A 144,179-nucleotide genomic window follows, 5' to 3' on the forward strand; every position below is an offset into this window, starting at 1 on the left:
TTTCTCCTTTATCTTAATTTCTATCTCCTTTCCCATCCAGGATTTGCTAGATTTATTTGCCCTACTCTTTCCTTTCGGGGGAATATATCTTAACCATGCCCAAATCATCTCTTCTTTGAAGGTAGCCCCTTGATCAGCTATCCTTTTTCCTGCCATCCTTTGACTCCAATTTATTTGGCCCAGATCCATTCTTGCCTGATTGAAGTTGGCTTTCCCCCAGTTAATTATCTCACTCTGGATTGTCCTTTGCCCTTTTCCATAGTCAGTCTAAAATATATAATACAATGATCACAGGTCCCTGACTGTTTGCCTACCACCTCTTGATCTACTTGGCTTACCTCATTTTTAAGAACTAGGTCCAGCCGTATCTCCTTCCTCATTGGACTGGAAACATACTGCTGAAGAAAATGTTCCTAAACAAACTCTAGGAAATCTTTCCTACTATCCAGTCTATAATTGGATAATTAAAGTACTCCAGTATAGATACTCTATTAGTTTTTTTAAAAGTATTGTACGGACCTATGGAAGAGAAATACATAGAAGTGTGCAATTCGATAACACATATAAAAGTTGAGACATAGGCAGAGAAGTAGAGCAAGCAAGAGAAGCTGTTCGGGAGCCATACAGAAAGGGTGTGCAGCACTGAGGGCAATGTTTGTAAAGGCATTTGTAAATTCATCTGCTGCCTACACTCCACTAAAAGTGCAAAGTATCAGCATATCTTAAACTGAAGTCAATACAATGAACACTGGGAAACTCAATAATATCTTGATTCTAATCAGACTAGACTGTAGCATCTTTGGCTGTGTTTCCCTCACCAGTCAAATTCTATCTTTACACTTTATTTCAGAGCTTCTCAGAATAATAGAAGATGATGGCTGGAGCATGTGACTGGTTTCTAAGATCAGCAGACAAGCGAGCTGTCACTGAACACAAGACTTTCCATTAGCTGAACAGGATTATATTCTAGGGCAACACTTGTAGTTTGTTACCCTAAGGACACTGCTGCATTAGCTGTTGTCTGAAAACTCAGCAGTTTTTCAATTGTTGCACTATTGTGACATGTGAATAGGTTTGAGCAAGCAGCTGGAACTTATGAAATTGCACCAGTGAATGGCCAGGATTGGAACCTCTTTTCCAAATATGGCAGAAGAGAGAAGTGGGGAGCAAGTATCAACTATGTTCCCGCAGCAAGGCCACGGTCACTTGAAAATCAATCCCTTAATCGGTTCACTGTAAGTCAAAGGACAAGAATGAGTCAGCAACCAAATTCTCTTAAGTAAGACAAATAGAAAGTGCCAGAAATACACAGCAGGATCGGCAACATCTCTGGAGAAACAGAGTTAGTAGTTTCAGGTTGATGACTTCGGTCAACACTGGAAAGAGTGAGAGATGTAATAAATTTTAAGCAAGTTCAGAGACAGGGAAAAGAAGAGATTCTCTGACAAACAAGATGATCTCTTCATCCCTTGTTATCAGGCAAAACAAGAAACTGTGCACTCCACCAATCTATGATGTGGTCTAATTTGTGCTACCTTACACTGTCTTCCCTCAGCACTTCTTGAAGATGAGAAATGTTATTTATATTTGATTCTTGTTCCAATAACATTGAACAGTGGATAAAATATGTGCATGAAATTGAGAGAGAAATTGTAGGAGGTAGTCAAGTTAACATTTTAGGTTAGTTCAGAATAATAAAGATCATCAATTTGAAATATTAACTCTGTTTCTCTCTCCACAGATGCTACCTGACCTGCTGAGTATTCCTCACATTTTCTGCTTTTCTTTCAGACATCTGAGAATTTTGCCTTTGCAGGAGCTAATCTTCCTATATAGAGCATTGTGACTTGCGCATAGGCATGCCAACTCCCATAAATTTATCAATAGAGATATGATTTCTAAGTAAGATGAGAGAGGCAAGGGAGGAAATTGCTGGGGCCTTGAGAGAAATCTTTGTATCCTCACTGGTTACAGGGGAGGTCCCAGAGGATTGGAGAATAGCCAATGTTGTTCCTTTGTTTAAGAAGGGTAGCAAGAATAACCCAGGTAATTACAGGCCGGTGAGCCATACGTCAGTGGTAAGGAAATTATTGGAGAGGATTCTTCGTGACAGGATTTATTCCCACTTGGAATTAATTAGATGTATTAGTGAGAGGCAACATGGTTTTGTGAAGGCGAGGTTGTGTCTCACGAACTTGATCGGGTTTTTCGACGAAGTGACGAAGATGATTGATGAGGACAGGGCAGTGGATGTTGCCTACATGGACTTCAGTAAGGCCTTTGACAAGGTCCCTCATGGCAGGCTGATGCAGAAGGTGAGGTTGCATGGGATCAGAGGTGAGCTGGCAAGGTGGATACAAAACTAGCTCGGTCAAAGAAGACAGAGGGTAGCAGTGGAAGGGTGCATTTCTGAATGGAAGGCTGTGACAAATGGCGTTCCTCAGGGATCAGTGCTGGGACCTTTGTTGTTTGTAATATATATAAATAATTTGGAGGAAAATGTAACTGCTTTGATTAGTAAGTTTGCGGACGACACAAAGATTGGTGGATTTGCGGATAGTGATAAGAGCCGTCAGAGGATACAGCAGGATATAGATCGGTTGGAGACTTGGGCAGAGCGATAGCAGATGGAGTTTAATCCGAACAAATGTGAGGTAATGCATTTTGGAAGGTCTAATACAGATAGGAAATATAGAATAAATGGCAGAGTCCTTAAGAGTATTGATAGGCAAAGAGATCTGGATGTACAGGTACACAGGTCACTGAAAGTGGCAATGCAGGTGGAGAAGGTAGTCAAGAAGGCATATGGCATGCTTGTCTTCATCGGCCAGGGCATTGAGTTTAAAAATTGGCAAGTCCTGTTGCAGCTTTATAGAACCTTAGTTAGGCTGCACTTGGAATATAGTGTTCAATTCTGGTCGCCACACTACCAGAAAGATGTGGAGGCGTTGGAGAGGGTACAGAAAAGATTTACCTGATATGGAGGGCATTAACTATGAAGAGTGGTTGGAGAAATTTGGTTTGTTCTCACTGGAACGATGGGGTTGAGAGGCGACCTGATAGAAGTCTACAGGATTGAGAGGCACAGAATGAATGGATAATCAGAAGCTTTTTCCAAGGGTGGCAGAGTCAATTACTAGGGGGCATAGGTTTAAGGTGCAAGGGGGCAAGGTTTAAAGGAGATGTACGAAGCAGATTTTTTACACAGAGGGTGGTGGGTGCCTGGAACTCGCTGCCAGGGGAGGTAGTGGAAGCGGATACGGTAGGGCTTTTAAGGGGCGTCTTGACAAATACATGACTAGGATGGGAATAGAGGGATATGGTCCCCGGAAGGGTAGGGAGTTTTAGTTAAGTCGGGCAGCATGGTTGGTGCAGGCTTGGAGGGCCTTTGTTCTTTGTAAAATTCAGCTCACTTGGGATTCCATGACCTCCACTTTAAGGTACCATGTCCCATGTCCGCCCAAGTCTCCAACTGATCTATATCCTGCTGTATCCTCTGATGGTCCTCATCGCTATCCGCAAATCCACCAACCTTTGTGTCATCCGCAAACTTACTAATCAAACCAGTTACATTTTCCTCCAAATCATTTATATATATTACAAACAGCAAAGGTCCCAGCACTGATCCCTGAGGAACGCCACTTGTCACAGCCCTTCAGAAATGCACCCTTCCACTGCTACCCTCTGTCTTCTTTGACCAAGCCAGTTTTGTATCCACCTTGCCAGCTCACCTCTGATCCCATGCGACTTCACCTTCTGCACCAGTCTGCCATGAGGGACCTTGTCAAAGGCCTTATGTTAGTCCAATGATTATGCTTGGCAAAGTACTGCAGTGGTTTGCCCTTGACCTTCTGCAGTATGGCTGATCAAGAAACTCTCCTGCTGTTAATGCTGTCATCAGGCATATTGGAAGGATTTACAGGCTGATAACCAACTGGTTTGGCCACATTATGAACCCACCTTCCACGGCCATCAATTCTTGGAGTGGAACTTGAAATTAAAGCTTTTGCCCTAGCGGTAGGGATGTTACCACTGCACCACAAGATCTCTGATGCCAAGACAGAGCTCTGAAATCTAAGACTTTTCCCAGGTATTCTTGCAAATGTGTCTTTCATAGAACATTTTGTTCCTGACCTCGAGTATATGGAACAACGATAAACAAAATCACAGAACTGCTACAACATTTGATCCACTGGGTCTGCACCAAATGAGCAAACTCGCCCAGTGCCATTCCATTGCCTCCTCCCCATAACCTGTGCATTCTTCCTTTTAGTAAGAAACTAGTACTCTTTTGAATAGTTCAGTTGAAACTGTCTCCACCATATACTCAGGCAATGCATTTCAAACCCTAATCACTCGCTGCGTGAAAACTTTTCTCCTCATATCACTTTTGCTTCTCGTACTATTATTTTCATCTCGATCCTTTCACAACTGGGAACAGTTTCTCCCAATCTACTCTGTACAGATCCCTCATGATTTTGAATACCTCCATCAAATCTCCTTTCAATTTTCTTTTTTCCAAGGTAAACTGTCCTAACTTCTCCAATCTATTTTCATCACTGAAGTTCTGGAACCAGTCTCGTGAATCTTTTCTGCACTCTTTTTAATGCCTTCATATCCCCCTAAAGTGTGGCAGTCAGAACTTGGCGCAATACTCTAGTTAAGACCAAATTAGTGACTAACACAAATTCAACATAATGACCTTGCTCTTATACCCTTATTAATAAAGCCCGGGATACTTATGCTTTATTAGCTGCTCTCTTAACCTGTTCTGCCACCTTCAATGATTCTGCTCTTCCACTCCCTTTAAAGTTGTTCCCTTTGTTTTATATTGTCTCTTCATGGTCTTCCTACCAAAATGGTTCACTTCACATTGATATGCATTGAACTTTATCTGTCACCTGCCTGCCCATTTCACCAGCTTGTCTAAGTCCCTTCGAAGCTCAATGCTATCCTCCTCAGTTCACAATATTTCCAATTTTTATATCATCTGCAAAAGGGCAGCACAGTGGCATAGTGGTTAGCACTGCTGCCTCACAACGGCAGGGATCCAGGTTTAATTCCGGTCTTGGGTGACTGTCTATGGAGTTTGCATGTTCCCCCCCTCTCTGCGTGGGTTTCCTTTGGATGCTCCGGTTTCCTCCCCCAGTCCAAAGATGTGCAGGTTAGGTTGATTGGCCATGGTAAATTGCCCCTTAGTGTCCCAAGATATATAGGTTCGATGGATTAGCCAGGGTGGGCAAAAGGCCTGGGTAAGGTATGATGTCAGAGAGAGTTGGTGCAGACTCGATGGGCCAAATGGCCTCCTTCTGCACTGCAGGGATTCTGTTATTCTATGAAGTTGTGGCAGTGGATGGCGTCAATTATTAATAATTGAGTGGTACAAGCTCTGACCAAATGGTCCTCAATGATTTTGAACAGATGTCTGACAGCAGAATTTTGAATCAAAATGTGTTCTACTGACAAAACAGGAGAAATTCTTTTTGAACAAAGAACAAAGAACAGTACAGCACAGGAAACAGGCCCTTCAGCCCTCCAAGCCTGTGCCGCTCATTGGTCCAACTAGACCATTCGTTTGTATCCCTCCATTCCCAGACTGCTCATGTGACTATCCAGCTAAGTCTTAAACGATACCAGCGTGTCTGCCTCCACCACCCTACTTAGCAGCGCATTCCAGGCCCCCACCACTCTCTGTGTAATAAACGTCCCTCTGATCTCTGAGTTATACCTCGCGCCTCTCATCTTGAGCCCGTGACCCCTCGTGATCGTCACCTCCGACCTGGGAAAAAGCTTCCCACTGTTCACCCTATCTATACCCTTCATAATTTTGTACACCTCTTATTAGGTCTCCCCTCATTCTCCGTCTTTCCAGGGAGAACAACCCCAGTTTACCCAATCTCTCCTCATAGCTAAGACCCTCCATACCAGGCAACATCCTGGTAAACCTTCTCTGCACTCTCTCTAAAGCCTCCACGTCCTTCTGGTAGTGCGGCGACCAGAACTGGACGCAGTACTCCAAATGTGGCCTAACCAGCGTTCTATACAGCTGCAACATCAGACTCCAGCTTTTATACTCTATACCCTGTCCTATAAAGGCAAGCATACCATATGCCTTCTTCACCACCTTCTCCACCTGTGCTGCCACCTTCAAGGATTTGTGGACTTGCACACCTAGATCCCTCTGTGTTTCTATACTCTTGATGGCTCTGCCATTTATCGTATAACTCCCCCCTACATTAGTTCTTCCAAAATGCATCACTTCGCATTTATCTGGATTAAATTCCATCTGCCATTTCTCCGCCCAATTTTCCAGCCTATCTATATCCTGCAGTATTGTCCGACAATGTTCATCGCTATCCGCAAGTCCAGCCATCTTCGTGTCATCCGCAAACTTGCTGATAACACCAGTTACACCTTCTTCCAAATCATTTATATATATCGCAAATAGCAGAGGTCCCAGTACAGAGCCCTGCAGAACACCACTGGTCACAGACCTCCAGCTGGAAAAAGATCCTTCGACTGCTACCCTCTGTCTCCTGTGGCCAAGCCAATTTTCTACCCATCTAGCCACCTCTCCTTGTATCCCATGAGCCTTAACCTTCTTAACCAACCTGCCATGAGGGACTTTGTCAAATGCCTCACTGAAATCCATATAGATGACATCCACGGCCCTTCCTTCGTCAACCGTTTTTGTCACTTCCTCAAAAAACTCCACCAAATTTGTAAGGCACGACCTCCCTCTTACAAAACCATGCTGTCTGTCACTAATGAGATTGTTCTGTTCTAAATGCGCATACATCCTGTCTCTAAGAATCCTCTCCAACAACTTCCCTACCACGGACGTCAAGCTCACTGGCCTATAATTACCCGGGTTATCCCTGCTACCCTTCTTAAATAACGGTACCACATTCGCTATCCTCCAATCCTCAGGAACCTCACCTGCGTCCAATGAAGAGACAAAGATTTCCGTCAGAGGCCCAGCAATTACATCTCTTGTCTCCCTGAGCAGTCTAGGATAGATGCCATCAGGCCCTGGGGATTTGCCAGTTTTAATGTTTTGGCCTACCCTTAAAAATTTAATGCATACCATTACCAACTCAAAGTTTAAATTCTTTGTATCCTTTCCATATCCCTTAACAAGCTTCAACTCATTTAAAGTCTGTAACCCACATGCTCATTTGCCCTTCCAGCCCTTCTCCAAACTCCAGTGGTTCCCATGGCCTAGAGAGTTGACTTACAATTTTGGCCAAATTTCAAATGTCTTAATTGCCCCCCCAATTACTGTTTCTCAGTTCTTCACTTCACTCTTCATGGCCCCTCATTCAGCATCGTGCTCCCTATCCAGTTCTCTCCAGCCACTCTCCTTTCAAAGCAACTTCCTAACACAGTTTTCTTGAGCCTTTCATTTTCCATCTGAGTTTATTGATTTATGAGATGGTGGGATTAGCAAATCTATTTTTCATAAAATCCCTAGTTTAGAAGGAGGCCATTCGGCCCATCGAGCCTGCATCGACAACAATCCCACCCTGGACCTATCCCTGCAACCCCACATATTTACCCTGTTAATCCCCCTGACATTAAGGGTCAATTTATCATGGCCAATCAACCTAACCTTCACATCTTTGGGCTATGGGAGGAAACCAGAGCAGCAAGAGGAAACCCACGCAGACACAAGTAGAAAGTGCAAATTCCACACAGTCACCCAAGTTTGGAATTGAACCCAGGTACCTGTTGCTGTTGAAGCAGCAGTGTTAGCCACTGTGCCAGTTATGAGTACAGCAGCATTTGGTGCAAGGACGTGGACCGACCAAATCACAACACTGAATGGGGGCTCAGATATGGCAAAACTCTACACGTGCAAAAAGATACTTCCTGGTTGTACATCCGGGCAAATGAGCTCCCGCGCGCGCAGGGGTCAGCAAGGGGTCAGCCGCGGACCACGTGACACCCTGACCTGTCAATCACCCTCCCGGCGCATGCGCAATACTTCCCGGGCACGCAATGATTGCAGTTCCCGCCGTTGGGAGAGCGGTTAATTGTTGGCATCGTGAGCGGGGAAAGGCCAAACATTGCAGAGCCTGCAGGACCGAGAAATAAAACTCACCACAGGGTACATCAGGGAAGAGTACATCCCCTATTACAGGTAGAAGGTGAACATAATACCTGCGAGTGCGGCTGTTGCTGAGATTACCTCAGAGCTTCCAACCTGCATGAGGCGGCTGTCCAGCCATTAAACATGGTGCATGATGTTCACGCATGCATGGTTTTCATATACACATGGGGCATGGTTTTCACACATGGTGCATGGTTTGAGAAACTGCATGGTTTTCTCACACTGCATGGTTTCAGAAACTGCATGGTTTTCTCACATGGTGCATGGTTTTTCACACGGTGCATGGTTTTAACACACACCATACATGGTTTTAACAAACACCGTGCATGGTTTTCACACACATGGTGCATGGTTTTAACACACACTGTGCATGGTTTTAACACACACCGTGCATGGTTTTAACACACACCGTGCATGGTTTTCACACACACATGGTGCATGGTTTTAACACACACCGTGCATGGTTTTCACACACACGGTGCATGGCTTTAACACATACCGTGCATGGTTTTCTCACACACACGGTGCATGGTTTTTACACAGGTTGCATGGTTTACATCAATGGTGTATGGTTTTAACACGGTGCATGGTTTTTAGACGTGTACAGTTTGTGCATGGTGTATGGTTTTTGCCTGGTGTATGGTTTTTGCATGGCACATGATTTACACACACGATGCATGGTTTTCACACACTGCATGGTTTTAGCACGCATGATGCATGGTTTTTGCAAATGCAGCACATAGTTTTAACACACAGCGCATGGTTTGAACGCAAGCTGCATGGCTTTATCACATGTGCCAAAAGCAGTTGGTTCCTGCTGCAGAACGTGGCACCATGTTATGGTATAGCATAACTGGCACCTAGTAATTTGCAACATGGCAACTTCTAGATCTCTGCTGGATTGTTCTGGGGAAGTGTGGAAGGAGTAGAAGGAACTTCTTTACTACCCCTGACCCCACTGAGGATATGTGGATGACCTGTCACTTTGCCCCATTTGTGTCCACCCCAATAAGGGTTGAATAAAAAATCATATAGGCAGAGGTTTGGGAGAAGGTCATTCTTCATTCTCAATCAGGGAACAGTGAACACCAGGATAAGTGTTGTAAAAAAAATCAGTCTTCTGCGTATTATAAAATATCAATATTATTCTCTATTATTGTTTTAATGAAAACTGGCAAAAATGAAAGAAATGACAAAAATATAAATAATAATTACTATTCTTGAGCTTTTTTAGGTCGGTGGGTAAATTAGGGAATGTTAGACATTGAGGAGTGTTTAAAAACCAGACATCAAAACAAGGGAATGTGGATTTTAAAAATTGCATGTATGTTGCTCTTATAACCCTGAAATCCCTCCAGAAGCTTTGTTATTTACAGTACAGTTTATGTTTAATAAGGATGTTTACTCCATTTTGTCCGGTTTTGTGTACTTGGAGCAGCTGATAGTACAAGCACCATCAGTCAGCATCCTCTGACTTGTCTGTTATGCTTAAACAAGAGATTTAGCAATTATACGGTTTTAATGTGCATTTATTAAGATACTGGCTGCAATGGATTGCATTCCTAATATAGGTTATGTACGAAGATTGTAAGAAATACGAACAGGAGTAGGTCATTCAGCCCATCAAATCAAATCATGGCTGATCTGATTGTAGCCTTAACTCAACTTTAGTGCCTGCTCCCCAGTACACTCCTAACTTGTGACTTATAGCTAGTGGACTGTCTCTGGGGAGTCAGGAAGTTTGTTACTTGCTGCAGGATTCCTAGCCTTTGACCTGCTCTTTGTAGGTCAAAACTCTTAAGTTACCCACCTTTAAGATGAAAATCAGGCCCAATTTCCAGGCTTGGCATGCCGGCCTTGAGAAAAGATGTTCTGAAGGTGCGATTTTCTTTCCGGGAGCTGGGTGCAGGATAGAATCAAGCTACACATTGGTGTAGATCGGAGGCAGGTACAGAGGCTATCAAGTGGTGAGGCAAGCATGTTAAAAAGTTCTGCCTTGGTTTTCTGGGACTTTGTCCCAGATGTTTTGTTAAATATTAGGCTCTCTAGCCCTCTTAAAGTAAAGTAAAAGTTTATTTATTGGTCACAAGTAAAGCTTACATTAACACTGCAATGAAGTTACTGTGAAATTCCCCTAGTTGCCACACTTCGGTGCCTGTTCGGGCCAATGCACCTAACCAGCACGTCTTTCAGACTGTGAGAGGAAACCGTAGCACCCAAAGGAAATCCACGCAGACACGGGGAGAACGTGCAAACTCCACACAGACCCAAGCCAGGAATCGAACCCGGGTCCCTGGCGTGTGAGGAAGCAGTGCTAACCACTCTGCCATTGTGCCGCTTCCCTCACAATCCCTTTCCCTACCCACTATTTATGCCAACACATGCTGGCTGATGCCCCACCCATCCCCACACCCCCTCCATGCCAACTCACAGCACTTCCATGCCCTTTCATCCAATGCCTGTATAGAACGAACAAACTCTGTGGTAACAATGGCATGTGTGGAAGTTTTAAAAAAAATCTTTTCCTGGGTGTGGATGTCACTGGCAAGGCCAGCATTTATTGCCCATCCCTGGTTGCCCTTCAGAAGGTGGTCGTGAGCTGCCTTCTTGAACTGCTGCAGACCCTGAGGTGTCGGTACAACAACAGGGCTGTTCGGGAGTGAATTCCAGGATTTTGAGCCAACAACAATGAAGGTTGATATCTTTCCAAGTCAGGATGGTGAGTGACTTAGTGAGGAATTTCCAGGTGGTGGTGTTCCCAGGTATCTACTGCTCTTGTATTTCTAGATGATAGTGGTTGTGGGTTTGGAAGATGCTGCCTAAGGAATCTTGGTGAGTTCCTGCAGTGCATCTTGTAGATTATATGCACGGCTGCCACTGTTCATCTGTGGTGGAGGGACTGAATGTTTATGGAAACGGTGTCAATCAAGTGGGTTGTTTTGTCCTGGATGGTGTCAAGCTCCTTGAGTGTTTTTGGAGCTGTGCTCATTCAGGCAAGTGGAGAGTATTCCAGTACACCCCTAACTTGTGACTTATAGCTAGTGGACTGTCTCTGGGGAGTCAGGAAGTTTGTTACTTGCTGCAGGATTCCTAGCCTTTGACCTGCTCTGGTAACCACAGTATTTATATGGCTAGTCCAGTTCAGTTTCTGGTCAATGGTAACACACAGGATATTGATAGTGGGGGATTCAGCGATTTGAATGTCATGGGGTGATGAGTAGATCCACTTTTGTTGGTGGTAATCATTGCCTAACACTTGTGTAGCATTTATTGCCCATCCCTAGGCAACTATGCCCATGTCCCACGAATGAATACAAAAAAAGTTACTTGCCACTTGTCAGCCCAAGCCTGGATATTGTACAGGTCTTGCTGCCTTTGGACATGGACTGCTTCAGTTGTGAATGGTGCTGAACATTGTGCAATCATGGGTGACCATCCCCACTTCTGATCTTATGATGGAAGGAAGTTCATTGATGAAGCAACTGAAGATGTTAGGGCCGAGGACACTGCCGTGAAGAACTCCTGCAGTAATGTCTTGGAACTGAGATAATTGACCTCCGACCGCCACAACGATCTTCCTTTGTGCCGGGTATTACTCCAACCACAATGGGTTCCCATCAACTCCAGTTTTGCCAGGGCTTCTTGATGCCATACCCGGTCAAATACTGCCTTGATGTCAAGGGCAATTACTCTTACCTCACCTTGGGCGTTCAACTCTTTTGTCCATATTTGAACCAAGGCTGTAATGAAGTCAGGAACTGAGTGACCCTGGCAGGACCCAGATTGAGCATTAGTGAGCAGGTTATTGCTGAGTAAGTGCCACTTGATAACACTGTTGATGACCCATTCCATCACTTTACTGATGATTGAGTACTTTAAAATACAGCTATCCATAAGATTTGTTATGGAAGCTTGGTTAAAAGTCCAGACCTCCATTAGTTTGTTGAAATAAGTACATAGAAGGGAAAAGATTGCTTGATTGATAGGTTTACAACCATTTTTTTGGGGACCTATTTTGTCACTGGCTCTGTGTTTATTTACAAAAGATAAAAAGGTGTTGTGCTTATAGTTTCTGCTGTTGACACTTTAAAGGCCTGCTTAATTGACATCTTTATAGTGTTATAGTAACAATAGTTCTTTGAAGAAAGTGGGGCAATTGGGTGAGTGGGGGGGCATGGGTTTGTCTTGAGGATATGAATAGCTATTGGAGTAAATATGGGGCATGAGTTGGCATGGGGGGCATTTTAAGGCCATTTGAAGTTATCGTTCAGAAGGTTCCTGAATTCAGACTATGATTCATGACTCATCTGGGGGCCAAGAACCACGAGTACTTGAGAATCTGGATCGATTTAATGAAAATTGTGGGTCAGTAGGAGATAGCTACTGTCACAATGGAAGTTAGCCAAATCAGGAAAAAGTCTGTGCTCTTCTCCCACCCCAGTGAAAATTGGGGGCAGGAATCTGGGAATCAGATCCCGTCTGCCACTTTTAAGGTCCGCAGATGTGTGGGTTAGGTTGATAGGCCATGCTAAAATTGCCCCTTAGTGTCCTGAGATGCGTAGGTTAGAGGGATTAGTGGGTAAATATGTAGGGATAGGGCCTGGGGGGATTGTGGTCGGTGCAGACTCGATGGCCCGAATGGCCTCTTTCTGTACTGTAGGGTTTCTATGATTCTATGATTCACAGCCTCCCCAACTCTGTGATAACCCAGCCCATCCTCTCAACTTCTACCTTTACAAGTCCCTCACAATGTTATATGTTTCAATAAGATCACCTCTCATTCTTCTAAACTCCTAATGAGAATAGGCCCAAACTGCTCATCATTCCTCATTGAACAACACCTTCAGCCAAGGAATCAGCCTAGTGAACTTTCTCTGGACTGCTCTTGATGCAAATATATCCCTCCTTAAGTACAGAGAGCAAAACTGTACTGTTTTGTGTGTCGCACGGTTTTATGAATGCCCGGGACAGTTATAGCAAGACTTTCTTAGTTTTATACTCTATCCCTCATGCAATCGAGGCCAACATTCCTAATTACTTCCTGTACCTACATGTGATTCATACAACGAGGGCACCCAGATCGTCTGGACTGCAGCATTCTGCAGTTTGTCTCAGTTTAATACTCTGCTTTCCAATTCCTCCCACCAAAATGGGCAACCTCACATTTTCCCATGTTATATGCCATCTACCAAATTTTTCCTTTCTCACCGAACTTATCTGTTTCCCTTTGTGTGTTTTTAGTATCCTTCTCCCAACTTGTTTTCCTATTTATCTCTATCATCAGCAAACTTGGCAACAATACAGTTGGTTCCTTCATCCAGTTCATTGATATAGTTTGAAAGTCACTGGTCCTTTTTAAAAATTAATTTGTGGGTCATGGATGTCGCTGGGTGGCCAGCATTTACTGCCCATCCTTAGTTGTCCTTGGAGGGCAGTTGAGAGTCAACCACATTGCTGTGGCTCTGGCGTCACATGTAGACCGGACCAGGTAAGGATGGCAGATTTCCTTCCCTCAAGGACATTAGTGAACCAGATGGGTTTTCCTACAATCGACACGGTCATCAATGGATTCTTAATTCCAGCTATTTTTTGTTGAATTCAAATTCCACCATCTGCCGTGGTGGCATTCGAACCTGGATCCCCAGAACATTAGCTGAGTTTCTGGATTAATAGTCTAACGATAATACCACTAGTCCGTCGCCTCCCCCTTGGCACTCCACTTGTTACAGTTTACCTGAAAATGACCAATTTATCCTCACCCTCTGTTAGTTCGCTCATCCTCTATCCATGTTAATAGATTACCCCCAATACCATGACCTTGTGTGCAGCAACCTTTCATATGGCACCTTATTGAATGTCTTTTGTAAATGCATATACCCTACATTTGACTTGTTCCCCTTTTACATCTTAAAGGAACTGATAAATTTATCAACGACATTTTCACTTTCACAAAACCACACTGACTCTGTCAGATTCTATTATGACTTTTTAAATGAACATCAAGAAAGAAATGGAGGATATATAAATCGCTTTTGCACAGATGTTGTCGCAGAGGAAAAGGGAGGGAAAAAAATGCATAAGACCAAAAAAAATGTATTGGGTATGTTAATCTCCACATAGTCCAATGCACTTTACAGCCAATTAATTACTTTTGACACTTGGTCAATATTTTTGAAGTAAACACAATCAATTTTCACATAGCAAATTCATAAAAACAGCATGAGATAAATGACTTCTCAATCATTGCTGGTGTCATTGATTGACTGGCACACAAAGACACTGCTCTTTGAAAACGTGCTTTGTTGATTTTTCAGATCCAGCTGAGCAGGCAGGCGCGGTCTCAGTCATTATCAAAAGATATTGGTCTGAATTTTGCCAGTAACGGGGAAGTCCCTGTGACCCCGATTAGGGCAGCAGTGCCCCATTAAGAGGCTGCGGCTGAGGCTGCTGTTTAATTAAGGATGACAGCAATTCTGAAGAGCACAATCAGAGGACCAGCAGCTCAGCATGCCACTGCTAACAATGGCCAATGCTTAGGTTGAAGCTCCAGGGAAAGTGCAGCTCAGCAGTGTAGGAGCCCGGTGTAGACAGCTGAGTTGGGTTGGGGGATGCCAGGGCCAAGCGGGCAGCACCTGGCAGTTGCAAGACTCCCTGAGCACCGGCGTCATTGCTTTCAAGGTGGCTATTGCTGACAGGGAGCCCTTCTGTGTGCCATAGAGGATCCATAAAAAAGGCCCCATCCCTTCGGAATCCAGCACAGCACCATCAGGATTTACCCAGGATCTTCCCATTTGGAGCCTTCCGATCAGGGTAAAATGCCCAAAGGTGCAGGAAATGGCCCTTAAATGGCTCAATTAACCTCACAGTGGCTGTCCAAGCCGTTAACCTCCTGCAGCTGGCAACTATAGCATGGTGGCAGGAAGACTTGGCTCCCTTCCCAACACCTTCCCCCACCATTTTGCCAGCCTTCCTTCCTCCCAGCCCATCTCCAAAGGTCCTGGAAAATTCAGCCCAGCATCTCCAACATTGCAGCGATTACCTCAGTATCACTGTTACTTTTAGGCAGGAATCTGACTTAGAGGAGCTCAATCATAACCCCACAGATGGTAGGTCTGCATCATTGTCCCCTCAGCCAAGCACGTACACCAAATGTCTGAACCTGCGGCTCCCCTCGTACTGAGCAGTGCAACTTAGTTTACATGGCCAAATTCTCAAGTGGAACTTAAACCCACAGCCTTGACTTTGAATGGAATGTGCTACCACCATTGAGCCAAACTGACATTTGATATTGGGGTACATCAGTGTAAACAAACATACTAACTATAATGTTTTGTGAAGAATTTACTTTTGAAAGTGAAACAAGACAAATAAATATCAAGAAAATATAAATAAATGATGCTTCAGAGTATCTGCCGCAGGGAAAAGTTAGTGACCTTTTTCTTATTTTATCCTTTTCATGTTCTTGTAGAATCATGGAACCATATAATCCAGGAGTTATGAGTCATGACATTTTACAGACTGTTAATATGCTCACAGCATTTTTTTTATGTCCACTATCTTAGTAGAGGCATTAATGCATTTAAAATTAGCAGATAATTTTAAAATATTGGAGAGAAGAATTTAACACAAGTATGTTGAACCTTCACAGAATAGCATCACAGTAAATTTCCACACAAAGGAACAGATTGTATGTGGTAAAGTATTTAATCTGTGACCCTTGGATGACGTGCAGCCCCTAATCACTGACAATCTGACCCACATACGCTATTCTATTTATAGTTTTCATATTGAGGGCTCAGAGGTTTCAAAATGTCTGTTTTAAAGATCATCTTTCAACCCCTCTACAGCCTCTGTGATGTCAAATTGCTTGCTTCACAGCCAGCCTTGGATGTCATACATTTCTTCCAGTTAAGCATTGGAAGGGTAATGCCATTTTCTTGGGCCTCAGGTTCAAACTTCCACTGATTCCAACTCTCTTCTTAGCTCTTATCTGGCTGAGTCAGATTGTTTGCAAGATCAGCAGTCTATTTGATCCTGAGTTGAGCTTCTGACCCAACTCAAATCCTAACCATGGTAATGGCTGCCTCTTTTCACCTCTGTAATATCGCTTGCCACTGTCCTTGCCTCAGCTTGCCTGCTGCTGAAAACAATATCCATAACTTTGCCCAAACTCAACTATATCATGGTTTCCATGGCTGGCTTCTCATGCTCTACCCTCTATCCATCGACTCATCCAAAACTCTGCTTTTCAAATCTGACTCTACACATGTTTAGATCCATTCATAGCCTTGCCCCTCCACAACTCTTTAAACTTCTTCAGGCCTACATTCTTTGATCTCTCTGTTTTCTGACTCTGGCCTTCCCTTCATGTCACCATTAATGACTGTGCCTTCGGTATCCCTGGTTCAGATGCTCTGGAATTCTTTGTGTGTGTGTTAGTTAGTTCAGTGGGAGGCTTTTGCCACTGGGGTCCACTCCATCTGCCACAATGCCCAGCACTTGATTAGGAGCCCCCTCATGTTGTCAGGGTTCACCAGGTGGTCACCCCATTCAACGGAGCACTGACCCACCAATGGTAAAGTGCAGTCGGAAAACATATTTAATTGGCCACTTAAGCACTTGGGCAGGAGAGCTGCCATCCTCCTTCCCTGCTGGTGGTAAAATGCTGTGATAATAGGAAGGCAATAGGAACTGCACCCCCACCTTTCTTTGCCATTTTACAGTTTCCCTGTTCGCCTCCCAGCCCATCCCTGGAGGGCTGGTAAAATCGAGCCGTGTGGCTCTCATGGGTTTATGGTACATATTAATATAACCCATGAATACAAAACCTTTGATACTTATGTGATATGATCTGTGGAAGGACAAAGAAAATAGGCAAAGGCTATAGAGATGCTGTGCTTTTTTATATATGTAAAGCTATTAACCTGAAAGCAACTCAGACTGTCATGGCTACTATGTGCTGGACAAGGAAGAAAGATTTGTATTTGTTGATATGCTCTTTAAATACCTCAGGATTTCCCAAGGGGCCTCACAGAAAATGGACTACTTTTTTGTCACTTAGACATTGTTGTAATGCAGTGGTTCCCAAAGCGTGCGGCGCGCCACACTGGTGCGGCGAGAGAGGATGGCAAATGTGGCGGGAAGATTAAAAGACAATTAAAGAAACATTTAAACATGGTTTAAACAAGCATTGTTTTATACTTTCTGGATGTCCCATGATCATATTATAAAGTAGTTGTGTTCTATGTTATGAATCAAGCACTGCCAGGAGTCGTTTTTTTTTTGTTTTTGAATGTATTTCTTATCAGTAAAAAATTCAGTGTGGCACGAGCAAATTTTTATTCCAAAAGTGCGGCCCAGTGAAAAAAGTTTGGGAACCACTGTTGTAATGTAAGAAGCATATATACATTCCCAGCTGGAAGCATATTAGGTAAGGTATCCTGAACCCATTTCTGAACCAGGCATTTGGCCTTAGATGTAAGTATAGGACCTAATACCTGCTTGAGGCTCTCTTTAAATTAAGGATTTTTCTAAGAGAACCATCATCAGCTGCACTCAAGGTAACCCAGTTTAGGGATCCCCTGCCAGGACCAACCAAGTACGTAAGTAAATTATAAGTAAAAATGGGGAACTGAGAAGAGCATTCTTGTGTATCGCATCAGAGAATTGTATGTCGTATCAGAGAACTGATCAATGCTACTCACTACCCATCTCCCCACCAAATCAGTGAGTGCAAGGGGTTCCACTCAGATGCCTGAAAGTTGTCCATGACATTTTCAACCCCTCACTTCCACCAGCCCCCAAATGCCACCTCTCCCCCAATTGTCCATGACACTTTCAGGCGTTCCCGTAAAGAGGTGCAACAGTGACCAATTTATACTCCAAAATCTTCATCACAGGAAGATAGAACATATAACAAAATCAGAATGATTACTGCTGGCAGTCGATTTGGAACTTCTCTGAAAACTGAGGGAAGCACAGTGCCAGGTACTCGGGTTCAATTCCGGCCTCGGGTCACTGTGTGCAGTTTGCACATTCTCCCCTTGTCTGCGTGGGTTTCCTCCGGGTGCTCCGGATTCCTCCCAAAGTCCAAAGATGTGCGGATTAGGTTGATTGGCCATGCTAAATTGACCCTAGTGTCAGGGGGTTATCAGGGTAAATGTGTGGAGTTATGGAAATAGAGCCTGGGTGGGTTTGTGGTTGGTGCAGATTCAATGGGCCAAATGGCCTCCTTCTGAACTGTAGGGATTTTATGATTTTATGAAAACAATTTAACTGTAAATATTGAAATACACAAGTACCTGTAGTACAGGAACATTGATTTTCTTCAGTATTATTCTCTTCTCAGCAGATATTACGAAGATGAACTCAAACCTATGGAACATTAGAGAGATGTTAAGCATTCCCACAGGACCTGGGTAAGTAGCAATTAAAGAAAAATTAAATACTGTCACTTTGAGATATTTTAGACCTTGGCTGAAAACTGTTGAAATATATTGTCAAGAAGTGGATGATAATATACAGCCACCAAATTTAAAGGACATGTGAACAGCCATTCACTTAATGTTGGCCAAGAGCTCCTTATTCCTGTTCCAGAGTCCTTGCGGCCACAACTCGTACTCGAGAAACTGGTAGATGTGAGCAATCACAATGCCGGACATACAAGGGCGCCTCCAGCATTGTCTTTCATTGATTTCTAGATAAGACCAGAGCAAGCAATACACCCGTAGTCAGGCCAGTGATCGCCGTGCGGTGGTCCATTTTCACCAGCATTTTGACCTCGCAGTGGCTTCGCTGTCTCTTGTGGATCAGTCCCTTGCTCCTCCTGACCCTATGCCAATATGCGAAGGGCCCACCTTCTAATCTGGATGAGAGCCGTTACCAAGGGGTAATGGTGAGGAGTGTATCTGGGGAAGGTGGTCATTGGAATCACATCTGGAGCAAAATACTTTATGCTCGCACTAATGCCAAAATCAAATAAAGTTGGGGTTTAGGCTAACTTGGAGTTTCTGACCTGGTCCCTAACACATGGTTGTTTGAATAAGCAATTCCATCACTTTTGTCCCAGACAATCAAAAAATGCCGAATAGGATTCAGCATTTGCACAAATTGCAGACTTCTCCCATGTCTAATGTGTTACTGCCTACACCCATATTGCCATATGAACTCCTTCAAATGACTCCCTTCTTTGAATTGAAAGGCCTTTCACTCCATTTATGTGGCGTGATCACCAGGGAACCTCTGTGTTTACTCTCTTAGCAGATACCATGATACATATGTCAGCAGTGTTCCATCCCCTCATTACCGTGCACAGCATGCTGGTTGTTTCAGGATAAGGGCTATCCCTTACTGTTGTTTTATGATGCTTATCAGGAATCTACTCTTGGTATTCGAACTGTAGTATAGGCAGAACCATGTCTCAATTAGAAGCTTCATTGAGCAGATATTTGGATTCTCCAAGCAATGATTCCATTGCCTGATTGGGTCTGGTGGTTTCCTTCAATAAAAGCCAAAACATATGTCCAATATGATAATTTACTGTAAGCCACATAATACCACTTAGCAATGGAAGTGCATGCTTAAGAATTACCCTCATATCTGCAAATTTCTACTCATCTTAGTTGTCTTTGTAATGTTTACTTATCATGAATTCTTTTGATACAGGATGAATAAAGCTTCTACTCGGAATAGTGCTCCCAGTGACTACTCCAGCTTGACCGATTCTCAGTTTCTTTTTGGATCACAATTCTGTCCTGAGAATTCAGAATCACAAGATTTCAACCTGCCTTCGAGAACACTGAAGAGTTCCCAGCAGAACTCACAGCAGATTGAAGTAAGACCACTCTGAACTGCCTGAGCTGGTGTCTGAATCTTGCTGTTCTGATATATGAGGTGTAATTAAAATAAAACATTGGAGTTTACAGACAGTCACTATAGAACAAACATAAATATTTTTCGTTAAGTTTGTGTGACCTAAGCTGAGTTAGGAAAAGTAACAGGAGAGGTAGTGGCTCCCTGACTGCTAAAGCGTTGAATTAAATAACTAAAATGCATGTTTGTGTCTTTCGATCCCGACACAGCTTCATCCATCATTCTTCTAGAACACCCTCTAGCCTTCTGTCTGCCTTCTGTATCCTTGGGTCCTCCAACTCCATTCTTCTATGCTCCTCCTTTCCTTCGCCGCCTGCCCCTTGAACTCCCTCCTTGCAGTCCTTTGCTTCTTCACTTCTCTCTTCATTTATAAAAGTCTTCTCAAGACTCTTCTAATTTTGCTACCAACTCATGGCATTTTTTCTTCATGGTTCCTTTAATCTTCTTGTTTTTTACTTTAAAGTTTACTTTCCACATTAAAATTGTTATGTAAATGTAAGTTTTTAAAACTTTTTTATTATTGTCACAAGTAGGCTTACATTAACACCGCAATGAAGTTACTATGAAAATCCTCTAGTCTCCACACTCCGGCACCTGTTTGGGGACACTGAGGGGGAATTTAGCATTGCCAATGCTCCTAACCAGCATGTCTTTCGGACTGTGGGAGGAAACTGGAGCACCCGGAGGAAACCCCCACAGACACGGGGAGAATGTGCAGACTCCACACAGACAGTGACCCAAGCCGGGAATCGAACCCAGGTCCCTTGCGCTTTGAGGCAGCAGTGCTAACCACTGTGCCACCGTGCCGCCAAATGTGTTGCTTGTTGTCATGATAGCACAAATGTCACTGGAATTTGATAGCATAAACTTCACTGGAATTTGAGGATAACATCATATCAGAAATTTACTAATGAGCAGCAGGATATTTGGGTGAGAATTTGCAGGAAAGTTTCTAATTGTTCTAATTACATTATCAAACTATTCAGATTCTGTCTTGATTCATCTGTTTGATGCAGTACTTAATATATTGGAATTTGATATAATGTGTCGGAGCTCTCTATTTCCTACAGTGATAGAAAGCAAGCTTTGCATCTGATGTTCTGCAAAGTGAGATTTCTGATTACCTGTAATTATGAATAGATACCAAGCAAAAATGGATTATAGCTGGAACTTTCTGGCTGTTCACGCTGGCGGGACCTCCTGGTCGATGGCACATTCCCACTATGGTTTCCCGGCAGCATGGGGCGGAGTCAGTGGGAAATTCCATTGACAATGATAGGACCAAAAGATCCCGCTACCGGCCAGTGGTGCACAGTCTCCCACCGCGAGAAAGACACCTCAGGGAGGCTAGGGAATCCTGTCCTATATCTCTAAAGGGGGAAAATCAGAGAGAGAATCAGCTCCTGTTGCTCTCTCTTAGACCTTCTAGCAATCTGTTTCTGCTGGTATTAAAAGAGATCCAAGTTAAAGTCACGTTTTTGGTCTCTTGACTAGGGATCATTATAACACAAGTAGATCGTATAAAGGCAAGCGGAGGAATTTATTAACAATAATTTTTTCAACAATAAGTGAAATATAGATTGTACTGTTCACTGATGTCCTCTGATACTTAAATGGCAAATAAAAACATTGGTAGCAGCTGTGAAGCAAGGCATTTGCTGTCACAGATACAAGTTTTACACAACAGATTTATGAAATGTATGGGACAGTGTTTGACAGATTGGTGGTAAATAGTTTTTCATGTTAGGAGATAAATAAATATTCCATTGTTAAGTAAAATAAACAGGCTTCAAAGCAAGAATTCAACCCAAAGTATAAGGATATGAACCAGGATTGCTCATGTAATTCACAAGTGCCAACATCCATAATTTGAATGTATGTCAAGTATACTGGAATGTTGCTGAGTGCCAATTTCACAAATTCTAATATGCTTTAGGTATTGAATTGAGATTGTGTGAATTATAAGAGCAAGCTGTATTCAGTTGAGAAGCTGTTCCCTCTGAAGAATACATCAAGAACTAGAGGGCACAGATTCAAAATGATGGGCAGGAGGAATAGAAGTAGAGGAAAAATGTTTTCACTCAGAGTGGTTGGAGTGTGGAACAAACTTCCTGAGAGGGTGGTGGAGGCAAATTTGATTGAAGGGTTCAAAAGGGAGTTGACTTGCTATCTGAAAAGAAATAATGTGCAAGGTTACAGGGAAAAGGCTAGAAAATGGGAGGAGGCAGAACGCTTTTCCAGAGAGCCAGCGCAGACTCAATGGGCTGAATGATCTCCTACACTGCAAATATTCTGTGATTTTGTGATTGTTTTAGATAGGGAGAAAGTTCAAAATCCAAAAGAAATACCAAGCTAAGCTATTTCTGTTATTTTATAGAGTGAATCGAGGTTCTATGAGAAATATCAGGCTAAGCCATACTTATTTGCTGCGGAAAGCAAAGAGACTCGTTCATTGACTCAGTCTTGTGCTGGGAAACCCAAAGGCCTTCTGGAGCAGTTTGAGATTAGGAGGAGAAAAGCGAAAGACAAAGAAGAAAGGTAATTATTGCAGGAATAACAGCTAACATATGCATTTTGATTCTTGCTTCAGTATGTTTGATTATAAAAATGTATTTTATTTATTATTATTTTAGTGAGCTCTTTAATAACTGGATTTCTAAGCTCCAGGACAGCATTGAAGGGGTATGTAAATGTCAAGTCTGAATATTTTCTCAATACTAATTTTACACTTCCGACATTCGCTCCAACATGTGAATACCATGATGTAGTAAGCAATAGGTCTGAACATTATTCTAATTATATTGGAATTGGCTCCATTGGGACGGCACAATGGTTAGCACTGCTGCCTCACAGCTCCAGGGACTTGGGTTTGATTCAGGCCTTGGGTCACTGTGTGGAATTTGCACGCTCTTCCCATGTCTGCATGGGTTTCCTCTGGGTGCTCCGGTTTCCTCCTCTATGCAGGTTAGGTGGATTGGCTATGCTAAATTGCCCCTTAGTGTCCCAAGATGTATAGATTAGTGGGATTAGCAATGGGAAATGTGTGGGGTTACGGGGATTGGGTAGGGGAGAGGGGCTGGGTAAGATACTCTGTCAGAGTTGGTGCAGACTCAGTGGGCCTAATGGCCTCTTTTGCAATGTAGTGATTCAATGGGCCCAATTTTACCATCAAGTTGCGCCCGTTTTCGGGCATGAAAACTTGGTAAAGTGGGGCATGAGGCGAGTAGCACGATCCATGCCCACCTTCGTGCCGGTTCCCCCTTTACCAAGGCCAGAAAATGGCCGCGGTCGGGACTGCGTCTGAAATGGGCACGACGGCCATTTAAATACATTTACATGCATTTAAATTGACTTAATGGGCTGCACGCCCAACCTTACCGGCACTTCCCCCTTTACCACTGCATTCGTCCATCCAGAATTGGTGCGAAACAGACATGCTCCACAAAAGTCCGATTCGGGCGCTCCAGTTAGTGAGGAGGTAAGTGCCGAATGTCCGACGGCTCTCTGCTTGAGATGGGGGGGAGGGGGGGTCCGCTGCCACTCTGCCTGAGATCAGTGAGGAGGAAGGGTGGGTCCGCTGCCACTCTGCCTGAGATCAGTGAGAGGGAAGGGTGGGTCCGCTGCCACTCTGCCTGAGATCAGTGAGAGGGAAGGGTGGGTCCGCTGCCAGTCTGCCTGAGATTAGTGAGGGGGGGGGGGTCCGCTGGCACTCTGCCTGAGATCAATGAGGGGGAAGGAGGGGGGGGGGGCCACGATCAGTCTGGGTGGCAGAGAGGGTGGGGGGGATAAGGGGGTCAGTAATGTTGGGCGGGTGGGGCAATGTCTGTGGGGGCCAGGGGGAAGCATTATCCGGCCCGGGAGCGATGTGGCAGGGAAGCTGCATTCTGTCTTTTTTACGCATGTGCAGTTGGAGACGCCGATTGGAGCTGCAGGATTTCGGGTGGGTTAAGCCCCGCCCACAGGCTTGTGCAGTGCGATTCGCAATCACTGATATTTTTGCAGGCAGAGTGTGTATGGGGGCACCTGAGAATGGGTCTAAAAGTCGGATCTGAAACACTCCCAGTTTCAAGTCCGCCCAGCCCTTAGAATCAAAATGGTAAAATAGGGCCTTATGATTCTATAAGGATATATTTTACACCTTCAGAGGAAAAACGAAGGTTGATTTTCCTCTGTGGGTACCTGATGGTTGCCTGACCAATGTGACATAGCTCAGGTTGGCTACATTTACCAAAACAGCACGTAACTTGTTTCAGGTCATAGCACTTCCTGACTGGGCCCCATGCCAGTAAACTAGACAGAAAACAGGAGTGAAACTACATGACGAGAGAGGTCTATAATTGTGCTTCCAGTTGCACCACTGGGGAGCAGCAGCTAGAAGACTTAAAGATTATTTTGATATAGGGTGAGGGGAACTAAGGCTTATGTGGATCATAAACACCAGTCACGATCTGTTGGGTGGAATGGTTTGTTGCTGAGTTGTATTTAATTCTAGGGAGTGAGGGAAGGTCCCCTGTTGATATTCCTCCAATGTTTGGTAGCTCTAGGAATCCTCTGAAACCCTTGCTCTGTAGAAGCCTCGACACAGACCTTTTTGGCAGCTATCCTGCTGCACTTACAATGAGGTGGGAGGCCATGAATGCTTCCTCTCATTTTACTAACGGCATAATACTGAGTCAATCCCTCTGATAAATGTTAGCCAGTTGGCATACCATGACATACCAGTGTAGCACCTAGAGGCAGAGACACGATGGTTTGGTTTCTGGCCTGTTTTTCTCTTCTATATGGCTTTGGAACATCAATTCTTAGAGCACAACAAAGAGGAAAATCTACCCTTTAATATCAAGTGACTTTTCAGGTAATTGAAGATTTTTAAAACTCATGAGGCTGATTCTTTTGACCTGGACCCCTCCTAGATGCTGAGCAAACATGATGGAGACCAATTAGGCTGTGTCTCTGACCCCATTGTTTTGATTCCAAAGCTTTTGTCAAAGGGCAGATCAAAGCCTGCACTTGCATTTGGAACAGACCAAGTGTTGTCATGGCAATGTGATGGAAGGGCATTCTTCAGACTCAATTCCCTCTGATTACATACAACATGCACTAATTTCCAGCAGAACCCCAAGCTTCTGGTGCCTGTGTCTGGACCCTGTCACCTTGCAGAGCTGAGTGGATGAAGCAGTAAAGCAAACAGCACTGACAGGGGCCCAACAGCTTTTTGACCCCAAGTGGGCAGCACGGTGACACAGTGGTTAGCACCAGGGACCTGGGTTCAGTTCTCACCTTGGATGGTGACTATGCGTGGAGTTTGCACATTCTCCCCATGACTGCATGGGTTTCCCCCGGGTGCTCTGGTTTCTTTCCACACTCCAAAGATGTGCAGGTTAGGTTGATTGGCCATGCTAAATTGCCCCTTAGTGTCAGGAGGGCTAGCAGGGTAAAAACATGGGGTTACGGGGATAGGGCCTGGATAGGATTGTGGTCGGTGCAGACTCTATGGGCCAAATAGCCTCCTTCTGCGCTGTAGAAATTCTTGTTGGAGAACAGCAATCGGAAAATCCTGTGGCTGGTAGCCAAGCCCACACTCACTTTGAACATAAATTGGTTAATTTACAGTAAGGTAACTTAAAATCTTTTTCTTAAATTCATGTCTTCAAGATAGACAGGAGTAATAAAGTGCCCTTTTTCCACAAAACAGAATTTACAATTAAACATAATAGCAGGTCCAAGAAGAGAAGTCCTTAAAAAAATCCTGATGAATTACTTCATGTAGTGCTCTGCTTCTGTTACATCCTCATTATCCTTCTATGTTGCAGATTGCTTGTTGATTCTCTTTGACTACAAATGAGCACATACCTCTCAGTCGATGTATAGTGAAGAATGAAGCATACCACTTCACCTTGTGCTACCTTTATCAGCATTTCCCCCTTTACCACCGCATTTGCCAATCCGGAACTGTGCCGTAATGGACCTGCTAAATAAAAGTCTGAAACGGACGCTCCAGCTTCTGAAGGGCACGTTCAGTGTTTCCAACGGCTCTCTGACTCAGATCAGTGGTTGGGGGGGGTGGGGGAGGAGGGAGACACATATAGGGCCTGATTTTACCATTTTCATTCTAATTGCCGAATCTGGGCGTAATGCAGATCTGACTTAGAAATCTGCTTGCAGGCGCCCCCATACGCTGTCAGCCATCTCCAGTCCCATTCGCGCTGTGGGCGGGGCTTAGCGTGGCCGAAACGATTGGAGCTCTGAACTGCGCATGCGCAGTTTGAAAAAAATTTGAAAAAGCGCGCCCGTGTCAGATCGCTCCCAGACCGCAGAAAGCGGAGAAAGCGGCCCGGGAGCGAAAATCAGGAGCGAGGGTGCACACACACATCACTGTTGCCCTTATCCACCCCCCCCCTCCTCACTACCCACACATGTCACTGTCCCCCTTATCCACCCCCCCCACGACCCACACACATCACTGTCCCCCTTATCCACCCCCCCCCTCCTCACTACCCACACATGTCACTGTCCCCCTTATCCACCCCCCCCACGACCCACACACATCACTGTCCCCCTTATCCACCCCCCCACTACCCACACACATCACTGTCCCCCTTATCCACCCCTCCCACTACCCAGAACGATCGCCACCCCTGCCCCCCTCCCCACTGGTCGCCCGCAGAGTGGCAGCGGACCCCCACCAGAGATACATCTGCCCCCCCACCCACCTACCAGTGAGTGATGCCCCCCCCCCCCCCCGGACAACGATCTGGCCTCACTCACTCCCCCCCCCCCCCTGCAGAATGGTCTGGCCTCACTCCCCCTCCCCTCCAGAGGAACATCTGACCCGCCTCCTCCTCCTTCCCCACCAGACAACGATCAGCCCTCCCCATCACCACCAGACAACAATCAGCCCTGCCCCCCCATAACCAGACAACGATCTGGCCTCACTCCCTTCCTCCCCCCCTCAACCAGAGAATGATCTGACCTGCCTCCCTCCTCCCCCACCCCCCCAACCACTGATCTGAGTCAGAGAGCCGTTGGAAACACTGAACGTGCCCTTCAGAAGCTGGAGCGTCCGTTTCAGACTTTTATTTAGCAGGTCCATTACGGCGCGGTTCCGGATTGGCAAATGCGGTGGTAAAGGGGGAAATGCTGATAAAGTTGGGCGGACAGTTCATGAATTCAATTTAAATGCATGCAAATGCATTTAAATCGTCATTGCGCCCGTTTTGGGCGCAAATCGAATCGCTGCCATTCCCGGGTTTCGGTAAAGTGGCAATCTGTGCGGGTGCGGATCGCGATAATGGCCTTTCACCTGACTTTACCACGTTTTCACGCCAAATGGTAAAATAGGGCCCATAGAAAATGTGTCCAGCTAGTGTGAAAATGGGAGAGTTGTAGGTCTATCTTTTGGGCGGGTATTTGCACCCAATCTTGTGCACATAGTACATGAAAAAAAATGGGCTAGGCCATTACTAGCTACTACAGGCAGTGGGCAGGACCTAATTTGCCAGCCAGCAGCAGAGGGGGCTATTACGCATGTGCAGACCTGTCTGTATAGTGCGCAAGAAACAATACTTTTCACTGTATGCTTATACCTGTGACAATAATAAATCAAATCAAATCAAAGCGATCGTTGGGGTGAGGGAGCGTTCGCAATAGCAATAGCAGAGCTGTGAAGCCCCTGCTGTTGGAGCCAGCCTCAACTAACCATGCCTAAACCCCGCCGATCGCAAGCCCCACACTGCCTGGAAATGTAGCCCCTGCCCCCCATGTCACCCAGACCAATTGTGCTCCCTCCTTCCCTTACATCGATCTGATGCAGAGCTGCAGCGGGCTTCCCCTTCCACTGATTGCAGGCAGAGTGGCAGCGGGCCTCACTCCCTCACCCCAATGATCGCTTTGATTTGATTTATTATTGTCACATGTATTAGCATAGAGGGAAAAGTATTGTTTCTGGCACGCTATACAGACAGAGCATACCGTTCATAGAGAAGGAAACATAGCTAGAATGTAGAGAAAGATCAACTTAATGCAAGGTAAGTCCATTCAAAAGTCTGACGGCGGCAGGGAAGAAGCTGTTCTTGAGTCGGTTGGTATGTGACCTCAGACTTTTGTATCTTTTTCCTGACGGAAGAAGGTGGAAGAGAGGATGTCCGGGGTGCGTGGGGTCCTTAATTATGCTGGCTGCTTTGCCGAGGCAGCGTGAAGTGAAGACAGAGTCAATAGATGGGAGGCTGGTTTGCGTGATGGATTGGGCTACATTCACGACCTTCGTAGTTTCTTGCAGTCTTGGGCAGAGCAGGAGCCATACCAAGCTGTGATATAACCAGAAAGAATGCTTTCTATGGTGCATCTGTAAAAGTTGGTGAGAGTCGTAGCTGACATGCCAAATTTCCTTCGTCTTTTGAGAAAATAGAGGCATAGGTGGGCTTTCTTAACTATAGTGTCGGCATGGGGGATCAGGACAGGTTGTTGGTGATCTAGACACCTAAAAACTTGAAGCTCTCGATCCTTTCCACTTTGTCCCTGTTCGCAGCTGCAGTGGCGGTGGAACTCCCCTCCCTCCCCAATCGGGCTGTTGCGGTCTGGCCCCGCCCCATCCAGGCTCTGTGCACCCCCCCCATAGGTCCCCCGATCTGCAGTGCAATGTGCCTGGTGGGTATTGCCAAGGTGCCAGGCTGGCACTGCCTAAGGGGCACCCCCCTTGCCCTCGGCCTCTCCGGGGGCCCTCAATGTTGTCTGGTTTTACCGGTGAGTGCAACAGAACTGTTCCCCGTTCATGGGGAGCAGGTGTTTTCCTCGCTGGAGAGAACGTCTCCCGGTGAGGCCATAAAGGCGGGTGAGCCCGGACGATTAAGCGCCAGGCTCGCTAATCACATGGAAATCAACATTTTAATAAATTTAAATAATTTGTTCAGCCTCTCGCCGGAAAGGGCGGGAGATTGACCTCGCTGAAAATTTGGCTCCAGTAAGATCGCGAAAGCTGAGCAATTGGGTGCGATCCAGATTTCTCGGCTCTCGAGCGATTATACTGGCTCGCTCCGCCCATCGGTGGGAGGGGTGAACCGGTAAAGTTACGCCCATATTTGTAAACTCTTTCCTCCTATTGTCTCAACAGCAGAATTATCATTTTAGCAGAAAAATAGCCTGTCTGATTAGGGATGAGGTCCTTACCTCTCACATGTAACTAGTTTAGGCTATTTGCTAAGCGACACGGGTGTTGCGTGTTGGTATTAAGGGCAATGTTTCAAGTTGGTAAAATGTTTGGAAAACCAACTATGCCCACTCTCCTGGACCTATGCGTTGATATGTAGAAACCATTGCTTGTGATTTTAGACCATTTGGGGCCTTCATAAACCACAATTATTTACTGTTGTGGAGAAAGATACTCTGGGTTAAACAGATCCTCACTGGACCACAGCCCTCAGGTGATGGTGTCTTATGAATGCCATGTATTTTGGAAGAATCTGACATTTTTCCTGTTACACACTTGTTCTGAACTTAATGTTATCACACATTGTCAAAACGGCATTTGTGCATTGGGTATCATATATCAGTGCCACTCATTTGAAGAATGACTGCTCTTATTACTGTAGTTAAGGAATACACAAAACATAGAATTTACTCTATTAATATTGATTATGGAATTTACTCAGTATTAATATTGATTATGATAACCTGTGAGTGTCTTGATAATTTGTTTGTGACCTGATTGTTGCAATTTTAAATGCCACTCTTTGTATGTAACATTTAGAAAGTGATAGAGGTCACAATTCTGGAATTTAATATCGTTGGTGTTAAAATACAATGTTCAATGCAATCATGATGCATTTCTTTATGCATTTTTAAACAAGGAAGTTAATCCACTGCAGTTAACAGGATAATAATGCACACAGTGCAAAACTGGGCAGATTAAATCAATTGCTTGCTAATATATTCAAAAATTACCCTGTGCCTGTGACTAATTGCTTTTTTATTTTAAAGATTATAACGTGCTTTAATAATCTTGAAAAGAAGGCTGAACTACACAACAAATTGGTTCTTGAGGGATTGGAAAGTATGTCGAAAACAAGTAAGTTCACTGTGCTAAAAGGATTTTCAAATAATGTTTTGTAGAAAGAATGAACACTATTAAGGCAAATCACAGGTCCCACCCACAATGGCCTGCCCCCATACTCTTAATTTCATAATCTGATGAAATGGATCACCTGCTCATTGTTAGACACATGTATGATTTTCATTCCATTGAAATTCAAAACAAATGGAAAATGTCAATGAAACTGAGAACATTCCAATTTAATAATAGCTACAATAAGCGCAGTATGCATGTTTTTAAAGTCCAGAATTTGATGAACCATACATCAGATGCAGTCTCCAAATCGAGTACAACCATAGCAACAGAGTATGGAAGATATGCAGATTGGATTGTAATCTCTGTAGTAACAAACAAACTACCTTTGCAAAAGCAAGCATAACAAGGTTTTTATTTCATGCTAAGTGGCATGTAATATGTTCTAAATGTGCAACACTTTTCTAATCAGCCATTGAAATGAACACCTCTCATTATAGCATGGATTTTTATGTGTCACGTTATATTGAAAGAAAATCATCGGGGTGTATAATGGATGGTTGATCTGCTACAGTCCACTTTTCTGTTGGAATTGAAAATTTGTGATCTATTTAGAGTTAAAATATGCAAACAGACTATGCAATAATCAACAAATGAATTCTATCTCTATAATACAGCAAGTAATCTCACAACACCAGGTTAAAGTCCTACAGGTTTATTTGGTAGCACCGAGCTTTCGGAGCACTGCCCCTTCATCAGGTGATTCATCACATCATCTCTATAATAGGAATAGAGAGGGTTGTAACTCATTGGTCCAACTAGTATTGAACTTTATATTATATTCCAGTTTGTTGTATGATTATCTATACGCATTATTGACATCCAAATGTTAATTTCAAAAATACCCAATGCAATCATTATTTTATGAAATCTAAATTTGGACTTTATTTAAAAAGTCACCACTAATTCAGGCATTTTCCAAATGGGGTATTTTGATAAATTGTGGGTGAGTTTTACATATGATTACATAGCCACTAGGTGGAGCACTGCACAGTAGTCAAAGTTCTAATTATTTCCTGTACAGGTTAAACAAGACAAGTTAGTTCATGAACTAAATATAATTTTTAATGTTTAAAAGACAGACATTTCCTAAAAGCATGAAAGTAATGTTCAAACAAAATGGAAACCATGAAGGTCAAGCGAGAGTGGCAATGTATAAATATTCAGAATATTTCTTGTTAAGGACTTGTAAGAATACGTAATTCTAAGCCAGAATTTCCTGTAAGATTTTTATGTTGCTTCCAATATACTGATACATGGAAAATATTATTCAGGCAAATATTTCCTTGGCAACATTTGAGATTACTTAAGTTGCATTAACTCAGCAGTGTTGCCCACCCTTAGTAACCCAGAATTAATATTAATTTCCAATATCCACCCTCACTAACCCAGCTTGAATTTCCAAGTTACTTCACCCTCCTGCAAAGAATTATGACTGTTCCACAATTTTGTGCATTGTTATACACTTCTCATCTTGTTTCACCTCCCTCCACCCCCCTTTCAGTGCAGGAGAACATAAACTCACACTATGAATCAATAATGAGTGCCTTGGAGACCAAAAGCAGTACCGAGCAAATTCTGGAAATGGACAAGAGGCTTGTAGCTGTAAGTTATGTTTTTTTCATAATGTGAATAAATAAATTGTGGATTGAAACAAATTAAGTTTTTTAAAATCTCTTTTACATCATTTTATAGTTGTTTTGTAGTATAGAACTTAACCATTGCTGAAAGAAGACATCTTGTCAAAGTTTTTTGTCTGGCACTGATCAGGACAATCACAAGAATACCAATGTCAGGGAAAACAATAAGTTTATACTGTATGAGAAGAAGGTATTGATTGGTTGTCAAGTGGATTCTAATTGGTAGAGGCGTTGCCTTGGAGAATGCATACGTTAATGAGGACTGATAGCTAATTGCCAAGCATTGTGTGAAAGTGTAAATTAGGCAGCTTGTCTCTGGTCAAGCTATTTTCCTGAGGAATGAAACAGCAACTGGCTATCATTTATTTTGCAGATGAAATAGGCACACTACAAGCCTGACTGACAGTTGTACAATCTGACAATCAAAGTGCTACTATTGCATATACTAGAAGCTACATATATTAATACATGGGGCTGTAATGACTTCAGTCGGGCCATTGAGGTTGGCTATTTGGAATATGAACTCCGGTCCGATGGTAGTGGGTTATCGTTGATATTTGCTTACAAAGTCAGTTACAGATTTCCCTGATTAAGGATCCAATTGATGGGCCAATCAGGGAGTCTTTGCCGTGCACTTAACTGGGAGTGTCAGTTCCTCTGATACCCCCAGAGGTAGACTGCTAACTGCTAGCTCTCCGTATATGTTAGAGTTTGTAAATAAAGGGATTTTGGTGAAGGGACTTCTGCCTCTGAAGACTTAATGTAGGGGCCCTGTTCTTTGCAGACAGAAGAGCAGGTACACAAATTGTGCCTGTTTCAGCGCAACAAACTAAATGATACCATTCACTGGTTCATTCCTCAGGGCAATGCCTTGACCAATCAGAATCAAACTATGCTCAGCAGTTAACTGTCAGTATCATTAACAGGCACATTCTCCATGGCAACGCCTCCATCAATCAGAGTCTACTTACCAGCCAATCAGCACTCAGCCGTCATATAGTATAAAGTTGTTGTTTCCTCAACATTGTATTCTTGTGACTGTCCTAATGAGTACAAGACAAAAAGCTTTGACAGAGTTTTTTCAGTAATACATAATTTTATGTACAGCAATTGTTGTTAGAACTAACTCCTAAATTGAATTAATGACTTTTCACTATTCTTTAAAATCCAATTAGTTTGTTTTTGAAATTTGTCTTCCATATTGTCTTTTGAGAATTGGAGAACAGCAAGGTTTATTTTTCCTGCCAGCAGAAGAATCCAACCATACTTATTGTGACAAACATGCAATTATCAAAAATTAAAAAGACAGAAGGAACTAATTTATCTGTCATTATTTTTATGATCATTTTGGTCATGTAAAATATGCATAATTATATGAATCTTTTGGCAATGTTTATACTTACACTGCTTAAATTGTATATCAGGTTGGGTTTGCCTATTGTTCCAATTATGTGAAATGCATTTTTTACTATTTAAGTCCATAAATTTCAGCAATTGCTTGATGTAAATGAGGGAACCTGTGACAATGTGCATTAAACATTTTATTTCTATTACATTTCAACAAAGGCAATCCTCAGAATTGCTAATTAGAATTAAAACGATTTGTGAATGCATTTTTCACTTGGGATACTACATACTTTTATAGATTTTTAATTTACCAGCTTTGTGTTTTGTTAATAAAAACTTGCATTCTCATTTTATTGTTGGCACACTATTACCAGCTAAGGACAGACAATACATTTATCTGCAAACTCTCTCTGATAGTCAGTAATTAACAGGTGCTGTACAATCTCCCAGATTGACTTATCCCTCATTATTCCATCCTTTTTGGGATCAAGTTTTTTGATTTGTCACTTTGAGCCTGATTTTACCATCAAGTTGCGCCCGTTTTTGGGTGTGAAAATTTGGTAAAGTCGGGCGTGAAGCGAGTAGCACGATCCACGCCCGCCTCCACGCCGGTTCCCCCTTTACCAAGGCCGAAAATGGCCGTGATCGGGACCGCGCCCAAAACGGGCACGACGGCCATTTAAATGCATTCACCCATCCAGAATCGGCGGGAAACAGACATGCTCCACAAAAGTCCGATTCGGATGCTCCAGTTAGTGGGGCGGTAAGTGCTGAGTTTCCGACGGCTCTCTGCTTGAGATTGGTGGGAGGAGGGTCCGACGGCTCTCTGCTTGTGATTGGGGGGAGGGGGGGGTGGTCCGCTGTCCCTCTGCCTGAGAGCGGTGGGGGGGGGAAGGGGCTCCGCTGCCACTCTGCCTGAGATCGGTTGGGGGAAGGGGGCAGAGACCCGTGATCAGTCTGGGTTGGGGGGGGGGGTGGTGTGGAGGATAAGGGGGTCAGTAATGGTGGGGCAATATCTGTGGGGGCCAGGTGGAGGCATTATCCGGCCCAGGAGGGATGGGCAGGGGAGCGGCATTCTTTCATTTTTTTTCTGCACATGCGTTGTTGGAGGCGCCGATCGGAGCTGCAAGGTTTCGGGTGCATTAAGCCCCGCCCACAGGTTTCTGCAGTGCGTTTCGGAATTGCTAATACTTTTGTAGGCAGAGTGCGTATGGGGACGCCTCAGAATGGGTCTAAAAGTCGGATCTGAAATGCTCCCAGTTTCCGTTCTGCCCAGCACCTAGAATCAAAATGGTACAGTCTGGCTCTTTATCTCTAAAATACAGGCTTAGGTCGGAACGATTGCGTTGGGAACTGTTGGAATACACCTGTGCCCTATCACTCTGGTTTAGAAATTGGGAAACAGGGTGCAATTTCAATGCCAGGTGAGGGCTTTGATACTCCCAATATGGGGCCTAGGGCCTCAATTACAATGTAAGTGCTGAGCTTTGGTGATTTAGAGATAGCTCACCCGGTGAAATGTTGCTAAATGGTTGGCTACTGTGACACTAGCAGGATTACAAAGAACAATGAACAATACAGCACAGGAACAGGCCCTTTGGCCCTCCAATCCTACGCCGCTCATGTGCCCAACTAGACCATTCGTTTGTATCCCTCTATTCCCAGTCTGTTCATGTGGCTATCTAGATAAGTCTTAAACGATCCCAGCGTGTCCGCCTCAATCACCTTGCTTGGGAGTACATTCCAGACCCCCACCACCCTCTGTGTAAAATACGTCCCCCTGACATCTGTGTTGAACCTTGCCCCCCTCACCTTGAACCTGTGACCCCTTGTGTTCGTCACCTCCGACCTGGGAAAAAGCTTCCTACTGTTCACCCTATCTATGCCCTTCATAATTTTATACACCTCTATTAGGTCGCCCCTCATCCTCCGTCTTTCCAGGGAGAACATCCCCAGTTTACCCAATCTCTCCTCATAGCTAAGATCCTCCATACCAGGCAACATCGTGGTAAACCTTTTCTGTACTCTCTCCAAAGCCTCCACGTCCTTCTGGTAGTGTGGCGACCAGAACTGGACGCAGTATTCCAAATGTGGCCTAACCAACGTTCTATACAGCCGCAACATCATATGCCAACTTTTATATTCTATGCCCCGTCCAATAAAGACAAGCATGCCATATGCCTTCTTCACCACCCTCTCCACCTGTGCTGCCACCTTTAAGGATCTGGCATTGTTAGGTAAATGTGGAAGAGGGCCAGGTCAGGGTGATTGATCCTACCAAATCTGAATGTGCCATTGAAGCACTGCTGATCCTTCTGGTTGCACGTTCCAGGTCACCGATTAGTATCGTGCGAGTTTAGCGTGTGGCGCTTTAAGCGCTGGGGCATTAATAGAGAATGTGTTTTGCTAGAGGCGCAGGACCCTACTTTAAATAAATTGTTTCCACCTTCAAGTTTTAATAATGTGCCTCCTGACTCCGGTGTTGCTGTTTTACCCAGTATGGAGACTTAGGAGCTGTGTGTCACCATTGCCCAAAAAACAGTGATCCCTAGGTAGTGATCATAATGCATTGGTGTTGATACACCAATGCATTATGTTCCATCAGATTTTTAATATTGTGTGAATTATGAAAGGAAAATAATGTGATCATTAGAGAAACTTTGATCTCTTACATCTCCTGACAGTGTCTGAATGTTATTGGTGGATGCTTGAAAGTGGGTCATAGACATGCTATTGGCCAAAAAATATGTCTTATTTACAGAGTATTTAATAATTCTGTTGTGAAGTGTTGCAGATCAGTCTTTACTAATAGACAGATCTCATACACTTTGCATTGTATTTTCTGCTATTTTCATGAATTATTCTCGATAGTTGATTTCTCTTATGGTCAAACTGTGTGAAAATGACACAAGATAAATACTAGAAGGTTTATTATGCATTAATTATACTTCATAGTTTGCATCCATGTCTAGCGTATCATCTGTGATTCATTCTGCCTCCTATTTCCTCTAATGAGACTGTGTACTGTTCTGGTCACCCTATTATAGAAAGGATATTATTAAACTAGAAAGAGTGCAGAAAAGATTTACAAGGGTGCTACCGGACTTGATTGTTTGAGTTATAAAGAGAGGCTGGATAGACTGGGACTTTTTTCCCTGGGCCGTAGGAGGCTTAGGGGTGATCTTAATGAGGTCTATAAAATAATGAGGGGAATAGATGAGGTAGATAGTCAACATCTTTTCCCAAAAGTAGGGAAGTCTAAAACTAGAGGGCATAGGTTTAAGATGAGAGGGGAGAAATACAAAAGGGTCGAGAGGGGAGAAATACAAAAGGGTCCAGAGGGGCAATTTTTTCACACAGAGAGTGATGAGTGTTTGGAACAAGGTGCCAGAGGTAGTAGTAGAGGTGGGTACAATTTTGTTTTTTAAAAAGCATTTAGACAGTGACATGGGTAAGATGTGTATAGAGGGATATAGACCAAACGCGGGCAATTGGGACTAGCTTAGTGGTTAAAAAAAAGGGCAGCATGGACAAGTTGGGCCGAAGGGCCTGTTTCCACACTATAAACCTCAATGACTTTATGAAACAGATTGACACAGTCAAGGTATGTGAATAAACTGTCTACGCAATGATATTTGTGAATATTAATGCCTGCATTTCTCAAAGCTGCTTTACTTCAAGCAGTTTTAATACAAGTAATGCGAATCTTATTTATAGTCTAGACAAACTTCATTGTGTTGTTTAACAACTTTCTTTTCAATTTTGCATGTCTAATAAGAGGTGGAAATGTGTTAGAAACAAGATAAGTCACTTTCTGAACTTGTGCTAGTTTGCATAAAATAGCAGTCTACCTGCTGCCTATAACATGGTTGACCACACACCATGGGGGTGATCTTACCAAAAAGGTCAAAGTGTCGAACAACCATGAAAGGGGGAGAGTTTCAGATCCATTTTGTGGGTGAGTTTCAAAATGTAGTCTTATGCCACTTTGTGCAAAACATATTGCATAGTCTGTTGCTCGCCTGCAGGGGGATGAATTAGCTGTTAATTAGCTGGGTGGAGCATTCTAATCTAATTCTATCCAATCGCAGCCACACTGCTCCCAAGCTGTTACTTTTGGTTCCCCTAAGAATCTATCCTTGGCTCCTTGCTATCTATATGCAACCCATTGTTGACATCAAAAAATAGCATTAGATTTCAAATGTATATTGCAACACCCACTTTACCTCACCAGGGCCTGAGAACCATAGAATCGCTACAAAAGGGGCCATTCGGTTTGAATCTGCACCGACTCTGAAACAGCATCTTACCCAGGCTCACCATCCCCATCCTATCCCTGCAACCCTGTATATTTAGCATCCATCTGACCTACATATCTTTGGACACTAAGGGCCAATTAGCATGTCTAATCCACCTAACCTGCACATCTTTGAACTGTGGGAGGAAACCGGAGCACCTGATGGAAACTCACACAAGCATGGGAGAATGTGCAAACTCCACACAGTCACCCAAGGCTGGAATTGAATCTGGGTCCCTGGCGCTGTGAGGCATCAGTGCTAACCACTGTACCACCGTGTCTCCACAATCATCAGCAATCTGTTACTTGATGCTGAAATCAGCACACATAGTGCAAAATTATGTCCAAGCTGAGTGAGAGATTGTGGAACAGCAACGTGACTGAGAACTGCAACTGTGCATCTACCAAGCCTGCATCCTCAGTGGCTCAGCCACGTTCATCAGATGGTTGACAGAAGTATACTCAAGGACTTTCTGTATAGTGAACTCGGCAGGTAATGACCTGCTGGATGTTCGTACCTCTGGTACAAGGGTCCTTACAAATGAGATGTGAAGTTCGTGGATATTGACGCTGACAACTGGGAGACAGTCACTAACAGCTCTGACCTCTGTAGGAAGGGCATTGGAATAGACAAGGAGAAACAGAGAGCTCAGCTGACCGAAAAGAGCGGCCAGAGTAAACAGGCCAGCAAATCCTGCAACTTCTCAGCCTGCTGCCTTCATCTGCAGCAACAACAACAGAGATTGCTATGCCATAATAGGCCCCAAGCCAGGTGATGTTCAACATAGAGTTGGCCACAACATGCAAACCATCATCCCACAACTCAGAAGGCTGCCAAAGATTATTGGCTGACTGTCTGAATTTATTTTCTGCTGAAATCCACATTGATGCCTTTTTTTACCTCTAGACTTGACTACTCTAACACACTCCTGGTTGGCCTTCAAAATTGCACCCTCATTAAACTGGAACTCATCCAAAACTCTGCTGCCCTATCCTCACTTGCACCAAGTCCTGTTGACTTATCACCCCTGTGCTCGCTAACCTTCATTGCTCCTGGTTAAGCAACACCTCAATTTTAAAATTCATATTTTCAAATCTCACCATGCTTTCACCCTTCCCTGTCACTGTAAACTCCTCCAGTGCCACAACTGTCTTGAAATGTCTTCCTTCATCTCATTCTGACATCTTGTGCGTCCCTGATTTTATTACTGCATTGCCAGTGGCCGTGCCTTCAGCTGCCTAGACTCCTTTCTCTGGAATTTTATCTCTTAAATCAGTCCGCCTCTCTATCTCTCTTTCCACTTTTACAGTTCTCCTTAAAACTTGCCTGTTTGGTAATCATTTGACCATCTGTTCTAATCTGCACGTATATGACATGGTGTCATTTGCTTTATGATGCTCCTGTGTAGTGCCGTGGGACATTTTATTCCATTAAAGGCACTACTATGATTATTTGCAACTGCATTTCTGTTGTGGTTTATGTGGCAGGGAGAGTGGCTGAACTTGGGTTTGTACATTATAAGCTGTACTTTTATTGGCGAAGAATTACACAGAGTGATATAGCACTAACTGAGGATGCTCGGCTTGTCCTGATTCTTCGAAAGAGATTACCAATCAGTCCTGTTCCTTGTTCTTTCCCCATAGCTCTGTAAATTCTTCCACTTCAAGTAAATAATATCTCCAAATTTGCAGATGACACAAATCTGGGGGATGCACAGTTGCTTCAGTGTGATTTGGACAAGCTGAGTGAGTGGGCCAAATACATGGAAGCTGCAGCATAATGTGGGTAAATGTGAGGTTATCCACCCTGATAGCAAAAACAGAAAGACAGATTATTATTTGAATGGCTGTAGATTGAGAACTATTTTCAAATGGTGGACAAACCCCTCATAACATTACATATAGCTGAGCACATTGTTTAATTAGTACAAAAGTTAGAATTTGTATTAAGTTAAATGTTCAAGTTATGCTTAAGTTTATTGTCTACACTTGCAGATGAATCATTCAAACATATGTCTCATTTATTATGAAGGGGAGGGATATAGAGCATGGGATTTTCCAACTATGCTCGCCCCAAAGCTGAAAAATCCCGTCCGAGGTCAACGGACCTTTGCTATGATTCGCGTGGAGGGCGGAATGGGAAAACGCCCCCAGTGTATTAGCGCAAAAAAGAGCAATGTATATGTTTTGTTTGAACATACCAAACATAATTGTACCATTAGAGGAGGTATGCAAGCAGAAGCAAAGAGGCTATTTAATAAAAGAAGCCATGTTATTCTTGCACTTTTCCTTCTGGACTGTTTCTATCTGTTCCTAGTCCAAAGAACCTCACACTGCCCAGTCCCTTTTGTTAGGAAATAGATATAAGCCGGAATTCTGCAGCCGTTCATACTGGCGGGATTCTCCGGTCCCACCAGTAACATACTCCTGCTTGCAGGGGTGCATCAATGGGAATTCCCATGGACAGTGGCGGGACCAGAGAACCTCGCCATGAGCAAACAACCCACCACCTTCAGCCGATGGGAAATACGCGGCTGGGAGATCGGAGAATTCCGGCCACAGTTATAAATAAGTCATATTTGTATTTGAGAGTGTTGGGAATAAGTTATGGCTTAACATTTAAGCTTAATTTGTGTGTTAAGAAAAGGTTAAGAGCTTGTATTTTGGTTTCATTTTTATAAAGTGGCTTTTAAGTCTGTGGGTGCGAAAACTTGGAGAAGTCGGGCGTGAGGCTAGTCGCGCGATCCGCACCCGCCTCCGCGCCAGTTCCCCCTTTACCAAGGCCCAAAAATGGCCGCGATCGGGCCCATGCCCGAAATGGGGGCAATGGCCATTTAAATACATTTGCATGCACTTAAATTGACTGAATGGGCTGCACGCCCAATCTTACCGGCACTTTCCCCTTTACCACCATGTTCGCCTATCCAGAATTGGCGCGAAACAGACATGCGCCACAAAAGTCTGATTCGGGCGCTCCAGCTAGTGAGGAGGTAAGTGCCAAGTGTCCAGTGGCTCTACTTGAGATCGGGGAGGTCGGGGGGGGGAATTCACTGCCACTCTGCCTGTGATCAGTGAGTGGGGGGGGGGTCCGCTGCCACTCTGCCTGTGATCAGTGAGGGGGAAAGGGGGCATCCGCTGCCACTTTGCCTGTGATCAGTGAGTGGGGGGGTCAGCTGCCACTCTGCCTGTGATCAGTGAGGGGGCAAGGGGGGGGGGGGGGTCCACTGCCACTCTGCCTGAGATCAGTGAGGAGGAAGAGGGGTCCGCTGCCACTCTGCCTGCGATCAGTAAGGGGGGAGGGGCCCGTGATCGGTCTGGGTGGTGGGGGGATAAGGAGGTCAGTAATGTTGTGGGGGTGGGGCAATGTCTGTGTGGGCCAAGGGGAGGCATTATTCAGCCCCAGTGCGATGTGGCAGGGAGCAGCATTCCTGTCATTATTTTTCAGCACATGCGCAGTTAGAGGCACCCATTGGAGCTGCAGGATTTTGTCGTGTTAAGCCCCGCCCACCAGCCTCTGCAGGGCGATTTGGAATCGCTGATGTTTTTTCAGGCAGAGTGCGTATGGGGGCGCCTGAGAACAGGTCTAAAAATCGGATCTGAAACACTCCCAGTTTCAAGTCCGCCCACCACTTAGAATCAAAATGGTAAAATTATAAGGAGGGGCTGGATAGGCTGGGACATTTTTTCCCTGGAGCGTGGGAGGATGAGCAGTGACCTATCTTATAGAGATTTATTAAATCATGAGGGGCATAGATAAAGTGAATAGCCAAGGTCTTTTCCCCAGGGTAGGGGAGTCCAAGACTAGAGAGCATACCTTTAAGATGAGAGGGGAAAGATTTAAAAGGGACCCAAGGGGCTACTTTTTCACACACACAGTGATGTGAATATGGAATGAGCTGCCAGAGGAGTTGGTAGAGGTGGGTACAATTACAACATTTAAAATACATTTGGACAGTTGCATGGATGGGAAAGATTTAGAGGGATAAGGGCCAAATGCAGGCAAATGGGACTGATTGGCCAAAGGGCCTGTTTCCGTGCTGTATATCTCTATGACCCAGAAAGAAGCAGCATTCCACAGACACTGGCAGTGAGTCCCAAATTAAAGAACAGAACAGTCCCAGAAACCCAGGGAATGGGACAGAAAAGAGTTCCAAGAAGACTGTGAGGTCAAAAGAACAAAGAACAGGATAAAAGGTAAAAGGTTTTGTTCAGTGGAGTTGAGAGTGAGGAGCAAGAAGAAGCCCCATGTTAAAAGGCAAAACTGCAGGAAGAAGAGATAAAGCACTAAGCTTGTGAGAAGCCAGAGATGTGGGGTGATCATAAGGTTGGTGACACCTTACTATGGGCCCGTGAAGTAGTGTTCTGTTGGGTACCTGAGTGCCTTGGTGATCCAGGACAGAGCGATGCTGGAAGGAGAGGTTGAAATCCTGGAGGTGGATCCCGGGTGAAGACATCCAAGAGAAAGCATAATTTAGACGATTCCAAGGTGTGTTCTTCAAGAGCAGAGATTGGAAACCCACGTATAGAAGACAGTGTTCCAGTGAGACTATTTGGCTCATAGTGTGATAAGCGTCTGGGGGAATTGGTTAGAGATCCATAGAAGTTACTCAGGGTGTTGCCTATTGCTTTACATGGACTGTGTACTTACTGAGAAAATTACAGCATTAGATAGATTTTGTATTTGTGTTATCCTTACAAATCTGTATATATCTGTTGTGGTATAGTTGGGGTGAAGGAGTAGTGTATTATAGTTTTGTTGTTTTGTTAAACATTAATAGGTAGTCCTGAGACACTGTTCAGTAGCTTCCTTCCATGTATCTAAACAAAAAGTAAAAGTTAAGATTTATCAAGCTGAGTTCCATCCTGGGATCTGACTTGTCTAGTAGTAACATCATCTGGGATCGTAACACTCTGATCAAATGGCTTCTGCATTTCCAGAAACAGAGTAAGACTCCAGGAACATCAGACCCTGAATGCACATAGTCCCATATTTAGGATGTCACAGTTAAAGATGCAAAGCAACCTTGAAATGCTGTGTATTTCTGTTCTGCTGTCTGAAACCGATAAATATTGCAATATGCAAAGTTCAAAGAATAATCAAACTTTCTTTTCAGCCTGTTACTCAACAATTTTAGCTTGATTGCAACACAACACTACTGTGGCAGAACAGTACTAAATGATCTGACTGCTTGTCTGACATGAAGTGCTGGAAGAGCAGAAATTTCCTCCAATTAAATACTGAGAAGATAGCTATTTTCTTTGGTCCCCACCACAAACTCCATTTATAAGAACATAAGAAATAGGAGCAGGAGTAGGCCATCTAGCCCCTCGAGCCTGCCCCGCCATTCAATAAGATCATGGCTGATCTGAAGTGGATCAGTTCCACTTACCCGCCTGATCCCTATTACCCCTAATTCCCTTACCGATCAGGAATCCATCTATCCGTGATTTAAACATATTCAACGAGGTAGCCTCCACCACTTCAATGGGCAGAGAATTCCAGAGATTCACCACCCTCTGAGAGAAGAAGTTCCTCCTCAACTCTGTCCTAAACTGACCCCCCTTTATTTTGAGGCTGTGCCCTCTAGTTCTAGCTTCCTTTCTAAGTAGAAAGAATCTCTCCACCTCTACCCTATCCAGCCCCTTCATTATCTTATAGTCTCTATAAGATCCCCCCTCAGCCTTCTAAATTCCAACGAGTACAAACCCAATCTGCTCAGTCTCTCCTCATAATCAACACCCCTCATCTCTGGTATCAACCTGGTGAACCTTCTCTGCACTCCCTCCAAGGCCAATATATCCTTCCGCAAATAAGGGGACTAATACTGCACACAGTATTCCAGCTGCGGCCTCACCAATGCCCTGTACAGATGCAGCAAGACATCTCTGCTTTTATATTCTATCCCCCTTGCGATATAGACCAACATCCCATTTGCCTTCTTGATCACCTGTTGCACCTGCAGACTGGGTTTTTGCGTCTCATGCACAAGGACCCCCAGGTCCCTTTGCACAGTAGCATGTTATAATTATTTTCCATTTAGATAATAATCCAATTTGCTATTATTTCCTCCAAAGTGAATAACCTCGCATTTGTCAACGTTATACTACATCTGCCAGATCCTCGCCCACTCACTCAGCCTGTCCAAATCTCTCTGCAGACCTTCTACGCCCTCCACATGATTCACTTTTTCACTTTGTGTCGTCTGCAAACTTGGTTACCCTACACTCAGTCCCCTCCTCCAGATCGTCTATATAAATGGTAAATAGTTGAGGCCCCAGTACCGATCCCTGCGGCACGCCACTAGTTACCATCTGCCAACCAGAAAAGCACCCATTTATTCCGACTCTCTGCTTCCTGTCAGATAGCCAATCCCCAATCCACGCTAACACCCTACCCCCAACTCCGTGTGACCCAATCTTCTTCAGCAACCTTTTGTGAGGCACCTTATCAAACGCCTTTTGGAAATCCAAAAACACCGCATCCACCGGTTCCCCTCCGTCAACCGCACTAGTCACATCTTCATAAAAATCCAACAAGTTCGTCAAGCACGACTTTCCCCTCATGAATCCATGCTGCATCTGCTTAATCGAACCATTCTTATCCAGATGATCTGCTATTTCTTCTTTAATGATGGATTCCAGCATTTTCCCAACTACAGACGTTAAGCTAACCGGCCTGTAGTTACCCGCCTTTTGTCTATTTCCTTTTTTAAACAGCGGCATAACATTAGCCGTTTTCCAATCCGCCGGCACTACCCCAGAATCCAACGAATTTTGATAAATAACCACTAACGCATCCGCTATTACCTCTGACATTTCTTTCAGTGCCCTGGGATGCATTCCATCCGGGCCCGGGGACTTGTCCACCTTCAGTCCCGTTAGTCTACCAAGCACTGCCTCCCTGGTAACATTAATTGTATTGAGTGCCTCTCCTCCTACCAACCCTCTATCGTTAATACTCGGTAAACTATTTGTGGCTTCCACCGTGAAGACCGACACAAAAAACTTATTTAAAGTTTCAGCCATTTCCTCATTTCCCACTATTAAATCCCCCTTCTCGTCCTCCAAGGGTCCAACTTTCACTCTTGCCACTCTATTCCTTTTTATATATTTGTAAAAGCTTTTACTATCATTTTTTATATTTAGAGCTAGCCTAGCTTCATAACCTATCTTTCCTTTCTTTATCGCTTTCTTAGTCGTTCTTTGTTGTTTCTTAAAGTTTTCCCAATCTTCCGATTCTCCACTATTTTTGGCCACTCTGTACGCATCGGTCTTCAATTTAATACTCTCCTTAATTTCCTTCGTTATCCACGGCTGGTTATCCCTTTTCTTACAGTCGTTCTTTATCACCGGAATATATTGTTGCTGAGTACTGAAAAGGATCTCCTTAAAAATCCTCCACTGTTCCTCAGCTGTCCTACCTACAAGTCTGCTCTCCCAGTCCACCTTAGCCAATTCAGCCCTCATCCTATCGTACGTCCCTCTGTTCAAACAGAGGACATTGGTATGGGACCCTACTTTCTACTCTTCCATTTGTATCAGAAATTCGACCATATTGTGATCACTAGACCCAAGAGGGTCCTTCACAAAAACATCCTTAATTCTACCTACCTCGTTACACAATACCAGATCTAAGATAACTCGTTCCCTCGTCGGTTCTGTAACATGCTGTTCAAGGTAACTATCCCGACAGCATTCTAAGAACTCTTCCTCCATCCCACCCCTTCCAACTTGAGTCAGCCAATCAATATGCAGGTTGAAGTCCCCCATGATTATTGCCGTTCCGTTTTTGCACGCATCCATTATTTGCTTGTTTATAGCCCTCCCCAACATTATTATTTGGGGGCCTATAGACCACGCCTACTAGTGTCTTTCTCCCCCTACTATTCACTTGATATTCCTTATCTCTACCCATAACAATTCCACGTTTTGTTCCTTAGAGCCTATGTCATCCCTCACTACTTCCCTGCTCACCTACTCTAGCACTCTCCTTGGCAACCATCTGAGGCTGAAGCAAACTATCTGCGATATTAGGATCATATTTGATCTCAAGTTGAGCTTTCAACCACATGTCTGTGCAATCACCAACACTGCCTATTTCCATCCCTGTAGCATTGGCTTACTCCACACCAGTCGCAGCTCATTTGCTGCCATACATATTTGGTGATGAATGCAAAGGAACATCTTAAAGGAGGAAAGCGAGGTGAAGAGGCGGAGTAAGTTAGAGAGAGAATTCCAAGAATTAGGTCTAGGCAGCCTGGCCTCTAGTGGTAGGGCAATTGAAACGGGAAGCCAGTATTAGATGAGCGCATCTGCTTTGGAGAGTTGTGGTGGTGAAGGAGAATACAGAGATAGGAAGAGATGAGGCCATGGGGGATTTAAAGATTAAGGTGAGAATTTTAAAATTGACTCCCACTTAAGCAATGACTCTATGGGCGGATTTTTACCGGCTCACTCTGCCCATCGATGGGCAGAGCGATCCAGTAAGATCACGTGAGAACCAAGAAATCAGGATCAAGCCTGATTTCTTGGCTCTCGTGATTTTACAAGACCTGGATTTCCAGCACGGTCAGCCTCTTGCCCATTTCCGGCATTTAAATACGGTTTTACATCTGCCTAGGGAGCCCGGCGCTCAATCGTCCAGGCTCGCTTGCCTTTCTGGCCTCACCGGGAGAGGTTCTCTCCAGCGAGGAAAACACCTGCTCCTCATGAACGGGGAACAGTTGTGTTGGCCTCGCCAGTGGAACCGGAGGCCATTAAGGCCCCCCCCAGGGAGGCTGAGGGCATGGCGGGGGTGGCAGTGCCACCCTGGCACCTTGGCATTGCCAGCCTGGCTGCTGGGCAATGCCCACCAGGCAGTGATAGGAGGCAGGGCCAAAGGGGCGTGGGCCAAGGGACAGGGCCAGTGGGGACAGGCCAGGGGGCGGGGCCAAAGGGGGTGGGGAGGTCTGCTGCCATCTGGCCTATGATTGGTGGGGGGAAGGGGGTCCCACTGCCACTCTGCCTGCAATTAGTGGGGGAGGGAGCACTTGGGGTGTGGGCCACCGCGATTGCGGGGGGGGGGAGTGGAACTAGTTGAGGCTGCCTGCAGTAGCAAGGGCCAGACAGCTCTTTTGTCTGTCAGACCCCTGCTACTGTTAATGCGCATGTGCAGCATCAGAGGTCTGCACATGCACATTACCCCCCTCTAGAGGCTGTCTGGCGAGTTATGCCCCGCTCACTGCCCTTCTGGCTTGAAACTGACTCGCCCAAAATTTCAGAGACAGTGCTTAAGATTGGGCTTGAAAACCCACCAGGAAAACAGATCTGGAACTCTCCCATTTTCAGACTAGCTGGACATTTAGAGAAAATCTCGTAAAATTCCACTCTATAGGTCAGTAAACAGGGCAGATGGGAGAACAGGATTTGGAGGAGTCAAGAAAATCGGCGATGAGGTAAAACTGGGTCAACATGAGAAAACAATGCTATGTTTTTGGCGTATCCTATCGATACAAAGTAGGAGGGAACCATGGATGGATTCTTGGGCAACACTGGAAGTAACTCAGTGGGTGCAGGAAGAGAAGTTATTGGAGGTGACTCGCTGGCAATGATAGTTAAGGACATTTGTCCAAGTATAATAATTATCCTTAGTTTCAAGATCCTTTCAATTATTTAGCAAAGATAATGGATGGCGTTTTATATGGCCTCGTTCATCCAAAAACCGTAAAATCCCGCCCGAGGTCAATGGACCTTCCCCTTGTCCGCTCCTCGCCCACTGAGTTCTTTGGCTGGCGGGGCGGTAAAATTCTGACCAATGTGTCTACCCAGTGCCAGTTGGCAGAAACAGAAAATTATGAATTATACCGGCGGCATCTGTGAGTTATGGTGGTACACAATTAGTCAATAAATTGTTTTATCCATTGTTCAAAAAATAAGTTGCCAACAGAAGAACTGAACTGTCGGACTGTGGAGAGCATATTTTCATGAAACGCCATGACGTTTTCTCTTACAGAAGGAGATGGAAGTGAATAATCTTAGAACTCAACTCCAGATAATGCAGGAGTGCCTGGATGGGATAAAACATGCACAAAGTCAGCAACATCAGAAAATGTGCGATCAGCTCAGTTCGTTTAAAGACCACTTTCAAGTCAAAGAAATACTGTCTGAGCTCCATAAACTCACTTCTAAAACAAGTCCTATTATCCAGGTGCAGAACGATACGACACAAACAACTCCCTGTTTAAATGAGCAGCTTTGCATTGTCAGTAAGAAGCAGGCTTTTTATGAAAGCACACGAGTTTGCAGATCATTCCAACCTCAACCGGCACTAACAGACAACCACCAACTTTGTGATAGCAAAGCAGCATGTGCAGAAATATTACCTAATGATAGTAGCAGTAATTATCTGAATGTTTCCCAGAAAGCTTTACCAGAGGCAGCCAGGATGGGGCAGTGTACTTTCATTCATGAACATAATGCCACGTCTTCATGTTGTAGAGGCAAAGCTGAAGACACTTCATCGTGTTCTACTGAAACAAGTTCAAACCACATAATATCTGCACACCCCATCAAGCAGATTGCGCACAGGGAGGTTTTGCCAAATGGATTAGCTTCTCGAGCACTTTCCCATGCAGATGTCAAATTAGCTGAACACCACAATGGCTCAAAGAGCAAATCACCACATACTTCCAATGCACCTGAACAGCACAGTATTCAGAAAATGCATCGCAGTGACAAAGAAAACAAATGGGATGCTGTACTTTTCAATCCAAGCGTAAAATATAAAGTTGGTCAGAATATGTGGCAGGACATAACGGTGAGGAATAACAATACAAGGAGAGGTTGTCGTGCTCCTCCAGGCAGAAAGGTTGCAGCTGGAAGATGCACTAAAAGAAAAATCACCTACGTTACACAAAGTAAGGAAAAGGAAAACATCACCAAAGCATCAAATAAACCAAAGGCGGTGAATATCGTCATGAAACAAACTGTTCTGGATAAACCGAAGTTTAAAGCAGTCACCCAGAGACAGACAAATATGGGTGAAAAGAAAGTGTTGGGCAATGCTTATGAAAAGCGAAGATACCCCCTTGAAGGGCTTTATGTGAGAGATGGGAGCTGGCAAGGACGTGTAAAGAAGGAAAATGACCCACAGCAGCAGAATGTAAGGAAAGAAATTCCTAAAACAGCAAAGAGAAATCTTTCATGGCAGCCTCCGAACTTCTTACAAGGGAACTATTTGCAAAATGGTATAAAATCTGAATGTCAGCTTCAGTCATGGTTTAGTCCTTTAAGTCTAACTCAAGAGAGCTCCTATGATAAACTACCAAATCCTTCATTTGGAAAAGAAGCACAAAACAAGACGCAGCTCAATCTTTTTGACAGCAGTGATGACTCTGATATATATATGTAGATTTTATTTCATCTAACCTCAATCTTTTTCAAAGAAATAGGAAGAATAAATGCCAAAAGTTAAAATAAGTTAATTTTACTGTGAAATTTACGTTATTTTACAGATTATATTTTGTTCTCATCGATTTATGCTGAATATACCATAGTCTGTCAATTTAAGGTCTTAGTATCTTGCTTTAGAAATTGATCCATTGTAATTAGAATGAATTGTTTGTTGTTGGAAAAAGCTGTAATTTTATTTGTATTTGCAGAATTGGTGCTTTTAGCTTCTTTGAAATGCTAATCATTAATAAAATCCTGTGCAAAACAAACTGATTATATTTCTGAATTTTGTCCTCTATAAGTGGTTTTGCCCATTGAGACACTAGCACTTTTTTTTCTATTTAGTATTTTGTTTATGGCTGGCATCAATTTGCCAGTGTGTTATTGACCTGTGCTGTTATATACCTACCACTTGGCTGTTGGTGCATTTCTGTTCTGTACTGTGGCCCTTATATTACACATTGTATTGTTGACATTTTACAGTTGCCAAACTACTGCTGAAAACGACTTCCATTATATCAAGTAATAGTCCATTAAAGGAAACAGAAGGCTATTATTTTCTACTCTTGATGTATCTGAAATGTAAACAAATGTATGTATATGTGTGTGATCATTTTATGCTTAAATAATAATAAACCTAAATCTGTATTAAACAAAGGAATTAAGAAAAAATAGATTATCTGATACATTAAGTAGCTGATAAGAGTTCTTTAGTCAGAAGTTATTTTTACTGTCTGGCACAGGATCTGTTATTTATATAATAACCTCATCTTGACACTCCTTTCCAGCTTTTAAAAATTGCTCCCAGGGCACAGGGAATAGTTAACAATTCTCCATTGTTGCTAATGCATTGAAGAGGATAGAGTGCATGATAGATCAGATTTTACACAGCCTGTAGTAAGAATGGAATGAACAGTGTTTTCTCCTTGCAAGCTTTCCTATGTAACTGAAATATTACTGCCAAAGGAAAAGAACTATGCAAGCAATATAAGAAGGTATGAGTGTGCCTACAAAAGATGAATTAACATCAAGCGTTCACTTAAATACAGACGAATGGGCACAGTTTCCCTGAATCCTTGGCCCTCCTCATGCCTTGACTTGGCAACATCATCTTAAAACATGGCAGAATTTAATAGTTGTGGCCCTTCCACAGACCAGAGAGCCAGTGGCAAACCTGCCATGTCTTTTTCCGGGAACCCCATTGGGATTAAGTCTCAATTGGACAGCCAGCTGGCTAATCAGGGTTCACGGGCTCCCCAGAAGACATTTCCTGCTGGATTTGTTACTGCAGGGTGAAAATATGACCATTGAGAGCTTCCAGTCAATCAAGGCTAACAGCTCTCCAATACTGGCAGCGCCACTGGGAGCCATGGTCACTGGCGGAACTATGGTGTACTCCAGTAGCAGGATCATCCCTGGATTCCCCAGAAGAAGGCGAGTGGAGTTGGATTGCCAGAGTCGGTCTAGGGGGTCTCAGCGACGGGGGAGGGGGTTATAAAGAATGGGGCATTTTTCCGATGATGCTTTCCTTCCTGCTATTGGGGGGCAAAGGATGCCCAAGAAAGAGGTGCCCCCTCCACAACAGATTGTGGCATCCCACATGACAAATCTAATCATCCTACCGTACCTCTGGGGGAGCATGAAATTACACCCACAGTGTCGGTTTTCACACATATAGTGATGTTGCACAGCTCTACCACATCACTACCTCTCTTGACTTCAATGTGGCTAAATTACCAGACACAAAGAACAAAGAAAATTACAGCACAGGAACAAGCCCTTTGGCCCTCCATGCCTGCACTGACCATGCTGCCCGACTGAACTAAAACCCCCTACCCTTCCGAGGACCATATCTCTCCATTTCCATCCTATTCATGTATTTGTCAAGACGTCCCTTATCTGCTTCCACTACCTCCCCTGGCAGCTGGTTCCAGGCACCCACCACCCTCTGTGTAAGAAACTTGCCTCATAGATCTTTAAACTTTGCCCCTCGCATCTTAAACCTATGCTCCCCATTAATTGACTCTTCCACCCTGCAAAAAAGCTTCTGACTATCCACTCTGTCCATGCCTCTCATAATCTTGTAGACTTCTATCAGGTCGCCTCTCAACCTCCGTCGTTCCAGTGAGAACAAACAAGTTTCTCCAACCTATCATAGCTAATGCCCTCCATACCAGGCAACATCCTGGTAAATCTTTTATGCACCCCCTCCAAAGTCTCCACATCCTTCTGGTAGTGTGGCGACCAGAATTAAACACTATATTCCAAGTGCGGCCTAACAAAGGTTCTATAAAGCTGCAACATGCCGTATGCCTTCTTGACTACCATCTGCACATGCGATGCCACTTTCAGTGACCTGTGTACCTGTACACCCAAATCCCTCTGCCTATCAATACTCTTAAGGGTTCTGCCATTTGCAGTTTATTTGCTATCTGTATTAGACCTTCCAAAATGCATTACCTCACATTTGTCTGGATTAAACTCCATCTGCCATCTCTCCGCCCAAGTCTCCAACCGATATTTATATATCCTGCTGTATCCTCAGATGATCTTCATCGCTATCCGCAAATCCACCAACCTTTGTGTCATCCACAAACTTACTAATCAAACCAGTTACATTTTCTTCCAAATCATTTATATAACAAACAGACTGCATAAGCAGAAATTTTCTTCGATTAACTATTACAAAGAACAAACTCAATTCCTTCGTCGCTGACACCATCCCTCTCCTTGGCAACTGTCTAAGGCTGAACTAGGCTATGTGATCCTGAGAAGAGCTGATCACTTAATGAGCGTTATCACTAAGAGCAACTATTTCTGCCTTCACAACGTTGCCTGACTCCATTCTTGCCTCAGCTTATCTGTTGCCAAAACCCTCATTGATGCCTTTGTTACCTCTAAACTTGACTATTACACTGCGCTCTTGGCTGTTCTTCCACATTCATAGAATCCCTACAGTGCAAAAGGAGGCCACTTGGCCCATCAAGTCTGCACCGACAACAATCCCACCCAGGCCCTATAACCGCACATAATTTGCTAGTTCCCCTGGCACTAAAGGACAATTTAGCATGACCAATGAACCTAATCTGCACATCTTTGGACTGTGGGAGGAAACTGAAGCACCTGGAGGAAACCCACACAGACACGGGGAGAATATGCAAACTTCACACAGTCACCCAAGGCCAGAATTGAACCATGGCGCTGTGAGGCAGCAGTGCTAACCACTGTGCCACTATGCTGCTCTTTGTAAACTTGAGGGCGTCCAAAACCTGTGTCCTTAGTTTCACCAGGTCCTGTTTACCCATCACTCCTGTACTCACTGATCTAAATTGGCTGTCAGTTAAGCAATGCCTCTATTTTAAAATCCTCATTATTGTTTTCAAATCCCTTCATGGTCTCTATCCTATCTCCTTAATCTTCTGCAGTCCCACAATCATCAGACATATGTTCTCCGCTGATTCTGTTACCTGGAGCATTCCCAATTTTAATTATCCATCATTGGTAGCTGTGCTTTCAGCTGGTAAAGCCCTAAACTCTGGAATTTTCTCCCAAACATCTGTGCTTGAGCGAGACCAGAAATTCCCACTCGAGGTCAAGGGACATTTCCGTTGTCAGTCCCTCACCCGCTCCGATTCTATAACAGGCGGGGTGGTGGAATTCCAGCGTCTACCTCCCTTCCCTCCTTTAAGATGCTCCCTAAAACCTATCTCTTCAGTGAAGCTCTGTCATCTCTTTTGGTGGCTTGGTGTTAAATATTGATTTACAAAATTGGAAGTGCCTTGGGGCGTTTTATTGCATTAAAGATTTAATGCTAGTTATTGTTGAATACCTTAAGCTAGCCGAAGAAAATGAGAGATTAATTTTGAGTGATGAGGAATTGAACGGTTTTATATCTGGGCCATCTTAGAGATTTTCTGCTTCAGTGCCATGATTTTGATGCATTAATCTGAGCAAAAAGAAAATTACAGGCCAAAGTGTGCAATTTCTCATGATGCTGGGAGTATTGAAGTGGAAAGTGTTCCCTCCTGTGTCAATACTAATTAGTGGAATTTAATGCCCTTCCTAAGGCAAGTTTGGAAGGGGGAACGGCTTATAATCAGATGGGGGGGTGTTGGGTGGGAACCCCATTACATCCTATCTCTGACCAGATTTAGTCTCATGTGGCAAGGTTCATGAGCGGCTTTCCACCCTGATGCCAACTGAGTCCCTTAAGTGGGCAATTAATGTCCTCTTAAGGTCCTCATTTTGCCGCTGCTGATATTCACGTCGCAGCAGGTGGAATGTCGCCATGCAGGAAGACCAAAAAACAAACCCTTTTGTGTTTGTTCATTAGATCCTGGGACTGGGAGCATCTCTCATTGTCTGACACTCAGTGCCTGATTCAACGTTCCACCTGGAAAAGGGGGAAGCCCACTGAAAGCCACTCCCTTCTCCCCATAGCCAGCGAATCCTTCCCCTAGATCCACATCCTGCCCTCACACATCTTTGGCCTGGTCACTCACTGATCCTGGATCCCTGTTGGGTGAATTGCCAGCATCCATCACCGCTCTCCAAGTAGCACTACGGCAATGACAAGCTGTCACCTTTTGATTGGGGTCGGAATTTGCTGTTTTTATAATTTATTGTTTTTTTTCCCCATAAAAAGACAATGGATTGCATTGTAGTACCTTTCTCAACCACTGGACATCCAATAAACTACATTACTTTTGAAGTGGAATTGCTGTTGCAACATAGAAAATGTAGCAACCTGTTTGCACATAGCAAGCTTTCACAAAAGCAATGCGATTATGACCAGATAGTGTGTTTTTATTGTGATGTTGATTGGGGGATAAATATTGACCAGGGTGCAGGGATAGCTCCAATGGTCTTCTTTAAAATAATGTAATGGGACCTTTTACATCCTTCAGCAAGAGCAGACAGGGCCTTGATTTCGTTTGCTGCTGCTTTAAATTACAAATTCAGTAACTACATATGTGGCACAAACATAATTCATGGGATGTGGACGTCGCTGGCTAGGCCAGCATTTATTGACCTTCCCTAATTGCCCTTGAGAAGATGGTGGTGCCTTTTTGAACCACTACAATCCCTGTGGTGTAGGTACACCCACATGGCTGTTAAGGAGGGAGCTCCAGGGTTTTGACCCAGCAACAATGAAGAAACAGCAATATGTTTCCAAGCAGGATGGTGTGTGACTTGGAGGGGAATTTCCAAGTGACGGTATTCCCATGTGTCTGATGCCTCTTAGATGGCGGCAGCTGTGAGTTTTTAAGGTGGTGCCGCATGAACCTTGGTACACACTGCTGCCATTGTTCATTGGTGGTGAAGAGAGTGAATGTTTGTGGACAAGGGTACAAATCAAGCAGGCTGCTTTGCCCTGAATGGTGTCAAACTTCTTGAGTGTTGAAGCTGCATTCACCCAGATAAATGATGAAGAGTATTCCATTACTTGTAGATGGCTTTGGGGAGTCAGGAGGTGAGTTACTCTCTGCAGAATACCTAGCCTCTAAACCTTGTTTTTCCTCTATCCAGTCATGATATGTGTGCATCGCTAGGCCAACATTTATTGCCCATTCCTAATTGCCCATCACATATAGGCCAGACCAGATGAGGATGGCAAACTTCCTTTCCTAAAGGACATTAGTGAACCAGATGATTTTTTATGACAATCGACAATGGTTTTATGGCCATCAACTTTTCAATGCCAGATTTTTATTGAATTCAAGTTTCACAATCTGCTATGGTAAGATTAGAAACTGGGTCCCCAGAACATTTTCCTGGATCTCTGGAATATTAGTTCAGTAATAATAACACTACGCACCGCCTTCCCCTTGTAACTACAGTATTTAAATAGCTAGCCCAGTTCAGTTTCTGGCCAATGGTAACCCCCAGGATGTTGATAGTGGGGAATTCAGCGATGGTAATGCCATTGGATGCCAAGGGTGATGGTTAGATTCTGACATGTGTGGCACAAATGTTACTTGCCACTTCGTCAGTTCAAGCCTGGTCATTGTCCAGGTCATGTTGCATTTTGGCATGGACTGCTTCAGTACCTGAGGAGTCATTAGTTACTAAGATTTATTATGCAAGATGATAACATGGTTATGTTGAAACAAATAGGATTCATGGACTGTCTAACGGATGAGGACACAGTAAAACTAAGAGGGTGTTGGTATTTGCACGGTGGCATAGGTATGGCGGCACGGTGGCACAGGTATGGCGGCACGGTGGCACACTAGTTAGCACGGCTGCCTTACAGCACCAGGGACCCGGCTTCGAATCCCGGCTTTGGTCACTGTCTGTGCAGAGTCTGCATGTTCTCCCTGTGGCTGCGTGTGTTTCCTCCAGATGCTGCAGTTTCCTCCCACCGTCCAAAAGATGTGCTGGTTAGGTGCATTGGCCATGCTAAATTCTCCCTCAGTGTACCCGAACAGGTGCCGGAGTGTGGCGACTCGGGGACTTTCACAGTAACTTCATTGCAGTGTTAATGTAAGCCTACTTGTGACGCTAATAAATAAACTTTAATTTTATTTATTTATCTTTGGAATACTAAGCTAAGCTAAAACAGGCAAAGTAATGGTACTTAGAAGCAGTCACTAATGTTAGAGAGTGAGAGTCATATCTTACCTTAAAAAACACAAATTTATGATAGTTTTATCTGGCGCCATTTTGTAGATTATTCAAATGAAAGCTTATAACAAGCAGATTTTGTAATACTCCGGAAAATGTGTTTTTGTAAAAGTGCATTCATTTGGTTGTTAATGAGAATTCAGTGCTGACTGCAAATAAAATCAGCAACGTAGACCCAGAAGAAACTGTTAGATAAAGAGGTGAAAGTGATTCTAATTTATGAACACAGATCTTATATATCTGAGCCTCATAAAATTGCAATAATAATGTTGCAAAGATTCCCTCCCACGTGGTTGATTAACATACAAATCCTGTCAAGGACTTGCATGATTAAAGCAGCCAGTGAATAATGAATTATTTTGAAATGTAATGTTGTTATGTCAGCAATTTACACAGAGAAGATTTTGAAAAGAGTTTAAATGACTGGAAATCTTTAGTGAGGAGGGTGTTATTGGACAAGACTTCAGGAGAACTCTTGAATACTGCCATGTGATTTTTTAAAAAGATATTTGGGTATTAGTTCAACATCTCACCAATATGGTATCTCTGACAATGCAGTAAATAACGCCAAACTCACCAAACATGAGTTGAAAATGTGAATCATTTATGAAACTTGAGCAAGCACTGACATACATCATGTTATGGAATGTAATAATCTATTCCATCAGTGACTGGTCAGTTATTACTGTAGGATTCCCTTTGCCTTGGTCCAAATTTTTACAAACTTAACAACTTTATTCTATAAATATGTAACTGCTGAACATAGAATTTCAACAAAGTGGAAGCTTTGTTGCCTCGGCATGTCTAAAGTTTAATTATTAGTGTCACAACTAGGCTTACATTAATGCTGCAATGAAGTTACTGTGAAAATCCCCAAGTCGCCACACTCCAGCGCCTGTTCAAGGACACTGAGGGAGAATTTAGCATGGCCAGCGTACCTAACCAGCACATCTTTTGGACTGTGGGAGGAAACCGGAGCACCCGGAGGAAACGCACGCAGACACGGGGTGAACGTACAGACTCTGCACAGACAGTGACCCAAGCTGGGAATTGAACCCAGGTCCCTGGTGCTGTGAGCAGCAGATACCCCAGGAGTCTGCAGGATGGAAGATGTTTGCATACACAAAGACTTTCAGTATGGTGAAGTAGCCGGAGTTAGATGATCAGTAGGATGCTCAAAGTGCTTGCAAGTGTGACATGAAGGCCCTAAATATCGGTTGAGTCACTGGCTTATGACAGAGAAAGCTGGTGACATTCTGTGGGGGTGTCACGATGACCAGTGGCATAACAACAGGTACCAATGCTGAAAACAACTATTCAAAATCATGTTTGGAAGCTTCCTGTGCAGCGCTTGTAGCAGAACCTGTCCTTCGTTGCCCTCTTCAGCCATCAGCAAGATGCACCAGATGAAGATACCCCAACTGAAGTAGACTGTTTTCTACATGTCTATCAGATTTCGCAGATGGAAGGATGAAGACGAGGGCAAACGTAATTTATTCCAGAAATTGAGGACTCAGTATTTTAATCGTGAGAAACATCCTTTGTAAGTAGGACACGTCAGTGTCTCATGCTGGACGTGAGGTGCTGTAAACTTTATTGCACAGGTACTGAGTAGACTTTGGGTTCAATGGAATGGGTCATTGCAAATGTCTCTTAAGGAGGTGGCGCATCTGGCATGAGATGGAAGTAGTGCCTTGGTAGCCTAGTTAAAGGTGCGTTGAATCAAGGCCTTCTTGGTGTTCCTGCCCCCCTGAATTCCAGAAGAATTCCTCCACGTCCTCACAGTGTCCTTCCCTTGGCTCCTCTTCTGATCCACCACTGGAGTTATTACCTGCGACCTGTGAAGATGCCTCAATATCCTCATCCTCCAGTGGGCCTCCCTTGCCAGAGCCAGATAGTGGAGAGTACAGCATGCAATGACTATTAGAGGCACCATGTTGTGGAGGATAAGGAGTGCTTCCCCTGAATGGTCCAGGCATATGAATCTCAATTTTGGCAGACCATTGGAGCACCGCCCTTGCCTCCTATTATATCTCACCTCTGCTTTGGTCCTTGGGCGTGTCATAAGCCAGCAGCCATCCATTGAGCTGAGTCACAGTGGCGAACAATCCTGGCACCTTTGAGTGTCGGAGAATGTATGCATCATGGGAGCTGTTAGGGTACCTTGCATAGACTTGTAGAATCTGTGTCTTGTAACTCCACGTATTTACCTCGCTAATCTCCCTAACCTACACATCTTGGGACGTTAAGGGGCAATCTAGCAAGGCCAATCTACCTAACCTGGACATCTTTGGACTTTGTGGGAAGAAACCAGAGCACCCAGAGGAAACACTTGCAGACATAGGGAGAACGTGCAAACTTTGAACAGTCACCCAAGGCTGGAATCGAACCCGGATCCCTGGTGCTGTGAGAAGAGAGAAACCCAACACAGTTGCTGTTTGGGATCTGTAGAGAGAAGAAATAGCTCTCTGTCTCTTTTTCTCTCCAGATTTGGAGACTGGCATCTGCCAGAAAATGGATCTCTTGCTCTGCGGTTCTATTGTTTGGGGATGGATCTTTCTCCAGAGGCTGCTGTATGGGAGTCAGAAGGTAGGCACCTTTCTGTGTCTATCCAGAGAGGTTAAAAGGTTGGAAATCTAGCATCTACATGAGTATTTCTGTTTTTGGTGCTAATTGGTTCTGAAGAAGGCCTTCTGTGGGGATATTGCTTACATTGGAACAGTAGATAGAGATAACTTAAGAATTATACTTTGTCATGCTTAAGTATTTTAATTGGCAAAAGTTATGCGAATTCTTTTTGTTATTTGAATCATATAATCATAGAATCCCTACAGTGCAGAAGGAGGCCTTTCGGCCCATTGAACTTGCAACAACAACAATCCCAACAAGGCCCTATCCCCATAACCCCATGTATTTACCCTGCTAATTCTAACTGTGTTCCTAAATAAAGTTTGTTTTAATAAAAACTACCGAGTGGCTTAATAGAATCACACCTGGAGTAAAACACCTTATGTTCACACTAATGCCAAAATCAAATAATTTTGGGGTCTAAGTTAACTTTGTAATGTACCTTGGAGTTTCTGATCTTGTCCCTAACAAAATCATCTTGAAGCCTCCTTGCAACCTCTTTACTGCCCAGTTTTGTGTTGTCAGTACATTTGGTTCCCTCATCCAGGTCATTTATATATATTGTGAACAGCTGGGGCCCAAGCACTGACCCCTGCGGTACCCCACTAGTAACTGCCTGCCACTCGGAAAAAGACCTATTTATTCCCACTCTCTGTTTCCTTTCTGTCAACCAATTCTCGGTTCATACCAATACATTATCCCCCTATCCCATGTGCTTTAACTTTGCTCACTAACCTCTCATGAAGGACCTTATCAAAAGAGATTTGGTCTGACCATATCATTTGTATGTTACTGTCTTGAGTATACAGCGCAATGTTGCATTTATTTTTGTGACAACTTTTGACTGAGAAACAATACAGTAATGAAAATTTGTAATTTCTTTAAAATGTCCAGGGAATTTGTAATTGATTTTAAGAATGTTGCAAAAATAACTTTACGAGTTAGCATCAATTGTAAAGGAATCATTTATAATTTTCTTAATACTGGTCCATGTGACCCAATGATCTTTGATCTTGAACCTATAACCTGCACATCAATGTGACCAGAGACAAAGAAGCTGCAGCATGGGAAGAACAGAGAAGGCATATTTACAAGGAACTGTCAGTATACAGTTAAAAGGGACAGACAGCTGAAGATAAAGTTACAGCATGATTTGTGAATTGGATCATTCCACAACTATGCTTCAGTTTTTGCCAGAGCTGTCCAGACTGTTTGACATTTATTGATAAGTTAACTAAAGGAGGCCGTCATGAACCTAGCTAAGGAGGTTCTGCAGGATTGTGCTGTTTGAGTGATGACTGTCTCCAGGGAACTTAGAAAGAGTGGAGCTACTGTTGCAGGTGACTCAAGTCTTAGATCCATTGAGTGAGGAAAGTGAGAGATCAGATATACTGGAGGCCGAGTGGAGAGACTGAGATATTGTATGTACTGCCCCATTTGCATGAGGAGTGATCATAGAATCCCTACAATGCAGACGGAGGCTATTCGGCCCATCAAGTCTACACCAACTCTCTGACAGAGCATCTTACCTAGGCCCACCCCTATAACCCACCCCTAATCCCCCAACCTACACATCTTCATAGAATCCCTACAGTGCAGAAGGAGGCCATTTGGCTCATTGAGTCTGCGCCCACTCTTTGATGGGGCATCCCACCCAGACCCAATCCATGCAATATCACGTATCTACCCCACTAATCTCCCTAATCCACACATCCAGGCACACTAGGGGACAATTAAACATTGCCTATCCCCCTGGCCTGCACATCTTTGGACTGTGAGAGGAAACCGGAGCACCCGGAGGAAACCCACGCAGACACGGGGAGAATGTGTGAACTTCACACTAATAGTCACCGGAGGCCGGAATTGAACCTGGGTCCCTGGCGCTGTGAGGCAGCAATGCTAACCACTGTGTCACTATGCCACCCCTTGATGCAAATGCTTGTGATCTTGTGAGATAGTCTTAGTTGCATCTACTATTTGATGAGTAATTTATAGTTTGTACCAATTAATTTGCCAGTTAAATCATGTTTGATTTATGTTGATTCTAATTTGTGAGAAAGGAGAAGTTACAAAATGTCAACTCTTGGTGGTAATTTCTTAATTTTGGGATCATTTAGTTATTTTGGTTTACAGTTTTCGCACAAGGATCGTAATATTTTATTGATTGTTGTTCTGTAGTAGCTGGGCACATTGACTGTCAGATCAACTAAAACCCCTAGATAATCTTCAACTTACTTATTAACTATGTAACAGCTTCCGTGTCCACCATTGTTTTTCTCCCTATGTGCAGCGCCTTACAGAATAAAATAATTTAATAATTTTTCGCACGCCTACATAAAATTTCAAGTTCCATCATTTATTGATACACATTGAATGTAGCCTTACAGATAGGCCTGGGTGTAAGTGACATGTTTTGTGCTTATTTTACTTTTTTCTGTAGTCCATAGAAACTTGTCTGGAGTCGTGATTTACCCTTATGCATGTTAAATTTCAACTGCAATGTGTTTGCCCACTCATATTTTATCCAGCTCATGTGCTGAATCATGAGAATCAATCGTTTCTCCTAGTTTGGTACAATTTTTAGATAGCACCAATTTTTCTTGAGTTTCTGATTCCAAATGATTTATGCAAAAGAGAAACAACAGAAGTTCTAGCACTAATCCCTGAGGTATCTCACTACGTAGTCCCATCAATACCCCTTTAGCAAATAATCCAGTGCTCTCTTAATGTTCAATCAATATTTATCTATTTCTAAATTCTATTCTCAAACTTTACTGTTTTGATTTTAACCAGCAGTGTTTAAGGTGTAGCTTGATCAAATTATTTCTGGATGTCTGCGTGCACCATATTACAGAGCTTTTCAAAGTCCACTTGGAATGTTGTTTTCTTACAATATACAAGAGCTTTGTTAGGTAGGCTCTTCCCATTCTGAAACGATGTTTGCTCCTGCTTACTAGGTTATTATCATTGATGTAATCCTCCAATTTATTCCTGAAAATGAGTCCATTATTTGACCTATTACTGAAGTGAGAATAAGGGGTTGATAGTTGCCTCTTCTGCTTTGTTAACCAGTCATACCTGGCCATGCAATCAGGCTCCATTGTTCGGACCATATCCAAACATAATAGCCTGATTTTGAAGCTTAATGATAGTTTCTTGTTCCACTTTTACAAGATGGCAATGTTTTATGTGCAGTCAATCATGGTCTGATTGTTTACATGCAAGATTATCTGGTGTAGCACTGACTCAGGCACACGTGTATAAATAAAGAGCCAGTTTGAGAATTACAATTGTACACTCAACATTTTATGCTATAGTTTTGGAAAATCACTGATTTGGTCAATTCTCAAACCAAATTCTGCCTTCCATTCAGTGAATAATAACAGTCAACATGATGATTCCAATCTTAGCAAAATATGCATATAAATAATTCACAGAACTATTTAACATTTTAGCCTCATCACGAACATAAACAGATTTCTGGTAGTAAATCCCCTTAACCTCAAGGAAAAGTGATAATAAATTTAATTACTTTGTTGTAACACCTTCTTCTTATTAAGTCTCATGGATGACATCTTCCTTTTGTCTCAGTGGGAATAACATTTGGCTGCAGTTTAGGGAGAGTCATATCCATATCCCATTCACTTTTCCTTTAAATTATTACAGATGTCCTGGGCCTTAATATACACATCTTGTGTATCTTCAAGTTCCGTTATAGAGAAAATTCTCCCGATATTGTCTTTTCCAGAGCCTCCATTCCTTCTGGCTGTTTGTGGTTCTTCTTCTTCATTCTTATTGAGCTCCAATAAGTCTTCCTCTGAAGCTGAACTATAAATGCTACTGCGTTTACTCTGAGCGAAGAGTCTTCTTTTGCCTTCCGATGTGAGATCCAGAAGGTCAAATGAGTCACTAGAAATTAGGCTGTCGTCGCTAATTACACTAGAGGGGCGGCTCACACTTTTCTGATGTCTCCCGTTTGATAAGATCAGGTCCTTTAAAGAAGCAGAAAGTTTTAGTGATGGACAATCATCTGGCAGATCTAGACTGATGGAAAATTTTCCATTGCGTTTTAGAATTCCCTTTTTCCTGTATTTAACCGCTCCTGATGAAAACACTTCTGACTGTTTGCCACCTGCTTTGGAGGAATTGGCAGCTGTATCCTTCTCTGTAGATTCACTGCGTTCTGGAGAAGAAGAATAGCCAGACTCTCTCTGGTATGAGTTTTTGAGGATCCCTTTCTTTGGTGTGCTTGTGAAGACTGTAGTTTGAATTGTGTGCACCTTGTGAGAGGTGTTTACAGGTTTTATGATGGTTGTGCTGGTTTCAGTCTGTTGTGATTGTATATCGATAGCTGCAGATGAAAGAAGATCATTGTCAAAGCTGCTCCTGGTTTTTAGAATCCCCTTCGGTTTTCTCTTTGTATCTTTGGAAGTAAGTTTCTGCAGTTTCACATCTTGTTGTGGTTGTGTCACATCATTTTCTTTCTTTGACTTCTTTAAACAAGTCTTTTGCCTATCCTCTGCTATGTGAGTCGGAATCTCATGCCTGGAAATCTCCACTCCTTGCGTATTTTCAGATTCCTTCATCCCTTGATTTGCATACCCTTCCCTGTTTTGCCAGTCAATAAAACGGGCCAGGAGTGGTGAGTGACAGCCATTATCAGAATTACAGTCACAAATTGACGTATCATAACCCCAGTTGACCCACCAATGGTTTGCAATGTCTTCAATTGTTGCACGTTTCTCTGAATTTGCTGTTAGCATCCAGTCAATCAGGCCACAGGCATCTATTGGTGAAAGCATATTACAATGAATCAACAAAAGACTTTCCAATTGTTACATTCATACAAAAGAGTATCCACCATAATCCATCAGTAAAAACACTCCATTATAACAGAATAAATCGCCATTCCTCCCCACCCCCCAATTCTTCCATTGTCTGACCATGAAATCCTAATGTGGAGATGCCGGTGTTGGACTGGGGTAAACACAGTAAGAAGTTTAACAACACCAGGTTAAAGTCCAACAGGTTTATTTGGTAGCAAAAGCCACACAAGCTTTCGGAGCTCCAAGCCCCTTCTTCAGGTGAGTGGGAATTCCCACTCACCTGAAGAAGGGGCTTGGAGCTCCGAAAGCTTGTGTGGCTTTTGCTACCAAATAAACCTGTTGGACTTTAACCTGGTGTTGTTAAACTTCTTACCATGAAATCCTAAGCAGAGTAGTTGCTGAAATAATATTGACTTCATGGGGACAAGGGGGGAATGATGTTTATTTTAATTGTTCAATGTCATTTTATTATATCACATTTTAAAAATCTTTCCCTTGCGTTCTATCGCTTTCTTTTCCCTTCTAACATCTGTACATTGTAACTTATCTACTGTAAAATTCACAAATCAGAGGTTATCATCAATTTAAATGCCAGCAAAAACATTTACATGTAATTCTGCTCCCTAAGTAAACTTGGGCCTAGTTATACGGAAAACAAATAGTAACATCAGTTGTGGTTAAAACAACTGATCCGCTGACCTGGTGTATTTGTTCTTGCACAAAACGATTAAAAGCCATTTTTACTCAGTAGAAACCCATGAGTTCGAAGATTTGACTTCAAACCCAATCTGGACTTTGAGCACATAATCTACACTGACATTTTAAGACAGCAAATGATGTGAAAGTAAGGTTTCAACTGCCGATCAAAGTTAAAAATCCCATGATGTTTTTCAAATAGAATAGAGTTCTCAGGATGACTTTGCCGACATTTCTCTTTCAAACAACACCATCAGTAGCAGATTAGTTGGTCATCTATGTCATTTGCTGTTTGTGGCACCTTGCGGTATGGAAATTGATGTCATGTTGACTACATAACAAGTCATTACACTTCAAAAGTAATGCATTGGTTTGGAAGTGCTTTGGGATATCCCTTATCGTAGTGTTACATAAATGAAAATGCAATAGTGCTCCAAATTTGCTCTTGACATGGTCAACACCAGCAAGGCAACATTTTTTGCCCATCCCTAGTTACTATGAGGACAACTAGAGGTCAACCACATTTAGACTGGAAACATATATAGGTCAGATCACATAAGAGTGACAAATTCCCTTCACTGAAGGACGTTAATTAACCAACTGTATTTTCACAACGGTCTGGGAACTTTCAGGATCATCATCTGGTTACAAGAACAAATCGCTTTCACGAGCTGCTCAGTAAGATTTGAGCTCAAGACTTCCAGTTAGTAATTCAGCACCATAAACATCAGAGCCTTACACAGAAACTTGCCATAGTGTGATCATTATTAGTGCAGAAATCTGCAACTACTTTGTGAGACCTTAATTCCTTACCAGAACTTTGGTGAGGTTTCCTGTATTCTCCATGACTGATTTGCTGTATCAAAGTCTTGTAACTCCTACTATCAAATGGCATTGTTCCATACAGCAGTGTGTACAGCAGAACTCCCAAGGCCCAGCAATCAACCTAACACACAATAAAATATTTGATCATCAGTCCAGTGAACACAGCAAATGGAAGATTGTCTCAAACACTACCAGATAATTCCACTTCAAAGGGCATGTGTTCCTTTGTGTTAACAAAACAACATTAACGGATTTGTTTTTTTAAAATTAGCAAGTGTTAAATCCTACAGTGCAGAAGGAGGCCATTCGGCCCATCGAGTCTGCACCGTCCACAATCCCACCCAGGCCCCATCCTATTAACCCCACACATTTACCTTGGCTCGTCCCCCTGACACTAAGGGGCAATTTAGCATGGCCAATCCACCTAACTCGCACATCTTTGAACTATCAAAACTCAACTTTCTAATTGACTTGTGCTGTGATGCCACGATAAATTCTCCCCACCTGAGGCAGGTGCCATGTCTGTATGTGTAAAATAGATCCATGTCAACCAAAATATTTGGATGTCCCCCTTATTTAGTAAGTGTACTGACTGCTTGCAGACAATAATAAACCAACAGTCTTGACTAGCCACACAACCTCTCACAAAGTGGTTCCACCAGATATTATCATGGACATATTGCATGGAGCTGTATAATAATTATGTTTTGCAGCTTCTTTGGGTTGTGAAAAAAGTTTTTTAAAAGCTGATCAATTTATTCATAGAATCATAGAATCCCTACAGTGCAGAAAAGACCATTTGGCCCATCAAGTCTGCACCAACTCTCTGCATCCCATGCAAGCTCTATCCCCGTAACCCTATACATTTTACCATGGCTAATCCATCTAATCTCCACATCATAGGACACTAAGGGACAATTTAGCATGGCCAATCCACCTAACCTGCACATCTTTGGAGTTTATTTATTTATTTTATTATTTATTAGTCACAAGTAGGCTTACATTAACACTGCAATGAAGTTACTGTGAAAATCCCATAGTCGCCACACTCCGGCACCTGTTCGGGTACACTGAGGGAGAATTTAGCATGGCCAATCCACCTAACCAGCACATTCTTGGACTACGGGAGGAAACCGGAGCACCCGGAGGAAACCCACACAGACACGGGGAGAATGTGCAAACTCTATACATACAGTGACCCAAGCTGGGAATCGAACCCGGGTCTCTGGTGCAGTGAAGCAGCAGTGCTAACCACTCTGCCACCGTGCCACCCAGTGTGGGGAAATTGGAGCACCCAGAGGAAACTCATGCAGACACGGGGAGAATATGCAGACATCACACAGACAGTCATCCAAGACCGGGAATGAACCTGGTCCCCCTGGAACTGTGAGGCAGCAGTGCTAACCACTGTGCCAGCCCATTTGTCTCTCATACCTCCGGTCCTTGATATGGATATCCATTCACTATTTCAGGTGAGGCATAAAGGGGGCTTCCACAGTATGTCTCCAACAGCTGATCCTTGTGATACAAATTTGATAAGCCAAAATCAGCAAGCTGAAAAACACCCACAAAAAATAAGGAAATAGGATTACATGATAGCCAGTGTAAAGTCAATGGCTTATTCACATTTCAGGTTCACAGAAAAGCGACTATGTAACATTTTACTGATTCTATACAAGTCAGAATTGTTATATACTCTTTTGCAATGTGTACTGTGAGTTGGAGAATTGCTCATTATAAAGCCAATAGCCACGCTCCGTCCTATTTCGAAGGAGTGGTGGCACAGTGGTTAGCACTGCTGCCTCACAGCGCCAGGGACCCAAATTCGCTTCCCGGCTTGGGTCACTGTGTGGAGTTGCACATTCTCCCTGTGTCTGTGTGGATTTCCTCCCACAGTCCAAAGATGTGCAGGTGCTCCGGTTTCCTCCCACAGTCCAAAGATGTGCGGATTAGGTTTATTGGCCATGCTAAATTGCACCTTAGTGTCGGGGGACTAGCTGGGGTAAATGCATGGGGTTATGGAGATAGGGCCTGGGTGGGATTGTGGTTGGTGCAGACTTGATAGGCCGAATGGCCTCCTTCTGCACTGTAGGGATTTTATGATTATGAGATAGGTTTCCCAGAAAACTAAGAAGATTTCTACAAAGCTATAGTCTAAATGCAGCTGTATAAACCTGAGTTGCAGTTCAGGATGATGAAAACGTTTGTGATGTTTCCAGCAACATTCCATCACTTTTTAAGACTTATGAATAATGTTGTGCAGTAGTTAGGATATGCTGAATATACAAGTAATATTCAAAATGGTATGGAGTTTGGGAGGCAATTCATAAAACTGTTTTACTCATCTCTCCTCTGGGTAACACAGGGACTCCTAAATGTTTTTGTGCAAGAGAATGAAAATGTTATGTGAGTAAAATTGGAAGAATTCTTCTTGCTGAGGTGCACAATGTGAATTTTAAGACAAGAAACTATATTTGTAGGATTGGCATTCTTCAAATTCCACTTATTTATTTCAGTCTTGAAGTTCTTGCCAAATAAGGCATTGTGTTCTTAGCTATTTCTAAATTAGTTAGAGAAGTCTGGAAGCTAATCTAATGTTTTGTACTTGTTTCAATCAGTTAAACTCATTGGAGAAAATCAGTGGTTAATTAATGGCCACATTTCAATCAAATCTTACTCCTGATTCCTTTTATATAGTTATCTGTGAGAAATTATGCCACCATTCAAAATTTTAAATGAAATGTTTATTCTTCAAGATATACTGCTAATATTATGCTGGCACATGCTTATTTTTTCCATCAATTGTTGTCTCTTTTCCTCTTGACTGTCTTCAAAGCAGGGTTCCTCCTGGTCATGGAAAACCCAACAAAGTCACGGAATTTTATAAAGACAGGGATGAAACTTTTCCGACTTTGGGCAGAATTCCAAGCTTTTCCAGTGTTTTTCTAATGTCCATTTCCCTCTCTCCATAATGCTTTGGAGACCGCCAGTGGTAACTGTCAGAGTCGTTGGCACCAGATTCCCCAGCCCCTCCTTTGTTGCTTTCCTCGTGTGGTGTTGGTGGCAGTTATGGATTTTGTTTTTGTGGAGGTGGAGGACTTGGCAGTTGCTTTCTTCAGAACTTTTTTTAAAAAAACTCATTCATGGGATGTGGGCCTCACTGGCTGGGCCAGCATTTATTGCCCATCCCTAATTGCCCTTGAACTGAATTTCAGAGGGCATTTAAGAGTCAACCACATTGCTGTAGTCCTGGAGACACATGTAAGCCAGACCAGGTAAGGATGGCAGATTTCCTTCAGAACATTAGTGAAATAGATCGGCCTTACGACAATCGACAATAGTTTGAAGCATGGTAAATGGAAATTGTGGAATCTTATTGTACTAAATATGATATAATTAAGATTTGATATCATTAAGATGTTTACTGGTCATTTGAGAAAGTCCTTTCTTGAGGAGGTTACAGTATTTATCACTAAGCCTCTTATATAGAATCATAGAATAGAATCATAGAATTCCTACGTGCAGAAGGAGGCCATTCAGCCATTTGGGTCTTCACCGACCACAATCCCACCCAGGTCCTCTCCCCGTAAACTCACATTCTTACCCAGCTAATCCCGCTAACCTACACATCCCGGGACACTAAGGGGCAATTTAGCATGGCCAATCAATCTAACTCGCACATGTGTTAATTCTATTAGTGCAGAGGTAGTTCAAAGAAGAAGTACTGGTGCAAAGAACCCTATCAAAATATTAAGGATTAATCTTGCAATTTTCCTCCAGTTTTTGAGTTTTAAGTTCATTTGGTATTCTATTGAGGAATACCCGCCTTTTTATATGATTGACATTTTTATGTTGGTGGGAATTTTTTCTGTTATCAGTGCTTAGAACATATTATCATTAGTTGTTCCATTTGATTTTCACCATGTTTTGAAAGTTACATCCTTGGCATTTCCTCCCCTGGAAACAAACTCTTAAAAGAACTTCACTAGTAATCTGGTTGGAAAATTGGAAAGAGATATTACAATCGTGAAATTACATCTTACAGAAAGGGAGTGGATGACTCAGAGGGGGAACAAATGGTAGCCAGAAAGTTAGCAATAATTTGAACTACCTTTTTACACTAATAGAATTAACATACACAAGACTCGGTGATAAATACTATAACCACCTCAAAAAAAGATCTTCTCAGGTTACCTGTAAACATCTTAGTTATATTAAAGAAGTACTGATGCAAAGTATTGTTGTCAGTGGACAGATTCAAAGTGGTTTGAGAAACAACTTTAGACCAAAAGAATATAAATTATTAAAGAAGCCAAAATCACTCACTTCTTTGCTGCTGAAACCATTACAATTTAGGAACAATTAGATAGGAATTAACTCCACAGACTCTCACTATGTAATAGTGGGAGTATAAACTATATTTGCCAGATGTAGCGACGACACTAAGGGGAAACATTTACTGGAGTGTGTATTTAAACCATTAGATTTTTTTATGGATGTATGGTAACACAGTGATCTTACAACTCTCCTCCTCTTGTGGCTTTGTCTTTATTTAGTGTTGAGATTGATCTCACGGATAGGGTAATTACAAAGGCAGTGTTAGACTTGGGTTACAAGCTAACATCCATGGGCAGGGTTTTTCAGATGGTGTGGTTTCCTGCCCTTGTCGGTAGGAATACATTCCTGCCGATTGCGACAACCTAACAGCCATTAATTGCTCCGAGGGGCGTTAATTGATTTGCATCAATATCCAGCAAAAATCCTGCTTCAGAGAGTTGCTTGCTAATCTGATTGGCTGTTAGTTGTCCAATACCAGCAATGTCAGAAGCTGCAGTGGACAGGACTGGGACTGCTAAGGCTAAGTCCCGGCAGTCCAGGAACAGTAAGTGTTGGGTCTCAGTAAGGGGAGGGAAAGTAAGGCCCAGGGTTTGGCCAGAGATGAACTGGGAGTGCTGGTAGAGAGGCCAGGGATGGAAGAAGCACACTCAGGGGCCAGATCTTTTTCTTTTGGAGGGGGTAGTACCTGATGTTGAAAGGAGGCTGTTGATGGAGATGCACCCTCCTTCCCTCCTGAGGCCAGAGCTGAGTCATTTTTTGGACACTCCCACCTGTCCATGATCTCCTCAGAAAATTGAGATTGGGAACAGTTCATTAATTGGCCACCTATGGGCTTCAACTGGGCAAGGGTGGGTGGACCAGCTGAAGCCTCATCATCCCAACATAAAATTGTGAAGAGGTAGGGGCAGGAAAGAATCTGGTGAGGAATCCATCTGAGGAATTTTACGGGTCCCCCTGTCTGCAAGGCCACTGGCTGGAGATGGGGTGGAGGGGCCCTTGTAAAATTCTGCTCAGTATGTGTAGTTGTGAAATCTGAAATGTTTATTTTTATTCATCCATGGGAGATAGGTGTCGCTGGCTGGCCAGCATTTATTGCCCAGCCCCAGTTGAGAGTCAACCACATTGCTGTGGCTCTGGAGTCACATGTGGACCAGACCAGGTAAGGACAGCAGATTTCCTTCCTTAAAGGACATTAGTGAACCAGATGGGTTTTTCCAACAATCGACAATAGTTTCATGGTCATCAGTAGATTCTTAATTCCAGATTTTTAAAAATTGAATTCAAATTCCACCACCTGCAGTGGTGGGATTCGAACCCGGGTCCCCAGAATATTAGCTGAGTTTCTGGATTAATAGTCTAATGATAATACCACGAGGCCATCGGCTCCCTATTTAACCTATATAATATGTAATATGCCATTTGTTAAAATTTTATGATGTAAGAACTTGTTGTATTTCAAAGTTATTGTCGAGAAACCTTCATGACAATAAAGCTTTAGTTTTTCCAAGCAATATGTGAGGAAATCTGTGCTTTTAAATTAAATCTGCATTTTCTTTAGGCAGACCCTAACTAAAGCAGAAACTGAACTAAAAAGAGAAATAGAAAAGGAAACAGAAAAGTTAAACATAGAAATGAAACTGACCCTTCCTGTTTCGAAGGAAACAAAAAAAAATTGAGGTTTGTAATCAAAACTTGTGGCAAACTGAACCTAGTGAAAGATATAATGGATCAGTCCAAGCTGGGCAGTAGCAGTTGATGAGTCCATTGGTGCAGTACATGCAAGCTGAAGAAGACTGAAGAAGACAGTCCAGATCCAGAAGCTGCATCTCTTTATGCTACTTGAAGATGACATTGGTAGACATAGATAAGATGCAAGACTGGGTGGAGAAGTGGCAGATGGACTTCAACCCAGATAAGTGTGTGGTGGTCCATTTTGGCAGGTCGAATAGGATGAAAGAATATAATATTAAGGGTAAGACGCTTGGCAGTGTGGAAGATCAGAAGGATCTTGGAGTCCGGGTTCATAGGACGCTCAAAGCAGCGTCGCAGGAAGAGGCTGTGGTTAAGAAGGCGTATGGAATGCTGGCCTTCATCAATAGAGGAATTGAGTCATCAATAGAGGAATTGAGTTTAGAAATCGGGAGATAATGCTGCAGCTGTATCAGACCCTGGTCAGACCCCACCTGGAGTACTGTGCCCAGTTCTGGTCGCCTCATTACAGAAAGGATGTGGAAGCCATAGAAAGGGTGCAGAGGAGATTTACAAGGATGTTGCCTGGATTAGGTGGCATGCCTTATGAGGATAGGTTGAGAGAGCTATGTCTTTTCTCCTTGGAGAAGCGAAGGATGAGAGGTGACCTGATAGAGGTGTATAAGATGTTGAGAGGTATTGATAGAATGGATTCTCAGAGGCTTTTACCCAGGGCTGAAATGGTTGCCACAAGAGCTCACAGGTTTAGGGTGCTGGGGAGTAGGTACAGAGGAGATGTTAGGAGTAAGGTTTTCACTCAGAGGGTGGTGGGTGCGTGGAATCGGCTGCCGGTAGTGCTGGTGGAGGCAGATTCGATAGGGTCTTTTAAGAGACTTTTGGATAAGTTCATGGAGGTTAGTAAGATAGAGGGTTATAGGTAAGCCTAGTAGGTAGGGACATGTTCGACGCAACTTGTGGGCCGAAGGGCCTGTTTGTGCTGTAGCTTTTCTATCCCATCCATTAGGTTCTGCAGATCTGTGCCATTTGTAACAGAAGAAGACATGCTCGTGAGCTTGGGTTGGTTGTGCACTTTTGTCGATTGAGGATCAGACCAGCTTGTAGAACGATGAGGAGCTAAAATTCCTCATGAGTAAGAGTTTGAAAGACTTTGGCCGGAATTTTCTAGCCCCTCCGTGGTGGATTCTGGCTCGCCTTTGGCTGCTGACGGTATCTTCAGAGTTCAATGGTGTTTTTCAATGATTCATCTACCCCGCCACAGGGGGAATCCATGGCGGGGGCTGACTTTGGTGGGACCGAAAGATTCTGCTGGCAGGAAGGGCGGAAAATCCTGCCCTTTGTGACCGAGTGTGATCAACCATTCTGGTTGTATCTGCCATTTAATGTGCAATTTATAGGGCGGAATCTTGAGCCTGCGATTGCCATCTGTGGGAATAGAAGCGCGAGCTCAAAATGCAGCGAGTTCGGACAAACGTGATTCTTGCCAGCGAGATTGTGTTTTCCAATTTTGAACCAACCCTATCGGTGGAGTGATGTGGAACACACTGGGGAAGGGTGCAAATCTTATTTGATGCATCAGCAGTTTATTAGCGAGCACTCACACTGGATATTGAGCCCGAACTGAATGCTCAGCTGGTGCTGGCGTGACGTCATGGTGGCACCATTTACAACAGCTCTACAAAATGTGAACCTGGCGCCGTCACCTCCAAAGGGGACATTGGAGGTGACTGCTCAGGTGGCCATTATTTCTCAGGTAGTCCAACACACTAGGGGCACCAGGGATAATGCTGTCATCACACACAAGTGCAGCTTGGGGCCGGGGGTCAGGGTCGCTTTGCCATTGTGGGGGGAGGGTGCTTGGAGAGGGGGGGTGTCATCCCTTTCTCTGAGGGGATGCGCTGGCTGCCAAGCAGGCATCGCTTCCTGGTTCCAGCATGCTGGGTTAATGTTCAAACAGTAGCTGGGTGGGTGCTCTTCCTTGTTAGTGCTGCAAACTGGATGGGAGGCGGCCACAAGAGAGGAGCAGTATTGGGGGCTCTATGAGTGAATGGAGTGATTTATTAATTTTAACTATATACAGTGGTGACATCTCTAAACTTGTGCTGACTTTAACTCATAATTAAAGTGGGTGCCTATCACTTCTAAATCTTCCTCACCCTCCCACTACGTCGAGGCGCTTTCCCAGGATCTGCAGTTATGGTTGAGGAGGCCTGCTGACTTCCATGCTCTGTTGCCTGAGATGACCTTGGTGGACATCCCCTGGAGGACCTGGACCTTGAGGACCGTGGCCTACTTTCGGGCAGCACGGGTATTGCAGTTCATCTTCTTGCCCTGACCTCTTCTGCAGTGAGCTTGCACTCGCTAGGGTTGCCACTGCATCCCAGAAGGGGGGGTGTTGGGGGGAGGGGGTGGTGACCTTAATGGGAGGCCTTCCCCTGGAGTGGGGATGGAATACATCCCGCTTCTGCTCCACTCCGTCAAGAAGTCTGGTCAGGACTCCCTCTGAGAAGTTTGGTGCGGGTTTCCTGGCTGCCATCTCCTGCAGTCGCTGTGGAACAAGTGCTGAGGAATCCTGGGAAGCCATTTATATGCAACTCCCCAGAAGATTGGCAGAATTAAGTTGAGCTGTGGCGGGGCAGATCAGAAGGAAGCTGTCATGGACGTGGTGTTATTCTGGTGGCCATGAAAAATTGTGTCAACGAGGCTCAAGATCTGGTCAGAAATTACACCGGAACTGTCGGTGCGATTCACTCCATTTTTCTCACCCGAACTGACTCTCTGCCAAATTCTGGTAAGATTCCCCCCACCCCCATAGTTTATAATCGACCGCAATGTATCTATTAATTCATATTTGAATTAGTATCTGGATGCCAGAGTATCTAAGATAGTATTTAGTGCTCACTTTGTTTGACAGTATCAGTAAGTATCAGACTGGATCAGTAAGTTTGTCGATGACACAAAGATTGGCCGGGTGGTTAACAGTGAGGTTGAATATCTTGGGTTACAGGAAGATATAGATGAGATGGTCAAATCGGCGGATAAGTGGCAGATGGAATTTAACCTTGAAACGTGTGAGGTGATGCGCTTTGGAAGGAGTAATTTAACAAGGAAGTATACTATGAAAGGTCTGATACTGGGCAGTTCCGAAGAACAAAGGGACCTTGGCGTGTTTGTCCATAGATCTCTGAAGGCGGAAAGGCAGGTTAATAGGGTGGTGAAAAAGGCAAATGGCACACTCGCTTTTATCAATCGGGGTATAGATTACAAAAGCAGAGAGGTCATGATGGAATTGTATAGAACTTTGGTGAGGCCACAGCTGGAGCACTGTGTGCAGGTCTGGTTGCCACATTATAGGAAGAACATGAACGCACTGGAGGGGGTGCAGAGGAGATTCACCAGGACACTGCCTGGGATGGAACATTTAAATTATGAAGAGAGGTTGGATCGCCTTGAGTTGTTTTTGTTGGTCTCATTGAATTTTGATGAAATTTTGATGAAATTTTGTTGAATCTCACTGGCTGTCCTGTCTGGAGACAATACGCATCTCTTTAACCTGTGCTTAATACTCCCTCCACTCACATTGTCTGTATCTTTAAGACCTGGTTGGTTGTAGAGATTCGCATTCTAATCAGTATTCTGTAACTTGATTTTGTGTCTCTGTGCCCTGTTTGAGAGCAGATATCCACTCCATCTGACGAAGGAGCAGCGCTCCGAAAGCTAATGGCATTTGCTACCAAATAAACCTGTTGAACTTTAACCTGGTGTTGTTAAAACTCTTACTTGTTTTTGTTGGAGCAGAGAAGACTGAGGGGCGATCTGATTGAGGTGTTCAAGATTATGAGGGGCATGGACAGGGTGGATAGGAAGCAGCTGTTTCTCTTAGTTGAAGGGTCAGTTACGAGGGGACACAAGTTAAAAGTGAGCGGTGGGAGGCTTAGGGGGTATTTGAGAAAAAAATATTTTACTTAGAGGATAGTGATGGTCTGGAATGCACTGCCTGGGAGGGTGGTGGAGGCGGGATGCCTCACATCCTTTAAAAAGTACCTGGACGAGTACTTGGCACACCATAACATGGGCCAAGCGCTGGCAAACAGGATTAGGTGGGCAGGTCAGGGCATTTCATGCGTTGGTGCAGACTTGATGGGCTAAAGGGCCTTTTCTGCACTGTAGTATTCTGTGATTCTGTGACTCTTGTGTGGTAGTAAAATTCTTTGGCTTTAAACTGTGGAATCTTGTGGCTTCATTCTTTTAGTATGTAATTGGTATTTTGAATTTTGACTTGTTAAAAAAAAGTTACTGGTCTCTTGAGGTAGTAACACAAAATAAGGGATTTGTACGGTGTGAACAATAGTCTACTTCACAGTTGAAAGTAAAACCAACAATTTTCTGTAACAAATGCTAGCAAACCACAATCCACCAAATGTACAAAAATGTATTCTGAAGGGATCCAATCAACAACACAAAAGGGGAAGAATTTTACAAATCTAACCTTTACATTGAAGTTTTCATCCAGAAGAATGTTCTCGAGTTTCAAGTCACGGTGCACAATTCCTTTCTGCGTGGGAAAAGATATCAGGGTCAATGGACTGAATCAAGTTGGTTTGGCTTGGGTTAGATGTAAAAACTTAAAATAAAACCTCAACCCTAAACCTAGTCCACCTTGGAGCAGTCCCTTCCAGTTTTAACAGAGACAGAAAGAGGGCTGGGCGTACCTCAGATTTTATCTTCCTTCATTCCAGGTTTTTTCAAGGCAGAGTGGGTTTTCCCAGTCTGCCCTGAGGAAGACTTGGGAAACCCTGCAGTTGAAAGGAAATGGAAATTGTTGCATGGAACAGGTAAGTGAGTTTTCAGCACTGCTTGTGGGTCAGGAGAAGCCAAAGTGCTTCCTCCCAGGCTAACAAACTTACCTATTTGCCTCCGGAATCCTCTGCCTGGGATCGGAATCTTTCCGGGATTGCTGATCCTTTTTTTTTAAACATAAAAATAAATCTACCTTGAGGATATAAGGTAACACATAGGAGTAAGTCTTTCAGTCCCACCCATGGGTGGGACGGACAATTTGATGGGCCATTTCAAGGTCCGTTGACCTTGGGTAGAAATCTCTGGCCTTGGAGTGAGCGCAGCCGGAAAATCCCGCCCAGAATGTAATAGAAAAACCACAAACCAAAAGTGCTGGGCTCAATCCTTCATATAAATTGTACAAAATCCACAATTTACTTCAGTAAAATTTTTTTCCTAAGGGATGGTCAAATGGATTAGAGTTTAATCATTTAAAATCGTGTTTGTCTCTGTTAGGGAGCTAGGACCATAAGATATAGGACCATATGACATAGGAGCAGAATTAGGCCATTCGGCCCATCGAGTCTGTTCTGCTAAATTATGTCTATTTAAATTCAGGATATTGATCTGTCTGAAAATAACATTTTTTAAGTGAAGTAAAGAGCTTCAGTGAGCGCAGTAATCCTGTTAAACCAATATCTTATTCCTTTCTTTGGGACAAGTTTGTTATCCAATAAAACACTATCATGTGGAACAGATTTTTAAGTTAAATGCAATTACAGCCAGTCTCTGAAACATCATTTTCTAAAGTACTTGTACACCTGCATCTCTTATAAAACATATGGAGGAACACTGTCAAGAAACAAATTGGAAAGGACAACGGACAGGAATTTCCGCCACACCACCGCTCCCCCCCCTTCCCCCCCACCCGCTGCGGCATGTTTTGCAATGGGCGAGGCAGCCCTACTAGATAGAGCAGGCTCTTCCAGCCCCGCTGTTGCCAGCATGGTGTCCTGTTATTCACACCTGCGGGGAATCTGCAGCGGGTGGTGGGGGGCACCATTGGTGGGATCGGAAGATCCCGCCGGTGGGGCCGGCTGGAAAAGCCTGCCCATCGTAGGGACAATTTTATGAGTGTCCACCACTGCCAGGAAGCCTGATCTATTGGTGCACCTTCTGTAAGACGCAATCTATAATTAGCTGACATAGATTTAGTTGCAGTGTTTATTTGCTTTGTAAAGTCTTTAGGATGGTATTGCACTATCTAAATGCAAGTTTTCTTCATTAAAATTAAGAATACCAGCAATGGGCATTCAGAAAGCTGGCAATGCCTTAACCTTGTCATAAAATCAGTTTGAGCACTGACGCAAATTGTTAAATAAATATTCTTGTCACCATTGTTTATTGGAGTATTTCTGTCTTCAAGTATCGGGTTGGCACTTATATCACTGACATTTGGAATAGTTGCAACGTCAAGCTTTTGGTCAGTACTCATCTTAGCCATGTTTTCACATTCTGGTTGGAAATCTCTTATTTCTGTTGCTGTGTTTACAATTTTCACTGTTGTGTATGTGTTTATAATCACATATCTTACTCTGTAATTATTATACATTCGCAATGTTCATTTACAATTTACACCGTGTGTGTGTGTATATATATGTGGTTATCTGTATTGCTGTTGTTGCTTAAGGCAGTACACATTGCTGCTGGAATATTTTATCATTGCAGGTACTGCTTTGGGTGTCATTACATTGTTATCTTTAAGGCTGCACCCATTGCTTTTTATGATGACTGCAGAATTTGCTGTGCTTGTGCTAATTGTTGCCCCGATCGCAGTGTCTAAATTTATAGCTACACATAAAGACCAAGGTGTGTTTATATGGGTGGGACATTATTATGTGTCATGCTGTGTAGGTATCTCTGCTTTGGTGGTGAGAGTGGGGAGACAAAATGGAGCTATTCTATTACTACTGAGTAATTCCCATCACCTCCACTCTCATCAATCCTTTTTTTTTGTTCGTTAATGGGATCTGGGTGCCATTGCCTGTGCCAACATTTATTATCCATCCCTAATTGCTCTTAATCTGAGTGGCTTGTTAGGCATTGCAGAGGGCATTTATAAAGTCAACCACATTGCAGCGGGTCCGGAGTCACATGTAGGTCAGATTGGGTAAGGACGTTAGGGGCGGCATGGTGGCACAGTGATTAGCACTCTTACCTCACAGTGTCAGGGACCCGGGTTCGATTCCCAGCTTGGGTCACCGTCTATGTGGAATCTGCACATTCTCCCCGTATCTGCGTGGGTTTTCTCCGGGTGCTCTGGTTTCCTCCAAAGATGTGCAGGTTAGGTGGATTGGCCATGCTAAATTGCCCCTTAGTGTCAGGGGGACTAGCTAGGATAAATGCATGGGGTTACGGGGATAGGGCCTGGGTGGGATTGTGGTCGGTGCAGACCCGATGGGCTGAATGGCTTCCTTCTGCACTGTAGGATTCTATGATTCTACCGCAATCAACAATGGTTTCATGCTCATCATTACACTTTTCATTCCAGATTTTTAGTGAATTAAAATTTCACCCAGAAGATTATCTGGACCTGGATTATTAGTCCAGTGAGACTATCACTGTGCCACCACCTCCCCTGGGCAGAAATATACTCATGTGTAAGGATTTATTAATATGGTAGCGTTGGTAAGGGTAATTTATGGGCACCACACACAGAAGGTTTTTACCAAGAATACGGTGGAATTTTATTTTTACCTTATGACAGTAGTGAATTGCTGAGACGATTTGCCGGAAAGCTTTGCGTGCTTCATTTTCAGAAAGCCTGTGACGCTCATTTACATAATCGTACAATTCACCATTACTGCAATAGTCCATCACAATGATTATCTTGTCCTTATTTTCAAAAACTGCAGAACAAAATGACAAATGATCACTGAATCTGGAACATATTGGGAGAGATTCTCCAGCCTCCCAGCCGCATGATTCTGCCAGCTGGAGGTGGCATGTTGTTTGCTAGCGGCGGGATTCTCTGGTCCCGTCGCTGTCAATGGGAATTCCCATTGATGCCATCCTACACTGGCGGGAAACCCGCGGGTGGGGATGCACTGCTGGCACGGACAGCCGGAGAATTCTGGCCATTGTCTTATCACATAATATTACTAATCTTGCAAAGAAAAGCCACATATTAGATCATGAATCCAAACTCCTCGGGCATGTGCATTAAACACAATAAAGGATCTAAGATCATAACTGTGAGGCAAGAAATGGGAAAACAACCAGCACGTTCTAATTCCCATAGATTGAGATTATACAGTATCTCTCCAAACTATACAGTAGACTATGTTTGTACAAACTATACAGTAGACTATGTGCTGTAGTTTTTCTATGTTTCTATGGCCTAGAAGGTAGGGATATGTTCGGCACAACTTGTGGGGCCGAAGGGCCTGTTTTGTGCTGTAGTTTTTCTATGTTTCTATGTTTCTCTACCCCTTATGATGAAATCAGTTCATAGAATCCCTACAGGGCAGAAGGAGGCCATTCTGCCCATCCAATCTGCACCAACTCTCCAACAGAGCATCCCACCCAGGCTCCAACCCCACAGATTTATCCAGCTAATTCACCGAAGGGGCAATTTAGCACGGCCAATCTATCTAACCTGCACATCTTTGGAGTGTGGGAGGAAACCAGAGCACCCGGACCCAGGGAGAATGGGTCTGCCTACTTCTGCTCCTAATTCCTATGTGCAAACTCCATACAGTCACCCAAGGCTGGAATTGAACAGTAACATCTCTCAGTCCCACAGACACATGCTAATTCAATGGGGCTGATTTTAATCTTTGAGGGGTGCATAAGATGGGCTGGAGTAAATCGGCTGCCCTTCACTTTCCTTTCTGGGGTATATAGCCAATCTGCTACCATCTGTTTTCCTTCTACCTCAGCCAAAAGTTAAAATTTACACTGTTATTTCTCTCAGGACCACCGTAGGTGCTCACACTCTGGGATAATCATCACTGACTGGTAATATGACTTCACCTGACGAAGGAGCAGTGCTCCAAAAGCTTGTGATTTCAAATAAACCTGTTGGACTACAACCTGATGTCATGTGACCTCTTGACTGGTAATACGACAGACTATGGGTTGAATAATATCTATTGTGTAATATTTTTCCTTTTGGGTACATGTGGCATTTTCATCACCTCCTTAAGTTATAGTGAGACTCACCTTCATAAATGCGTATGATGTTGGGGTGGTTAAGAGATGCCATGATCTCCATTTCTCGTTGGATGTGGATCTGATCCAGTTCCTCTTGAACTTTATCCTTTCGAACAGATTTAATCGCTACCTACAAACAAGAATTTGAGGTGACTCATAAGAACCCGAATCAGATGTTGATAGAAATTTCTGTTCAAAATCTTCATAATAAGATGTAAACATTCATTTCAGACCCTTCAAATAAACAAAGGTTGTTCATGGAGTTGGAATGACTTGGTTTAGAATTGCACTTCTCTATTGGGAAGGCATTTTGTGAAGATATTGTTCCAGTGGACAGCAAGACCAGGTTAAAAAACTGGGCTACGGGTGTTGCCCGACCTCTGACCGATCCCAATTTTGAGCAGGTATCTTAAGTGAGAGCCAAGGATCACAGTTTATCGGTATATGCTTCCACTGTACAAAACTGGCATGTTAATGTTTCTGAGACCCAAGCATCTGAGTGTTTTCGCTGGTATACTATACAGATACTTAAGACACTTATGTACACTTGTGGGGGTGAGATCTTGTGATCACTGTGTTGGCATCATAAGCAAATCCTTCCTTTGGCTTAGTATTTCGAATGAAATTCTTTAATAATGCCTTTATGTATTTGCTTGAAATAACAAGCAGGGGTCATTTTGCTACGGTTAACTTTTTTCAACAACAACCAGAGGAAATCAACCTCATTGATGCGACAGTGTCTTTACCTATACTCCATGCACAAACGTTTCTGCTTTATTCTCTGTTGCTCAATCATACTACAATTCTCCTTTTGTTAAGCAACACTATACGGTGCTGCGTCTCTTAGTTCCTCCTTAATTCCATAAGATTTTGGGTAATCATGGACAAGGACAAGAGTGGCCCTCGGGTGAGCTTAATTGGACGAAGGCCAATTACATCCAAATTAGACAGGAACTGGGGAATGTGGATTGGGAGCGGCTACTTGAGGGTAAATCCACATCTGGCAATTGGGAGGCTTCTAAAGGCCAGTTGATTGAAGTGCAGGACGGGCATGTCCCCGCAAAAATGAAGGATGGAAATGGCAGGATTCGGGAAACACGGATGGCAAGGGAAATTGTAAGTTTAGTCAAAAAGAAAATGGGAGCATTTGATAGGTCCAGGCATCTAAAAACTGACGAAGCCCCTGAGGAGTACAATGAAAGTAGGAAGGAACTTAAATGTGGAATTAGGAGGGCTAAAAGGGGCCATGAAATGTCTTTAGCAAACAGAGACAAGGAGAATCCCAAGGCTTTTATGTATATATTAGGGGCAAGAGGGTAGCAAGAGAAAAAGTGGGCCCACTCAAGGACAATGGAGGAAAGTTATCCGCAGAACCACAGGAAGTGGGTGAAATCCTTAATGAGTACTTTGTATCGGTACCAAGGTGAAGGACATGATGGATGTTGAGGTTAGGGATAGGTGCGTGAATGCTCTGGAGAACGTCACTATATCAAAGGAGGAAGTGTTGAGTATCCTTAATTGCATTAAGGTAGGCAAGTCCCCGGGGACAGACGGGATCTATCCCAGGTTACTCGGCCGGCAAGGGAAGAAATTGCTTGGGCCTTAACAAATATCTTCACATCCTCTTTGACCACAGGTTCCAGAGGACTGGAGAATAGCTAATGTTGTTCCCTTGTTTAAGAAAGGGAGCAGGGATAATCCAGCAAATTATAGGCGGTGAGCCTGACATCAGTGGTGGGGAAGTTTTTGCAGAAGATTCGGAGGGACAGGATATATGCACATTTGGAGGAAAATGGACTAGTTAGTGACAGGCAGCATGGTTTTGTACAGGGAAGGTCATGTCTCACCAACTTGATTGAGTTTTTTGAAGAGGTGACAAAGAAAATTAATGAGGGAAGGACTGTGGATGTATATATGGACTTTAGTAAGGCATTTGACAAGGTCCCCCATGGCAAACTAGTGCAAAAACTAAAATCACATGGGATTCAGGGTGGACTGGCTAGATGGATACAGAACTGGCTTGGTTATAGAAGACGGAGAGTACCAGAGGAAGGGTGTTTTTCAGAATGGAGATCTGTAGCCAGTGATGTTCCACAAGGATCAGTGCTGGGACCTCTGTTGTTTGCCATATATATAAATGATCTGGAGGAAAATGTGGATGGTCTGATTAGTAAGTTTGCGGATGACGCGAAGATTGGCGGAGTTACTGATAGTGCTGAGGATTGTCAGAGAATACAACAGGAGATAGATAAATTGGAGACTTGGGCACGGAAATGGCAGATGGAGTTTAATCTGGACAAATGCGAGGTGATGCATTTTGGAGGATCAAATTTAGGTGTGAATTATACTGTAAATAGCAGAACCCGTAGGAACATTAACATACAGAGGGATCTCGGGGTGCAGGTCCACAGTTCCCTAAAAGTGGCAACACAGGTGGCCAAGGTGCATAAGAAGGCATATGGCATGCTTGCCTTCATCAGCTGGGACATTGAGTATAGGAGTTGGAAAATCATGTCGCAGCTATACAAAATCTTGGTTAGGCTGCATTTGGAATATTGTGTGCAGTTCTGGTCACCACACTATCAGAAGAACGTGGAAGCTTTGGAGAGAGTGCAAAGAAGGTTCACCCGGATGTTGCCTGGTCTCGAGGGTGTTGGCTATGAAGATTGGTTCAATAAACTAGGATTGCTTACACTGGAAAGGTGAAGACTGAGGGGAGACCTCACAGAGGTCTACAAAATTATGAGAGGCAGGTGGATAGTCAGAGGCTTTTTCCAAGGGTGGAAGTGTCAATTACAAGGGGGCATAGGTTCTAGGTGAAAGGAGGAAAGTTTAAGGGAGATATGCCAGGGAAATTTTTGACACGGAATGGTGGGTACCTGGAATGCGCTGCTAGAGGATGTGGTGGAAGCAGGCACATTAACAACATTTCAGAGGCATCTGGATGGGTACATGAATAGGGAGGAAATAGAGGGATATGGACCAAGTAAGGGCAGAAAGTTTTTTTTTTAGTCTAGTTATAATCGTAATCGGCACAGGCTTGGAGGGCCTAAGGGCCTGTTTCTGTGTGGAGTTTTCTTTGTTCTTCTTTGTTCTAAATGATTTGACAGAGCCTAAGCATTCCAAATTCAGATTTGGTGCAGTCATTCTAAATTTTTCCTCTGGTTCGATTACATTTTATTGAAATGTTATCACCATCAGACACAAGTAATGTTCTTGAGCAAGATAATATTGTTTTCAATAGGACTTCACATACTTTCTGTTAAGTTTTATCAGACAGTTTGTGGTCTTATACCATTCCAGGTTATTTTTATACAGTTATCTACTGGGTAAAGCATGTAACTCCACAATTTCAGCAATGTACAAAGGTTATTTCAAGAATGCCTCACTCCAGGGATGTTTGCAGATACCATTACTGAATTTTAGTTCTTGACATTTTGCAACTCTGGGAGCTTGTGAGCTTGTGTATGTTCCACAACTAATACTAAGAAGAACTAAAATAAATCTTCACTAATGGTGAAAACTAACTGTAAATATTAGACTTGCTGCTGACTTAATGCATGCTTCTATAATAACTCTACTCTCAATCTGCTTGACAATCACTTAATGAATGTTTCTATAATTGCTCTGTCAACAGTGCCCTAAGACACGTATCGTTATAATATTTTGCTTATTCACGACATCTCATCACTATTTTCTTGCAGGTATCTTTAATCCAATGCGTGGCTACCTCAGATTCCTCATGTAAAGCTATTTTCTCCATCAACTCGTACTGTGTGCAAACAAATCTAAAGATTAAATTCTCGAACTATTGTAAACAGTGACTCAGTTCTTACCTTATTCCTCATCTGACCTGTGCCTTTTCTGTCTAAACTTTCATTGAAAACACAGCTTGCAGCTACTCATTACCTCTGCATAGCTTGCTTCTTTCCTTATCTTGCTTCAACTCTCCTTCCTTTCCTCCCTTTGATTGCCTTTTTAATCACCTTTTAACCTTGTCTTTCACTCAGCTGAATAGATATGACCTCTCTGGGATAAAATAGATAATTGACAAACAAAACCACTTACTTTTGGGGTTATTAATGGGACATGTGGGTGGCACGGAGGCACAGTGGTTAGCATTGCTGCCTCGCAGCACCAGGGACCTGGGTTCGATTCCCGGCTTGGGTCACCGTCTGTGTGGAGTTTGCACATTCTCCCCATGTCTGCGTGGGTTTCCTCCCACAGTCCAAAGAGGTGTGGGTTAGGTGAATTGGACATGCTAAATTGCCCCTTAGTGTCAGGGGGACTAGCTAGGGTAAATGCATGGGGTTATGGGGATAGGGCCTGGGTGGGATTGTGGTCGGTGCTGACTCTCTGGGCCAAATGGCCACCTTCTGTACTGTAGGATTCTATGTCCTGAGGAAATTCCTATATTTGCTATTTTAATGAAACATTAACCAATTTAAAATAAACAAGTTGCAATTTTCACAAACTGTTCAAAGTGAGGATCAAATTTGTCATGGCTAGTAGCATGGGAACAGGTTGGTAGCAAATCAGCAGTATATCTTCCTGTACCCTCAAATTTCTCCCATTAAAATTGAACAATTCCACCCATCTGCTTAAAATATAACTAAAATCTTTTGCATTTTGTTGTACAGTAAATTGTCCTATATTTCATTTTAGGAATCGGTTTAGCTCAGTTGGCTAGATAGCCGGTTAGTCATGCAGAGTGACTCCAACAGCACAGGTTCAATTCCCCATACCAGCTGAGGCTATTCATGAAGGTCCCGCCTTCTCAACCTTGCCCCTCGCTTGAGGTGTGGTAATCTTCAGGTTAAATCGCCACCAATCAGCCTATGGTCCTCTGGGACTACAGTGGCTTTACTTTATATTTCACTCTGGATCACATTTGTCTGTGATTCAATTTTTATGTTTCCAACAGAGAGGTGATGGGTGAGGCTATAGAGAGATTTAAGCCCAAGCCACTGAAGGATTTTTGAAGTATATTCATTGCTGGAATGAATAGTTGCTTCTGGAGGTGACAGTGTTTTTGTATGCTGTCACCTCAACTAGGTATCACCTCTTTGCAACAGTGACTACACTTCAACAAAAATATGGATGAGCATTCAGGAACAGAAGAGCCCAGATAGAGGTGGAAGTGGATGTTACAAAGATGGCAAGAGATAGCCTCTGTGGTTGCAAGAAGCTAGAAGATTAGTGGTAAGTGATGTGGGCAGGTGGTCTGCGAAGCTGATGTCACTAGTGGGACCACGGAAGCAGAGAGAAACCATTGGGCAGTAGCAAGTCAAGCAGATGGACATGTGGGAAAGTTTACATGGAAGCAGCATTTTAAACAGGCCAGTGAATTTGTAGGAGAGATTGTAAAGGGATTGAAAACGCTGTGATGAGAAATTGCTTGCTGAGAGCCTCAGGAAAGGAAGAATAGGAAAAATCTCAATGGTATTTTGGAAGTAGGTATGATTTTAAATGAAATGCAAGAGGTGCTGCAACAGGCTGAGGTGTTTATGGGAGGAGAGGATATCAAAGGGGTGTTGGGAGAGACTAAGCTGTGACTTGGCGTTGGAAGCCATTTGGAAACTGTGAAGGAGGAATCATTACAAAAACAGAAAATATTGGAAATTCCCAGCAGGTCTGACAGCATCTGTGGAGAGAGAACAGAGCTAACGTTTTGAGGCTGGATGGCTCTTCAGCTGTCAGACCTGCTGAGATTTTCCAGCACTTTCTTTTTCTCTTTCAGATTCCAGCATCTGCAGTAACTTGCTTTTATCCAAGGAGGAATCATTGTTTTCTGCGTACGGTTATACTAGATGGGCCAAATGGTTTCCTGTATTTGTACTCATCTTCATGATTATACACAATAGCAGTGCTCTCCAAACATTACCAAGACACCACCCTCTGAATATCCAACTGAGCTATCATCTTTGCAAAGTTCTATTCTGGCATTTAGCATTTGCTTGTATTCAAAACATAATCTATTCTGACTGTGTAGTCATACTGTATATTCTTTTCAGGTCTTATAGTTCTGTCCAGAGTCAAAGTGCGTGGCATCATTGTGTTTCTAAGGAATCTGTAGCTTAATTTAATTTGGCACCATTTGACTTCACAGAACGTGTGAAGCATTAAAGGCTTTGTGTGTTTATTCCAATGGAAACCTTCTGCTCGACATCTTGTTTAGATAATTTAATCCGTTTCTTTATTGGAAGTTCCTCATTGCTCACACATTTCTCCACACCACCCTCAGAACACGCAAGCCACAGATTAACCATTTTCAGAATTAGTTTCTCGCTTCAATGCAACCAATGTTCTTGTTCTAATTCCTGAGTCCAGCCACGCGCCTCAAACTGGTAAAAGATTAATGACAATAGACAGATTGAGGGTGAGTACTGGGGGGAGGTCCCAGTACCACTAAATCCTCTCATTCTCATGTGCTTACGTAGATGGTTTTTCTCTGCACATTAACAATGGCAACACACAGAAAATTAACACAAGGATCATCAGAACTTTCTCCAAGGGTTGCAGTTTAGAATAACTTGTACAACAGTGTTCAGTATTAATTCCAATAGCTGTGGTTTGAACATTTCATCATCTTTCAGGGACACATTTGGTTAGTCCCTAAGAACATTACACTTATATCAGTAAAGATTTACTTCATGTAGTAATTGGCATCAATATCAAAAATAAGGAATTTTGACCGAAGATTAGAAATCAGGGTGAATCCACATACTTTTTTCTGACAGTGCTGTCTGTCCCTTTTAATAATAGTGTGTTCCCAGTGGCCAATCAAACATTTTAATCAAGAATAGAGAATGCTGGAAAAACTCAGCAGCTCTGGCAGCATCTCCTAGAAACCCTACAGTGCAGAAGGAGGCCACTCGGCCCATCGAGTCTGCACCAACAACAATCCCACCCCACACACTCACCCCGCTAATCCCCCAAACCCATGCATGCCGGGACACTAAGGTGCAATTTAGCATGGCCAATGCACCTAATCTGCACATCTTTGGCATGTGGGAGGAAACCAGAGCACCCGGAGGAAACCCACGCAGACATGGGGAGAACGTGCAAACTCCACACAGTCAGCGACCCAAGGCGGGAATGGAACCCAGGTCTCTGGTGCTGTGAGGCAGCAGTGCTGACCACTGTGCCACCGTGCAAGGAGAAAAAACAGAGTTAATGGTTCGAACCCTTTTGGCTCTTCCTTGGGAAATAGATTTTATCTTTCAGCCCGGATATATTATTGTTGGGAAACCTGGAAGTTTCTCTGCATCTGAAGATTAGGTAAGTTTTGTGGTTGTTGTGGGTAGGGGAGAATGGGATGAACTTGGTTTGGGGAGAGTCTGGAATGCGCTGCCTGGGAGGGTGGCAGGTTGCCTCAAATCCTTTAAAAAGTACCTGGAGGAGCACTTGGTATATCATAACATTTAAGGCTATGGCCCAAATGCTGGTAAATGGGATTAGGTAAGTGGGTAGGTGTTTCTCACATGTCGGTGCAGACTCGATGGGCTGAAGGGCCTCTTCTGCACACTGCGATTCTGTGAGTCAGAGAAATCACATGGGGGAGTTGGAGATATGGCAATCACCAGGTTTACTTATGAACATACGAATTAGGAGCAGGAGTAGGCCATTCGGCCCTTTGAGCCTGATCCGCCATTTAATGTGATTACGGCTGATCTAACTGTAACCTCAACTCCACATACCCATGTACCCCCATAACCTTTCCTTCCTTTGTTTATTAAGAATCTATCTACCTCTGCCTTAAAAATACTCTGCCTTCGTTTTCGTTGTGTGGGGGGGGGGGGGGGGAGGTGAACAGCAGAGAGGTGGAGAATCACGTGGGAGTCCAAAAATGGTATTTACATTGGTGAGATTTCCCAACTCGATTGTCTAGGACCCCTGCCAATGACGTAATGAGGATCCAACTTTAAAAATCAGGTTCCCCATTTATATCTACTAGGGCGGCACGGTGGCACAGTGGTTAGCACTGCTGCTTCACAACTCCAGGGACCTGGGTTCAAATCCCGGCTTGGGTCACTGTGTGGAGTTTTCACATTCTTCCTGTGTCTGCGTGGGCTTCCTTCAGGTGCTCCGGTTTCCTACCACACTCCAAAGACGTACGGGTTAGGTTGATTGGCCAAGCTAAATTGCCCCTTAGTGTCTTGGGATGTGTAGGTTAGAGGGATTAACGGGTAAATGTATGGGGTTATGGGGATCGGGCGTGGGTGGGATTGTTGCCGATGGGCTGAATGGTCTCCTTCTGCACTGTAGGAAATCCTACAGTGAACTCCCCACTACAGAACAGCCGCCCCCCCCCCCGCACAAGACTTGCCACAATTTGCCCCTGGCAAACAGAACCCACTGGTGGTGCACAGGTCAGTACAGCCCCAAAGGGGGAGAGGATAATGCCTGGACTGTATCCTGGGGAGCAGTGGCACAAAGTAGTGTAATGGAGGAGGGGAGGTGGTAGAGGGCGTTTCTGTAGTGGGGAGGGGGGGGGCGATCTGTGGATGTTCCTTTTTTATTTTATTTTTTTGAAATTAGAGTGCCCTTTAAAAAATTGCTAAGTTGCTGGCAGGGCAGGCATGACATCCTGGTATCAGCCCCATCACGTTTTTCCCCAAAGTATCAAAAAAGATGGGGAGAAAAGCCACCAGCACAGGCAGCGGGTTACATGCACTTTTCCTATCTGAGCTGACACTTTGAAAAATAATCAGAAAATTCCACCCAAAGATTCTGTCAGCTTCCATCGCCTTTTGAGGAAGAAAGTTCCAAAGGCTCACCACTCTCTCAGAGAAAATAATTATCCTCATCTCTGTCCTAAATAGGCGACCCTTATTTTTAGACTCATAGTATTAGATTCTCCGACAAGAGGAAGCATCGGCCAGAATTCTCCGGCCGTTTACGCCCACCGCTTCTGCCAGAGAGGGCGGAGAATTTGGTGCTCAGCCAAATCTCCGTTCACTGCAGCAGGAGGGGAGAATCCCGCTGGCATGAACGGCCAGAGAATCCCGCCATCCTCTCTCTCCACATCAACCCTGTCAAAATCCCTCAGGATATGTTTCAATCAAGTCATCTCTTACTCTTCTAAACAGCAGCAGATACAAGCCTCGCCTGTCCAACCTTTCCTCATAAGGCAACCCAGCTATTCTAGATATTAGTCTAGTAAACCTTCACTGAATTGCCTCCAATGCATTTATATCCTTCCTTAAATGAGGCGACCAACACTGTACACAGTACTGCAGATGTGGTCTCACTAATATCCTGTATAACTGAAGCAAAGCATTCCATAAGAACAGGAGTAGGCTATTCAGCCCTTGGAGCCTGCTCTGCCATTTAGTAAGGTCATGCTTGATCTAACAATCCCTGCCTTATCTCCGTAATCCTTAATTTCCCTACTGATTAAAAACCTATCAATCTCAACCTTGAAATTGTTCAAAGACTCCCTTCCTTGGGTAAAGAATTCCAAAGATTCACCACTCCGAGAGAAGAAAATCTTTCTCAAATCCAGCTTTGATTTTGATTTGATTTATTTTTGTCACATGTATTAACATAAAGTGAAAAGTATTGTTTCTTGCGTGCTATACAGACAAAGCATACCGTTCATAGAGAAGGAAACGAGAGAGTGCAGAATGTAGTGTTACAGTCATAGCTAGGGTGTAGAGAAAGATCAACTTAATGCAAGGTAAGGCCATTCAAGAGTCTGACAGCAGCAGGGAAGAAGCTGTTCTTGAGTCGGTTGGTACGTGACTTCAGACTTTTGTATCTTTTTCCCGACAGAAGAAGGTGGAAGAGAGAATGTCTGGGATGCATGGGGTCCTTAATTATGCTGGCTGCTTTGCCAAGGCAGCGGGAAGTGTAGACAGAGTCAATGGATGGGAGGCTGGTTTGCGTGATGGATTGGGTTACATTCATTACCTTTTGTAGTCCCTTGCAATCTTGGGCAGAGCAGGAGCCATACTAAGCTGTGATGCAACCAGAAAGAATGCTTTCCATGGTGCATCTGTAAAAGCTGGTGAGAGTCGTAGCTGACATGCTCCCCTTATTCTGTGACCATGTCCTCTGGTCCTACACTCTCCCATGAGTGGAATCATCCTCCCAAAAGTTACCCTGTGTAATCCCCTAAGGGGGTGTTAAATTTATGGGTGGAATTTTCCCCTCCCGCCCGCCACGGGAATCATAGCAGACAGGACACAGTTCACGCAAAGGTCTGTTGACCTCGGGAAGGATTTTCCGGCCCTGGGGCAAGTGCGGTTGGAAAATCTCGCCCTATATGTTTCAATCATATAACCTCTCATTCTTCTGAACTCCAAGGAGTACAGACCCAATCTTTCCCCATATGGCAGTCCTTCCATACCCGGGGTCTTCCTAGTAAATCTTCTCCGTAGTGCCTCAAATGATAATATACTTTTCCTTAAATAAGGGGACCAGAACTGTGCACAATCCCTTGCAATAAAATTCCATTCGCCTTCCCTCTTACCTTCTTCAGCTGTATTCTAGCTTTCTGAGTTTTATGAACAAGCCCCCCCCCCAAGTCCCTTTATGCTACAGTTTTCTGCATTTAAATAATAATCTACCTTCTTATTTTTTCCAAAATGAACAATCTCACATCTTCCCGTACTGAATTCCATTTGCCAATTTTCTGCCCCCTCACTTAACCTACCAATATCTCTCTGCAAACTATTTATATCCTCCTTACATCCTGCCTTCCCTTCCACCTTTGCATCATCTTCAAATTTGGTCACAGTACACTCTGTTCCTTCCTCAGAATCTGATCAGTCCCAGCACTGATCCCTGTGGCACTCGGCTGTTTACTGCCATTGAACCTGAGAAAGACCCCCTTATCGCTACTCGCTGCTTAGTGTTAGCCTTCTCTCCCTCAAACTATTGTAAAATTCAATCTCATTATGATTGCTGTTACCTAGGGGTACTTTCACTATGATGTTATTAATTAATCCTATCTCGTTGTACAATGTCAGGTCTCACATCACCTGTTTTCTTTGTCTTTGTCCTTTGCCCACTAATTTTGTCACATTATCTATAAAATAAGATCTCCCATGATTATCGCCATACCTTCCCGACAAGCTCCAGCTATTTCTTCCTTCATTCCCCGTCCTACCATATGGTTACCATTAGGGGGCCTGTAGACCACTCTCACCAGTGATTTCCTGCCTTTATAATTTTTCCTCTCTACCCAAACATTTTCTACATTCTGGTTTCCTAAACTAAGGTAATCTCTCTCTATTGTGCTAATACCGTTCTTAATTAATAGAGCCACACTTCCATAATTTCATAGCTTCCTGCCCTCCCTAAATGTCACATACCCTTCAATATTCGGGTCCCCATTTATGTCATCCTGCAGCCATGTCTCTGTAATGACTATCAGATTAAATTTATTTATTTCTATTTGCACTGTCAGTGCATCCGTTTTGTTTTCAATGCTAAATGCATTCAGATACAGAGCAGTTCATTTTGTCCTTTTATTATTTTTGTAACATCTGGCCTTACCTGCTGATTACTCGACAAATTACTCTTAGATTTGTACTCCCTGTATTCTCTATCCCTTCCTGTCATGGTCTGTTTATCTTTTCCCACATTAATAATGCTCTCTCTTGCCTTGCCCCAACTGTTTGATTTACCACATCTTCCCAGATTTGATCCCTCTCTACTTCCCTAGTTATGTGGCTCGCTAGAAGACTGGTCCCAGCATGGTTCAGGTGTCAACTGTCTGAACAGTACAGTCTCACGCTTCCTAATACTGGGGCCAGTGCCCCACCGACCAGAACCTACTTCTCCCACACCAGTCCCTGAGCCACACATTCATCTCTCTAATTTTATGAACCTTATGCCTAATTGCATGTGGCTCAGGTAATAATTCAGAGACTATTTGAGGTTGTCCGTTCTAATTTAGTGCCGAGCTCCTCATAGTCTATGCTGAACCTTTTTCCTAGTTCTTCCCATGTCGTTGCTACCGACATGAACCAGAACAACTGATCCTCCCACTCCCATTGTAAGTTCCACTCAGCCCTGAGCAGATGTGCTGAGCCCTGGCTCTGGGCAAGCAACACAGCCTTCTGGATTCTCACAATTTGCTGCAGAGAACAGTGTCAATGTGATGGTATTTTGGGGGAGATCATGAAGGCGGGTGATAAGTTTACCGGTCGGCTTGTGGTGGCAAACATTCCTGCTCCTGCTGGTCCACTAGCAGTGCTGTAAAGGTATGGATCTCACTCTTCTTGCCATTTTCTGCCAATTTTTTGTCCATTTCTGGTGTTTTCCAAGACTCAGGAAACTGGCCAAATGAGTTAAAAATAGAAACATTGTAAAAATGGAGGCATCTTCGGCCTTAAGTGACCAGAACATCCCCTAAGACTGGATTGATCAGCCCTCTCCTCTCACATTGTTCATTTTCCAGATCACAAAAATGGTCAGATAAGAGGTTGGGCTCCTGTATCAGATTCTTAACTTACCCTTTAACAAGTTTATAACTCTGTACTGACTACCTATCAGAAATCAGCCCCCTTTTTATGGCTAGTGACTGTAACAATCTTTCAACTGGATGATAGTCAATCTCTCAAACTAGGTCTTAGTTAACATTCCAAACGAGTTCAAGATTGTAATTTCTGGTTTTAGTTTTTTTGTGGATCTTTTAGTTGACCATGAAATGCCTACGTCGCCTCTGAGATGTGGAGAATTTGCACGATTATGCCAATAAATGAGACGCTCGTACGTTGCCGTGTTTCATTTTCTCCACTTGTGTAACTCTTCAGCTCCCACTGAAGCCAGTTTCTCTGACACTCATGGTATAAAGCTGCACTTACCCTCAAGGCAACAATAAAGTGTAATGAAGTGAACAGGCCTTTTGTCAGCATCAAGGCAACTGCTGTGTAAAGGATGCCATGCTGGCTCCAGTTCGAGTTGGTGTTAATATCAGAACTTTGGCACCAGATAAGTCATAGAAAATGACGGAATCCAGAAAAATCCTCCAGAGTCTCAGCTCGCAGCTGTTGTAAAATGGAGCGGGTAATCACTGACATGGTTCATTCTCCACACTTAGATTTAGCTGCCAGATGCCAGGAACATTTTTGCCATTGTATGCCATAAATTCTGGATAGGTCGCAAAGATCCACCAGGAAAACACATAAATGTTACGTTGCTAACTCAGGTGGAAAAATAAATGGTTCAACAAAGTGCAAGGACAGCGATAAGCCAGCTCTCATCTCGAGTTTAATTCTTCTCCACTGAAGCAAGTCACCTTTGTATCCAAGTAAAACTGTCCAATAGTAAATCTACGACTAATAAAGCTAAATAATTGAACAGAAGGTGGACTTTACTGGAAGAATGTGGTAAACCTTCTAATAAAAAAGTTATTGAGTGCGCATCGAACATTCATCATTGATTTACTTCAAAGTAAAGCTTCAAAGTGATCACTGGCTCTTATGATTTTAAACTAAGTTTACCAAAATATCTTGATAGTTGGTATATAAATTATCAAGCCATGTATTTTATTTTGAATATTTTTTTAAATATTGAGGCATTTAAAAAAATTTATTTTGTTTTTTATTTATTTTCTTTTTAGTGTCACAAGTAGGCTTACATTAACACTACAGTGAAGTTACTATGAAAATCTCCTAGTTGTCACACTCCGGTGCCTGTTCGGGTACACTGAGGGAGAATCTAGCATGGTCAATGCACCTAACCAGCACATCTTTCGGACTGTGGGAGGAAACCGGAGCACCGGAGGAAACCCACGTAGACATGGGGAGAGCGTGCAGACTCTGTACAGACAGTGACCCAAGCTGGGAACGAGCCCGTGTCCCTGGCGCTGTGAGGCAGCAGTGCTAACCACTGTGCCACCGTGCCGCCCCTATTTGAAAAAGGAAAGAAAATGCGATCTTTTTGAAGTTTTCAATTCTGCAAGGATTTGATCAAATTGTACAGCATGATGCAGGGTTCAAAAGCAGGGGAAAGCATTAAACATTCGGCAAGTTAAGAATAAGAACGTGGGACCTTTTCATCCAATGGGGTAACAGATGTATTGAAATGAATAAATGGATCCAAAAGATTAGTTGGTACATTTCTAGAAAAAGTGCTTGGGTGGAGTGATGAGAAGGTTGGCAGGTGAGACTGATCTATGAAGAAAAAAGGATGACCTTTTTTGGTTTTACTTGGATTTTCTCTTCCTCAATATACTTACATTCTTAGATTGGGGTGGTGGAGATACAATATACACCTTCCTGTAATACTCTATGGAACTTCTGGACTGTATAAAGTTCTGCATTAACCTTGGCTGATTCCCAATTGTATCAGAATGCATTTAGCATTCAAAACAATGCGCCTTGCTAATATCTTCAGGTGGCAGTCAAGAGTCAACTACATTTATGTGGGATTGGAATCATGTATAGGCAGGGCCCAAATCAAATGTAGTAAGAAGTCTCACAACACCAGGTTAAAGTCCAACAGGTTTATTGGGAATCATGAGCTTTCGGAGCACTGCTCCTTCATCAGGTGAGTCGCTCCGGAAGCTCGCGATTCCAAATAAATCTGTTGTACTTTAACCTGGTGTTGTGAGACTTCTCACTGTGCCCACGCCAGCACCTCCACATCAAATCAAGTATGGGAGGAAGTAACTCACATACAGGCCAGACTGAGTGAAAGCCAGCTGATTTCCTTCCCTGATTAGTGAACCGGTTGGGTGTTTACCACGTCCCAATAGCTTAATGATTATTTTTACTGATAACAGCATTTTATTTACAGATTTAAAAACAAAGAATGAATTCAAACTCTCAAAGTGCCTCGGTGGAATTTAACTCATATTCTTCGGTAATCGGTCTTGATCTCTGGATTACTAGTCCAAATAAAAACTCATTTACTCAATAATGCTGTCACCAAACATGAAACTATACAAGATACAGACCTGCGCTCATTGGATATGAAGCTGTATATGAATCATTTTCAAATTAAAATATGCAACTCCTCATCAGAGTCAGTAACTGAAGGTGTTTCCTCTGTAACTAACCACATTCTTACCACATTCAATGTATGATACATGCTGACAAGGGCTGCAATGTTACATATGAAATAAGTTAGTTTGCTAACAAGCCACAGTTGTGTAATTTGATCATCTGTCTGGAACAGTCTGTAGATGAAATGATTTTTTGCTACTTTAAGGTGTGATGTGATATGTGCTGTGAAATTAGATCATTCAATGCCTGCAAAGGGGGAGGAGTTGCACAAGAGGTTAGGGTCAGAGGAATGAAACACAGAGATTGGGGGAGGGGCTGAATGACTGCAAGTACTGCAGCTGTATATGACCAAAATGGCTGCCATGGTTATAATTTTCTCCCATCCATCTTTCTCACAGCAGGAAAATAGTTTTCATAAACTTAACCAGTCTGCTTTGAAACAAAACCTTTGTTTTTATGTGTAATTGTATGTAAGCACTAATTTCTGATCATGAGAGAAATGGCGTGTGCTGGTCCAATATGTGGGCTTGCCACACATTTAGTAATTTCTCAACGGAAGTGCATTTCTGTAGTTTCAATAGGTTACAGGTATGGAGCTCAATATTCTTCAGGACGAGAGCGAAGAGGCTTACAGTTGAGTGTTAGCTGTGGCTCTGTTGGCAGCACTCTCACCTTTGAGCCACCAGCTGGTTCTAGGTTCGAATCCCATTCCAGCACTTGAGCACAAAGATCAAGGCTACTCCAGTGCAGTCCCGAGGGAGTGCTCGCTCCACTGTTGGAAATTCTGACTTTAAGATAAGACATTAAACAGAGGCCCCATTTGCCTGCTTGAGTGGATGTGAAAGATGCTGTGGCAACATTACAAAAAACAGCGGGGTTGTTCTCCCCAGTGTTCTGGCCAATATTTATTCCTCGATCAATATCACAAGAACAGATTATCTGGACATTGTCACGCTGTTTGTGGGAGTTTGCTTTGCTCAAACAATCGTGACTACACTTCAAAAGTACTTCATTGACAGTGAAGTACTTTGAGATATTTGCTGATGATGAATGTTGCTATATAAAGACAAGTCGTTCTTTTCTTTATTGTCGTTAGCCTAATTTAGAACATTCTATGAAATTATAGGATGGAAATGCTCTCAAGCCAGTCCACTTCATGTAATGTCAACAATATTCTTGTGCTATACTTTTAGTCTGTCCCTTCAAATTCCTCCCATCATCACCAGCTTTTGAAACACTGGCTCAGGCTGTCTTCTAACTTGAAACTAAATGCTATAGATGTAAATTCTATTTCTATTCTATGAATATCCAGATTACAGCTACTTATCCTGCTGGATCAAGAGCCTAGTCTGTGAAGAATCAATTTAAAATACTTAATTGGCTGTTAGCTAGCTCATTCAAAACTAAGACCCAACTCCTGCTGGTCTCCCAATTCCCATGAAAATTCTTATGAAAAAATGTTAGTGTGAATAATGGGATGGCAGATAATTGAGGTTCCCTTGTAACAGTACAGATTCCACATACCCATCATTAAGCTTCAGTAGCTGCAACGCTACACATGATTAACCCAGGCTGTGAGATAACAAGACAATGGAACCCAGATGGAGAAGAATGGAAATGACTGTTCCTAGCTGGAATATGCATTAAGTAGCTTACTGAAAACTGGGAGCGATCACTGTGCTCTCACGCTTTAGTTTTAAACAACGGCAAGCTGGAGATAAAGTTAGGAGAGTTACAAGTCTCAAGGACATGATGGGTAAGATAGGAGCCCTGAGAACCGAGTAGGCCAGGAAATATGACAAGCCATATGGTCTCAGAGGTCTTGAGACACGGTGGTAACATCCCTGCCTCTGAGCCGGAAGCTCTGGGTTCAAGTCCCACTGTTTAACCTGTCTTAATGCACTCTCCACTCCCATTGTTTGTACCTTTAAGACTTGATTAGCTGTAAGTATTCGCATTCCAACCATTATTCTGTAAATTGAGTTTGTGTCTTTATAGGCCCTGTTTGTGAACAGAATTCCCACTCACCTGAAGAAGGAGCTTAAGGCTCCGAACGCTAGTGGCTTTTGCCACCAAATAAATCGGTTGGACTTTAACCTGGTGTTGTTAAACTTCTTACTGTGTTCAAGTCCCACCCCAGGACTTGAGTGTGTCATTCTGCAAATCCTTCCAAACACACCAATGGCTGGTGGTAGAGTGGGAGAGGCTCCTGGAGTGCTGTCCCTCAAGCCAAAACCTCCTGGCGACAGACTAGCGACCTGCTACTAGCTATGGAAATGGACGAAAGTCTACCTTAGTGTGCCACCAGTTTCAGGAAGAGAATTGGGATATGGTCTAAGAATATTAAGAGACCATAGCCTAGAAATGTGGCTAAACCCAATTTTGAGAGTACTCAGTGCATGCCCAACTCCTGAATGGCAAGGCCTGAGGCAGCCTCTTATATTGGGCCCTATTCCAGTGGAACCAGCATGGGCCATTAGTTAGCTGGCAAAAAGACCAAGATCAGAATGCTACTAGTTTTATTTTATTTATTAGTGTCACAAGTAGGCTTACATTAACACTGCAATGAAGTTACTGTGAAAATCCTGTAATCGCCACACTCCAGCATCTCTTTGGGTACACTGAGAGAGAATTAAGCATGGCCAGTGCACCTAACCAGCACGTCTTTCGGAGGAAACCTACGCAGACATGGGGAGAACATGCAGACTCCGCACTGACAGTGATCCAAGCCAGGAATCGAACCGAGGTTCTGGTTCTGTGAGGCAGTTGTACTAACTACTGTGCCACCGTGCCGCCCTAATAGCAACTAGCAGTGGTCTTCAAGTAAGTGAAGTTGAGAATTCGGATTGAACGTTGGGGTGGGGTGGTGGAGTTTGCAAGGAGAATAGGAGGCTGGAAAACAGGTGATCAGAGGTCGGATGGGATGGATAAGAAGTTGGGGGTCAAGACAAGGAGGATGGGGTATGATGGAGGGCATGCTACTGTTTGTAAAATGGGTGGTGTGTGGACAAATCTATTAAATAAGGTTAAAGAGCCACCAGCTTTCAAAGCAGGGAGATACATTAGCCATGAAGACTATACCTTCTAAGGGATTGCTGCCCTGGGGAATGAAGTTGCAAATGATACCAGCCAGCCAGACAGGTTGGAAGCAACACCAGCCACAAAGGCTGAGGGTGTTGAACAAACTGACACTGAGCTGGAGGAAATATCAATCTCTGAGGATTGAAACTGCAAGACATAATCATCCCTGAGACAGACTGGCAGCTTGGAGATATTGGCTTCACTCCAGAGTAATTAAAACAAATTCTGGAAAGATTCCCATCCCTGATACATTTTTAGCAAATTTTACTGGAATACAGTTTCCAAAAATAACGTAATATTGTTTGAGGAAATGTGCGGAATGCGGTTCCTGTGTAAATTAACCTTGTATAGAAATTTGAAGACTGACAACAAGCCAAAAATATTCACTTGTGTTATTGTCCCTGTTGAGAGCACCAATGTACTGAGACAGTCTGGCACTCACAACACAGCTGAGTTCGAACATGGGAGGGCTTGTAAATTTGAGGTGCTGCTAAGCATGACGTTATGACTTTTCAAAGAAGTATGTGATCAAGTTGAAAACACTTGCCTCATTTACAGAGGTTAATTGAGGCAGTGGTGTGCTTCATTCCTGTTCAGCCTCGTCAACATAAATATCTCCACACATACCTGAATAAATACTGCAACGTCAATTCCAATTATTTGATTATGTCTGATTAATGAACAGCATTTTGAAGCAAAAATGATAGTCTCAACATAAATAGATTTATTTTTGTGGATATTTTGTGATTAAAGCAAGTTTTGGAACTTGTGCTGCAGGTATTTAGTTAAAGGTAAACAGTGGTGATCAAGTGAGAGGTTAGATGGATAGGGCTCAGTGAGTAAAATAAATACTTAACTCCCCGTCCCAACACTGCAGAAATAACAGACACTAGCCTTGCTTGGTTCTTATCCTCCATCTCATTTGAAATGACTAACAGTGGAATCAGCATTTTTGATGGAGTTCGGCTCCGAGGAGTCCGAACCCAGACCAATGGAGGCCCAGGGGAAGCCGCTCTGGAGACTGCTATTAGAATTGACAGGAAAGAGAATGGTCATGGCTTTTGAAGATGAATTTACAGGATATGACTGCAGGAAGTCCTCAGGGATGTGCCCATGGCCCAGCCATCCTCAGCTGCATCATCAATGATCTTCCCTCCATCACAAGGTCAAAGGTATTGTTCACTGCTGATTCTACAGCATTCAGCTCCATTTACAACTCTTCCGATGATAAAGCAGGCATGCCAGCCGACAGCAGGCCCTACTCAACATCTATGCTTAGGCTCACAATCACATAATATAAGTGCCAGGAAATAACTAATGAGAAAAGGCCCAACCACTTCTGTCTGATCCACTATAGTACATGCTACCATCACTGTCAACAACCTGAAGGGTCGATATGAATCATAAGCTTAACTGAGCTGACCATTTTAACAAGAGCAGATGAAAGCCTGGGTACTCTACAATGTGTGACTCACTTCCCAACCCATTAATATCTCTCCACCAGCTACAGTACTCAAGGAGGACTGCAATAGAATACTCAGCAGTCACTTGAATGGGTTCGACTTTTTAAAGTGTGTTTATTGTATGCGGGCACCACTCACAAGTTCAGCATTTATTACCCATTCTTAATTTCTCTTGTGGAGGTGGTGGTGAGCAACCCTCTTGAACCATTGCAGTCCCTGTGGTGAAGGTTCTTGGGCACTGCAAGGTAGAGAGTTCTAGAATATTGACCCACTGATGTTGAAGCAGCAGCGATATATATCCAAGTCAGGACAGTGTGTGGCTTGGTGGTGGTCCCATGTGTCTGCTGCCTTTGTTCTTCCAGGCACTGTTGGTTGTGAGTTCGGGAGGTGTTGTTGAAGACTTGCTGAGATGCTGCAAGGCACCTTGTAGATGATACACGCTGCTGCTGCACTGGTGTGAAGTGAGTGAATGTTTAAGGTGGTGGATGAGGTGATGATAAAGCAAGCTGTTTTGTCCTAAATGTTGTTGAGAATCTTGTGTGTTGTTGCAACTGCACTCACCCAGACAATAGGAAAATATTTAATTACACTCAGACCTGTATCTTGTAAATTGTGCAAAGACTTTGGGAGGCCATGGTAGCTAACAAAGACTTTGGGGAGCTGCAGAATTTCCAACCTCTGACCTGCTATTGAAGCCATAGCATCATGTGACTAGTCCAGTTATTTTTCTGGTCAATGGTGACCTCCAAAGATGCTGATAGTAAGGAATTTGGCAATGGTGATGCCGTTGAACATCAAGGAGAGATGATTAGATTCCCTCTCTTTGAAAACTGTCACTGCCCAGCACTTGGGTGATGCGAATGTTATGCACCACTTATCAGACCAAGCCTGAATGTTATCCAGCTCTTGCATACACTGTTCCATTATCTGAGGAGTTACAAATAGAACTGCACATTATGCATCCTACTTCTAACCGTAGAAAAGGAGTGGGGGAAGACCATTGATGAAGCAGTTGAGATAATTGGGCCTAGGACAATGCCCTAAGGAATTCCTGCAGTGATATCCTGGGACTGAGGCAATTAGTTGCTGACAACCCCAACCATCTTCCATTGTGGTCAGCATGGCTCCAAGTGATTCCTATTGACTTCAATTTTATCAGGGCCGCTTGCTGCTGCATGGTGCCCTGATGAAAAGGGCAGTCACTGACCAACGGAATTCAGCTCCTTTGTCCATGTTTGGGGCAAGGTGTATTGAGGCCGAGAGCTGAGTGGTTCTAATGGAACATAATGAGTAAGTGCTGCTTGATACTAATGGTAATGACACATTCAACACATTGCCAGTGATTGAAATTTGACTAATGGAGTATTTGATTAGCTTGGACCTGTTATGCTTTTGATGGGCAGGACATATCAAGGCACTTTTCCATTTTGTTGGGTAGATGCTGATGTTGTAATTACTGGAAGAGATAGACTAGAAATGAGCTGTCTGGAGACAATACACATCTCTTTAACCTGTGCTTAATGCTCCCTCCACCCACATTGTCTGTATCTTTAAGATCTGGTTGGCTGTAGGGATTCGCATTCTAATCAGTATTCTGTAACTTGATTTTGTGTCTCTGTGCCCTGTTTGAGAGCACATTTCCACATCATCTGACAAAGGAGCAGCGCTCCAAAAGCTAATGGTATTTGCGACCAAATAAACCTGTTGGACTTTAACCTGGTGTTGTTAAAACTCTTACTTAGTCCCAGACACAGTGCTGCAGTTCCTCTTCTGGCCACTGCAGCGCTGTGCATGGAGGGGTTGGAGAGCTGTCGGCCAATCTGATTGGCTGACAGCTCTCAAAGGCAGGACTTTCTTCCAAGTGCAGACGGAAGTCTTGTCTGCTGCCAATCAATGCTCAGTGGGATATGTTCCCCACCAACCCTCCAGATGATGGGCCAAGCCCCCACTATCTGAAAAATTCAGGCCATTACGTCAATAAAAGAAGAAAAAAAGATGAGAGTAACTGGCCAGGAATACTTTTACCAGTTTATAAAAAGGAGAGTAGCTAAAGTAAATGTTGGGTCTTTTGGAGGCAGAGACATGAGAAATTATCATGTGGAAATGACAGAGACATTGGCTGCAAAAGTTCAGAGTAAAAAGCTGAAAAAAGTATCTGCAGAGATAATGGCTGTATTGGTTATGATTTTCTAAAGTTCCCTAGATTCTAGAATGGTCCCAGTGGTTTGGAAGTTAGTAAATATAACATTACTATTCAAGAAAGGAAGGAGAGTTAAACAAACAGGGAATACAGGCCAGTAAGTCCAACATAAGTAATCAGGAATATGCTGGAATCTTTCATTAAGGAAGTTTCATAGAATCTCTACAGTGCAGAAGGAGGCCATTTGGCCCATTGAGTCTGCGCCGGCCACAATCCCACCCGGGCCCTATTCCCGTAACCCCACATTTTTACCCTGCTAATCCCCCTGACACGAGGGTCAATTTAGCATGGCCAATCCACACAACCCGCACATCACCTAGTTACAGGAAGGATGTAAATAAGATTGAAAGAGTGCAGAGAAGGTTCACAAGGATGTTGCCGAGTTGCTTGAGAAGCTGAGTTACAGAGAGAGGTTGAATAGGTTGGGACTTTATTCCCTGGAGCGTAGAAGATTGAGGGGAGATTTGATAGAGGTGTATAAGATTTTGATGGGTATAGATAGAGTGAATGCAAGCAGGCTTTTTCCGCTGAGGCTAGGGGAGAAAAAAACCAGAGGGCATGGGTTAAGGGTGAAAGGAGAAAAGTTTAAAGGGAATATTAGGGGGGGCTTCTTCACGCAGAGAGTGGTGGGCGTGTGGAATGAGCTGCCGGATAAAGTGGTAAATGCGGGGTCACTTTTAACATTTAAGAAAAACTTGGACGGGTTCATGGATGAGAGGGGTGTGGAGGGATATGGTCCAAGTGCAGGTCAGTGGGACGAGGCATAAAATGGTTCGGCACAGACAAGAAGGGCCAAAAGGCCTGTTTCTGAGCTGTAATTTTCTATGGTTCTATGGTTCTATCTGGAGGAAACCCACGCAGATGCAGGGGGAATGTGCAAACTCCACACAGACAGTGACCCAGGGCCGGAATTGAACCCGGGTCCCTGGCGCTGTGAGGCAGCAGTGCTAACAATGCATTTAGATAATCATGGTATGATCAGACAAAATCAACATGGTTTTGCAAAAGGAAATTTGTTGGGGCTACTGGAGGATGTAACTTGCAGGGTCGGCAAACGGGAACTTGTAGATGCCATATACTTGGATTTCCAAAAGGCATTCGATAAGGGGCTGCACGAAAGGTTAATATGCAAAGTAAGGACTCATAGATTTGGAGAGAATAGCCGGAACTCTACCACCTCACTTGCCACAGAATCGGGTGAGGGTCCAACAAGGGAAATTACCATTAACCTCAGGCGGGAATTTCCTTTCTTGCCTGAGCGAGGCCATAAAGTTCCGTCCAATATATTAGCATTGGGTGGAGGATTGGTTAACAGATCGGAAGCAAAAAGTAGAGATAAGCGGGCATTTTCAAGTTGATAGGTTGTAAGTAGTGAAATGCTGCAAGAAACAGTGCTGGGGCCATAGCTATTTTCAATTTATACTGATGACTTTGGAGAAATGACTGAGAGTAATGTACCTAGGTTTGCTGATGATACAAAGTTAGGTGGGAATGCCACTGTGAGGACACAGGGAACATGCAAAGAGATATACAAAGGTAAAGTGAGTGAGAAGCAAACGGGCTGATGGAATATAATCGGCGGAAGTGTGAGTTTATTCACTTTGGTAGAAAGAATAGAGAAGCAGAATATTATTTAAAGGCATGAAGCTTCTAAATGTTAACATTCAGGGAAACTTGGATGTACAAGACAGGAAGTTAGCATGCAGGTGCAGCAAACGATTAATAAGGCAAATGACATTTTGACCTTTATTGTGAGAGGATTGGAATACAAGATGAAGAAGTCTTGCAACAATTGTATAGGATTTAAGTGAGACCACACCTGGATACCTTACCCAGTTTTGGTCTCCATATTTAAGGAGGGATATACCTGCATTGGAGGGGATAGAGCAAAGGGTCATAAGATTGGGGTTGTCCAGTGATGGAAGGCTGAGTAAACTGGGCCTCTAACCCTCTGGAGTTCAGAAAAGTGAGATTTAATCTCATTGAAACATTCGGATTGGCTTGACGGGATAGACATTGAGTGATTGTCTTCCCTGGCTGGGGAATCTAGAATACCAGAACCCAGCCTCAGAATAGCAATTAGGATTGAGAAGAGCAGAAATTTCATCACTCAAAGGGTCGAGAACCTTTGGAATTCTGTCTGCAAGAAAGCTCTGGGTGTTCCATCATTGAGTAGATTTAAGTCTGAGATAGACAGATTTTCGGTCTCTCAAGGAATCAAGTGATATGGTGAGAGAATAGAGTTCAGGCAGAAAATCCGCCATGATCATACTGAATGGAAGAATAATCTTGAGGCCCCTGTGGTCTTTTGCTCCTATTTCTTATGAAACCTCCTCATCCTAATAGTTTAATTGTCCATCACTATTTATGGCTGGATGCAATAGTACAGTGGAACTTCTCTTGGGTAAGTTTGGTTTGCATTCATTTTGCTCTGTCATACATGTTGCTTCTGCTAGTTAGCATGTATGTACTCCTAAATTATAGCTTCAACAGGTTGGTACCTCATTTTGAGATAATCCTAGTGCTGCTCCAGGCATACTCTTTACACTCCTCATTGAACCAGGGTTCATCCCCTGACTTGATGGTAATGTTAGAGGAAGGAAAATGGTGGGCTATGAGTTCACAGATGGTGGTAGAATAAAATTCTCTTCCTGCCGATGTTGATCAAGGAAATTTGAGCTGCTAGATCTGTTCTGAACCTACCCTATTTGGCGTGGTGATAGTACCAAACAGCACAGTGTCTTCAGTCTATCAATGGGATTTTGTCTCCACAATGACCGTGCAATGCATCTGCAACAGGTAGATTTTTGTGCATTTTCCCTCAGTTTGGTAATTTCACCATCTGCCTCTAGTCCAGCTATATCCTTCAGTGCTCGGCCAGTTCGATGGGTAGTACTGAGCCACTCTTAATGTCCCCCATCCAGAGGACATTCTGTGCCCCTGACACCATTTAGGACAGAGCAGTCAGCTTCATTGGTGCCCTTGACACTGTAATCAATATTTTCTCCCTTCATTACTCATTTGACAAGCTTATTTCTACAGCACCACCCAGTCCTGCAACCTCAGCCATTAAGAAGAACAAGAGCAACAAAGCTTATGGGACCACCATGGTCTCCAACTTCCCCTCCAAGTCAGTCTTCATCCTTACTTGAACAGACATTGCCATTCACCCATCATTGTTGGGTCAAAATCTTGAACTTCACATTTTGATGTGTGGGGCCACTATCAGCATGAAAACTGCTGTGCTTCAAGGAAAGACTCCAGTACTGCCTTGTCCGATACAGCAGGAATTAGAAAAATGTTCCTTTGCCAGTATTGTCCACATCCCAGAATAAATGTGGAAAATATCTAATTGATCAGGCAAGGCCCGAGGAAATTCTACAATCATTGCTGCTAAATGGAGTATCTGGGATGTAGAGGTGGCATCGCTGGGAATGACGATTTGATAAGTTGCAATGCCTCAAATCACTGAGAGTGAAAGAAAACTCATCAAGAGAAGATTCAAAATCAAAATTATTTCCAAAGCAGCATTTGTCCATATATCTTTCACTTATTATCTTTTCAATTGGGCAATTTTAAAAATAACCCTCATCTACGCAAGTGGAAACCTCATTTTCTATTTTGCTGAAATATAATTCTATTAAATGACATGCTGGATTGTGTTCACTGTATTGGCTGTTAACTAATCATATTTAATGGTATATAACTGATTTGAGCAGTACCTTACTCTAGTGATGGGATTGTCTTCTGATTATTTAAGTTCATTTATTAGTGTCACAAGTATGCTCACATTAACACTGCAATGAAGTTACTGTGAAAATCCTCTCGTCGCTACACTCCAGCACACTGAGAGAGAATTTAGCATGGCCAATGCACCTAACCAGCATGTCTTTCAGACTGTGGGAGGAAACCGGAGCACCCAGAGGAAACCCACACAGACAGGGGGGGAACATGCAAACTCTGCACAGACAGTGACCCAAGCTGGGAATCAAACCCGGGTCCCTGAGGCTGTGAGGCAGCAATGCTAATCATTGTGCCAGCGTACCGCCCATATGTTGATTTGGATTGGATTCTGGGTAATTAATTATCTTAACCTCATGGCATTTCAAGCTTGCAATTGAAACTCACATCGAGGGTTTGTGCAATGTTGACAATGGATGATTGTACATGGATACAAAACTGGTATCCAGTATTTTTATGATTGTTAGTTTCAAAAACATACATTGATGCACTCAGAAAGAACGGTAGAAAAATAGACTTAGCTTCTCTTTTACTAACACTCAGGTTAACATTTGTTTGCTTTTCATCCTTCTGTCACCACACTGGTAAATTCCTTATCAGCTCTCCAAACCAGAGCTATTTTAAACCCCATAATCCACCTTAATTTAGATAAACTGAAAGCACCAATCTGTGCTAAATTAGCTGTACTCAGCTGAGGTGGCAGCCGGGACATTGCAATTGGTCACAGTAATGCCAGAGTAGGGTGAACAAAATTGGCTTGAATTCTAGCTCCTGATTACAATTCAGCAAGCCTCATGGTGTGGATGAAAATTGGATTGGTCTCAGTTGTAATGCCCTTGTGGTAAAATAGCCTGCAGGCATGAAGAGGTAGAAATGTGTTGTGCACATTTATCAAGTGTAACAAAAAGAATAATGCTCACAATTTGCAGAGGGCTCCCGTCCCTAATCTGTATACATATGTACATATGTATCAGGAGAAGGAGGATGTACCACCATTCAATAAGATTATGGCTGATCTAATTGTGGCCCCAACTCCACATTCCCCCTACTTAAAAACCTTTGACCCCCTTGTTAGTCAAGAATCTATCTACCCCTGCCTTAAAAATATTCAATGACCCTGCCTCCACTGCACTCTGGGGAAGAGAGTGTCACAGACTCAGGATTCAATGAAAAACATTTTCCTCACCTCAGCCTTATGTTTAAACTGTGTCCCCTAATTCTAGCCTCTATGTATGCATATCAGCCACTGTAAAATTCATATGGCCAACTTTATTCTTCAGTTGCTACCAAAGAGTGCTGATGAAGAGCAGAATTCTTTCAATGCTTGATCACTCTGCCTGTCGCAACCACCCCCCAGAAGGCATCTTCAAAACCAATGGCCCCACCTTGGCATTTTCAATGTGCAGAGTGTCTGAAGAGGGTTGGCAGGCAGCCACACCATTCACTGAAATGAATCCTGAAGCTCAACATTGACAGGCCCTCAGGCCTCCCAGTTGGTCTAGCTGCGCAGCGCTGAGCTTATAACAGGTCTAACTGAATTTCTATGGAAAAAGTATGCAGGGATACTCTGCACTATACTCTGGCAAGCTCTGGGTTGCACAGTGGCATGGGAGGCAGAGTGATTAGCACTGCTGCCTCACAGCGCCAGGGACCTAGGTTCGATTCCCAGCTTGGGTCACAATCTGTGCGGAGTCTGCACGTTCTCCCCATGTCTGTATGGGTTTCCTCCGGATGCTCCGGTTTCCTCCCATAGTCCGAAAGACGTGCTGGTTAGGTGCATTGGTCATGCTAAATTCTCCCTCAGTGTACCCAAACAGATGCCAGAGTGTGGCGACTAGAGGATTTTCACAGCCACTTCATTGCAGTGTTAATGTAAGCCTACTTGTGACGCTAATAAATAAACTTTAAACCCTTCAGGGGCAAGGGGAGGAGATTAACAAGAGAAAAACGAAATATGCATATATGCAAACAGAGCTACAAAAAAGTGGGGTTGTGTGGGGTCTGTTCATTTTGGGACGTTAATGGGCGGCACGGTAGCACAGTGGCTAGCACTGCTGCTTCACAGCTCCAGGGACTTGGGTTCGATTCCCGGCTTGGGTCACTGTCTGTGTGGAGTTGGCACATTCTCCTTGTGTCTGCGTGGGTTTCCTCCAGGTGCTCCGGTTTCCTCCCACAGTCCAAAGATGTGCAGGTTAGGTTGATTGGCCTTGCTAAAAATTGCCCTTAGTGTCCTGAAATGTGTAGGTTCGAGGGATTAGTGGGTAAATATGTAGGAATATGGGGGTAGGGCCTGGGTGGGATTGTGGTCGGTGCTGACTCGATGGGCCGAATGGCCTCTTTCTGTACTGTTGGGTTTCTATGATGATAATCTTGAGATTTAGTGAAGATGTCTGTTTAGCAAAGCATGGGTGCAAATGACAATAATGATCTCACAATAACTACCCACCAGTAACCTGCACTTATAGAAAGCCATTATTTATGATCACATCCCAAGGTGCTCCAACGAGATGATTACAGGATAAACCTGGGAATACCAAATACACCCATATACCTGTCTCATATCTTGTTCCCTTCCTGTTACATCAACCCAGTTCATTCAAATTGCATGAAAGCTTTTGAAAATAGATTAGATGAATTTGCATATCTATTTGGAAACTATTTGCATCTCCTGTTACCTTATTTTCATTTAGTAAATAGGAAATATTGAAAATAGGAGCAGGAGGAGGCCATTTGGCCTTTTGGTTGTCCTTCAGTAAAACATCAGTAAAACGAAGGAGATAGTTATCGACTTCAGGAAGTATAGTGGCGGACATACCTCTGTCTACATCAACGGGGATGAAGTGGAAATGGTTGAGAGCTTCAAGTTTCTAGGTGTCCGAATCATCAACAACCTGTCCTGGTCCCTCCGCACCAATGCTATAGTTAAGAAATGATGTGGAGTTGCTGACGTTGGACTGGGGTAGGCACAGTAAGTAGTCTCACAACACCAGGTTAAAGTCCAACAGGTTTGTTTGGTAGCACGAGCTTTCAGAGCGCCGCTCCTTCATCACCACTCACCTGATAAAGGAGCGGCACTCCAAAAGCTCATGCTACCAAATAAACCTGTTGGATTTTAACCTGATGTTGTGAGACTACTTACCATAGTTAAGAAAGCCAACCAACGCCTCTAGTTTCTCAGGAGACTAAGAAAATTCGGCATGTCAGCTACAACTCTCACTACTTCTACAAATGCACCATAGAAAGCATCCTTTCTGGTTGTATCACAGCTTAGTATGGCTCATGCTCTGACTGCAAGAAACTACAATGGGTTGTGAACATAGGCCAGTCCATCACACAAACCAGCCTCCCATCCATTGACTCCGTCTACACTTCCCGCTGCTTCGGAAAAGCAACCAGCATAATCAAGCACCCCACACACCCCAGACATACTCTCTTCCACCTTCTTCTGTCGGGAAAAAGATACAAATGTCTGAGGTCACGTACCAACCGACTCAAGAACAGCTTCTTCCCTGATGCCATCAGACTTTTGAATGGAACTACTTTATATTAAGTTGATCTTTCTTTACACCCTAGCTATGACTGTATGACTATATTCTGCATTCTCTCCTTTCCTTCTCCCCTATGTACTCTATGAATGGTATGCTTTGTCTGTATAGCATGCAACAAACAATACTTTTCACTGTATACTAATACATGTGACAGTAATAAATTAAATCAAATCAAATCAAAGGGATAATATATTTTAGTATCTGGCAGTGGAGTGCCAGATTGTTGGAGTTGGTGCTTAGAACCAACACTCTGGACTTTCACAATAACTCAGAACCCTTTTCCTAAAGAAACTTCAGCGTTGATGGATGGCACGGTGGCACAGTGCTTAGCACTGCTGCCTCACAGCGCCGGGGACATGGATTCAATTCCCAGCTTGGGGAATTTCAATTCCTGTCTGTGCGGAGTCTGCACGTTCTCCCTGTATCTGCGTAGGTTTCCGCCAGGTGCTCCGATTTCCTCCCATGGTTCGAATGATGTGCTATATAGGTGCATTGGCCATGCTACATTGCCCCTCAGTGTACTCGAACAGGCGCCGGAGTGTGGTGACTCGAGGATTTTCACACTGTTAATGTAAGCCTACTTGTGACAATAATAAATAAAAATAAGCTGCACCTTCTCCAATTCCACAAACCCCAATCAGTGTATAACTCCAAGGTAGTTTCTGTTTCCACACATTATTTTGATGAGATTGCTACTTACTGTCCTGCCAGTGGCTGTCTCCTGCGCTTTCTTGACTTTGCCATAGGCTCCCCTGCCCAAGGTCTGCAGGATCTGGTACCTGTGCTTCAGGTTGTGTTTGTGCTGGTGTTTCTTTACAGCTGGGCAGAACTGGCTGTCGGAACTCTCTTCCCAGTCCTGCTCCTCGGGACTATCGGATTTGCCTCTGGTTATCATCTCGCCCTCCTGACACTTTTCTTTCTTCATCTTTCCCCGCTGGCTCCCTCCATCCGTTCTGGTCAGGGCAACTTTTCCGGATCAGGGGATTCAGTCGGTGAAAGGTTCCTTCCAGTGGCGGGGGGGAATCAGACTCCAAGGGGAGTCCCTACAGACAGCGCTGGGAAGGTCAAGAACTCGTTCAGGAGTCAGCGAGAGTAGAAAGGTGAGTTCAGGATGTGAACACAGTAGCAGCGCGGGGTGAAAGGCTCCAGCCTGTGTGAACTCAGATTGCCTTCCGTAAACGCCCGGAAACTATACTTTCAAACACAATCCGGAGCTGCTTCACCTCTCAGTGAGTTTATCTGTGTGGCCAGGTCAGGGCTCAGCGGCCCGGGCAGCTCAGCCGTGGCACGCCAGTGATTCAGACAGTGCAACATTCCACATGCCAGCCTCACACAGCGGTCCCTGTGTAATATCTCCGCTCCCACACTCTCCAACCAGCAGACAATGCCACACGACATCAATGTCTCCCCCTGCCTCTTCCATCCTGCGCTTTATCTCGCCTCTTGTCTGCCTCATGATCCGTGTCCCCGCCTCTCTATCTCTTTCAGTCTCGGCATCTGTTTTGCCAGCTCCGGCCCTTCGTGCTCTCTGTCACTGCTTATCTCCCAGTCAATCACACCGCCTGCTACATACTAACTGCATTCTCCTCATAGTTGAGAATGGACATCAACAACTTCTCAAGCGCATTGTGCTGCTGTGTTCTCTAATTCTCTTTTCTAAATTATTAATTTTCAGTTACAACCACATCCCAATCTCAAAACCTCCTGCCTGTATAACTTTAGTCCCTCTTCAATATTTTAAGTTTTTTAAAACGTTTATTTATTAGTCACGAGTAGGCTTACATTCACACTGCAATGAAGTTACTGTGAAAATCCCCTAGTTGTCACACTCCGGCACCTGTTCGGGTACACTGAGGCAGCGTGGGCAGCACGGTGGCAGAGTGGTTAGCACTGCTGCTTCACAACGTTAGGGGACATGGGTTCGATTCCCGGCTTAGATCACTATGTGAAGTTTGCATGTTCTCCTCATGTCTGCGTGGGTTTCCTCCGGGTGCTCTGGTTTCATCCCACAATCTGAAAGACGTGCTGGTTAGGTGCGTTGACCTGAACAGAGGCCAGAGTGTGGCGACTAGGGGAATTTTGCAGTAACTTCATTGCAGTGTTAATGAAGTCACAAGCCTTATTTGTGACTAATAAATAACTTTACTTACTGAGAGAGAATTTAGCATGGCCAATGCACCTAACCAGCACATCTTTCAGACTGTGGGAGGAAACCGGAGCACCCGGAGGAAACCGATGCAGGCACGGGGGGAATGTGCAGACTCCGCACAGACAGTAACCCAAGCCGGGAATCGAACCCGGGTCCCAGGCGCTGTGAGGCAGCAGTGCTAACCACTGTGTATCTTTGCTGTAAAAGAGTTGATTGACTGGTCATGTTTAATCTATTCCAAATTGCATGTTCTTGATTAATTTGGTTCATTCAAATCAGGTTAACAAGAAAATCGACCAACAAGAACGCTCCTGAAGCAGCCAAACTGCCTTGTCTGTGACCACCTCATTTAACTCACTGAGGATCAAGAAAATTGAGTTACAAATCAGGACTTGGTAAAATAAACAAAATACTGCGGATGCTGGAATCTGAAATGAACAGAGAATACTGGAAAATCTCAGCAGGTCTGGCAGCTTCTGTAGGGAGGGAAACAGAGTTAATGGGTGGGATTTTCCATGCACCCCAACCACCCCCCCCCTCCCCCAAAGTGTGCTTGGCAGTGGTGGAGGCTATTAGGCAGCAGCAGGATGTTCTGATCCCGCTTTTCTCAATGGGATATCCTGTTCCATGCCCCAGGAAACCTGTGGCAGAGGTTTGCTGTAGGCGGACTGGAAGATCCCACCGGCGAGAACGGCTGGAAGTTTCTAGCCCTTTAACCCTTCGTCAGAACTGAAGGGAGGGGGAGTGTGTGTTAGATATGTAGAAACTGCAATAAAAGTAGCAACTATAAGAACAAAAGACAGATGGCCTGGTGTGGGAAGGAGAGGGTGGGGTTTGCATCGAGGCAATACATATCTGGGATTTTTTTAAAAAAGATGGAGGAGAAAGGTCACAGTCTATTGAGCCCTGAGGGCTGCAAGATGCTGAACTGGAAGATGAGATGCTGCCCCTTTCGCGTGCGCCAGGCTTCACTGGAGCATTGCAGCAGGCCAAGGACAGACATGTTGGCATGACAGCAAGGTGCTGAATTAAAATGGCAAGTGACAGAAAGGTTGGGGTCATGTTTGCGGACTGAGCAAAGGCGTTCTGCAAAGTGGTCACCCAGATGCGTATTCGATAAAGTCTGTTTCACTGGCCCAAATGTAGAAGTCCGGATAGAAAACTTGGCTTTATGAACTTACTCAGTTTTTCCTGCCCCGTACAGTATTTATTCGATGATGTTTTTTTTTCTTGTCTGCCTTCTTTTCAATGCTAAAACCAGATTAACTAAATTTTTTAAAAGTCTTGTTTATTGGGCAGCATGGTCAGTGCAGGCTTGGAGGGCTGAAGGGCCTGTTCCTGTGCTGTAATTTTCTTTGTTTAATACCTAATAGTTCTGATTTGAATTGATTTGATTTATTATTGTCACATGTATTGGTATGCAGTGAAAAATTTTGTTTCTTGCGCGCTATACAGACAAAACATACTGTTGTTAGAGTACATGAGGAGGAGAGAGTGCGGAATGTAGTGTTGCAGTCATAGCTAGGGTGTAGAGAAAGATCATCTCAATATAAAGTAGGTCCATTCAAAAGTCTGATGGCAGTAGGGAAGAAGCTGTTCTTGAGTTGGTTGGTATGTGACCTCAGACTTTGGTATCTTTTTCCCGATGGAAGAAGGTGGAAGAGAGTATGTCCAGGGTGCGTGGGGACCTTGGTTATGCTTTTCCGAGGCAGCGAGAAGTGTAGACAGAGTCATTGGATGGGAGGCTGTTTGCGTGATGGTCTGGGCTACTTTGTAGTTTCTTGCGGTTCTGGTCAGAGCAGGACCATACCAAACTGTGATACATCGGGAAAGGATGCTTTCTATGGTGCATCTGTAAAAACTGGTGAGAGTTGTAGTGGACATGTCACATTTCCTTAGCCTCCTGAGAAAGTAGAGTTGTTGGTGGGCTTTCTTAACTATAGTGTCGGCGTGGAGAGACCAGGACAGGTTGTTGATGATCTATATACCTAGAAACCTGAAGCTCTCGACCATTTCCACTTCATCCCCATTGATGTAGACAGAGACGTGTCCTGCACTATGCTTCCTGAAGTCGATGACTCTATCCTTCGTTTAACTGACATTGAAGGAGAGATTATTGTCATCGCACCATTTCACCAGATTCTCTATCTCTTTCCTGTACTTCGTCTCAACATTGTTTGAGATCCGACCCACTATGGTAGTGGTCATCAGCAAATTTGAAAATGTAGTTGGAGTGGAATTTGGCCACACGGTCATAAGTGTACAAATAGTAAGGGGCTGAGGACACAGCTTTGAGGGGCACCGGCGTTGAGGATATTGTGGAGGAAGTGTTGTTGCCTATGCTTACTGATTGCAGTCTGGGGAAAGTACATACATCTCTTGTAGGATGTAAATGCCAAAAATTGTATAATTCTTTAACTTACTTAATTTATTTGTTTATGTCAAGAGAGGCTGCCATTTGATTTGATCCAGCATCCGTTAGATAGGTGGCTGGCTCTCTCAGCTTTTTGATAGGGTTTACTTGTATACATTTCCAGACAGCTATTTACACAGGCACTTAAACTGGCCAGATTCCTATGTTATCACCTTGAAGACAATACCTGGGAAGCTCAGGCATTTGCTAAGGATGTTTGGCAGCCTGATACATATCTGTTTTCTTTTGTTCATTGGTTGGACTTCAAAGGTACCATCTCAAACAACTTTTATCTCAATTCAACAATCTCTCTGAAACCATCAAAAAGGAGGGGTGGCAGTCGAAGTTGTAATCAAGGACCTAAACCCAGATTTGAACCAGCTATTTCCAACAACACCAGAGCCTTTAGGGGGCTAAATGACCAGTGTTGTGGCAGTCACCTACCCAATGATGTCGCAGTCATTCCTTGTGCCATTTAAACAGATCTGTTTTCAAATGCAAATATTGGCAACTGATTAGGTCATTTAGATCTGACAAGCTTTTAATGTTTTCACTGAAGTTGGGAGGCCAGAAGAGCCCCCACCAAGACGTGTTGATGTGTTATATTTTGAGTAAGGAAAGGGTGCCTGGATTTCCCCTCTCTTCTTTGACTGTGATTGCTTCCTTCTCCAGCTGACCTACTTTGGTTCTGGAGCAGAGTCCTGTAACTTTCTGGAGCAGCTCCTGCTACACTTGTCCCCAGTCTCATGTCTTTGGAACAGGGTTTGGAATAGGTCAGGACTGGTGTATTTAAATGAGGCCCAGGTGTTAAAATAGCTTGGGCCTTGTCTACATGATTTGGGGCGATGAGCCTGATGCTTGCCCCATCATCACCCAACCGAGGCTCTAGACTTGAGTCCAGTTTTTGTGTGAGATATGATTGGTCATTATTTTCTGTATGTTGAGGAAGATTAGTTATATTAATGTAAATTTACAGTCTGTCTTTTCTCTTGTTTCCTTCCCCATTTGTTACTTGTTCTGTAATTCAAAACCTAGGACACAGTCTGGTGGAGTTTTTATTCTACAGTTTTATAAAGTTAAAGAAATCATGGGTGGGATTTTTCATCCACACTCACCCCAAAACCAGAAAATCCCACCCGAAGTCAATGGACCTTTGTGTGGTCTGCCACCCCCGCACCGCCGCCACCCCCGCACCGCCCCCACCCCCACCCCACCTGCTACGAATTCCGTGGCGGGCAGGACAGGAAAATCCCAGTGAATGTGTTGGGTGGCACGGTAGCACAGTGGGTAGCACTGCTGTTTCATAGCTCCAGGGACCTGGGTGCGAATCCTGGCTCGGGTCACTGTCTGTGTGGAGTTTGCACATTCTCCCTGTGTCTGCGTGGGTTTTCTCCGGGTACTCCGGCTTCCTCCCACAGTCCAAAGATGTGCGGGCTAGATTGATTGGCTATTCTAAAAAAAACATTGCCCCTTAGTGTCCCGGGATGCATAGGTTAGAGGGATTAGTGGGTAAATATGTAGGGATATGGGGATGGAGCCTGGGTGGGATTGTGGTTGATGTAGACTCAATGGGCGAATGGCCTCTTTCTGCACTGTAGGATTCTATGATATATCCAGTAAAATGAACACAGTGACAAATGGCTATGATCAATCTCTGACCTTATTAAAATATCCCAGATATTGGGTGGGATCTTTCCTCAGGGAAGTGCACATAAATATAGAATTCTACTCTCCTGCCACAATGGTGGGTTTTCATGCCATATCATCCATTCCCTGTCTTATTAATTATGCATGCATGAGAGACTGGATCACTGGGGGGCGGTGTTTGATTTACCTACCCCAGCGTCAGATTACCGCTTCCTCACTCCAGGCAAGTGCAGTCATACACAGCCTTCTCAATGTCGGCAGCCCTGGACTGCTCCTCTGAAGATGTGGCCCATGAAACCAAAGAACACAACAGCACCCAAATTCAGTGACACCTCATTGGAGCGCCTGCTGGATGGAGTTGAGGTTCGCCATCATGTCCTCTACGGGAGGTCCAGCAATGTGACCAATCTGGCTTGGAAGGAAGTGATGATGTGGAGATGCCGGCGTTGGACTGGGGTAAACACAGTAAGAGGTTTAACAACACCAGGTTAAAGTCCAACAGGTTTATTTGGTAGCAAAAGCCACACAAGCTTTCGGAGCTCCAAGCCCCTTCTTCAGGTGAGTGGGAATTCTGTTCACAAACAGGGCATATAAAGACACAGACTCAATTTACATGAATAATGGTTGGAATGCGAATACTTGCAGCTAATCAAGTCTTTAAGATACAAACAACATGAGTGGAGAGAGCATCAAGACAGGCTAAAAAGATGTGTATTGTCTCCAGACAAGACAGCTACAGCTGTCTAACCCCCACAGCTTGCCTGGACCTGCAGAGTTTCACTGGCTGTCTTGTCTGGAGACAATACACATCTTTTTAGCCTGTCTTGATGCTCTCTCCACTCACGTTGTTTGTATCTTAAAGACTTGATTAGCTGTAAGTATTCGCATTCCAACCATTATTCATGTAAATTGAGTCTGTGTCTTTATATGCCCTGTTTGTGAACAGAATTCCCACTCACCTGAAGAAGGGGCTTGGAGCTCCGAAAGCTTGTGTGGCTTTTGCTACCAAATAAACCTGTTGGACTTTAACCTGGTGTTGTTAAACTTCTTACTTGGAAGGAAGTGGCAGCAGTGGTCAGTGCTGACGCAGAACAGAAGAGGCCAGCCACCCAGTGCAGGAAGAGGATGAATGATCTCATCTGTGTTGACAGGATAAGGCAATTATTTCATCACTTTCAACTCCACACACTCACAAGCTCATCACAAGTTCACATTGATTTCGCTCACTGCCAGCTCAAGAGATGCTACCACTCACTGTCTCACACATACCTTCATATTTCCATATGTCCTCAATTTTTCTGATTTCATCCTCATCCCATCAATATCTGCACTTACCACTGTTAGGGACCAGATCAGAAACCCCAATGGATATCATGAAATTAGACGAGACTCCAGCCATTTTTTTATTTTGGCATTAGTGTGCAAATAAGGTGCTTTTCTCCATATTGAAACACTAGGAAGCTTCCATCAAAACAAACTTTATTTAACAATACAGTTGAAATATAACAAATGAATTAGCTTAACCTTTACCAATTGAAATACTTAAACATGACAAGATACAATTCCAAACTGCTAACCTATCTCTATTAGTTCCAGTTTAAGCAATATTCCTCATTGACTTAAACCCCTCTTCAAAAATCAGTTAGCAAACAACACAGGCTTACGTGCTTTTACTTGTTAGCTTTCCTAGAGCTTTCGAACACCCTTGGAGAGATATAGAGAGATGCGTGTCTTCTAACGCTCAAACAGCAGCCTACAGAGAGAGAAATAAAAACACCTCTTGCTTCTCTCAGGATCAAGCTGAAACTAACCCTTTTTTCCTGTAAGCTTAGCTCCTCCCCTTCACATGATTCTGTCTCTTGTCAATCAACCTAATCAAAACCCTTTTCTGAAACCCCAGGGGAAAAACCAAAGATACCAAAAAATGCGTTAGCTCAGATTAAAATGAGCACCCTGTTATCTAGAATCAATTATTCTCCTGCATTCCCAGCATGGAGTTACCTGGCTTGTAGACAGAGCGGCACCAGGTAAAGCAGAGCTGAATTTTAAACATACCCCTCACAAGAAACATGATATAAATACATTTCTTAAAAATCAGAGTATTAACACACCACCCACACATACCAGGCAACCTTGTCATCAGACCAGACATGAATCTTGTTCACTCCTTTGGTCTGTCTTTATGCAGGACAATCTCACGCACAATCGCAGGGATAGAGACCAGATCAGGGGTGGAGTGTCGGAAATCAAGTTCCTCAAGCCCAGTACTTTGGTGTCCTGGCTTGCCTGATCTCTGTTGACTTTGACATAATTGTGGACCTTGTCAAAAATGGTCTCTGTGACCTCATGAATACATTTGTGCATGGACTCTTGAAAGATCCCACAATGCTCCCTCCTGGAGCTCTGGGAGGAGCCACCGGCATTGAGGTTCAGTTCAGTGGTTACTTTCTCAGCCACTGGCAATGGATGCCTTCCCAATCCCAGTCACCACTTCCTGGAAAATGTGGCAAATATGAGTCTCCAGATTCCTGGACACACAGAGTTGTTGGCGACACTGGTTCTCACTCATCCACAGATAGGACATGTGAGTTTTGTACACCCTGGGTCTTGCAAACTGTCTATGCACAATGTCGGTGATGTGAGCCCTGCTGGTCTTTGGTCTTGGGTTTTGCTCCTCCCTTTGATGAGCCAGGCGTATCCATTACGATCTTCTCCTTCTTCTCTCCTACCTGTAATCGATAAATCTGTCCCCCATCTTCCTGATGGTCTTCTCTCTGCAGTATCAGTGAGAAACAAGTGTCAGCATCAGTCTCCAAAAGTCCTCTTTTTGTCAATGACTTGACAGTGATCATGTAGGTTCAAGGGCTTTGTTCTCATGTTGGAAAGTACTTGCCCCTGAAATGATGGCCAGTGGGGGCTGCATATCAAGGTCCCCCCTGGCCTCTCAACATGACCGACTGCTATGGCATTGCTTTGGAAGGCACTTGGTTGTGCTGCTTTCAGCCCAGGCATTGGGATTCTCATTCACTGCACTCTAATAATATTTCAATCTTTGGAATAAACATGAAGGTAAACTTTTTAATCAAGGACTGAGATTATTTGAGAGGGACTTGAGGGGCCCTTCAGTGAACCATCCAGCACCAATTTTCAAACAGGCTTCTGAAGCTTGTCCAGTTGCCCAATTGCTCTGGAGTTCATTATGACTCTGAGCAATTTCCATGCTGTGAACAAGGGCTGGAATTTTCCAGCTATTCACGCCAGTGGGATCTTCCAGTCCTGCCAAAGGTGCACCCTCGCTGCAAATTTCACAGCGGTGAGGCGTGCATTCAACAGGAAACTCCGTTGACAATGAAGGCACAAGAAGATCCCACTGCTTTGAAACACGCAACAGGTTGTGTGGTAAATCCTGCCCAAGGGGTTTAAATAAGGAGATTGATCAGTGCCACCTTGTGGGATTTGTCTCAGATGAATAAGCATCATTGTTTCACTTTCCTGATTTCCTGCATTGTCATTGAAAGGCTGCTAACATGTCTCAGCTGTGCCTCTCTCCATTTGGGACTGCACAGTTCAGTTGCGTGCCCCGTTAATTGGCCCCCCAGGGCATGCACCTTCTCTCCAATCCATCCACAGAGCCCTCACCAGCAGAGTTTCTCCTCATTTCAAATTTGTACCATACCATAGCTGCAAGTTGGAAGATGGCTGAGCAGAACTCTCACTGCCAGACCAGCTTGGACCCTCCCTGTGTGAGGTTGGAAACCCCTTCTGGAGGAGCTAAATATTTAGGTTTCCCTCCATCACAGACCTCTCAATCGTCCCGCTGTATTCCTTAATCCCATTGTATTTGCGGTGCATAACTCTTTTTTAGCCCCTGAACATTTTGAAGTGGATGTACTTTGGTGACTACATTTCAAAATTAAACAATCCCATTGGCTGTAAAGTGGGCATCCTGAAGGTGTAAAAATTGCTATGAAAATCATGTTCTTCTGTGATATCTCACACATTGAAAAACTGACAGACATTCTCAGATGGAGACTTTACTGAGGCACTCTTTATACATCTTTCTCTTTCTCAGTGTAGCTCCTATTAGGATTCTCCTGTAGTTATCTCGGTCAATACCTTACGATTTCAGATTGGTCTTTGCTCTGACAGTTGTTGCTCTTAGGGTTCCATAGTCCAAAACTGGCACCTCCCCAATATTGGTTCATTCATTCATTGCAAACATAAACATATTTCATATAACTTCATCCATGTATTCTGTCTACTTTGTAAATGTTATTGTTTAAATATTTGAATAAAATACATATGAACTGATGTACTGGAATGAGAACACTTAATATGACAGTCCCTGGCTGGCATTTGAGTCATTTCCTATTTCCTGCCGGCAATGACTACACTCATACTGTTATAAATTGTGGAATTCTTTCTCTCAACCAGCCATCCAAAACCATTTCACCTTATTTCAACAATTCCCCAGGAATTAGAAGTGGTAATTCCACAGTCTTTACATACTCTCAGACAGACAGTGTGAAATAGTTTTTTCTTTATGTTTTGAATAACTTGGACATTTGGGTTTTTTGATATTTGGAGAGTGGAGGTGAAGGAAAAGATGGTGGTTGTTGACTCAACCACAGATTTTGGGTACGGCTTATCTTAGATGAGTTAAACAAAGCTTGATTATTCAGCACTCATTTCTTTGTAAAATGGATGATCTATTAAGTTAGCATGAGTCATATTACCATTCAGTAACACCACACGTAGGCTGGAATTCTACCGCCCCGCCCGCCACAGGAATCGGAGCAGGTGAGGGGTGGACATTTGGAAAGTCCGCTGACCTCAGGCGGGATTCTACTGTTTCGGAACGAGTGAAGCCATAAAATCCTAGACATTTAAACCCGTATGCTAAAGGCAGAAAATTATTCAAGTTAGGTACTCATTAAAAAGTGTAATTGCAATTTATTTCGATGAAGAGAGGGCAAATTAAAAAATATATATTTTGAAAGTCTCTTGTTACAATCTCCATAGAGACAAACTTTGACAAAGAAAGGAATCCCCACAATGTCAATGGAAAGAAAACTTTTTAAAAACTTTTACTGTAACAAACTAATTAAGATCAAAATAATTCAAACTCTAAAAGGTGAACGATAGTTTAAACAAAAAGGTAACAAACTTCACTCTAAATTGTCGATACCACAAAGATACACCTCACGTATCACAAGCACTTGCAAAACTTTCTGCACAAATGTGGTACCACGTGCAATCTCAGTCTTTCCAACTCAGCCTTCAGTATGTGGCTCTCTCAATTTTCACACAATGGAGTTAGCCCTTCAGGTACTTTTACCGGCAGCTGTGTCCTGAGATCCCCACATATAGTTAACACTAACAAGGTGCACGTCTATGAACACTCTCTGACTCAGCTCACAAAATTCCTGATGATGTAGCTTTCCAGAGATCTTTTTCAACTGAAAGATCAACACACCCATTTCATGGTCTGGTCCTCTGATACAAACACAAAGATTGTTGCTTCACCAAGAGCACCTAGAGTTGTATTTCCTTCTTACTGTCAAACAGAAAACTCATCTACTCACAGAGAGCTTTGTTTGCTTCCCTTCACATTAATTCTGTGTTCTAAACTGCAGTTCTAAAACCAGCTGTACTTTGCGCTCCAATTAGTTTTTTATTTAGCCTTTGCTTCTTAGATTTTATCCCCACATAAACTCAAGTCCCCTGAGCATTTCTTGGAACTGAAAGTCCAAGTCCAATTACACTGCTTTCAGAATACAGACCAGTTTCACTTTGGAAAGAAAGGGACATGCGGACAAGAAAGTGCAGGCTATTTCTCAGAGCACAAGGGTCATCACAATATTAAGGGGGAGATTTTCCCTGATATTGAAAAGGGAAAAGAAGTATTGAAGCTACCAACGTCAATGGCAGCTTTCTCCGCCATATAGTCTGAGATTTAGAAGAACTTCAAGGGATGGGACCCATGATGTATTGTTGGCAGGTGGCCTCTGATTCATCCGCCCTGCCAGCAACTTGGAAAAATGAGAATCGGACCACCATTTGTAAAGGCCATCCCAGTGCACAATGGCCAGACCAATTAATCTTGGAATATCCCCTGGTACTGCCCAGGCACTACCCTGCCTACCTGCCAGCACTATCCAGGCAGTGCTAAGGGGTGCTTGGGCAGCTGCAGGGTACTACCTGGACATTACCTGTGTATGACCCTCTCCCCACTGAGTGCTGCACTCACCTGAGCTTCCCTCAGACAACTGCTCACCAGGTGCATGCCTTCGGAGACATTCGGGCTCCACATCATTACTTGTTAATGTATTCAAATGAGTTCCTGATGTTCAACATCAGCCGGCACGGTGGCGCAGTGGGTTAGCACTGCTGCCTCACAGCTCCAGCGACTCGGGTTTGATTCCTGGCCTTGGGTCACTGTCTGTGCGGAGTCTGCACAGTGAGTTTCCTCCGGGTGCTCCGGTTTCCTCCCACAGTCCAAAAGATGTGCTGGTTAGGTGCATTGGCTATACTAAATTCTCCCTCCATGTACTCGAACAGGCACCGGAGTGTGGCGACAAGGGGATTTTCACAGTAACTTCATTGCAGTGTTAATGTAAGCCTACTTGTGACAATAATAAATAAACTTTAAGGAAATGTACTTGGTCACTGACAAGAGGTCAAGCATGTCATGCATTTATACCAGTGTAAAAAGCGACTTTGCATTTTTTCACAAAATCTTCCACTCCCGCCCCCGATCCCGCCCGACACAACTGGGAGTGGAAAATGTCGCTCCGAGGATTGATACTTAAAAATGTTGACATTTTAAAATAGATTTCCATTTCTAAATTTGTCATAGATGATGCAAAATGAATATCTGATACACAAATATGTTTCCTATACTGTTCGGAACACAATTGTATTAATGAATAAACCCATTGAAACAGTTGAATGTGTATTCCCAATGAGAAAATGACCAGCATGAGTCGCCTGCCAGATTTGCTTTGGGTAAGTCTTATCAGAACAAGTCACAGGGCTACTTGTCTTTAACATCTGCCTGTTTCAGCTGGGTGGGTTTTATCACTTCTCGTCCCAGGGGGTCACTTTCACACTCACAGACCTCAGCATATTTATGACCTACAGTCTCAAGACTACTTATCACTGCATCCCATACCTCAGGGGGACATGCTCCGTGAGGTCTCAGTCAAGTCACCAGATAGATCATCAATTATACGACATTCCATCATGGAGTGAGGAAAGAGAAAACAAGACCATCTGCCTTTCTCTGCTTGAAATCACCAAATGACAATGTATTCCCCATCTGAAAGAGAAATCTGTCAAGATACATTGACAGCCATGTTGTACATCCATCTCGCCTGTATAAGCTTATTCTTCCATTACAAACATTCAGCACCCCCACCATCAGCTTGGTATTAAATCCAAAATCGTGCTGAAATAAATAATTAGTATAAGTGACTAGATGAAAAATAATAAGAATTATGAAGCAAACTTGATCCTACTCATCACAGGCAATACCCTGAGTTTTATGCACATTCACATGCAGTGAACAATCCTGTTGCCGTGTCCGGATCTATTTAAAGATCAGGTCACAGCAAATAGAGGATAATTAGACAGGGAACATAACATGCTCATGTGGAAATCCATCCAATTTTATGTGCATTAATTTAAATAGACTTATCATTGAATGCGCTCACTTATGGACCTGGATTGTGCCCAAATGAAGGAAGAGGAAAGTCTGACTTATGCTTTCTAACCCTGTTTACTGAGAGCAAAAGGTAGGTGCTTGCTCTGACATTCAGAAAGCCATGTAGGCCAACAGATTCAAAATAACGACAGCCACCTCCTGGGGTACTCACTAACTTTGATCAAAGGCCACAATTAGGGGAGGCGATGGCCTAGTGGTATTACCGCTAAACTATTAATCCAGAAACTCAGCTAATGTTATGGGGACCCGGGTTTGAATCCTGCCATGGCAGAAGGTGAAATTTGAATTCAATAAAAAAAATCTGGAATGAAGAATCTACTGATGACCATGAAACCATTGCCGATTGTCAGAAAAACCCATCTGGTTCACTAATGTCATTAAGGAAGGAAATCTGCCCTTACGGTCTGGCCTACATGTGACTCCAGAGCCACAGCAATGTGCTTGACTCTCAATTGCCCTCAGGCAACTAGGGATAGGCAATAAATGCTGGCCAGCCAGTGACGCCCATGTCCCATGAATTAATTTTTAAAAATCCTCCGCAGTGACCACTTGAAAAGTTGCTGGCTATAACAAGCTGTTGGTGTAATGGAACAATCTTCAATTATTTTTAAAAATAGAGCCATTTTAAGTCTTTTGCTATCTTTCTTCCAGATAGACTAGAAAACTGTTTCCCACCCACCAGGTGAATTATCTACTTTGCCGAAACTAATTTTGTTTATCTTAACTCACTTGGACAGGCATTCCATGGGAAGAAGGGAAGCAGGTCAGGAAATAAATTCTGTAAATGAATTAAAAGGACAATTCAGTTCAAAAACACAAAAGAAAAGTTAAAGCAGAAGAGATACAAAAAAGAATCAAGAGACAGGACGGTGCTGTTCAAATAGGGGAAGAAAATAAATGAGGATGAATGAAAATGAAAGTTCAGAAAAAGCGATAGTTTGATCAGATAAGCAAATGGGCAGGAAAAGGCGCAGTTAAAAGATAAAGATATTTGTGAAGCCAAAACTCAAGAATAATATGATGAGTAGCAACCAGAAATATTTATTTCTGAAAGAAAATATTCCAGAAGAAGGAAGCAACTGGACATAGAACGGTGAGAGAAACAGAACCAAAAGTAATCGAATCTCATCCACATCATCATATTTTCTGGCACTATTAAAATATTTTTAGACTGCGAACATGTGGCCACAATTGCACATTGTGCTTTTCTAAAATACTTAGATTTGGTGAACAAATTTTAATTTCAGTTTCCTCGCTTTGCACACGAACAAAGTTAAACTAGATTTCTCAAGGTCTCTTTGTGGCCAGCAGTGAAAGAGTTCTCCTTTATATTAAGAAAATCCTGCTGAGAACTTTCCTTTACAGACCCTCAGCAGGATCCAATCCCATCTGTTGCTGTTGATGTTGCTGCTGCTGCCGATAACGCGAAGGTGCAACGCGGGCATTTTATCCCACCATTCAGTGGGACTGGCAGCTTCAAGTCAGCAGGTGGGACTGTACCCTGCGGTGTAACACAACAGAAGCTAGTTAGGGCCCATTTGGTCCTAGGGCCATGCAATGTATACCCTGGCCTGCTATCCAACATGAGAGAGGTGTGGTCTGACAGACAGCCTTCAAAATGATTACACGTGGATCAGCACAACAGATGTTATTGATGTTTAATATGGACCTCCATGGTTACGCCAGAAATTCAACAGTTGCTGCATTTACATATTAATCACATTGCTATTTTATGTGTCGCTTGGAATAAAATACTTTCATTAAAATAGCCAAGAAAAACTTGATACTAGTTTTGTTGAGAATTTTTTACATAACATTGGCTTACATGTTAAAATATTGCTTTCAAGCATCATAGAATCCTATAGTGCAGAAGGAGGCCATTTGGCCCATTGAGCCTGCACCGAACACAATCCCACCCAGGCCCTATCCCAGTAACCCCACATATCTACCCATCACTGACAAAAGTTTGCAGGCTTCTCTTGTCAGCCAAATTCTCTCACAGCCCATTTAATCAGAGACTCTGCCACTTATGGAATTTTAATACCACTTGCTGAATCAGGGACCTTTGTAAAACCCTGAGGTGCTGAAATTTGTGCTGCATTGCCTGCTAAGACCCTCCATTCTTTCATTTAAATCTTTTATAAATATAGTGAAAAGCTGAGGCTTAAAGCAAAACTTACACTTTTAAACATTTGATCATTGATCAGAATTCCACACTTTCAAATCATTTCAGTTTAATGCAAGGCCCAGGTGAACCACATGATTAGGGATACTGATGGAAAAGATTCCTAAGATACAGCATAACTTCAGGTTTAGATATAAAGTTAGAAGCAGAAGAGGTTAACACACTATTCAGTAGGCCCGATTGCGCAAGGCATTATTGCAAATCAGGGAATCAATAAATCATCTGCTCAATTTGAAAATCATTTGATATTTATTTTAATCCAAGAAGGAATAAAATACTCAAAAGAACTACATTTAACAAATGAGTCCAGCAGCCAGGAGAACCTCTTGATTCATCCATCAATGATCTATGCAGGATTGCAGAGGTTTGAGAATACAGAGACTGAGGCCAGAATTTCACCGCCCCACCCGCCACAGGAATCGGAGTGGGTGAGGGGCGGACCATGGAAAGGTCCGTTGACCTCGGATGGGATTTTACGGTTTTGGGATGAGCGAGGACTTAAAATCCGACCCTTAAACTCTGGACTGATCAGAGACAGAATAATGGTGGGAGTAGCAAATGACGTACTCTCCAAGCAAAGGAAGATCTAACTCTGGGAAAAGCAATCCAAATAGTTATTCCATCAGAATTCCATGAGCAACACAAAACCGTTTTAAGGGGAGATTATAAACCATGGTACAGAGGCCAGTTCAGCTGGTTAAGCAGCAAAGACAGAGGGACAATCCAGGTCAGAGAAAGCAATACCCAAACTGGCCTTCAGGGTGACCATGCCAACACTGTGGAGCAAAGCACCGCTACAGGTGATACCAACGTCCTGCAATTTCAGCCCATTGCTTTCAGTGCAACAGGATTCGACCCGACAGAAAACAATGCAGGGCAAAACACTGAAATGCGCAGAAAGCCAAAAGATTATCTATGTGATCAAAGCTGCAAGTCCGGAAGACACACAATCATACTTCTTTAGGTGAGGTCAAAAATCTTGGTTTCTTATTTTGGAATGTGGACATTTCAGTCAATGGCCATTTAACACAATTTTAATTTGACACAGGAGCCAATGTATCAGTCCTGTCAGACAGAATCGTGGCTAAAACACCTCAGGCTTCGAATGACAGACAAACCACTCTACAGGCCCGAAAGAGTCCAATTTCCATCCAGAGTTTCTGGAACCATGAAAGTTTATTTATTTATTAGTGTCACAAGTAGGCTTACAGTAACACTGCTATGAAGTTACTATGAAAATCCCCTAGTCGCCACACTCCGACGCCTATTCAGGTACACTGAGGGAGAATTTAGCATGGCCAACACACCAAAACCAGCACGTCTTTCGGACTGTGGGAGGAAACTGGAGCACCCGGAGGAAACCCACACAAACACAGGGAGAATGTGCAGACTCCGCACAGACAATGACCCAAACCAGGAATTGAACCCGTGTCCTTGGCGCTGTGAGGCAGCAGTGCTAACCACTGTGCTGCCCTAAGCTACGGTAGCAAGCATATCTTCGAGCTGATATACGTTATCCATAACCAGCCTTTCTCTCTCTTCAGGAGAGATGCTGGTATAGCTCCTCAAAATGGCAGAAGATGTCAAGGCAGCAGCTGTTGTTCATCATACAGAACTGCAAGTCCCCAAGTATTCAGACAGAAGAGTATCCTTGACTGGGGCTTCAGGTCCGAACGGTCTTCCCTCATTGCAGAGCAGGTTTATCAATTCCTGTTACAGGTGCTGGAAAACCTACAATACCAGTCAAACACTCAGGAGGTAACCATGGTGCCTCCAGTGAAGGATGTAAAGGAGAGTGACCAGCAGCCCAATGAGCCTCAACTTCCATCCAAAACTGGTACAGCAGGCCAACACCACAACCACCGAACATCCGCTGCAACTTCCAGCCACATGTCAAAGCCACAAAAGGTGCTGGAAGCTGGTAGCAGCCATCCATTGCTGACAGCGAAACACATGGGTGAGTGTATCACCAGACTCCATTCTAGTCACAGGCATGTTCACCCTCCACTGCAGAGGACATCGCCTTGACCCACACAATGACAAAGGAGTGAAAGAGACAAATACAATGTTCCTCCACCCTGTAGGAAACAAGCGTAGCAGCCATTGGCCAGCACAACAGCCAGGTGCAGTTCAACAGATAACAATGGAAGAAAGGGATAAAAACATATCCAGATGCCAGAACAACCTCCAAACATACAGGAAGAACCATGAGCAACAGAGCCTACTTCAATAGTAGTGCAAATAAGGTATGGAAGGATTAAAAAGCCGCCAGACTACCTGAATCTTTGAGTTCAAGGACTTGAAGGGGGGAGATGGGCTAGTGATAATGTGGTAATGACAATGTAAGACAGAAGGTTGACTATGGTACCTGAAAATACATTGGAGAAGACTTTAGAGAGAGATGTAGTATAAGAGTTTGGCACATATAGGTTTAATATGGGAGTGTGTACAGTATCACCCACACATGTTCTAAGAGACATATGACCTGCGCCCAGGGTCGGTCAAGTGTTGGACAGAGCTGTGTACACCAGCAAGCATGGAGACTTGTACCCTTTACTGTATATTTGTAAATAGTTTTTAGAGTCAATAAAGACTTACAGTTTTTTTTATTCATTCGTGGCACATGGGTGTCGCTGGTTGACCAGCATTTATTGCCCATCCTTAGTTGCCCTTGAGAAGATGGTTAACTTAGGTATGTCTACAACTATTTATTCAGATCTACCAAACTGTAACCAACACTCTGCAATAGTAAGCACATTGTCCTTTCGACACAACATGTTCTGTCTTGCTCCCCATCCAATCCTGATGTCGGATTTACATCAACGTGAACATTATTGTTTAATTAACGTAACTATTAACACTTTACAGGTTCTCTCTCTGTACTGCATTTCTTAACTTTAAAAATAGGCTCTTTTAAGAAAGCTGTTATCCTCACGATGGCTTTTGGATCCACATGAGGTCAATAAACAAAGCCCAGTCACTTAATGCGGTTGATTACAAACAGCTGTATGTATTTCAGTACATAATCACTGAGGAAACTAAAGTGCTGGGAACACTTAACATTCAGCACAATGCTATTAATCAATGATTTGGGGTAGAGTTTTGGAATTAGCACTCCTGGGACTTTACATAACAGGAGCACAAATCAGGAATTTCAGCCGTGTGGTTTGATGTGCCTAATTTGGGTCTTGCTTGATTTAATGTCTAATTAAGTTACATGGATAGATAATTGAGTGAGCCACAAATTGGGCACTTTGACCTAATATTCTGACTGATTTTCCTACTGCACAAAGCTGGGTGCAGGAAATGCTAAATTAAATAAATCTACTGTGTGCTTTAGATTGAGCCAGAATAGATACTGAGGGCTTCGTGAGTACACTGCCTGTGTAATCATGAGTAAAAAGGTACTGTTAACTGGTAGGAGAATGGGCAGTCCCTCCAAGAATCACTTATCACATCTTTTAAAAACTTCATCAAAATTAATGGAACATAACAGGAAGCATGTTCTGTTTAACTGTTTCATGTTTTGGTTCAAAAGCTTTTTGCGTTACTTGGACTGACTTCAAGAACTCACTGGTACTGCTTTCATCTAAACAAAGCTCCTTATGAGTAAAATTGTTAGACAGGCTTTAAAATGATTGCCTGACTAGTATTAATCATCTTAGGAAATTATTTGTGTGTACTGGAAAACCAACATGTAGCACCAGAGAGAAAACAAGACCTATCATTCACTGAGGGCATTGTAAATTCATAAGATATAGGAGCAGAATGAGGCCATTCGGCCCATCGTGTCTGCTCCACCATTTGATCATGGCTGATATGCTCCTCATCCCCATTTTCCTGCCTTCTCCCCATGACCCTTCAACCCATTTACCAATCAAAAATTACATTGCACAAAGTGTCTCGCTTCAATTCAAAGGAGATGCCAGTTTGCCTATGAGAATTAGATATTGTGTGGAGAAAACCTAAGAAACAGGAGCCTTAATGGGGGCCATTCAGCCCAGATTCAATAAGCTCATAGCTGATCTTTGACATCAATTGCACTTTCCTACCCAATCCCCATATCCCTTGATTATCTTAGAGTCCAAAAATATATCAACTTTGGCCATAAATATACCCAACCAGTGAGCATCTAAAGCCCTCTAGGTAGAGAATTCCAAAGATTCGCAGCCTTCTTGAGTGAAGAAATTTCTTATCTCAGTCCTAAAGGGCTGACCCATTATCCTTAGACTCTGCCTCCAAGTTTTAGAGTCTCCAGTCAGGGGAAACAACCTCTCAGCATTTACCCTGTCAAACCCTCTCCAAATTTAAATGTTTTAATATGGCCACCACTCATTCTTCTAAACTCCAGAGAGAATAGGCTGATTTACTCAATTTTTCCTTATAAGACATGCCAGGAATCAATCTAGTGAAATTTTTTTGCATCCCCTTTAGAGCAAAGATACCCTTCCTTTGGTATGAAGACCAAAACTGTCCACTATACTCCAGGTATGGTCTCACCAAAGCCCTGTACAATTGCAGCAAGGTTTTCTTCTGTATTCCAATCGCCTTGCAATAAAGACCATTTGCTTTCGTAATTGCTTGCTGTACCTGTATGTTAACTTTGTGTTTCTGGATCGAAGGACACTTAAATCTGTCTGAACGCAAACATTTTTACTGTTAAGTGTTACGACACAGAGATTAATCCCTTTTATCTCGCTTCGTACTCTGTTAAAATGTTTGGGAAGGTGTTAACTGTTTTAACTTTACATTTCGAGGTTCATTAACATAAAGACCTGACACTCACTTTTAGTGAATAATTAACAAGTTATTTTATTTTTAACCAAACAGGAACTCTAATTAAACCAGTAACATTTTAATCAAAGGAAAATTCAACTGAAATGCTGTTCAAATAAACACAAGGAACATTCATTCCAAAACAGTAATAACAGAATTTTATTCTCAAAGAAAATATACAAACAGGTCTGATAGCGTTTGGGCGTTTTTGGAGTTCTTCAGTAGTTGTCCATTGTCTGTAAGCACTGTCTGATTTGGTACTTTTCACTGGTTAGAGGATGAGTTATGTTAAGACCTATCTGAAGCTGGCAGAGTTAAGGACTAACTGCTGCAGTTGATTTAACTGCTTCCGTTAATCTAAATGCCCTGCTCCTGGTTGAATTCCTGACTCAAACCCCGGTGGAATTGAACTGAAGGCAGTTGAGTTCTTCTTTTATATTCCGGATGACCTATGCATCATTTACATCATGATTGGTTTGATGCTGACAACAACAGTGAATTCAAATCTCATAGGGCCCCTTTAATTGAGTGTTTTCTTTAAACTCAGAGGTTGTTAGCTGAGTGTCTTTTTTAAACTCATCGGTTAACAAAATGCAAAATATTGCAGTGCGGGTTGCCAAGGCAACCCTGAGGCTTGGTGCTCGAAACAAATGTTGCAACTTAGGGAGTGATTTTATCATCATGTTACGCCTGTTTTCGGGTACGGTGCGGTAGTAAAGTTGGGCGTAAAGCACTTCGCACGATAGGTGCCGGTTTTCGCGACCGGCACCATTTTACAAGCGCCAGATTTCCGGCACGGTCAGCCTCGTGCTGCAAATGGGTGGGAGGCAGGTTAATATATGGAAATTTATTACAATGCTGTTTTACATTTGCTTAGCGAGCCCGGCGCACAATCATCGGGGGCTCGGCCCCCCTTTATGACCTCGCCGGGAAAGGTTCGCGCTGCCGAGGAATACACATGCTCCCCATGAATGGGGAGCAGTCGACTTGGCCGCGCCGGTGGAACCGGAGGCCATTGAGGCCCCCCGGGGAGGCCTAGGGCAAGGGGGGAAGCCCCTTGGGCAGTGCAAGACTGGCAGTGCCACCCTGCATCTGGGCAATGCCAGTCTGGCACCTGGGCAATGCCCACTGGTCAATGCCAGGGGGTGGGGCTAATGGGGTGGGGCCAGTCAGGGCAGGGCCAGTGGGGGTGGGGCCAGTGGGGGACAGTGGTGGACAGGGCCAGTGGGGGCGGGGCCAATGGGGGAGGGCTCATGGGGAGGGGCCGATGGGGTAAAGGGCTAATGGGGGAGGGGCTAAAGGGGGGAGGTGGTCCGCTGCCATTCTGCAGGGATCATTGAGGGGGAGGGAGGGAGAATGAGCCCGTTGCCACTCTGCAGCGATCGGTGGGGGAGAGTGTCAGTTCTGCAATCGGTGGGGGGAGGGTGGCAGATCCGCAATGAGAGGGGCGGGGGGGGTTTGTGATCAGTCTGGGTGGCGGGGAGGAGGGTTGGCCGAAGGTCCCCGCGATTGCAGGGGGGGAGCTGCATCAGGCTGTCTGCAGTAGCAGGGGCCTGACAGCTTGCTCTTTTCTGTCAGACCCCTGCTACTGCTAATGTGCATGTGCAGCATCAGAGGCCTGCACATGCGCACTACCTCCCTCTGCAAGCTTTCGGGTGCACTAAGCCCCGCCCACAGGCTTCTGCAGTGAGCAACAGGCGCACTGATATTTTTGCATGCAGAGTGTGTATGGGGGGGGCCTGAAAACACACCAAAAGTTGGATCTGAAACTCTCCCAGTTTCAAGTCTGCCCAGCACTTAGAAAAAAATGGTAAAATCGCCCCCTTAGAGTTTGTGTGTACTCTACATTTTAAACATCTCAGCATTGAAGACACTGACACAACCAGCTTTTAAAGGGACCACTCACTGTTGTTTCCCCTCTAGTATTTTACATTCTTTATGGACATTCTGTACATTTTTATAAACTCACTTCACAACAAAAAAAATGTAGTATCTGACAAACACCAAACCATGATGTGGACCATAACAGGCATATCTGTTTTTCATTCACAAATTCACTCTCAGAATTATTATTACTTCTGGTACTACAACAGCCTTTGATCTTTTAACATTTTTGCAAATACATTTTTGAGATGGAGCAGCCTAACACACTTCCTTTCCTCAACCTGCTAGTTGAGAAATCCACTAATGGGTTCTCCACTACCTTTTACTGCAAGCCTCCCTTCACTGATCAATATAAACATTGAGATTCGTATAGCTCCACGCACTATAAGATTGGTTTTATCAGCAATCTTGTAAATTGGGCCCTATCTATTTGCTCACCTTGAAAGCTTGATGCAGAAATAGATAGCATCACAGCCATCCTGCAGGACAATGGTTATCCTGATCAGGTCACTGTTCTTTGTGTATTCTGTGGGCTTGCAAATGTGCCAAAGGCTGACTAAAACAATATAGCATCTCCTCATCATGACTAAAACAAGCCATTTCATGCTGCTATGTAATGGCTCTGTGAGTGGTATTTTTCACTAACAGGATGTCAGTCCAAAAGGATATTCGGCCTACCACACAATAGAACAACATCATGTATGAATTTCATTGCTGGTGTCATGTCAGGTATGTAGGCCATACATCCCAGTGATTGACTGATTGAATCAAATAGCATGTTCTTTCTTTTATTTGCAATAGGCAGAGTATAGATTATACTCTACCAGTCTGTGCTTGCAAAATCCAATACAAAATATATGCTGTCCAACGTGATTTCACAAATCAGCAGCACTAGCTGAACAATCCTGAGTGTGTTAATATCTACACTAGCAACCAACTTAAGTTAATCAGTCATAACGTGACTCATTTACACTTGCTAGTTACCACATAGATTCATACACAGGGACCTGTTCTCTGCAGATCAAAGGAATATATTCAATACTTTGGCCTTTTACAAATTACTTGGGAGCTTGGGGAGCCTGTTCCCCATTAGTTCTCTGTCTTTCCCTATTGTTTAGTCCACGGCAATGCCTTGGCCAATCAGAGTTGACTTGCCAACCAGTCAGCACCCTTTTCTCATGTAGGATGAATTATTTTGGTCATTTGAAATTTGCATTTGTCCTGATCAGTGCAAGTTGAAAAGCTTTGGCAATATGTCTCTCTTTTCAACAATTACAAAATAATTCATTGTATCTGAAGCACTCTGGGGTATTTCTGCGATGCATGTTAAGAAATTATATAAAAGCAAGTTCTTTCTTTGGTAGATAACGTTTTGGAGGTTTATCAAGTGACTGGTATTAGTACTGAACAGAATTGAATGCTTTTAGACTTTTGCTGCTCCAAGTCAAAATCAGGGGGCACAGTTGCACGGTGGTTAGCACTGCTGCCTCACAGCACCAGGGATTCGAGTTAGATTCCTAGCTTGGGTCACTGTATGTGGGGACTCTGCACATTCACCCTGTGTCTGCGTAAGTTTCCTACAGGTGCTCCAGTTTCCTCCCACAGTCCAAAAGACGTGCTGGTTAGGTGCATTGGCCAAGCTAAATTCTCCCTCAGTGTACCCGAACAGGCGCCAGAGTGTGGTGACTAGGGGATTTTCACAGTAACTTCATTGCAGTGTTAATGTAAGCCTATTTGTGACACTAATAAATAAACTGTAAACACTTAAAGGGTAAGTCACAGCACAAGTTAGATCAAGAGCAAATTTTAAAAAAAATGTTTTACTCCATCGATAAAGTTACAAAGCCAATGCTCAGAGTGGACCGGAGGAACCCAAATCCATTTCTTGCTTGCTCAAAAAACCAAATTCAAAATCCAATTGAATCTAATTCATGTTCCTCACAAAGGAGACAAACAAAATCCAAGCTGACAAGATAGGGCATTGCACCCCATCTTGGGCTTGATCTGTGCTTGATCTTAGCTGAAAAGCCAGGATATTTGCCCCATTCTCACGTGGAGAGTAGCTGTTCTGAGATAAAGAGCAAAATTGCCACTGTTCAATGTGATAAATGTCTCCTGATGACATTTCCATTTACTGGACTAATCATCAATATGTCCTTTTTGAATAAGATTGACAATGTAGTGCTAATTTATGTTGATTTCCGGACAGTTTCTTTTTTTGCCTTTGTCTCCTATAGTACAAAGTGAGTTGATAGAATCCAATCAGAGTTCAAATACCATCCTTACAGCAATAGAAAGGAGCCTTTCATTTATAGAATAGAATCATAGAATCCCTACAGTGCAGGAGACCATTCAGCCCATCAACCTGCACTGATAATAATCCCTCTCAGGCCCTATCCGCTTAACCCCACATATTTACTCTGTTAGTCCCTCTGACACTAAGAGGCAATTTACCATGGCTAATCCACCTAATCTGCACGTCTTTGGAGTGTGAGAGAAAATCGGAGCACCAAGAGGAAATCCACATAGACATGGGGAGAATGTGAAAACTCCACACAGTGACCCGAGGCCAGAATTGAATCTGGGTCCCTGGAGCTTGAGGAAGCAGTGCTAACACTGTGCCACCATGTCATCCCTAATTTATGGTGGGATTCAAATTAGGGTCGCTGAGCAGAAAAACCAATTCAGTAACACAGAATGGATTCCTTTACTCTGTATTTTAATTCAGGTGAGGGACAGGGTTAAATATATCCAATGTCCTCTATAGGATTTGTACATTTTCTGCACAAGTGTAAGCTGGGCTCATTCTTTTAAACACTCTTGTCTCTGATTTAAAACATAATGGGCTCAACTCTCCCTTCAACAGTTGGGCACAGAATGTTGACAGATAGCGCAGTGCAGTACAGAGGAAGTGCTGTATTTGGAGGGGTGTTTAATTAATCTGAGGCCCATCTGTCTGTTCAAGTGGATGTAAAAGATTCCTTAGCACCATTTGAAGAAGATCAGCATGTTCCTCATATCCTACCAATCAATTCTCTTTCAACCAACACCATTAGTAACTGATTATTTATCTCTTTGCCGTGTGCCCATTAAGCACTGCATTTGTCTACAATTGGCAGCAATGATTCCAAAATAATTAAGAAGCAAGGAAGCACTTTGTGATAGTAGAGCATGGTTACAGCACAGAAGGAGGCCACCTGTCCCATTTTGTTGCTGCACATAAATGGAAGTTCTTTCTCTTATAAAAGTGTGATAGTATCTCTATCTCTAACTCAGGGTGGAGTTTTCCCCCAAAAAACACTTAGGCTGCAATTCTCCTGAATTGGGACTAAGTACCAAGGCCAGCGACAAATCTGAAGGGTACCCCACTGGCATTAGCAGCGTCTATCAGCTGGGATTCTCCCACCTGATTTATTCTCTTTATTCAATGATTTATTCATATCAGGCAAACCGTCGGCCAGCCCCGCTGTTCCGAGACCACGCCGTAATTTTATAAGAGTGACCTGGAGCCCCCCCCACCACTGACCAGGGGAGCGCCACCAACCCCTCATCAAAGAGGGGTATCTTCCCCCCCCCTGGCTCACAAATAATGGGTAATTCATCCCCCCCCCACATCACGTAGGCACGAGGGTGACTTAAGCTGACCCGACCCTCCCCCACTCAGCCTCCTCCCCCCCCTCAGACCTCCTCACTCAGGCTCTCCCCCCCTCAGACACTCCACTCAGCTCCCTCCTCCTCAAACCCACCACTCAGCTCCCCTCCTCTTCAGTCCCACCACTCAGCTTCCTCCCCCCTCAGACCCACTCACTCAGGCTGTCCCCTCCCCCCTCAAAACCACCACTCAGCTCCTCTCCCCCTCAGACCCCCATTCAGCCCCCCTTTCCCTCTCCGACCCCCACTCATCCCCCTTCCCCCTCAGACCCCACACTCAGCCCCCTTCCCCCCTCAGACCCCCACTCATCCCCTTCCCCCCTCAGACCCCCACTCAGTCTCCCTTCAGGGCACATGCCTTGGCATTGCCAACAGTGCACTGCCTCCTGGCACTGACACCCTGGCCTGGTGCCTTGGGCCCGGGGAGGTAAGCTCTGTGGCCATTTGCCCCTCTGCTGCTGTCAGGGTGTCAGTGCCAGGAGGCAGTGCACTGTTGGCAATGCCAAGGCATGTGCCCTGAAGGGAGACTGAGTGGGGGTCTGAGGGGGGAAGGGGATGAGTGGGGGTCTGAGAGGGAAAGGGGGCTGAATGGGGGTCTGAGGAGGAGAGGAGCTGATTGGTGGTTTTGAGGGGGGAGGGGAGAGCCTGAGTGAGTGGGTCTGAGGGGGGAGGAAGCTGAGTGGTGGGACTGAAGAGGAAGGGTCCCTCAGGGGTCCTGGGGGTTAGGTGGGCTCCAGCTGGGATTAGGGGTTGACCTCGCCACTCTTTGCTGAGAAAGCGGTGTCGCAGTGAGAATGCCCCTTCTAGCCCTGGCAGACCTGAAGAACACCCCTGGCCTGGTGATTTCATGATGTGGAGATGCCGGCGTTGGACTGGGGTAAACACAGTAAGAAGTTTAACAACACCAGGTTAAAGTCCAACAGGTTTATTTGGTAGCAAAAGCCACACAAGCTTTCGGAGCTCTTAGCCCCTTCTTCAGGTGAGTGGGAATTCTGTTCACAAACAGAGCATATAAAGACACAAACTCAATTTACATGAATAATGGTTGGAATGCGAATACTTACAACTAATCAAGTCTTTAAGAAACGAAACAATGTGAGTTGGACCCCAGTTGGACCCCCATCTCCACATCATGACTACCATCGACACCGCAAACTGCCGGCTCCAAGTGGAGAGGATCTCCAAGAAGATCGCGCATATCGACACAGACATCAAGTTTCTACAAAGATGCAAGAAAGCAGACAAGATACCGAAAGGACTACAGATCACGAACCCACTCAGGTCAACCTATAACACAGACTACGCTGAGAGACCTTGCCGTCGCACCTCTCTCACCCTCCTCAACCACCTCATACACCAACTCTACAGCAAACGCTGCAGCCTGGAAACCAAGATCGAATCCATATTCTCAACTTGCACTCAGGACGCAGACCAGCTGCGAAACCCTGCCAAGCAGACGAGACAAAGGAACTACACCATCTACATGCACACCAAGAACAGGAAACTTGAGAAACTCGGCATCACCACCAGCAGCAACCAAGCCTCCCCCGGTACCACAGTAGAAAACAGTACCACTGCAGGGAAGTCCATTGTCAACTTGTCCGACTACACACTTCAACCAGATGAAATCGAAGTTCTCAGCCGAGGGCTTAATTTTTGCCCCACCACCAAAATAGACCCCATCAGTCTCGCAGCAGACACAGAGGAATTCATCAGGCGAATGAGGCTGAGGGAGTTCTTCCACAAACCCCAAGAGGCCAGCAACGAACACAATGAGACAGCCAATGAACCGGAACAGCCGACAGAGAGATCCGCAGTGCATCCGAAGAGGAAAGAGTCGAATTGGACTCCTCCGGAAGGCCGCTGCCCTCGACTTGACATGTATGCCCAAGCCGTCAGGAGGTGCGTCAACACCAAATTCATCAGCCGCACTCACAAGACAGCCCCGAACATCACCCAAGCACAACGTAACGCCATCCACGCTCTCAAGACCAACCGCAACATTGTCATCAAACCAGCAGACAAAGGAGGGGCCATCGTCATACTGAACAGAACGGATTACTGCAAAGAAGTGTACCGACAACTCAACAACGAGGAACACTACAGACAGTTACCTGCAGATCCGACCAAAGAACACACCCGTCAACTCAACACTCTGATCAAGACCTTTGATCCGGACCTTCAGAACACCCTCCGTGCTCTCATCCCACGTACTCCCCGCGTTGGAGATCTCTACTGCCTCCCGAAGATACACAAGGCAAACACACCCGGCAGTCCCATCGTATCGGGCAATGGGACCCTGTGCGAGAACCTCTCCGGCTATGTCGAGGGCATCCTGAAACCCATTGTACAAAGAACCCCCAGCTTTTGTCGCGACACGACGGACTTCCTACAGAAACTCGGCACACATGGAGCAGTTGAACCAGGAGCGCTCCTCGTCACAATGGATGTCTCGGCACTCTACACCAGCATCCCCCATGACGATGGCATTGCTGCAACGGCCTCAGTGCTCAGCGCCAACAACTGCCAGTTTCCAGATGCAATTTTACATCTCATCCGCTTCATCCTGGACCACAATATCTTCACCTTCAACAACCAGTTCTTCATCCAGACACACGGAACAGCCATGGGGACCAAATTCGCACCTCAATATGCCAACATCTTCATGCACAGGTTCGAACAAGACTTCTTCACCGCACGGGACCTCCAACCGATGCTATACACTAGATACATCGATGACATTTTCTTCCTTTGGACTCATGGTGAACAATCACTGAAACAACTCTATGATGACATTAACAAGTTCCATCCCACCATCAGGCTCACCATAGACTACTCTCCGGAATCGGTTGCATTCTTGGACACACGCATCTCCATTAAGGACGGTCACCTCAGCACCTCACTGTACCGCAAGCCCACGGATAACCTCACGATGCTCCACTACTCCAGCTTCCACCCTAAACACGTTAAAGAAGCCATCCCCTACGGACAAGCCCTCCGTATACACAGGATCTGCTCGGATGAGGAGGATCGCAACAGACACCTCCAGACGCTGAAAGATGCCCTCATAAGAACAGGATATGGCGCTCGACTCATTGATCAACAGTTCCAACGCGCCACAGCGAAAAACCGCACCGACCCCCTCAGAAGACAAACACGGGACACAGTAGACAGAGTACCCTTCGTTGTCCAGTACTTCCCCGGAGCGGAGAAGCTACGGCATCTCCTCAGGAGCCTTCAACGTGTCATTGATGAAGACGAACATCTCGCCAAGGCCATCCCCACACCCCCACTTCTTGCCTTCAAACAACCGCACAACCTCAAACAGACCATTGTCCGCAGCAAACTACCCAGCCTTCAGGAGAACAGTGACCATGACACCACACAACCCTGCCACAGCAACCTCTGCAAGACGTGCCGGATCATCGACACAGATGCCATCATCTCACGTGAGAACACCATCCACCAGGTACACGGTACATACTCTTGCAATTCGGCCAACGTTGCCTACCTGATACGCTGCAAGAAAGGATGTCCCGAGGCATGGTACATTGGGGAAACTATGCAGACGCTGCAACAACGGATGAATGAACACCGCTCGACAATCACCAGGCAAGACTGTTCTCTTCCTGTTGGGGAGCACTTCAGCGGTCATGGGCATTCGGCCTCTGATATTCAGGTAAGCGTTCTCCAAGGCGGCCTTCGCGACACACGACAGCGCAGAGTCGCTGAGCAGAAACTGATAGCCAAGTTCCGCACACACGAGGACGGCCTCAACCGGGATATTGGGTTCATGTCACACTATTTGTAACTCCCACAGTTGCGTGGACCTGCAGAGTTTCACTGGCTGTCTTGTCTGGAGACAATACACATCTTTTTAGCCTGTCTTGATGCTCTCTCCACTCACATTGTTTCGTTTCTTAAAGACTTGATTAGTTGTAAGTATTCGCATTCCAACCATTATTCATGTAAATTGAGTCTGTGTCTTTATAAGCTCTGTTTGTGAACAGAATTCCCACTCACCTGAAGAAGGGGCTAAGAGCTCCGAAGCTTGTGTGGCTTTTGCTACCAAATAAACCTGTTGGACTTTAACCTGGTGTTGTTAAACTTCTTACTGGTGATTTCAGGCAGTCCTGTGATCAATTCCTGAATTCCTGCCTTTCAGCTGTGCAAATTTTGAAGTAATCAACCTGATCACCTGGCAGGATTTGAAATCATTGCACTCCATTCTGCAGCAGCGATTTTCCTTTCTCCCTGCCAGAAGTTGCATGTGAAATCAGAATCCTTTGAAATCCTCTGACAGAGAGGAGGTGTCAATTCCACCAGTCTGCCCGGCTGTGCACTCAGCCCCAATCTACGCACACTGCTTTCATTTGAGGTTTCTAAGGCTTCCTAACTAGCTGAAATCATTGAAACCCTCGCTGTTGCACTCAAAGCCTTCTATCTGTAACAAGTTCAACATGCAGTGCCTCGTAAAAGATTCAGCTGTCAGTTCAAGGGATTTCTATCATCCTCCAACCATTTGTGTTTATTTTGATTTTCCTTCACAATTGACTGCAGCTCAAGGATCCTGACCACAGTATTGGGAGAGTCTCATCCTAATTGACAGTCTGTGGTTTCACTCCCTCTTAAAAGCCCGCCCGGTGCCAATCCCACTGAGGTGGGTGAATAGCGTGGGCCATTTAATTTGGGTTGTAAGCCTACTAATTATATTTAAATGTGTGTTTTTTAATATGCACCGGGTTCCCACCGCAGTGGGTTTGGCAATTGGTGCAAAACCCTCTTTCCCACCAACCCCCGATTCTCCGGACACTCGCGATTCATGATCGGAGCTAGCTGGCTCGGAGAATCCCCCACTCAGTGTCATAACGGCGAGAATATTGAAGCGATCTGCGCCGGTCTGTCAGGCACGGCCCACCCCATAATAGTCCCATACTCAGTCACTTTTTGGAGAGCTGGCACTGGGGTGGGGGTTGGGTGCTAAACATATCTTTGTGTCCAGCTGTAGAGTGGTCAGGCACCATTTCACAAGGGTGCCCCGATCTCGCACTACACTGTGAGACCCCTTCCCTGGCCCCCACAGACATCAGGATCCCCTCTCATCGCCAGCTTCAGGGCATTGGGGCCCGATGGATCCCCCGCCTGACCCCCAACATGTCCCCCCATCATGCCCCCCTTCATGTGCCAGCCCTGCATGACTATCCCTTCATGATCCCTCTTCCACAGCCCCCCATCATAGCTCACGGTCATAGCCTTCCTGACATAGCCGCTCCATATTAGTCCCCCCTGTCATAGCCCCCTCAGCTATAGCCCCCTCATCATAGCCTCCACTTAGGCCCAGCCCTTGGCACAGCCCCTGGAATGCTGGAATTCTAGAGTGCCTGGTGGGCACTGCCAGTGGGTGGGTGATGTGCGACAATCAATCACGTGGAACCAAGGCTTCGATATTGAAGGCTTTTATTGTGTAACAATGGAACTACTAACACGAATACACCAGTTCAGACTGAAGGGGTCCTGCCGGAGCAGAGGGTCTTATACCTCACCACCGGAGGCGGGGCCCCACTGGGATGTGCCATGATAACACTTATAACAGGTAAACACCCTAACCCAACAACATTGTACAACCCCCACAGTAACAACACCCTAGCCCAACAGTAACATAATAACAACCCCCAGTGGTAACCAACGATGGTTCACCACAGTGGGTGAACCATCTATGTCCCGGGCTACGTGGCGGTTTCAATGACCTCCAAGCCCCTGCTAGCAGAGACCAGTAATGAATCTCGCCGTTCTCTGGCCACATCCAAAGGTCAGAATGTCCTGTGAGTTGGGAGCATCCAGCGTCGAATGGACTAAGCATCTGTAAGAACTGCTTTAAATATGTTAATTGGCCTCACTCTCTTTCTGGGCACGAACCGATTTGCGCCACTAGACAGGGACCGGGACGATTGCAAACTGTATGGCGCCAGGCGCGGAGCCGATCTTTAGGCCCGCATGCTATTTTCTGGGATCCGCGAGATCTGCGTTAGGTGCGGCGAGGTTGGAAAATCACCCCGATGTATACAAACAGATCGTTCATGTAAAATCTTTGTGCTGTATGAAAATGCCTCTGCGTATTTGTAAAAGATCCATCTTGTAATAGTTAGAAATGCTCCCTGCCCTTTTTCTGTGAAAAAGAATAGCTGATTTCACGTGAACAGAGTTGATTTTTCTGAACATGAAAATAGTTTTGTGTCTTTTCTAGCTCTGGGCTGTTGAAACTGTGACCTACAATCTCTGACAAAGGTAACTGTGTACTATTTGTATTTATCTATTTCTTTGCTTACATTGATTCGCTTGAATTTTGTTCACTGGAGGATTAGTGACAGCTTTTTCTAGCTTCACTGCTTGATCATTTGTTATAATTGCTCACTCGGGGTCTGTACAAAAGAATGTGAACATTTGGGTGGCATGGTGGCACAGTGGTTAGCACTGCTGTCTCACAGCTCCAGGAACCCGGATTCGATTCCTGGCTTGGGTCACTGTGCGGAGTCTGCACATTCTCCCCGTGTCTGCATGGATTTCCTCCGGGTGCTCCAGTTTCCTCCCACAGTCTGAAAGATGTGCTGGCTAGGTACATTGGCCATGCTAAATTCTCCCTCAGTGTACTCGGACAGGCACCAGAATGTGGCAACTAGGGGATTTCCACAGTAACTTCATTGCAGTGTTAATGTAAGCCTACTTGTGACACAAATAAATAAATTTAAACGTTAATTTAAACTTTCTAAGTAGTCTCCATCTTCCAAACCTCAGTGGCTCACAAGATTTGACAACTGACTCAGATGAGAAAGCTTTGCATTCTGTGCCCGTGAATCCAAATCTTGTGTATCCTACCCCAGTCTCTAGGGACAAGGAGTGTGTGTTTTCTTTGTATCTGTAAAACAGTGGCTACAAATTGAAAGTACCTGATCGGCTGTAAAGTGCTTTGGGGCATTCTGAAGTAGCGAAAGGCACTAGGTAGATGCAAATTCTTTGTTAGCGTAAAGACTGCATTCTCTGTAAAAGGGGCCTGTGTGTAAAGAGATATTTACTCTGTTCCAGCTGTGTATCTGCATTATCCTATGAGCTGATGGTCGGTCGGTTGGTTGGTTGTAGTTGGTTTTTTGGATTTGTAATTATCTTGAACGACACATGGAGCTGTGAGCTTTTGAGTGTGAAACTGAACGCGGTTCAAACTCATTCCCGAGGGGTTGGGTGAGTGGGAAAAATAGACCTTCCCAGCTCTGCATGAATAATGAAGTATAACATCGTAATTGTTAACACTCTGATCAGACATCACCATGATGTCTGGGAAATAAGACACCATCTTAATGCAGTGCATCTGCAGAATTCCATGGGGACCATCAACTTGAATAATTTGCACCATTAAAGTCTGATAAGTTACAATGTTTTCAGCAACGAACCAAGGAATTCTAAGTATTTCAGAACTGTGGGACCGTTATAATTGTTTTTGGCAATTCTGAGTTAGAAAAGGCAAAATAAGCCAGCACAGATTCCTGCTCCTGATCCCAATTTAACCTGCTGGAAATGTGTGTGCGTGAAGGTTAGAGAGAATCTGGTCGAGTCAGCTGTGATGGGCTCCACCATTGAATAACCTTTGATTCAGATTGAGGGTGAACATGCAATTAAATTAACTAAATTAGCACAGGAGCATCATCTGCTGGCTCCCCTTTCTGCCTCACATTAGAGCAGGCTGACATCTGTGAGTCAGCTCTGAGCATTTACTTTACCAAGTGCTGTCATTCCCTTCCCTTGGTGGTGGACTGGTCAACTCACCGGCTTTTCTGTTGTGGTCCGTCCCATTGTAATGTCAATAATCAGAGAGCCAGGAGATAAAAATGGGTGTGAGTTGTATCCAGCCAGATATCATAGAATCATAGAAACCCTACAGTGAAGAAGGAGGCCATTCAGCCCATCGAGTCTGCACCGACCACAATCCCACCCAGGCCCTATTCCCGTAACCCCACATATTTACCCTGCTAATCCCCCTGGCCAATCAACCTAACCCGCACATCATTGGAATGTGGGAGGAAACCGGAGCACCCGGAGGAAACCCATGCAGACACGGGGAGAACGTGCAAACTCCAGACAGACAGTGACCCAAGGCTGGAATTGAACCCGGGTCTCTGGAGCTGTGAGGCAGCAGTATCATGTTATCAATGAAATTCCCATTGTAAATCCCCCTATCTCCAGTGTTGAAGAGGAAAAGGAGAAGCCATGGGGGATTCTCGGCAGGCCAGGATGTATGGGAGGAACTCTCTCCCTCCCTGCAGATAGCTGCATTTCCACATCAGCAGGTCAGAGCTCCTTATGCCTTATGTTTGCAGGATGATTAGTGCAGAGAGAAGTTTTCTGCTCCGTCGTAATCTGGGACTGCAGACCTGAGGGCAGCACAGTGTATGTGAATGCCTACACAACAACAGAAAGTTCTGGAAAATCTCAGCAGATCTGACAGCTCCTGTGCAGAGAGAAGAGAGCCAATGTTTCCTGTCTGGATGACTCTTCATCAGACCTGCTGAGATTTTCCAGCATTTTCTGTCTTTTGTTTCAGATTCCAGCATCTTCAGCAATTTGCTTTGAATTCTATATATATGAATGCCTGGTTGACCAGAATGTTAAATGCTTCCACAAACATTCTCTCCCTCCACCACTGATGAACAGTGGCAGCAGTTTGTGTCATCTACAAATGGACTGCAGGAACGCACTGCTGCCTGAGTAAATGCAACTTACAATTGGCACATTTAGTGACGGTAATTTGCAGTTCCATCACTTTGCAGCCATGCTGCAATATTGGTCTATAGGGATGTTGTTGTTGAGTTGGATGGTGGGCCATGCTTCTCTCCAGCACATGTGGCACCACATTCATCTCAATATAAATAGACACTCAGATACCAAGCTGTTCAGTCACTTGCCTGCATACTCTTCTTTTATTCTTTCATGGGATGTAGTGTTGCTGGCAATGCAAGAAAGCCAGGCAGGGAGTGCAGGAATTTCCTGTGGCCATTCCCCTGCAAAAACAGATATACTGCTTTGAATACTGTTGAGGGGAATGGCCTTTCAGAGGAAACACAGTAAGAAGTTTAACAACACCAGGTTAAAGTCCAACAGGTTTATTTGGTAGCAAAAGCCACACAAGCTTTCGGAGCTCTAAGCCCCTTCTTCAGGTGAGTGGGAATTCTGTTCACAAACAGAGCTTATAAAGACACAGACTCAATTTACATGAATAATGGTTGGAATGCGAATACTTACAACTA

The 144,179-nt window shown here is 43.9% G+C and overlaps 2 protein-coding genes across 2 annotated transcripts; one reads left to right on the forward strand and one right to left on the reverse strand.

Moving 5' to 3' along the window:
• The first annotated feature begins 8,063 nt into the window (after positions 1-8,063).
• ccdc36 (coiled-coil domain containing 36) lies at positions 8,064-48,777 on the forward strand. The gene is made up of 8 exons (XM_078210170.1): positions 8,064-8,143; positions 18,462-18,531; positions 19,778-19,946; positions 22,362-22,522; positions 22,618-22,666; positions 29,960-30,047; positions 31,609-31,709; positions 47,380-48,777. The coding sequence occupies exons 2-8, from the start codon at positions 18,476-18,478 to the stop codon at positions 48,775-48,777; spliced, it is 2,022 nt and encodes a 673-aa protein (XP_078066296.1). The 5' UTR covers positions 8,064-8,143; positions 18,462-18,475.
• Positions 48,778-60,409: 11,632 nt separating this feature from the next.
• LOC144485073 (NUAK family SNF1-like kinase 1) lies at positions 60,410-109,904 on the reverse strand. The gene is made up of 7 exons (XM_078203370.1): positions 109,156-109,904; positions 79,469-79,589; positions 78,002-78,153; positions 74,955-75,020; positions 65,855-65,974; positions 64,409-64,541; positions 60,410-62,859 (listed from the first exon to the last, which is right to left on the reverse strand). The coding sequence occupies exons 1-7, from the start codon at positions 109,378-109,380 to the stop codon at positions 61,715-61,717; spliced, it is 1,962 nt and encodes a 653-aa protein (XP_078059496.1). The 5' UTR covers positions 109,381-109,904; the 3' UTR covers positions 60,410-61,714.
• Between the last annotated feature and the right edge of the window lie 34,275 nt (positions 109,905-144,179).

This window comes from Mustelus asterias, chromosome 3, assembly GCF_964213995.1.
Source record: "Mustelus asterias chromosome 3, sMusAst1.hap1.1, whole genome shotgun sequence".
Taxonomy (NCBI): Eukaryota; Metazoa; Chordata; class Chondrichthyes; order Carcharhiniformes; family Triakidae; genus Mustelus; species Mustelus asterias.

What these genes read in the sequence shown, in the direction of transcription:
- ccdc36 (XM_078210170.1), top strand. Translation starts at nt 18,476, where the DNA reads ATGAACTCAAACCTATGGAACATTAGAGAGATGTTAAGCATTCCCACA. An exon ending in TCCAGGACAGCATTGAAGGG is followed by an intron (nt 22,667 to 29,959) that starts GTATGTAAATGT and finishes TTTATTTTAAAG; the next exon opens with ATTATAACGTGCTTTAATAA. An exon ending in TGGACAAGAGGCTTGTAGCT is followed by an intron (nt 31,710 to 47,379) that starts GTAAGTTATGTT and finishes TTTCTCTTACAG; the next exon opens with AAGGAGATGGAAGTGAATAA.
- LOC144485073 (XM_078203370.1), bottom strand. Translation starts at nt 109,380, where the DNA reads ATGAAGAAAGAAAAGTGTCAGGAGGGCGAGATGATAACCAGAGGCAAA. An exon ending in ATGAAAACTTCAATGTAAAG is followed by an intron (nt 65,975 to 74,954) that starts GTTAGATTTGTA and finishes GGTGTTTTTCAG; the next exon opens with CTTGCTGATTTTGGCTTATC. An exon ending in ATCCATATCAAGGACCGGAG is followed by an intron (nt 64,542 to 65,854) that starts GTATGAGAGACA and finishes ATTGTGTGTTAG; the next exon opens with GTTGATTGCTGGGCCTTGGG.